A 129,971-nucleotide genomic window follows, 5' to 3' on the forward strand; every position below is an offset into this window, starting at 1 on the left:
CTGGAACCTAAGCGTTTCAATGTGGACGCATAACTCTGTGAAAACGACTGAAAACGCTAGTGTGGATGCGGAGCGTTTTCAGACGAAAACAGCGTTTTCAAATCTATCCGGGCGAGTGTGGACGTAGCCTGAGCCTCAGAAGCTCAACACGATGTCCAAATGTCTGTTTAGGGCTCCCCAGCCCTAGTTTTCATCTTGGTCTAGTCTAACTGTGGTGGTTATCTCTCTGGTGTCTTTTTGAGAAGATTTCTAATGTCATCGAGATTTTTAATTTTCCTTACCTCTATTAAGGATATTTGGGGGTTGGTTGTTGTTGTTGTTGTTTTATCATTATGAGATGTTTATGTTCAGGGCTATGCAGAGATGTTTGAAGGAGCTGGTGCTCAAAGTTAAAAAGGGGCACATAGAACCAGGTTGAATAAATTATATGGAATCACATCATACTATATCACTGTCATCAGGTGGGGACAATGCAAAGCAAATATAGCCTATGTTTTACCCTAATGGGGTACAATGATGCTGTTGAGGGGTTACTGCTGATAGTGCTGGAGGGCAGGGGTGTGTTGATCTGAGACTGTAGACAAAAAATACATTTGCATTTTAAAACAGAGCCATCCAATCCAGTTTATCGCAGTCATCTGGCCTTTAGAGCCTATCCTATCTACCACAGAAGGCAGAGAACATCTTTGTCAGGTCACCAGTCAGGGCTTGTACAGACAGTCAAACCATTTCCACCTATGTGCTACATTCACCAGCTATGGGCAGCTAACCTAACCCCCACTAACTGTATGTGTTTAGACTGTGGGAGGAAGCTGGAGAACCTGGAGCACCCACACAAACTCCACAGAAAGACCACTGCCAGTGAGTGGTTTTTAACTCGAGACCTTCTTGCTGTGAGGCAGCAGTGTGTGTGTGACCTCTGCAAAAAATGTAAGACTGAATCCAAAAATCTTGATTGAATTGACAGTAAAAAGTAAAACATTAAAAATAAAATCTTCAAACTGTGAAGAAGATAACTCTCTTGGGTGTGACAAATGCTATTTTAAAACTGATATACGATGTTATTCTTGTTAACTTGCTCATTATATTATTGTGAAAGCTATAGGCCTACAGTGAATCTTAACAACAACAGTCATTTAGACATTAGGTAATTTTATGTAATCTATTATGGCACAATGTTTCATTGCAATGCTTTGTTGTAGTGCAGCAGCAGGTCCAGAAGCTCTTTTTTCATTGTTGATACCAGTCAGAGGTAGCTAGAAGGACTTCTTGACATTTCTTGTTAACCTTCATTTTTCCTAGTAGAAAAATGTATCTGTGTTTTTTGTGTGAATGTTCCAAACAAACTGTGGTGAAACTGAAAACAAACAGTAGGAGGAATGTTGCAATTGTTGTTAGACCTGTTTTTTTAACCTGATACTGACCTGATATCTCCAGGAAAAGTAATGTTTCAGAGAAGCTCAATAAAAGTGAAAATTATTTTTTTTACAGAATAAATGTTTTACATTTCAAACTCTGGACACTTTTAAACAGTTCATTTTTCCTCTGGATTTTCTCATCTCTTCATTCAAAACACACTGTTTATACGATAGCATGTTCATCAAGTTCAAATTCAAATTGACATTTTATTCGTCACATACACAGTCATATAAGTACAGCATACAGTGAAATGCTTGTGTCCAGGGAGGGGGGGCTGCAGACTGAGAACAATTTTTTTTCAATGTAATGAGTTTCATAAATACACCCTTTTTGCACACGCGCTTTTCTACTCAATAATGCTGCTGTCAATATACTTGATATTTATTTATTATCACCTCTGTCAATCCTTGATATTTATTATTGAGTGATTTGTACACATTGTGCTATTTCTTAAATCTGTAACATATTGTATTGTTAAATAGTCTAGTTTGTTTATGTTATTTTACTGTAACAGAAACAGACTGTAACCCACATAATTTCCTCAGGGATTAATAAAGTATGCTGATTCTGAATGATTCTGAAAGCCTTTCAAGCACAAAATGTATCAGGACTTTGAATGCTAAAGAGGGGCTGAGAAGGTGACTAGCCACTATATTTCCATCTAAAAACTTAAGTCCAAGGGATCAATCAGGGTGGGAACTACACATAACAGGCAACTTAGCAAGGAATCCATTTAACTGTATACAGCGTGTACTTTGTTACCAGCAGAAAGCACCCTCAGAAAGGTCGCGGAAAATGCTCAACTGCCATCACTTTAGGCTGTAACAGAGCGACACACCCTTGCCCAACCACTCAACCCAGGTAAGTCACAGTTGCCCTGTCAAACGATAAACAGTGCCCTAACTCTCTGCAAATAGCCTGTGTCTCCCCTACATCGATATCATGCCCCGCCCAGTCTGTACGAGAAGGCACATAACCAAACAAACCTGAATACTTGAGATAAGGTCTTCAAGTTCAGCCACCTGAGCATTAGTCAAATGGCCCAGACGACACCCCAAGTTCTTAAGAGTCTCTTTGTTAAGTTGTAGCAACATAATGACCTTAAAGAAATACATTTCGAGTACCTTCTAAACATTTTGAGAAAATCATGAACTCTGTGCCATTTTTGTGCAAATGAGTAGTTATATAATATTTAAAACAAAAGAGTTAGTTTCAAATTATTCTTGTAACATATGTACTAGTCACCAAATCTATTGCATTTTAAACAAATCATTGGATCTAAAAAAAATTTGACATATTTCTTAATTTTTTGTAGAATGCTTGAGTTTAACACTCGCGCATACATATATACATCACATCAGTAAGATGTGTTCTGTGTTTGTTCTACATGAAGTTCATGTCAGAAAAGCATGATTCACAAAGATAAGCTAAACCAAAAAGCCAGGCAACTTTCATTGCTGCTGGGCATACACCTTTGTACAGACTGGAAGTCTGAAGTCCTAACTTAAAGACCATCAGCATGCAACAATCTCTTCCTGTCCAGCATGCAAGTTAAACATTGCACTTAGCTGCTCAGCAATTCATGTTATGTCCACTTGGATGAAAGGATCTCAAATGAATTACACAAGTGGTTTGAGTTGATCAAAGTCACAAAACCTGTTCTAAAACCCCTGCCCGGGTCTGTTTATGACCTGAGACTCATAAACAGACGTTATTTATAATCTTCATGCAGGAGTCATCACATGAGTAGAACTAGTCACCTTTTGCATTTATTGCCTGCTGGTGAATTATGCAATGGTAATGTAGAAATTTAGGGAAGTCTGTGTCACTTTTGTCCTTCATAATGAAGCCTGTAGTTCAGCCTATATATGTAAAATTTAAAATTAAGATTCATTGTTATCGATTTCAAATCTACATTAATGCAAATATTATGGGTTAAAAAAAGAAAGAACAGCCATTTTTGAACTTCACAGCGCAGTTTGACTAACAATGTAAGAGGAAGGTTACTCGAAAATGCATAGTCTAATGGTTTAAGTAAGTCAGTAGTGATGCTGTTAAAGTGGGCAAATGGCAACATGGAACAAGTTTCCCAACACTGTTCATATTCAGAACCATCCGTTCTAAGTAGTGTCCGAATTGTACTTAGTAGCAGACATGAAAGTGAAAGTAATGACACAAATGTTACTAGACCTGTTTGGTGTTTTTCTTTTTTGATTCTTGTCAATGTTTCCCCCAAAACAAAATTGTTTCAGGCAAGTACAACAGAAAGTAAAGAATATTGTTTTAAAATGCAAACCCTTGCAAACACAGAGAAGTTGAGATGTGTGAATTTAAAGTGATTAACAGAATGTGGTTGTGATAAGAATCAGGTGAGGTTGATTGCAGCACAATATTGTATGTATTACTCATATCTTTAGCAGTGATTCTGATTGATTGTTGCAATCATGAGAAGGATGTGCTTTTATTCCCTGGAAATACAAAAAAGCACCCAAATATTTGCAGAGGATAAGGGTAATTTAAAAAATAATTTATTCACCCCTTGCTCAAGCAAAACTTCATCACCAGTTGCCTGACTTTTTTTTTTGGAAAGCTAATGCGACAGTGAAAGGGTGGAGCACTGGGTGGAGCTGAGAATAATCTTCAGGTACTTAAATGTAATTATACCATGACAGAGGTGCAGTTAACAATGGCTCTCCATCAGTTTTTGTGCTGTATTGCTGTGATGACTATTCTCTTATGGAGTGGTGAGAAACAAAGTTTTATTTTTCTTTAAACACTTTTGTTATTTTTCCAAGGTTGAAGAAGTATTTGATGAAGTGGAGGTATAATAAAATACTGGGAAAACTACTGGAAATTAATGGATTAATGGCTGGTATCGTGCATTGTTATATATATTATAATGTTGTTATATATTTTTGATATTTTATACATTCATGATAGTAATAATACTGTTTTTTGGAATGTTCACTGTCATTATGCAAATACTGTTTATAAGATTGGGGAAACCTGCAGTCAGCTGAGACCGAAGAAGTCACTTGGATGAGTGACGAAACATTTCTCCCACTGAAAACGCTACGTCCAGATGAACAGAATCAACTTTTGGAGATTACTTACCCCACAGGTGTGAAACTCCAGGCCTGGAGTTAGATGTGTCCTTGATCCAACACAGCTGATTTAAATGTCTTGTTAGTTTATGGTTACACAAATAAAAGTTATTTGGTTAGAGTTGGACATTAAACTCTACTTGATTAAATTTACAAAAATATAATGTTTGTCATAGTGACACCTCCCTGATTTTTCTACAACAAAAAATACAACAAAATAAAGACAAATAAAACAAAATGCATGTCCTACTGAAATGCATTACTTTGTGCTTAATAACAAATACAAAAAAAACATGACAATTTCACTAACTTGCATGAGAACATACTGGGAAAACATACAAATGTTTGATCACATGTAATTTCTGTTTTGGCATCACTTCAGTGGCTTCCAGTGCAGTTAAAAATAGAAACTTGAATGCTGACAAATATGTGAAGGGTATCAAATAATTGAGTGCTCACAGTTGTTCTCACAACTAATGAATAAATAACCTAAAGGAGATTGCATTGAAATGTTGATTATACCTTTATGTGAAGAGATACTCAACTATTTAATTAGACATTAAAGCACAAGTAGAGGATAAAACACTTTCATTTCCATTTCGCTATATAAAACCTAGAAAGACATGGTCAGTAATTTTCTGCTAACAAACACATACACACCCCTGTAGGGACTCCGTTTGTAGCTTCACTTTGGCTCCACCTAAAGGCACATTAAAACATAGTTTAAAAGGGAAACCCCACCAGTGAATTAATGAAATTGTTGTTTCTTCTGTTCATGTAAAAGAGAAAGTAAACTTAAAATTCTCACAACAAATTATTACTGCAGGTTCAGACTTGAAGTCAACCATCATGCCAACATTACAAAACGCAGCAACTGCAGCAGTAAAATGCAGATAAAGTATCCTAAAGGAAAGTTTCTTCATCTTCCACTGAACAGCCTCTGCGCCAAGATGTGCTCACATTTAACAGGTACTAGTTGTTGTGTTATAGCCTATTGTGATTGGTCAGAATTGTGATAGTGATAATTTAATAAATGAGTAAATAATTTTTACTTATTTAGAAAGAAAAAACACTAGTCATGTGTTTATTTAAATATTATTTTGAATACATTGAAAATAAAACCTATGAAAATACTTCTTGTGGGAAGTAAAGGTGGGCTCTGGCCATAGTAGGAGTGGTGTTGCTTCATGTAATGAGTAGCTCTGAAACAGGTTTACATGCGCCTGGATTAATGCATAGCTTACCACAAATATATTGATGAGTCAGAGTCAGACATTTGATCAAGAGACAAATTCAAGGGCTGAAAATGAAACAAACACTGAAGTGCAAAAGTCTGCAGCTGTTCAGTTGGAGACTTGAGGCAGTGTGGAAATGAACAACTTAAGACCAGATGTAAACATGTTTACAGCCTGGTATCAAATGTGCCATTAGGTGGCGCCAAAGTGAAGCTACAAATGCAGTTCCTACAGGGGTGTGTGTGTTTGTGAACAGAAAATTACTGAGCATGTTACGTTTTTGTAGGTTTTATATTACAAAATGAAAATGAAAGTGTTTTATCTTCCAGTTGTGCTTCAGTGTCAAATTAAAAGTTGAATATGTTTCAAACATTTTAATGTGATCCCCTTTAGGTATATACAGTGGGGCAAAAAAGTATTTAGTCAGCCACCGATTGTGCAAGTTCCCCCACTTAAAATGATGACAGAGTTCAGTAATTTGCACCAGAGGTACACTTCAACTGTGAGAGACAGAATGTGAAAAAAAAATCCATGAATTCACATGGTAGGATTTGTAAAGAATTTATTCGTAAATCAGGGTGGAAAATAAGTATTTGGTCAATAACAAAAATACAACTCAATACTTTGTAACATAACCTTTGTTGGCAATAACAGAGGTCAAACGTTTACTATAGGTCTTTACCAGGTTTGCACACACAGTAGCTGGTATTTTGGCCCATTCCTCCATGCAGATCTTCTCGAGAGCAGTGATGTTTTGGGGCTGTCGCCGAGCAACACGGACTTTCAACTCCCGCCACAGATTTTCTATGTGGTTGAGGTCTGGAGACTGGCTAGGCCACTCCAGGACTTTCAAATGCTTCTTACGGAGCCACTCCTTTGTTGCCCGGGCGGTGTGTTTTGGATCATTGTCATGTTGGAAGACCCAGCCTCGTTTCATCTTCAAAGTTCTCACTGATGGAAGGAGGTTTTGGCTCAAAATCTCACGATACATGGCCCCATTCATTCTGTCCTTAACACGGATCAGTCGTCCTGTCCCCTTGGCAGAAAAACAGCCCCATAGCATGATGTTTCCACCCCCATGCTTCACAGTAGGTATGGTGTTCTTGGGATGCAACTCAGTATTCTTCTTCCTCCAAACACGACGAGTTGAGTTTATACCAAAAAGTTCTACTTTGGTTTCATCTGACCACATGACATTCTCCCAATCCTCTGCTGTATCATCCATGTGCTCTCTGGCAAACTTCAGACGGGCCTGGACATGCACTGGCTTCAGCAGCGGAACACGTCTGGCACTGCGGGATTTGATTCCCTGCCGTTGTAGTGTGTTACTGATGGTGACCTTTGTTACTTTGGTCCCAGCTCTCTGCAGGTCATTCACCAGGTCCCCCCGTGTGGTTCTGGGATCTTTGCTCACTGTTCTCATGATCATTTTGACCCCACGGGATGAGATCTTGCGTGGAGCCCCAGATCGAGGCAGATTATCAGTGGTCTTGTATGTCTTCCATTTTCTGATGATTGCTCCCACAGTTGATTTTTTCACACCAAGCTGCTTGCCTATTGTAGATTCACTCTTCCCAGTCTGGTGCAGGTCTACAATACTTTTCCTGGTGTCCTTCGAAAGCTCTTTGGTCTTGGCCATGGCGGAGTTTGGAGTCTGACTGTTTGAGGCTGTGGACAGGTGTCTTTTATACAGATGATGAGTTCAAACAGGTGCCATTCATACAGGTAACGAGTGGGGGACAGAAAAGCTTCTTACAGAAGACGTTACAGGTCTGTGAGAGCCAGAGATTTTCCATGTTTGAGGTGACCAAATACTTATTTTCCACCCTGATTTACGAATAAATTCTTTACAAATCCTACCATGTGGATTCATGGATTTTTTTTTCACATTCTGTCTCTCACAGTTGAAGTGTACCTCTGGTGCAAATTACTGACCTGTGTCATCATTTTAAGTGGGGGAACTTGCACAATCGGTGGCTGACTGACTGTTTAACATTTACATACTCCCACTGGCACAGATTATAAACAACAACAAAATAAACTATCACAGCTATGCAGATGACACACAAATATATATCACAATGTCACCAGGAGACCGAGGCCCTGTACAGGCTCTTGGTAAATGCATTGAGGAAATCAATGACTGGTTGTGCCACAATTTTCTCCAGCTAAACAAAAACAAAACTGAGGTAATAGTCTTTGGCGCCAAAGAAAAACGATTACAGGTCACCAGAGAACTTCAATCTATACATCTAAAAACCACAAACCAGGCGAGAAATTTGGGTGTAGTGATGGATGCAGACCTAAACTTAGAAAAACACATTAAGACAATAACAATGTCAGCTTACTATCACCTCAAGAATATTTCAAGGATAAAAGATCTGATGTCTCAACAGGACCTGGAAAAACTAGTCCATGCATTCATCTTTAGTAGGCTTGATTACTGTAACAGCATCTTTACAGGTCTACCTAAAAAATCAGTCAGACAACTACAGCTCATTCAGAACTCTGCTGCTCGAGTCCTCACTAAGACCAAAAAAGTGGACCACATCAGTCCAGCTCTGAGGTCTTTACACTGGCTACCTGTCCGTCAGAGGATAGACTTTAAAGTTCTGATGCTGGCCTATAAAGCTCTGAATGAACCTTCCAGATCCCTCAGGTCATCTGGATCCGGTCTTTTATCAGTTCCCAGAGTCAGAACCAGACACGGAGAAGCTGCATTCAGCTTTTATGCTCCTTATAGCTGGAACAAACTCCCAGAAAGCCTCAGATCAGCTGAAACACTCAGTTTATTTAAATCCAGGTTGAAGACTCACCTGTTCTCAGCTGCATTTGAATAAAGCACCAAATCCACACTTTTAAGCTTAAATTTCAAAACTTACATTTAACTACTGATTTTATCTACTGTTCTGATTTTATCTGTTTTGATTTTATATACTGTTTTGTTTGTTTGTTTGTTTGTTTGTTAATTAGTTAGTTAGTTTATTTGCTTGTTTTAATCAATTTTAAATCATGCTTTTTATTTGTTTTTGTTTCTAATGTCTCTGTAAAGCACTTTGAATCACCTTGTTGTTGAATTGTGCTATACAAATAAACTTGCCTTGCCTTGCCTTGCCTTGACTAAATTATTTTTTGCCCCACTGTAATTAGATGCATGTATCAAATTGTTTTGTGTCTGTTGTTTTAATTATTATTGAATCCAATTACACTTAACAAAAATATAAACGCAACACTTTCGTTTTTGCTCCCATTTTCCATTAACTCAAAGATCTGAAACATTTTCTACATACACAAAAGGCCCATTACTCTCAAATATTGTTCACAAATTTCTCTAAATCAGTGAGACAGCATGAATATTGGACAGGTGTGCCTTAGACTGCCCACAATAAAAGGCCACTCTGAAACATGCAGTTTGGTCACAATGCCACAGATGTTGCAACTTTTGAAGGAGCGTACAATTGGCATGCTGACTGCAGCTCTGACTGCAGAGCTGTTGCCCATTGCTGTTACCATAAGCCATCTCCAAAGGTATTTCATAGAATTTGTCAGTACATCCAACTGGCCTCACAACCACACACCAACGCAGGACCTCCACAACCAGCATGCTCACCTCCAGGATCATCTGAGACCAGACACCCGGACAGCTGCAGTAACAATCGATTTGCATAACCAAAGAATGTGTGCACAAACTGTCAGGAAACCGTCTCAGAGAAGCTCATCTGCATGCTTGTTGTCCTCATTGAGGTCTGGACCTGACTGCGGTTTGTCGTACCTGACTTGAGTGGGCAAATGCTCACATTCAATGGCATCTGGCACGTTGGAGAGGTGTTCTGTTCACGGATGAGTCCTGGTTTTCACTGTTCAGAGCAGATGGCTGACAGCGTGTGTGGTGTCATGTGGGTAAGTGGGTTGCTGATGTCAGCGTTGAGTATTGAGTGGCCCATTGGGGGGTTCTGGTATGGGCAGGCGTATGTTATGGAAAACAAACACAGGTGCATTTTAGTGCTGGCAATTTGAATGCACAGAGATACCGTGACGAGATCCTGAGGCCTGTTGTTGTGCCATTCACCCACAATCAGCTTTGAATGTAAGAATTTTCTAAATGAAATAATAAGGCTCGTTATTGTTAGACAAAAGCAGTCTGTGCACAAGTTTAAACATAACATTCTTTCTGGGTTCAGCTCGCGGAGGCAGCAGTCTGACCAGAGAAACCCAGACTTCCCTCACCCCACCACCTCCTCAAGCTCATTTGCAGGGAAACGGAGACATTCCCAAGCCACCCGAGAGATGTTAATTTATCAGCAAGCCCTGGGGCTTCCTCCTGGCAGGGGATGCTAGGAATACCTCACATTGGAGCTTCCAGGAGTTCTAGTAGTCAGATGCCTGAACTACCTCAACTGGCTCCTTCAGTTGTGGAGGATCAGCAGCTGTACTCTGGGCCCCTCTCCTCACTGTATCTCAAAGGGAGAGACTCATAGCCTCGGCCAAAGACTCCTACCCTGGGCTAGCCTAGCCTACCTACCTTGAAGAGGTACACCAGAGAGATAGAAGGCAGGAGAATAAACCAGTTGTTCTCCACAGCACCAGCCAAGGTGTACTCTCAGTTGCAGGGGAACAATATGAGAACAGCACCACCAAGGCTGGAGACGGAGCAATACTGGAAGCGTTTATTGTTTATTTATAAGGAACCCCATTACCTTCCACAACAGTGGTTGCTAGTCTTCCTGGGGCCCAAACCATCAAATAAAATATCGCACAATAAAGTGGATGCAAAATATCCACATAATTTGGCTCTTACATCCACAGTGAGGTTTTACAATTGTGAAAATATGAGCATATAAATATCAATAACACGGAGACAAAATACACAAATTTCCATTGCAAATGACATTACCCTCTTACAATATTTACAATAATTAAAAGCTGTGTAAGTAGGCTTTTAAGGGTTTTTTGAAATTATGAATAGAAGCCAATTCTCTAATTGCACAAGGCAACTTATTCCACTTAAAAGATGCTCTAAATATAACAGAGTTTTTCAAAAGTTGCTTTTAACTCAAGGAATTACTAAATTGCGATTTGCTGAAGATCGTGTAGTATGATTATATATTTCATCGGGATACTGCAACTGAGCAGAAAAAGAAATGTGGTGTGTTTAACTGTATTGCTTTCTTTATAAATACAAGTAAGCCATAGTATAATTTAGCTTGTACAGGAAGCCAAGAAAGTTTATCATGCATTTTATCGATATTTGTATGGCATGAACACCTTAACACTAATCTGGCTGCCTTATTCTGGACTAACTGAAGTCTGTTCAGATCTGTCTTCTTAGCTGCTGACCAAATGATTGAACAGTACTCTAGATGAGATAATACTAGTGCATTAATGACATCTTTCATAATTGAAAAAGTAATATAAAAGGAGCATTTCCTAGCTATAGCTATGCCCTGTCCCATTTTCTTAATAACAGAGTCTATGTGCTGAGACCACGAAAGATGCTGATTTATGGTAACACCAAATAATTTAATCTGGGTGACCTGTTCTAATACCGATCCAGCTATGGAAAGATTTAGTTGTGGGTTGTTGACTAAGCGTCCTCTACTTCCTATTAACATGGATTTGGATTTAGACACGTTTAAAATCATGTTGTTTTTACTTATCCAGTCAGACACGTTCAGCAAATCTTGTTGTAATACGGCTGAATAAAACATGGTGGAATCATCAGCATACATTACAAGATGAGATTTATCCAGGACGTACTGTCATGGTCCTGAGTCTGAGGACTCGGTGTTTTGTGTTTCTTTATATTATTCTTTGTTCTCGGTTATTCTGTTTTGTCTTTTGTTTAGGTTTGCTATGTGTTAGTGGTTTTGTTACTCCCTGTGTATTTAAGCCCTGTGTTTTCCTGTGCTCTCTGTCGTGTCCTCTGTTTAATTCCATGTCAGTCTGCATTATTCTGTGTTACCCGGTACTCATTCTGCGTGTCTTTGCCATCTCTCTTTGTGCATTTTGCTCCTCCTCCCGTGAGTGTCTGGTTTAAGTTTTGTTCGTTAGTTTTCCCAGTTTAGGTTTGTTTACTCCCCGCTCTGCTCTTCCTGTTTTGTCACCTTCTCACCGCTGTAAATAAACACTCACTCGCACCCCAGCCAGTACCTGCATTTTGGATCCTTTTTTCAATACACCACACGACTGCCCCCAGCCGTGACACGTACGGCAAATCATTGAATCCGATTAATCTCAACAGCTACAAATGACAACATTGCTGAAGTCTAAATATTAATTCCGGGGTTCTGGGACCTTGGTTTAACAATTGATTTGTCAGATTTCAGGAGGGCAATATCACCTCTGGCCGCTCTCAGCCGTGGTAACAGTTCTTTTCTCTTTTTCCTGATGGACTGAAAATCCTCGTTGATGTAAAGACTGGTATCTTTCAGCTTTCTGGCAGATGAGAGAATTAATTGTCTATCTTTAAATCGTTGTAATCTGACCATAATCTGCCTGGATCGTTCATTTTCCTTGTATGGACCAACTCTGTGAGCGCGTTCAATTTGAATGCTATCACTGTCCAGGCCCAGTTTGTTCTTCAGCATGTGTCGGACTTTCTCCTCTGATCCTTCCCAAGTTTCTGCTTTTTTATCTATTAATCCATCCACCACAATGTTGTTCCTCCTCGATTGATTTTCTAAATAATCCATCTTGGTTTTTGATTCTTTGCGTTCCTCATGTATGCTACAGACTGCCGATTCAAACTCTTTTAGCTTGCTTTTAATGCACTTCTCTTCAGTTTGCAGCTCAGTGAAAACCCCATCCGTGAATTGCAGGCTGGATTTAATTCATGTACATGAATGCTAAATGCTGTCCAACCTTTTGTTAGTTTCATCCATGATTAATTGGACAAATATCTTAAAGTTATCTTGCTGTTGGCGAATCAGATCTTTATAAAACTCCTGTTGCTGTTCCAGTATAGCGTTCAGCGTGCTAACACTGACATAGCTGTCATCCTCTGCCGGTAGCGCCATAACGGCCTTCGGGAGCATATTTACCAGGTCGTTTCACCTCCCCACCAGTGAATATCGCTGTTTTCAATTCCAAAACTCAAAAAGGTCCAGTGACAGGTAAGAGTGGCTTGCTTGTTGTTCTTCTGAATACAGATTGAACAAGAGCAAAAGGCACGTGTCAGAGTATGAAAGATGCTGAGGGAGTGTGCAACAAGTGTCACTTAGTGTATATGGGAGAAAGACACAATCCATAACAGCAATGCTCAGTGGTTAGTGGATCTGAGAGCAGACCACTGCAACTTCCCTGAACAGGGTCCAGTAACCAATGAACCAATGTATGAAGAGTTGGACAGCACCAGGCCCCGATATGGTTCAAGCCTACAGGCTGAAGAAGCTGACTGCACTCCATGAGCATCTGGCAGCACAAATGAACCAGCTGCTAGTTGATGAGAGACACCCAAATTCATGGGCTGCATCCTCCTGAGGACCCGGCCTTCGCGGTCTACGTGGGCCGGGTCCTCAGAAGGTCGGGTAGGCCAGAAGTAAACGGCTGGGGAAATTGGACGGTCTAGCCTTCTGATTAGCGTCACCGCTGTCTCGGTGGAGTTTAATAAACTCAGCCGTCTGCTCCTTGCTATCTAAAATATAACAGGACACTGGCGTAAATTCTCGACTGTCTCATACTTCTGTTTAATAAGTTTTCTGTTTGACGTTTAGTCAGCTGTGTGAAAACCAAGGAGGAACCCACCCGGGGGATTAATAAAGTTTTATTTTATCTAATCTAATAACTTTAATCTCAGCCAAACAGATTTACTCACGAACAAACAAAACACTGTAAAAAGCCCAACAATAACATTTTTAGGTTGTCTAAGTGACTTATATATTACGTTTAACCCGAGCAGCAAAAGTCTGCGGTGATCTGAAAATGATGTGCCGGGAGTTGTGCCGTTCTCGGCGGCTTCAGTGACCCTCGAGCTCCCGGCTAGCTATCGAGCTGGTGGGTAGCAGACGTCTCCGAAAACGTCGAAGCACTTTTGCAAATATGCGATATCTTGATAAACCGAGCAGATATTTCATGTTTACACAACTACTTTCTCGCCTGAAAATATGTTAAAAGTTTATTTTGTGACCCAGAAAGATTAGTATGAGTAATTTTAAAACTTAGTAGCGGCCGCCATTGTTGGAAACTGGAGTTTGGCTGGGCCGCGCTATGAATTCTGGGATATGGTGGGCCACGAAGGACACACCCGACCCATTCTTCACATTCGGGGAAAAGGACGCATTTGTCGGCTGCATTCAGAGGAGTCTACGAATTAGGACAGCCTTCGGCGCGTCGCTGTGACATAATCGGTCTACAGATGCGGCCTCAGGAGGATGCAGCCCATGAATTTGGACATGACCCCAGAATGGTTAACTGAAGGCCGGACAGTCCTGATTGTCAAGGACCCCCAGAAGGGACCGGTCCCATCCAACTAACGGCCAATAACCTGCCTCAGCACCACGTGGAAGCTCAGATAGATGGATATATGGAGAGAGAGAGAGAGAGAGAGAGAGAGAGAGAGAGAGAGAGATTACACACTTCTGAGCGAGGAAAATCTGAATAATAACATCCTGTTTCTGTTTGAGCCTCAAACGCTAAACCCACTAGAATCAAAATAAATGAAAGAAACACGCACTATAAACCATCTCCACTTGCGCCTTCTGTTTTTTAAAAACTTGACCTCACATGAAAGCAGCACTTACCACCAAACCAAATATTCCAGCTCAGAGTTTCTTAGAATAAAACAAGGCCGAGAGGAATCTGACCAAAACAAACTCCTCGTGGTCTGGATGAAAGGTGGGATGTCTGAGCATGTCCACATCTGTTGCCTCTGTTTTCTTTGATTCTCTATCACTTCTCCTTCGTTTGTTCTTTCTATTGAAACACAAAGATAGAGACTCATACACACACATGTAGTTAAATGCGTTGCAATTTGGTGGCATTCCACAGCTGTGATTATCTATAGTCCAATTATTTCTGTCTGCAGGGAGAGAGTGGGAAAACTTCAGGCTACGGGGAGCAGACTGGAGACAGGAGCATGGCTGCGAGATCAGACAAGAGCGCATTTGTCCAAAATAATTGTTTCTTTTTAAGTTAAAATACAGAAACTCTGCAGAATAATATAACTGTATAATACATTTTATGTGTTGGAGCTACCAGTTTTGATAGCATGTACACTGAAAACCCTGAAAAAATACTGTACAGTGTACTATTTCTAAAGTAAATACATTTTTTTCTTTTTTTAAAATATTTTTGACCACAGATTCAATTTTTGCAATTTACCATACACAGAAAATCTCATAAACATCTGCAGGAAAAAAGATAATGTACCCTTTTTTGCTGTGTAGTTATTTTCACCATGTGTGATACCTTATGTAAGAAACTTTGGGGATTATTTGAGAGCACAATTATTGTTTGGGTATGGTGCCAATGAGGAATAAAAGTATCTAAATGCAGTTCATTAGTATAGTTTTACCCTTCACTTAACTTAACATTTCAGACATTTTTCATGCCTTTTACTGGCTTCTTTGGCTGTTTTCATCGCTTTGTATGATATCTGTTAGACATTTTCAATACATCTGACTCAAACTAACACCCAAAGACGCATGGGAACATGTTTAATATATTTACAACAACTGTTTATGTATAATATGCTCATTTTAACCTTTAGATGTGTAGTTAGGTGTATTTTCCCCTAGGCTATATACCAATGTCCATGTGTGACATTTTTTCATGACACACTTTAACAAGATGTTAAACAACATGCTGTGTGTTGTTCTTACACCACAGCTTTGACTGGTGGTGTTTTCTTGACTGATTGTGTCTTAATACAGCTGTTATATAAGAAGACTGGTAAGAATTTAGAAAAATGTGGGATGTGATTAAATGTTATTGTTGGCCTGCAAACCAGCATAATTAGGTGGTCGTGTAGGTCTGCAGAGCTTCAGGGTGGAGGGTGGAAAGTCTTTGTTGTGATAGGAATAGAAGTCCGTGAACAGAGTTAAGATCTTTTCATAACAAGCCTAACTTGGAAGTTACCTCTTCAACTATTGAGATTGAGCAGGAGTGTCTGTGTGTCTGTCAGCATAATGCAGAAACACAACGGATAACCTGTAAGTGTTTTTAAACTGCACTCAGAGATTCCTTTCATAACTTCAAAGGACTGATGACTGAAAATAGTTTCCTCCAGCTGCAGATAAGAGGGCTTTTCAATATCTGGACTGAGTGCTAATTCACACTTTTCCCATTCCTTTAGTAAGCTCAGCCTCAACGGGAACAAGATTTTAAATTATAATGTGCAACTTTTTCTACACTAAAACAGAGAAAGGGTTATTTTTTAAAAGTTATTAATTAAAACACATTATTAAAAAAACATATTTAACTATAAAAAACTCATTAAATACAATGTATATTAATAAAATAAACAATACATATGATTAAATATTTACTTTATTAAATTAAATATATATTTATTAAAATAAATAGAACTTTATTAAAATATCTCAGATGTTTCCAGCAATGTCCAGACCACATAAATTTATATATATATATATATATATATATATATATATATATATATATTCACTTCATTATGGTATAAAATATGCTTTATTATGTCACCCACCTGTCCATGACTTTCCTCTCACATTGAGGAACTTTGCATGTCACTTGAATGAGTGACTAAACGTTTCTCCTGCTAAAAACGCTGCATTCAGACGAACAAAATCAACTTTATGGGATTCCTTGGCTAGTAAATCAAGACAAATTGAACTTAAAGACGTCTGTACTTTTTCTGTCTTTCTCAATATTTGCTAAACAAAAGTGTTTTACACAGTTTATCTTAGGAGTGATTTCCTTTGATATGGCTACAATCTGCTCTTCAGAGGCCTGCAGTATTACGTTATACAGCAAAATTATAGTGAAGCAGCTCTCTTGCATTAAATCATGCAATTATATGTGGAGATGGCGGCTTAAAATGAGCTGATAGTTTTCGCAGTGGATCTCCTGTTTCAAATAAAAGCCCAGGACTGTCCTCTCGTTCTGCTGCTTACCGCCTGATGCTGTTAACAATACAGCGGGAGGCGCCCTCACAACTTCTGCCTCTTTGGCCCATCGTATTGGAAGATACGTCCGAAAGCCGCTCTCTCATTGGCCGAGCTTTCCATCGGTCAAATCGAGGCGTTTGGCTAGTGGGAGAAGTCCCCGCCTACCTCGCGTTGTAAAAGTTTTCCCAAAGTTTGTTGCCGTGGGAATTTTGTGAATATTAGACCGGAAATAGGTTGTGTGGATATAAAAATAAAAGCTAATGTAATGTGAAATTTTCGCGTTAAAAGCTAAGTATATGAGGTGGTATTACCAAAAGATGATTATGATACGTTATAACACAAATCTACCTTTATAAAATTCGACTAGAAGTCACTTTGTGGTCAAGTTAAACATTTTAACCGGAAATAGAAAGCGACATTTCACTGTAATTGTTGCTAACTTTGAGCCCCGCGTGAAAACTTTCTGCCCTCCCCCTTTTGCACTCCCTCCCTCCGTCCTTCTTCCTCAGCCAATCCATCCGTTCCTCGTTGATGTTACAGCGGTGATGGAGAAGCAGAGTTACCGCCACCGGCGCCGCTAACCTCAGTAACAACACAGACAGCAGGACGAAGAAAACGAGAGGGATAACGGATACACGGAGCGGAAGGAGAAGGATGGAAACCGTGGAGCAGCTCGTCTCCTTCCACCACATTCAGGTCCAGTTGAGCGGGGGCGCGCCTTGGGGGTTCACGTTGAAAGGAGGGCTAGAGCACGGGGAGCCGCTCATCATCACCAAAGTGAGTGACCATAACAACTGACAGCGTATATACGTGTGTTTGTGTGTGAAAACTCCCTGTTTGGACGGGCTGAAAGTATGTGTAAAGTCGCTTATGCTGCACGTTGCGTTCTGTAAAGTTTTCTGCACAGATTTAGACCCTTGGCTTGTTACTCGTATGCCACTGCACTCTCATTGGATGTAGGAATTGGATTTCATAAGGATGTGGCTGTTGCAACAGGCCTGACCCAACAGAGCAGCGGTTGTGGTGGTTATTGTCGCAGGTCTGTGTAGCTGCTCCCCGGGTTGCTGGTTTGAACCTTCCACTGAAGTGATTGTGCACAGCTTAGTTTAAAGTCCTGCTCTTTTTGTGAAGGAAAAAAACATGTGATTCTCCAAGGCTAAAGCAGATATCCGGTGCAGGTTGATGTTTCTCAGCTGTCACTGTCTTTGATTCCCCCCCCCACCCCAACACACACACACACACACACACACACACACACACACACACACACACACAATGTAATGCCACTGTGCTTTCAAACCTGGAGGTTAAAGGTTCCTGCCTGGGGGGATCCTGGATGAAAGGAGACTGTTCATCTTCTTGTTACGTCATTTAATGTGAGGTAAAGACGCCCAAGTGTTGACAGACATCATACTTTAGATGACTTGGTCTGGGCCATAAATAATCCAGCGTGAGGCTGTTTGTGGGATGTGGGAATCCTTGTAAATGAAATCCTGTGATTCTCTGTGCTCATTGCATGTTCCTCACATGGTTTCTAAGATGCTTTTACTTGAGTTTGCACTGGTGCGGTGTGATGTTGTGTCTGCACAGATTCAAGAAGGCATCTAAAAGTATTTGGTTGCGTTCCTGCATCCACAACTTGTGATATAGCCTCAGCCTAAATCACAATACTTTAAGCAAGTTTGTTACAATGATATTTATGAGGATATTTGTATGTTAGTAGGCTATATACCAGTAGCAGCAGGGTATTCCAGACATCCTTCTACCCAACTAAACTTTCCAGTTGCTCCTGGCAGATCCTAAAATGTTCCCAGGCCTGACAAGCGATATATAATATCTCCAGTGGGTCTACCTCAGGATCTCCTCCCAGTTGGGTGTCGCCAGAAAAAAGAAAACCTCTAAAAAGGAGGCATCCTAACCAGCTGGCTCCTTTTTGACACGCCCTCTGGACATCTCTAAGGCTTAGCCCAGCCACCCTATGTGGAGGAAACTTTTCTGCGTTACTCTCTTGGTCAATACTCAGACTTCATGATCCTTGGTTGGGGTTGGAACGAAGACGGCCTTTTGGCTCAGCTCTCTTACTGCTGCGGCAGTCCGCTATGATGTCTGGTTTACTGCTGACACTGCGACAATCCGCCGGTCCACCTTCCCATCCCAAGATGTAGAAAGCTACTCTGTAAGGTTTGTGCACTGAAAGCTAATCAGCTAAGGTTTAATCCATTTGCTTATTCTTAGGCACAGAACAACAGTTGCCTTTCCCCCCCCCCCAAAGCACGTGTCCCCTCTGAAGACTCTTAATGCACTACAGAATCTATTACTTTGTGCTGTCAAGTAAGATGAACGAAAATGTGTAATAAATGGTGGCGGGCTGCATCATCGCCGAGAAACGCCACCTATCTGAAAGAGATGTTCAGCAAGCTAAAGACAGCAGTTTTACCTTCAGGCTTTCAGAAGCTGATGTGACCTCATGCTGCGAGATCAAGTCGCTCGGTGGGGGCAAGGTTTCCTCCCAGCCTCTCGTCTCACAGTTTGATGCCACGGGTGGTGAGCCGGTAGAACCGAGGAGGGAGTCTTTGAATTACTACAAGCAATTATTGCTGTGTGTTCTGCTGGGGGTGGTCCGTGCATAAGTAGGACATGCAACCTCTGCTCCCAGTGCCTCTCGTGCTCTCTCTCTCGGTCTCTTTCCCACTCTGTTGAGAAGTCACAGCAGCAGCAGTGGTAGTGGTGTAAATGTTGGCTGGTGTGCGTCTAGATTGACCACAGTGGGGGAATGGAAAACCTGGCTCAGTCATCTGGAAACACAGTAACATAGCCCCTGGGAAAATGTGACTGAGACCGCTAAAGGAGATAAAAATCAAAGCTGGGCTCTGTGGCTGTTTTGTGTCCGGTGGCGAGCTGACACTCGCACACAGATGGATACACAATAAAATCAGCTCGGAAGGTGAGTGACGGACAGGGAAGTGTGGTGCTGAAATGTGTTTGGGGTGTTTAATGATTAAGTGTTAAGTCCTTGAAGGAAAGGGGAGAAGGACAGGCAGAGCGAAGGTGAAGCTGAGGTGTGTGAAAGGCGTGAGTGTGGAATGTGTTTTAGGGTCAGGGAGGGCCTGCACACAGAGCGTTACGGTGTCTGTGTGGACCACAGATTTAGAGGGATGAGCACTGTGTGAGCCTGTGACTTTCTTTATCTTATCTATTCGCTGTCTACAGATTTCTGTTTTACAAAATAATCTTAAGTCAAGGTCCCATTCCAGCTTTCTAAGATTGATAACAGCCTGTGTTGTGATTGTGCCTCAGTACGAAGCAGCAGGTTACAGGCTGATAAATGAAGCCAATGCCTAAAGACAAAAACTGCAATTCTTCCAGTGGCCACTTGAGGCTGTTTTGAAAAGTGTATAAATCGCCATAGACTCCCATGTTAAAATGGAGCAGAGATAAGTAGATTTACAGCGTCACGTGGAAACTGGTTTGATCTTTATTGCTAGTTTCTTCCTTTGGAAGAACTCTGAAGGGGTGATTGTTAACGCCACTTAGATTTTGTTGAGGCTTAAACGTTATTGATCACCTTCGCTGAACTCAACGTCGCTGTGGCATTTTAATGAAATTACATTGTTGATACATTGATGACATGGTGCAACTCTGGCAATCTGTTGCACACTTTAGAGTCACACCAACCAGATCCTGAAGCAGGTGGAGAGCTGGGACTCGTGCTGCACAGAGCTAAATGCTGGCTCAGTGACGTGTGAAGCGGGCGTCTTATCTGTACAATCAGAGGCTCACTGGAGGAGAACAAGAGTTCAGTTGTAGTAGTCAGCTACAGTCCAGCATGGTGGAGTTGGAGTTCGTCTTTGGGTTGAGGAACTTGGTGGAGAGGCGGCTGATCACTGTTTTGATATATGTTGTCAAAAAGCGAAGCATGGGTGCACCTTCTTTCAGTTTGCTTCCCACTATCCTCAGCTCCTGCTTGGGGAGGGTTCCCAAGGCGCTCCCAGATCGGATGAGATAGGTAATCCCTCGGGTGTGTGTCGGTTACAACAGTATACCTCTATTTAACAAGCAGTTAATGAAAAACGAGTGAGGCAACAATAGGTCATTAAAGCGTTGTTTGTTTCAGTCAGATCTTCTTACAGGCTTCTCACATTTAAAAAGTTTCCTTTTCTCAGGATTTATGCCTGAAAAGTTTTAATGTGGATACAAGTGTCATTCAGCAGCGTGTCTTTATGGAACAGCCTGGTGCCCTTTTCACAGTGTCTGTGTTTTGAAGAATGTGTGTGTGCTGCAGGAGGGGGAGGGTTGGCTTCTCCAGTCTGAGACAGCAGAGGGATGTAAGCCATTTGGTCAACATTTCACCAGGAGCATAACTAATTACTACTCTCTGTGGGTGTGTGTCTGTGAGTGTGTGTGTGTGTGTGTGTGTCGATTTCCCAGACTGGAATACTATGGTGTCCTTTCAGCCAGTGATCAGCTGTGTGATGACACGGTGAGTTTGAGGTTTTGTTTAAAGTTGGTCGGTCACTCGTTGGCTTTGCTGCTCGCTCAGCCGTTCAGCGACTTGGTCTTTGAGCCTCTTACCAGTGCTTTTCAGCCAGTCGGTCAATCGAGACGTAAACATGCTTTGGTGAAAATAGAGGTGAGGAAAAATGAGTCACGGTGCATCTGGGAAAGCCTAAAGGCGAGTCAAAAGCACTTTATTAGTTTGTTTCTACATCTTCATGTGTTTAATTGGGGCCAGGGCACTGATGGTGATGGTTTCTGGTTATGTTGGTAAGTAAATCAGATTTTTGAGAGCCTATAGCTCAATAAAGGCTTGCATGGATGACATCCAAAGAAGACCTGTTTGTCTCTCTATCTGGAATCAAACTTGCAACCTTTTGCTTGTCAAGTGAATGTGTAAACACCTAGGCTATTGCTATAGCTCAATGAAGTAGAGGGAAATGGTGAAATTAAATAAAATCTCAATAAGTGATAAAATGCCATGTAAAAAGCTCAACATACTCCAGTAAGGAGTGAAAATAGGAACAAAGTAAATAGAGGTATTTTAGTTTGAAGCTGGAAAACGTCCTCCATGTGGTAGGTGAGCTGAATCGGTGTGCCAGAGAGGAAGGGAAAACAAAAACTTGAACGGTTAAAAGCCTTTTCACCACCTCATTATTTTAATCTTTCCACTCGACTTTTAAAATAAATACAAAGCCCATGAAGAAGTCTTAAATTAGCACCTGTTGGCTGCGGACATGATTTAACTTGGCGCGCTTCAATGGTGCACAGAAGAGAGAGTTCAAGAAGGCCCGCCAAGTCTTCGACAAACACACTGGTTATCCATTAAAACGACGTATTTCTGACAATAAAAATCCAACATCAGACACTTTTTCAAACTTTCTAACATGTTGACAGAGCGTCGGTTTAATGCCAAGCTTCGTTTTTCAGGTATTTTTAAATATTGTTTTTCAAACAAACCACACGTCATAGTTTCCTGAGAAATGTAATAATAAAATTCAGTTAGCGGAGATTAAACTGAATAAAAATGCACAGAACGCAGTCAAAGAAGCATGAATTTTATTGTACGAGTGATAGAAACTCCTACTTACAGTCACACAGATGTGTTTTAGGGTGACGTCTCATTAAAAGCCCTACTGGTTGTCAGACCCGTATGTTGTGTGACATTTGTTATGTCCTTTGTAGTTTTGGAAGACTAAGTGATGAGTTCCTTTCATTTTTGTGTTTGACAGAGCAGCTGCCGCGGCGCTGTCAGCTCGCTTTCATGTGTGGTTTTATGATCTACTGCGAGCTCTCTGCTGTTTCTGTCTCTGTGCCTCCTCAACAGGTTTTTTTAGGCTGCTCTGCGGTGGCTGACCGTGAGACGACGCTCCAACGGGATCGTTGCACATCTAAAAGAAATCCATCTTTGGCTTTAAAGATCTTGCTTTGGTCACAGTTTGAGGGGCGGTTTTAAGTTATAGTGGCTAATTGAGTCTTTTTGCATACAGCACGGTAATTGGTCATGCTCAGAATTAAATTTAATGGCTCATGTTTTCAACTCTGCTGAGGTTTTTAGATGGATACCAGTTGCCCACTTTACTGCTGTGCTTTAGATTGTTTTTCCCACCGAAGCTCTTGCACACCCGACATGTTTGCTATCTAAAAGATCTCAGACTGCATTGTGCAATTTAGCATTTTTACAGAATGCCTCCAAATGTTGACCTTATATCAGGTGCTCCATTGCAGACTGTGTAAGTCAGGAGGGGCCAAATACAGCCAGACCAGTGAAACTCTCCTTTCTGTCAGTGCAAAGAAGATTAACTACACATTTAATGCCTGAGAAATCTGAATGTTACAAAAGGAAGGGCAACAGTTCATCTGTTTTTCTGTGTGATAAAGAAATCTTGCTGGAGAAATAAATCTCTCAGCACGACTCTTTGAGCTTAAATTTTAAGAAACTTGTTTTCTTTGTACAGAAAAATGTTTGTACTGTCTTTCTGAAATTTGACTCTTTTCTTTGAAAAAAACTTCTATAAAAACAGAAATTTCTATAGTAGATAGTGAAGAAACATGAACTTTACCATTATTTAATACTACTATTACTACTAACTACTAGCTGCTATTTAATTACTTTGGTGTTTACTTCATGAGGAGGATGTTTCAGTTAATTTATAAAGCAAAAAAAGAGCAAAAATTTCAAAAATTCATTGTTTACTGCCTATCATATACAAATATTTGCTATTTTTTTGAATTCATAGCGTAATCTGCTTAATGTTTTGACCGTTTTTCAGACAAATTTGTCTTAATGAGTCAAACCAGACTGGTTGCAGTTTAAAAAACAAACTCTGCTCATTCAGGTTGAATTTCTTGATAATAAATGGAAGCTTTCTTTTAGCCAACTCAGGGGGGGAAAGGCCTTCAGTTCCTCCAAAAAAACTGAGGGTGTCTTTTACTCAGATGTACAATAGTTGTACCTTTTAATAATAGAATTTGGTCATTATAAAGAACACCTGAAGACCGGATTCAGATCATAGACTAAAAGCTGCTTTCAGCTGCTCCCTTATTCACAAGGGGTCACCACAGTGGGTAGCTCTGCATATTTGATTTGGCAGTGAGTTTTATCCCGGATGCCCTTCCTCACGCAACCCCAAAGGGATTTGTGTCTCCTCCCGAGATCGAACCAAGCTGTGGTCAAAAGAGCAGACATGATGCTTTTCTGTCTCCTGCTGTCGATACGCTTGGTGTAACGCTAGTTTGGAAACTTTTACTGGAACATAATGTGTTGTCACCAAGGCCATTAACATTATTTCACTTCATCTGTCTCTGGTTAGTTCCACACGTGACGTATGCGTGAGGACAAGTAACAGGAGGTGCACTGAGACTGAGAGAAGGAGAATCTAGCCTGAATATAAACACAGTAACAGCGGGACGCAGCAGCGGAGATGCAGGGACAAATAAATACACCGTGTGCCAAATTATTATGCAAATTGTGTTGAAGTGTCATAAAGATTAAATAAGTTGTTTTTCAATTAAACCCATGGATGGAATTGTGTCTCGGGACTCTTTGTATCACTGAAAACAATCTCGGACACCTGTGATCATTAGTTGCCAGGTCAGCCCAATTAAAGGAAAAACTACTAAAGAAGGATGTTCCACATTATTAAGCAGACCAGCATTTTCAAGCAACATAGGAAGGGAAAAAGGATCTCTCTGCTGCTGAAAAGAGTGAAATAGTTGAATGCCTTGGACACGTAATGAAAACCTTCGATATTTTACGAAAATTTAAGCATGATCACCATAATGTTAAGAGATCTGTGGCTGAGCCAGAGCACACATGGGTTCGTGCGGATAAAGACACAATGAGGAAGGTTTCTGCCAGACAAATACATCAGATTAAGAGAGCAGCTGCTAAAAGGCCATTACAAAGCAGCAAACACATATTTGAAGCTGCTGGTGCCTCTGGAGTAGGGCTGCTCAATTAATCGAATTTTAATCACGATTACGATCTGGGCTTTCAACGATCATTAAAAATGACAGAGCCGATTATTAGCCCCTCCCTCATTTATCCGCGACACCTTAAAGGCCGGTCCGTGAAAATATTGTCGGGCATAAACCGGTCCGTGGCGCAAAAAAGGTTGGAGACCGCTGATTAAGAGGACCCGAGGGAAGCTCGGAAAGCTAAGCAGAAGTTATTTGGAGAGGAGAGTGACTGCTGTTGGTTGAAAAGAGAGGTAAAAAAAAAAAAACTTCAGTGGTGTTGCGCACTATTTTATATTATTTTCTAAAGTCATTGTTAACCCTTTAAATCCGGTCAGAGCAGCATGCTCCGTTTTGTGTAACTATTTTTAAATCCCTGTAGAACCCGAACCGCGTAAGCTAGCGCAATAATTTGTTTTGCATATGAAACCGGAGGAGTTGTACTTACATCTTATGCCATCAGCTTGTCCTCGGTCACGGTTTCGTTCCACATAAAGCTTTGCAAAAATTGCATAAAAAGCGCTTGCAGGAACAAAAACATAATATTCCAGAAACACGCTTTGCCGATCCGATCAGCTGTTCGTAACACTTCCCACAGTGAAACAGACGTCAGCGCGAACTGTCGCATGTCCGCCATTTCCTGGCCGAAACCGGAAGTGACGTCATTTTCGCGGAAATGTAGTTTTTTACTTGTAGGCCTTAAAAGCCTATACTGGTCATGTTTGACTTTTCTGAATAGTTTCTGGGATGCTTAGAACTCAAATTGCACTGCTGGAAATAGTTTATTTTGATGCACCTGCTGTTTTCTTTGCAAATTTGCATCATAGGATTGTTTTTTTTGTTTTTCCTGCAGTATATAAAAATTGGTGTATCTCCAAAATAAAACTATGAAGACACTCAAACTAAATTTCCTGTTGTTGTAAACTATTTTTTGCAACTTTTTTGTATTTAAAGTTTTGAGGGAAAAACCTATTAAATTTCTCCAAGTAGAAATATATGTAAAAAAACAAAACAAAAACGATATAAATTTTTTTGTAGTTTATTGCACTTTTTTGCAATTAATGTAGTTACTATGGACTTAATGCATACATATTATTAAAATATGGGCTATAACAGTTATTTAGCAACTTGAAATGCTCCCACAAATGGCACTACAACATATAAAAAAAATAATATAAGCTCTGGCGGACTTGGTTCTATAGTAGGTCTTAAAGGGTTAAATAAATATCGTCAAATAATCGCGATCTCAATTTCAGTGAAAATAATCGTGATTATCATTTTTGCCATAATCGAGCAGCCCTACTCTGGAGCCCTGCGAACATCAAGGTCGGTTGTTTGTGACACCGCCCTCTGGTAGCACTTAACAGCTACAACATGTAGATAATGGTCTACAAAACTGTGTGTAGACCAGGTGTCCCCAATCCCAGTCCACGAGGGCCGGTGTCCCTGCAGGTTTTAGGTGTCCTTGATCCAACACAGCTGATTTAAATGGATAAATTACCTTCGCAACATGTCTTGAACTTCTCCAGAGGCCTGGTAATGAACTAATCATGTGATTCAGGTGTGTTGACCCAGGGTGAGATCTAAAACCTGCAGGGACACCGGGCCTCGTGGACTGGGATTGGGGACACCTGGTGTAGACTCGGCAAAGCATAAACGCACAGCCAGGTTTGAGCCATTACAAGTGCTGATTGGAGTGACCCTCCAGCTCCCAGTGGACAAAGATAAAAAAGGACTTGAAGTTGTTGCTTACGCTACGAGAGACTTGTGACTGACATCACTGAAATTGAGGACCTTCAAAGCAACAACCTAACCAGGTTAATTTTGGGAAAACACTAAATAGGAAGGACCTGAGTGAACAGATTAGCAGTTACAAGTCAATAGCCTTGTCCAAATATATTTTACAAGATACAGTTGGTCCCAAATACCTTCGTTGACAAGCCCTCAAAGCACTTAAGCACCATCAGGGTCCATCTCACCCTGTCTTCCTCTGTCACACCAACCCTCTGCATGTCCTTCTTCACTACATCCATAAGTTTCTCCGTGGTCTTCCTCTTTTTCACCTGCCTGGCAGCTTCATCTTCAACACCCTTTGTCAAAAATATCCACTGACACTTCCTAATTTTGTCTCCAAACTGCTCGACCTGAGCTCTCTCTCTTACATGCTCATTACTGCAAAAAAAACGAAAAATTGTAGAAATAGTTTGAAGGAAACACTCTCGATTAAAATTTTAAGAACAAATCATGTGAATAAGCAGCTGGCGTAATACATGACCACAGTCTATCACTTGAGGGTGAAGCACGCCAAAACAAAGAGTAATAATTCAAATTGCATGTTCAGATTGGTCTGGTGTTCCTTCAGTTGTCAGCCTAGGAAAAGAGTTAAGAGCCTGTACTGTTCTGGGAGCTGTACTCTTGCTTGTTTACGGTCCATTTTCATTGTGGTCCAGGTGTTGCATAAAGCTGGGTCTCCATTCCCATCACCATCTCCAGTCTCCTCTCACTCAGCCGGCAAACTCTCGGCCAATCTCCCAGGCCGCGCAACCACCGAAACCAGCAGCGCTGCACTGACCGGCAGCAGGAGGTAGCTTTGGTGCTGTGTTTTCCAACGGCTGAACTCTGACCGAGCTATTTTTAAGTTGGGCTCCCTCAGAGTAAAATTATGCAGAGCTTTGTGGAGTCTTCACAAACCCAGCGAAGACCATGATATGACTCCTGCAGTGGAGAAAATTTCATTGGGTGTTTCTTTATTTTTATCTGATTATCACCCTACTGTCTGGTCATGAACTCGTGCCTGTTTTTGCACTAATGCCTCACATTTTTGTGGATCTGGATGACTTTTGAAGTTAATCAGGAGTAATTAACAAAGTTTGGCATTAGCACGGTAGTGTACTTAATCTACTATTTTCACAACAGTTGAGATCATAAGGAAATCTGGGAAGCACTTAACTGATCCAGGATCTAGATTTAATGGCTTTATCACAGGATAAATAAGGATATAAACTGGTAAAACTCCTTTAAATGATCAGTTTTGTCTGCTTAAAATTGTTAATCTAGTGCAGTTGAAGCAGAGCAGGTAATGGCACATTGTTGCAGGGTTTTTGGCACTTTAAGACCGTCTCATCTTAATCCAAACTGTAAATCAGTACATGTTGGCACAAAGGGGTGAGCCTCCAAAAGAGTTTGATGTTTTTGATTTGTGGCTAAGAGGGATTTTTCTCCTTCTTCTACTGCTGGAAATCAAGCTGCATTTCTTGTGGGGAGCATTCCAGCACAATGAGTTTCAAAACAGCAAGAATCTGAGATTCCCAGCTGATATTTTTCTTGTTTTGCTTTTTGTTTTGCTGATGACAGAAACAGAAAACTCAGGGATTTTTACAAAGGAATGTTTTGACATTTGGTCAAAGGTATGCAGCCAGCTGTCTTGAGGTTGTAAACAGCTGGTGTGTGTGTGTGTGTGTGTGTGTGTGTGTGTGTGTGTGTGTGTGTGTGTGTGTGTGTGTGTGTGTGTGTGTGTGTGTGTGTGTGTGTGTGTGTGTGTGTGTGTGTGTGTGTGTGTTTTCCCCCTGCATTCCAGTAAAGGTAGCCTCCAGTAGCAGTCTTCTCAGAGGGGGGTAGATAAAGATGCCATCAGATAGAGATGCTATTGTACCTACTCTGTGTGTGTGTGTGTGTGTTTTTCCTGTCCACTGCCCTGCTTTGCTAACTGTCCTACCTAACCAAAAACATATGTTGTGCAGTAACAGCGCACAGCAGCACAGTAGAGTGCATTGATGAGAGGGCGGCAGAAAAAATGTGGGAGTATTCATGTTTCCAGCAACTTGTACTGAACTTTACTTTATGAGGGTTTTTTTTCTTTTTTTGTTCATTTATGAAGCAAAAGCAGAGCCAAAAAAATCCATGTTTTACTGCCTATCAGATATGAATATTTTTTGTTGGTTTTCAGCTTTTCTTCTTAGTTTTTGGACCATTTTTCAGACAAAACAAAACTGAATTGAGTCAAAACCAGACCATTTTAAAATCAAACTCTTAACATTATGAAAAAATACGCTATAATTAGTGAAAATGAACAACATGTTTTAATTTGACACTGTAACAGTTTTTTCTTGTGATTAGTTGAGTTTCCTACATATAAATGCATGCTTTCAGTAACTTTCCCTGCAATTCTTCCAACATAACATGGCCACTGATGGTGCCATTCCACCAAAGGTACACATGACATGATAACTTAAAAATCAGATTGAGAGAAGGTGAGATAACTTTGGCTCTGTGTAAGCACCTGCACACACAACATGCTAAAGTAAAGCTAGCCAAGAACTCTGAGTGATTTTAAAGCTGAGTGCATTCAGACTCCAGCCCAGCAGCCAGAGCCTGGGCTTCAGCAGTTAACGAAGGCAGAGATCAGCACACAGGCTCTTGAAGAACTGTAGTTTAAGGTTATGTCTGTGTAGGTTCTCTATCATCCAGGTCCCAGTGGTCCTAGGAGCTTGGAAAGGAATCGACTTGACTTAAAGTTTCATAAAGACATTTTCACCTCTCATCCTCTCACGACAGACTGCCACATTTCAAGTGTGTATCTAATGATTAAGGTGCAATAGTAAGGACACAGCATGAGGTCACCTTTCTGTTTCCTCTCTTATTTTCTCATGCAGTTACTTCAGCACTGCATTGCTCGCTCTGATATTACGGGACGAATTCTTGATATTCACTCGAAAGCTCATGCAAGAAACTGGTATAAACACCCCGGTTTTCATGCCTTTTTTCTTTGTAGGTTATCGTGTTTCACAGATGACTTGTAGCCACACTGCGAGGCCTGACCACAGAAAATAATCCAGATGGAGTTAACACATGAAATGTTTGAGATAAACGGTTGGTTGAGGGAAACATGTAGCTTGTGAGTAGGTGAAGTTGTAGACAGCTGTGTGCATGTGTTTGGGTGGGGCTGGAATGCTTCTGTCTCTGATCTGTGGAGCCTTTGGTGGTTTCTTTTAGGCTACGTCTGGAGGCGCACACACACACGCGCGCACACACACACACTTTGTAGCTATGTGAGGATCCGTGCTGACATAATGAAGCCCTTACCTTAAGCATCACAAATAAGTGCCCAACAATAACCTACACCTGAATCATAAAACAGATCCCAACGTAAGGGCCTGCTAATGAGACCAGTGCTCACAAAGATACACGAAGAAAACCCCTGTTTGTGTAGTGAAACTTGCCCTCGAGCAAAATTATATCATTGCAGTTTCGAGGCTGCTGCAATTCTTGTTATTTTTGTCAGGCATTCCCCCTTTTAGCCCCTCACTTGAGGGGCAGGACACACACCCACACACACCTCAGCCATCTTTTCTTAGCTCAGATTACACATGAAATGTTGATATGATGGAAAACAGTTTTTGACAACAATCAGTTGAATTTTAGTTGAATGCCTACAATCATGAGGAAGTCACAGTAACACTCACTCCTCTCCTGTCAGGGCCCTGAGAGCTCAGCGCTCCTCTGTTTGGGGAAAACACATGCAAATAGACGAAGCACAAGCAAATTAGGCTGTTCTCCAGTTGCAGCGCACCCTCAGGGTGATCGCAGCCTTTATCGCTTACCTACAGCAGTCTCATTTTAGTGACTTTGTTCTTGTTTAGGATGCTCAGAGAAATAAAAACAAAATTTTTAAAGTGTGCTCTGTTATCAGAGTTCAGTCATAAAATCATAATGCAGAGCCCGGAGTTAAGCTGACTGTGCTGAGATTCAGCATCAGAGCTGAGACTGAGACTGAGGTTGAAGCAAACAGAAACAAGTCACGTGCTCACAGTGCACGCAAATGTGTTTCCTTGGCATCTGGATCCCACAGAAGAAGACACAGCAGTGCTGTTGGTGAAAGAGAGAGACATAGGTCATGTCCAGATTCATGGGCTGCATCCTCCTGAGGACGTATATGTAGACCGATTACGTCACAGCGACGCGCCGAAGGCTGTCCAAATTCGTAGACTCCTCCGAATGCAGCCGACAAATGCGTCCTCCTTTTCCCTGAATTTGAAGGATGGGTCGGGTGTGTCCTTCGTGGTCCACCATATCCCAGAATTCATAGCGCGGCCCAGCCAAACTTTTCACACAGCTGAATAAATGTCAAACAGAAAACTGATTGAACAGAAGTGTGAGACGGTCGAGAATTTACGCCAGTGTCCTGTTATATTTTAGATAGCAAGGAGCAGACGGCCGAGTTTATTAAACTCCAGCGAGACAGTGGTGACGCTAATCAGAAGGCTAGACCGTCCAATTTCACAGCCGTTTACTTCCGGCCTACCCGACCTTCTGAGGACCCGGCCCACGTAGGTGGAGAGCTGTCCACCTGCTGCTCGTTCGAGTCACTCTATAATGACTCTAAAGTGAGACAATCAAGGATCACCATAACAACGACCTGGCCAATGAGACAGCTGATAGGAAAAACATAAGATGGGAAGGGCTGGGACTAGCTTGTTAGAAGCTCCTGAACTTTGAAACTAAGTGTAAGGATGGTGACATTCTAATTGATTGATTTAAAAAAAAGAAAAAGTAGGTTTGGCATTTGTTTAAAGCAAACTGTGTGTAGAAACACTAATAATAATGTATAATTTAAATTACTGTCAGCACTGAACGAGTGGACAAATATCAGCTGACCACATAGGGGGTAAAGACTGTTTACCTGTTTTGTTTTTTTTTTGGTTTTTTTGTCTTTGGTGTTCTGCTAAAAGATCCACTGTGTCACCCTCAAAGTGGTGATGTCACCATTTACTCCAATGCTGCAGTCTGCTTCCGGGCGATAGTGGTCACCACGCAGACAAAACCTCTGCGTCAGCATCAAGTCAAGAAGTCAAAGAAAGTCTCATCTGTTGTGATTTAAAGAGCACAGAGATTCTCTGAGCTTCTGCACTGACATATCCTTAAAAACCAATCATACACACTGAGGTCCAGGACCGGCTGAAACAGCACCAGCAAGCGGATGTGATTTCTGGTATGTACTGCTGTTTAGGAAGGCAACAGCAGTTGGTGTATTGGCTTCACTGTGTACTGGTTAGTACATTCGTTGAACAAGCAAAAGTTTGATTCAGTTTGGAGACATAAATCAGTCAGGAAGGGCGTCTAGCATCAAACGAAACTGACAAATCAAACATGTGGTGCTATCCTCTGTGACGATCCCCTGCGAATAAGCGACCAGACGAAAGGGGTTTGTCACACAGACAACATTAGTTATTTTAACAGTTGGAGCTTCCCATGTCCCAAAATATAACATGTAATATTCTGCATGCAGTCATCAGGTTTTTGTTTTTGTTTTTTTAAAGCAAGTTTTGGCAAGCCAGTTTTTAGCTCCTCCAGTGTTGGCAACTCAAGGCCCACTTATTATTATTATTATTATTATTATTATTATTATTATTATTATTATTACTGGTTTTTTTTCAGTAACATGGGTTAACCCTGGAGAACCCATGGGGTCAAATTTGACCCCATGGGTTCCCTAGTAAACCAATGGGGCCGGATCTGACCCCTTGGGTTCTCCAGGGTTAAAATATGTTTATTTTGGGAAACATGACCTGAAATTAAAAGCTGGAGATATTAGTGACACCATTAGCTTATTCTAGCCATTCATTACTGCAAACTGAACCCTTGTAAATGTTGCTACTTTAAATGGACAAAACAGGATATTTATAGTGACGAGTTGCATTTGATTATCTTTTAACAAAATCTGATTAACTAACCTATTTACTAAACTAATCTGATTTTTAGTTTATTTTAGGCTTCAGTAAAAAAACTCCACTGTAAAAACATGTTTTATGATAGTTACGGTGATTTCGCTTCCTAACCCTGGTGGCATGTTAACAGATCCAGCAGTTAACTGGCTTTTAACAGTAAAAAAATGATTTAAAAAAAATTAAACTTAAACGACTCGTACTTCTGGCGCTGACACACAAAACTCTGATGGATTTGTTCATTAGTCGATTAGTTGCTTTCTGTTATAGTCATTGTGGACAAACCAAGACACTGAAAGTGATGAGAGATATTTTCTGATCTTCAATAGACCAAACACTTGATTGACAAATGAGTGAAACAATGGTCACATTAATGGACAGCTGCTTTCTGATCGCAGTCCCAGTTGTTTCTGGTTGTGGTCCCAGTTTACCTCATTTCACAGTTTATTGAAGTGGATTGCCTTGATTACCGCGTTCCTTTAATCCCACCTTGTTCTTGGCTTTCGGCTCCTTTCTATAACATTTTCCACCGACCGCAGCGCAGCTATTTTCCTCAACTCTTAGAAGCAGTTTCCGAGCTATTATGTCGGATTAAGAAGGGCTGTTACAGGAATAATTTGTGTGCGTTTCTCTGCGTCTGTGTTTATATGTTTACAGTTTATTGCAGCGTAGCCATGCCCCAAACCGAAGAATGTACCCCACACACAAATTCCACCACGCAATGCGGTCCATACTTGTAGCTAGCCCGGCGAGGCGACTCCAGTTTGAGGTCTAAAATGACACAAAACTCTCTTTGTGCGATTGCTCCTCCATCGCCGTCCCTCCTGTCTCTCATCGGTGGCGTCTGAAGGAAAAGTCCTTTCATCCCTTCGTCTTGCTCCTCCGTCCTTGTCAGGCAACGTGGGTTACTTAGAGGGATGTTAAGTGGGATTTCTCCCCTCATGTTCTATCTTCATTGGAAATGGGACGAGTGGAACTTCTGAGCAGGGAACCAAAGTCTGTGGGTGCAGGGAGGAGGGCGACAGTGGGTGTGTTGCATTCCTCTAGGTTAGGATTTATGAGGAGTTTTGCCCAGATTGTTTATTCATCTGCTGGGTTTCAGTTGGAGTCTGGTTTCTGAAAGCTGATTAAAGCTGCTGATAATCAATATTCGCTGTCACTGTCCCCAAACAGACAAATGAGAGGGATTGTGGTGTCTCAAGTCTATCTTTCACATTAAAAACAAAAATGCCTCAGACAACATTTGGACCATTGTGGGAGACAAACTAAATACTGAAACAACTCCTACTGACACTAAAGCTACAGCTGTGATAAATTTAATGACTAAAATAACCAAAACTAGAAAATAGTGCAGGTTCTGTTGTTGTTGTAGTGGGAAAAAGTGGTTTTTGAATGTTAATTAAATCAACCAGTCATATAAATACATTTTTTAGAGGAAAAGATGAAAGACTACACTAGACTGCATCTTAAATTATGTAGTGGTGTAAAAACAACCTTACATAACTGTGAAAAATCTCCATCTAATGTCTCCTTTTGTGTGACAGGTGGTGCAAACGCCCCAAAATTAAATTATTCCTCTTGGGAACTTGTCTTGAAAAGGGAGTTATTTGCTGATTAACTCATCATTGCAACTCTAGATAAAATTTAAACTTAGCTAACTGCCTCCATGAGCCTCAAAGAGCAGGTTTTAGATGTAGAATTATGAGTTCAGCCATTTCACTTGACAGTAAAGCTTGCACATGTTGTAAAATTGTAAGGTTGGACGGGGATAAGAATGATAAGAAGTGATGTATATGGGAGTGAAATGTAGGAAAGATGGATAAACTGGGACCAGACAGATTCTTAGAAATGTAAGAAGGGAGGAAGATGGTGGATTAAGGAGGATAAAAGGGTGAATGAAGAGTAAAGACAGAGGCAGGATGTGTCATGCCTACAAATATGTCAAAAAAGACGTCAGCTAAGAAGAGTTGATTTAAGTGGAAAAAGGGGGAGACCGGGGTCGTCTGCAGTCCCTTTAGCTGTAGGGTGATGAATGGAATAACAGACGGATGGAGAGATAATACATCAAAAGATAGAGGTGGAGAAAACTGCAGAGGAAGGAGCTGAAGGTTTCAGGTTTCGGGATACACTTTGCTAACTATCTACTTCTATGAGTCATTGAACACATCTCTGGGAAACTCACGTAAGGTTTGGTTTGTGTCTCTGAGACAAGAGTTTTTTTGGACCTTTAATTACATATAATAACGTAAAATATTTGACTTTAGCACTCAACTCATCTTTCAGCCACAGCAGCTGTACTTGATATTTTGGATAAGCTGAGGATTAACTGTTATTTATAATTGCAACATCCCCAGCTTGCAACATTTGAATGTAAAATGTGTACTCAAAAAGAAAGTTAGAAGCCACATTTGGTTAAGGCCTTGGTCACACGGGCCTAGAGACCTGTAGGCAACCATCTGGCAACCACCAGTTGCCAGGGAAACATGTATTCCCTAACCTGTTGCGAGTGGTTGCTGGAGGTTGTTCACAGTTACTGGCTGTCAGAGTGAAATCTATCGCTTAAATTCACAGAGTCCTAGAGATTGGTTAGTTGCCTCCTGGTAACCACCTGCAAAGTGTTTATTCCCACTGGTGGAGGTTGTTAGCGATTGCTAGCATGAAGTTATCACTAAAGGATATACAGAGCTGAACTGAAAACCTTCTTGTGATTGCTTTGGTCAGTTTACTGTGGTTGGCAGTAGTTTGCATTGAAGATGCTTACCTGTCAGTAAACACAAAGTACCTGTGAAGTGTGGCACCAGAACTGAAGAACTGATCTTCAAAGTGGGCCATGTGCCTGGTGGGCTGTGGAGGTACTGCAGGTGGGCAGCAGAAATATTCTTTAACTGCTGGTAACAGTAGGTGCTTAGTTTGTGATATTGCTCATTATTCTGACCTAATATTACTAACCTTGCATTAAAATTTGTATCCCATGGCAGGTGGGTCACACAACACTTGCATATTCAAGGATGGCATCACTTTTATTTTGTTGAGAGTGAAGATTTCAAATTGGATGGTGCCCAGGGGATTATCTGGTTGCCAGAAGTATTCGCTCGTCTGCCTTTACACTCATATGAAACCACCCTTTGCATCTATAACAACTTCAACTCTTCTGGGAAGACATTCCACAAGGAAATAACCAATTCCGTGAAGTTCTCTAAGCTTTCTGTTGAGCAAATCTGAAGGCTACGTGAAGTTTGGAGGTCTGGATCGATTGACTCTGCAGAAAGATGGTGACCTCTGCACATTGTATGCCTCATCCACTAACCCTGCTCTGTGATTTTAAGTAGCCTACCACTTCATGACTGTCATTTCCAATGCTTCCACTTTGTCATAATACCACTAACAGCTGACTGTGGAATATTTAGCAGTGGAAAAATTTTCCGACTGTTCTTGATGCAGGTAGCATCCTATTACGGTACCACGCTGTAGTTCCCTCAGCTCAGAGAGCGATCCATTCTTTTCCAAATGTTTGTAGAAGCAGTCTGCATGGCTAGATGGATGTGATACACTTGCAGCCATGGTTATGACTGAAACACCTGAATTCCATGATTTGGATGGGTGAGTTAATACTCATGTCAAAAAATTGACATTGACGATGAGGACTCAAAAACTTACCTTTTTAGTTCTTAAATAAAATTGTAAAGGTGTTTTTTCTTACCCTGTAAGAACATCTCATGCTTTATCAGATATCCAACAAACATAAAAGTTATGATGTAAACTCATGCATGTTAGGTGCCACCTTAGACATTGCTGCTACCCCATGATAGAAACAGAGTGTCAGTGCTCCTAAGGAAAAACAGAAAAACTGAGGTGTTGTTGGCCTTCAAAACAAATAAACAGAGCTGTGGCTAGCTATCAAAAAAAGTTTCCAAATAGTTTTCCATTGGTGGTTTTAAAGCAGTAAGTGTTAATTGGAGATGCTTTAAATCTGTCTTCAGCTGTTAAATGAACTGCTCGAGACTGTTTTGTTGATTTTTGAGGTTTGTTTTAATCCCCTGATGACAGGTTTGCTGTGAGCAAGTCGTTGCCAGCTAATGATCGTTTTCATTTCCAGATGAAGGCAAACAAAAAGAACCATTATTCCTCCCTAATAAGCTGGGACTTAATACGTATAAGAACTCAATCTCTTCTACTTGCAAGATGCCAAAAAGCTTCTTCATCTGTGATCAAGCAAAAGCTTTTGTGATTTTGATCTGATCGTCAGCGAAACAACATGTTGTGACTTCTATAAAAAAATACTTGACGGGCAGTCCAGAGAGAGAAGCAGCTTTGATGTGACAGGAGTAAAAGCGTATACAATACACCCTCTATCTGTGGTGCTCGTAAACACACAAAGCACATCCAGTGCAGAGATTGAGGAATCGCGGGTGGGTGTAGGTAGGTGGGGGGTAGAGGCAGGTTTCAGTGGAGAAGGGCAGGGTCGTTTAGTGCACATTAAGAAGTTAATCTTTCACTCATATTTAAGTGTGTGTATGTCAGAGAGACACAAAGAGTCTCTTTATGACACTGATGGATCAAACCAGCCGGCCTCTGGTCCCACCAGGCTGCCGAGCCCTTTAACCTTTGCTGCTGTGAGCGCTGGTCACCGGAACTAATGGCTGCCATACTCCACCAGAAACACACAGCCAGGGGTGTGTGTGTGTGTGTGTGTGTGTGTGTGTGTGTGTGTGTGTGTGGACAGTTTAAATATCAAAACTCCATAAACACAGAGGAATAACCTTTCTGTGAGTGTGTAGAATAATATGACAATCAGAGGTTAAATGTATCCATACAGATACAGTGTGTGTATTTAGGAAACATTTGAAACGGCCAATCACACTTTTCAGTAATTGAGTCGTATTTTATAAATGTCTCTGGGATGTGCAGCACCCTGCACTGTGTGTATCATTGCACACACACAACGTCACATTAGATTGCTGAACGAAGCAAATTTAATCTGGTTATATGGCGGTTTATTCTGACATAGCCTGCATAGATTAGTTCATTTTCTACATCAGGGGACTGGTTGTCAATGGTCTTACCTTAGAGGCAGAGGCGCTGAAAACAGGAAAAACCGTTTTTCCTGTGGAAGATGGCTGTGGATGTATGCATGGTTGTTTTAAGCCTTGCATTTAAAGCAGTCTGCAGTGTCACAGTGATTACTGAAAACCACGCTGACCTTCTTATTATCTTCTTTTTTTTGTTTGCTGGTGTTTAGCTTGAGTCTCAGTTTGCTGTTCAAAATTGTGTGCATGTCTTCCAAAAGAGTTGAATGACCAGAGGAGCCACACTCTGTGCTTTGTGTATGTGCTATCACCAGTGTGAGGGTGTCCTCATAAAACCTCTGAGCTGAACTGTTTTCATTTGTTTATCTGTGTCATCCCCATATCAACCTGAGCTCAAATCCATCCCCAAAATGGACTTTCCCCCGTTTTGGTGTGTACATATACACACACGTGCCTCCATCTGTTTATACATCTTTGTGAGGACCAAAAATTGGAATGCTACCATACTTGTGGGGACAAATTGCCCATCCCAGGAGTTTGAAGGCATTTTTAAGACTGTGGTTTTTGGTGTCAGGGTTACAGTTAGGTTATGGTTTGGGTCAAGAGTTAGGGTAAACGGAAAGTATTGGAAGTATGGAAACGTGTGTGTTTGTGTGTGTGAGAGAAACCTGAAGGTCGCACAGTCACAAAGTTTTTGCTGTTTCTTTGTGCGTGACGCTGTCACTTCAGCGTGTGAGTGCCTTTAAATGTGATAGTTTGATTGTCAGGATTGTGGTGGATTATGGGATTTGGAGGCTTGTTGTGCTATGATGATGTATAGATGTTGATGACGACTGAGGGTTAAAGTTCGACAGGTTGGGTCGGGGGTTAGCGTGACGCTGCTGGGCTTCCTGAGGATTGTTGGGCCGTGGAGCTTTGATGTGGTTCACAGCTCGGAGACTGTAATGAGGGGCTTGCTTTCCCAGATTAGGCGAGATTATGACGGCTTTACTGGAGTTTAAAGTGGTAAGAGCATCTTTGGTGTAAATGCTTGTGGGGGAATTTCCAGAAGTCACCTGCCAGTCAAACATTATGGGCGGCACATTTCTTCTTGTTGTCATCCTGTTTACCTAACAGCACTGGCACTTTCTTTTGTTTAGTGATCCTCTTGGTTTAGGTGATTTTTTTTTTTTTTTTTTTTTTTTTTTTAAAGGAAAAGAGTTCAAATATTTATGCAACAAACTACATCAAACTTTAAATCCTAAAGCAGCTCTTTAGTGCAGCCTTTTATGGGTGAAAACTGTTTATAGCCTCATAAAACTCATAAGAATACAGTTTCCCCCCATTATTTATGCGCTTTTCCTCTATTTGCCCTTATAAAAAGTGAAATAACGCGAATGTTAAAGCTTCTGCAGAGACGTGGGACTTGATGATGACATTTAAACATCCTGCACGCTTTCCACTTTTTGTATTTTATTTCTCATCATTTTTAAGCCATCGCGGCGCTTGAGCTGGTGACTGTGTTTTCGTCCAGTCACATCTTGTTGGCATTTCTTCAAACGTGAAGAGTTGCTCTTTTTTTTTTTTTGTTTTTTTAATTTGAATTTAAAATATTTAGTCTCCTCGCGGGAGTACAGCTAATAAAAATATACGAGTGGGGAGACCCACCAGAAAGTGTCTGCGGCACATTATAAATAATTACTGAAAACGTTCTGGATTAAAAACAAACAGAAGAAGCCACCAAGTCGGATCACATGTACATATGTTTGGATGAAAGTGGAGGAATGTGCCAACTGGTTTCAATAAATGTCACAGACACACATCTCATGGCACGGCAGAAAGTCCACAGTGTTTTGTTTTCCACAACCTGTTACTAACGTGCTCCACAGTGAAAGCAATTTAGCTGCAACTGCGGTTATTTGGTGGGTTGTGTGGCGTATACGGAGCAGCGTACTGGACCACAGAGGTCTTTACAAATGAGTGAAAGAATGAGCTGTTCAAAAGAGCTCATTGAATTCGAGCGCACTGCCGTTGTTGCAGCAAGGCAGTTTGTGAAACTAGGTACTCCAAAATCAACTGTAAGAGGTATTATTCCAAAGTGGAAGCGTTTAGGAACCACAGCAACTCTGCGAAGTTACACAGAAAAGTTACTACGAAGTGACAGGTCACGGTAAGTCTGCAGAGCGCCAAATTCCTCTGGAATTAACATCTGCACAACAACTGTGCGCTGGGAGCTTCATGGCTGAGCAGCTCCTGTCTGCAGTGTGTTGGTGTCCCAGTGCTATTGTCAACATTATGTATTGCAGGGGTGTCAAACATAAAGCCCAGGAGCTAGAATAGGCCCGTCAAAGCCTCCAATCTGGTCCACTGGACAGCTTTGGAAAATGTGAAGGAGTGCATAGCTTTTGAATTTTTTACAGCTTTTCCTACTGATAAAGAATCACAGGAAGTTCCCGTTTTTCCTCTATAGAAATGACTGTATTTTATATTGTCGGCCACTTCTGCTTCCTAAAAAAGGTCAGGATTCAAGCCTGCCTTTGTGGTTCAACACCGACTCTAGCTTTCATCAGGCCTGCAGATGCCTGGAGTAGGTCAGCATGAGCCTCTCTGTGATTTTTGGAGGACTTCATGCTCTGCTCCAGAGACTGAAGTGCGAAAAGGAAAACTACTGAAGCCATAATTGAAATTAGAGCCTCGTAGGATGACACAGAACTTTGGCACATGGAGGAAGCTTGAGGTTTAACGTTAATTTTCGTTTTTGGTGTTTTGAAGGTGATTCAGTTGTTGCGGGGGTTTCCATGGTAACTTGTGGTAAATGATAAATCAACAGGTTTGAAATCACAGTTTCTAAAACTCTCTTACACACTCACATGCACAAGCAATAATTTAATGGGATAACAAATATAATCCAATAGATTCTCCCGTTTCTTAATGATAGACTTGTGACACTGATAAGTCTGCTAACTTACTCAGTAAGCATTTTTGTTGGCTTCCTTTCCGGCTTCAGCTAAAGTTAAACCTTGGTTAATGCAGCTCAGTCTTCCTGAGCAAAGAGCTTAAAGTGTACACACTTCCACAGAGCTTTAATCCTCTAGTTTCACTCACTCACACGGCTGCACTTACCGTTTTCACTCTGCATTGTATGTTTAATCTCTTCATATTATTGTAATATTATATTTTTATTTTCCTTTTTAAACTTTGCTTCTAGAAGATGTATTCTTGTTGGGTAAACACTGGCCCGTAAACGCGGCTTGTAATCAGACTGCTTAACCCTAGGTGATTTTCACTTCCTTTGTTGCACGGGGTCTACATAAATAAATTCAGGTGCATCAGTCGATTGGCCAGTTTCCAGCTGATCATCCGTGATTGGTGATTGGCCAGTGCCTTCCAGACAAGATTGCAAATACAGGGATGAGGATTGAGCAAAAAACACCCAACAGGGAGAAGATGAGCCACATCTTTGTTAATCCACTGATTAACAAAGATGTGCGTGATTCGCTTCCTGTCTGGGCTTCGTCAGGTCCAGGCCAGTTAACCAGAGTTTGTCCAGGACTCGAAGAAGCATTTCCCCTCTAAGAGAAGCACAGAGAGAGAGACGACTTATGTTCACAAGTGAGAGGGCGTTTGCTCACATGCTGCAGTTCATCCATGTGACGGAGCTCGCAGGATGTTTCTGTGGTTTCGAGTCTTAATTCAGGATGGCAGTGATTAGTCAGTGTTCAGATTTTGACTGACTTAAAAATAACCCAAAAAGGCATTGGTTTTCCTTTCTTTTACCTCTTTCTTGTTGCCTTCCTCTCACTCTTCTCTTGTTTTTCCTTTCCTCTGCTACCTTCTCACTCTTGTTTTGAATTTGATCCAAATGTGTCAGTGACCCAGGGCTCCCTGCTCTCCTAAACAGGCCAAATCAGTAGAACCTCACCCATAAAAGGACGTGCCTGACTGGGGGGGCATTGTCTTGTTTGCGCCCTTGGGTTCTTCCATGGAAAAAAGGCCATTTAAGGACAACACCACGGATCAGTGGAGCTAGACTCCCGTATACATCATGCAAACGCACACATACGTGTGGCCGTTGGCGCTTTCGGTGTGAGCGTGGGAGCTATTTTTTTTTTCCATCCCTGCAGCTCCCCTCCTCCCCACCCTGATAAAGGAGGCCTTGTGTGAGTGTGGGTGTGAGGAAGGGAGGAGAAGCTCACAAGGCTCAGAGTGGAGGGCAGAGGTTGATGAAGGGTGTGTGCAGCTGTATGAGAATGAGTGAGGGGAAAAAATGAACATAACATGAAATGCTGGGGACGCAAGAAGAGAACTCTTAAATATGCTTTTAGTAGTGCTTTAAACCTGCGGGACTCACTCTGGGGTCACAACTTGAAAAGGAGGGGTCCTAGAATAAGAGTTTTCATGTTTTCGAATGCATTTTCTTCTATTCCACTAATCCACGAGTTAAAATATTCAAATATAGATTTTCCTCACACTGCGTCGTTAAAAAACCCATCAGCTGGTGTTCTCCTGACTCTAATGGCAGTTGTAAATGGAGAACAAGCTTATTGATGCTGTTTGAGGGTAACTGAAGCTTCAGTGTTCCACTTCACGTTTATAGAGACAAAGAAACAAAGAGAGGGCCTAAAGGGAACAAAACCGTAGAAGTTCATGATCTTACTTGGCTGATAAGGAGAAAATGTTTGTGGGTTTCTTAAGCTGCTTTATTCACCACTGCCTAAAGGTTAGCTCATGGTTGTTTTCATCATCATTCAGTTTTTCAGCTGTTTATTGATTAATTAGTTCCTCATTTGTCTATAACTGGAAAAATCATCCCCCGTTGGATTTTTGTACCTAAGTGAGTACATTTAATTGCAGTAACACATTTAAAACCAAAGTCCTTTATACAAAAACAGAGGTACACCTTTAAAGATACTTTTTCTAACTTCCTTTTTTTTAAATAGTTCAAAAACCTTCCAAAATGAACTAGAACCTGAACGATATATCAGCTACATTGATATCGTAGCTGTTTACCGATATATCAGTATTGGCCTTCATAAAGACCTTTAGATTACGTTTTAGAAGAACCAGCATGGCAAACAGTGATCAGACTTACATGTTGGGTTAACTGGTGATTCTAAGTTGGCCACAGGTGCAGATGTGTGATAAAGAAAGCTTTAAGTGGTTAGTAAGACAAGAAAAGTGCTGTATGAAAATCAGTGAATTTTCCCAAAGTATGAATAAGTAATAGTAAAAGTATATAATATGATTGTACACCTAATTTTGAACTTGTTTAAAAAGGTGCAAATTGTCAGCTTGAATAGCTATTGCCTGTCAAAGGTAGAGGAGCAGTTCTTTGGAGCAGTGATTTCCAGTGTGGGGACTGAAAAGTCACATTTAAATGAAAAAACGTTTAATTTTCAATTCTGGCATTTAGTTGAACATTGCTAATAAATATTTAAGTTTTTAATCTTTAACTTGTTATATATGTTGTCAGTAGTGAAAAAGAACAAAAAGAAGCATTGTCAAGTGGTAGTAAAGCTTTGAATGGAAACATCATAACACCAAAATGAATCAAATGAAAAAAAACCCCGCAATGAAATAAATTCCTGGATTTGTCCTGTGCGGTTGCTCAAATGACAACTTGTGCACCTCAAAGGCAGTGTTGGGAGTGTTGGGAGTTCTGGAGTCTGTAGCGTCTTGCTTATTTTCTTCACAGTTCTTGATCTCGTTGCGGAGGTCAAACACAGAGTGACTCAGACTTGTGGCTGTGAGCAGCCCCAAGTAGTGGAAAAGAAGGTGGATTCAAATGTTATCATAACAGGAAATGTGGGAGAAACTGGCCTCTACCTTCAGAACTGCAGAAAGAACTGGCAGCTACCTCCGAGTCATGTTTCCACGTTTCAAACTGCTGTTTCCAAATTTACTCCTCAGTGCATCCGCAGGTATTCGGCTTGGGAGATGGAGGAGTAAACAATAGCAGAAGCTCAAAGCTGGTGCACAGCAGGAGGTCCTGAGAGGGGGTTTCTCGTCCCAAACACCCCCCACCCACTTCCAGGGTCTTTGTCCTTGGGATCCACTCAAACATGATTGGGGGGGGCATGGTTCATGGAGGGTCTTGTGTTTACCTGTCATGTTGATGGCTCTATTTAGGGCCTTGACACGGAGGAGATGCACCACTGAGCATCATTCAGTGTGTTTCCATGCTCACAAGAAACCAGCTAAATCATCGCCTTTCCTGCCATGAGGAAGCAAAGTTTCTGCTGTGATCAGTCATGAATGGAATAGAATAGAATAAAACAGAATGGAATAGACAACTAGTAACAACTAGGAGAGATTTGCTGAGTTTGGGCAGCATGTCAAAAAACAGGTTGGACAGTTTGACAGATGACTATGTTTGCAGACGACATTGTGCTCTGTAGTGAGCGTAGGGAGCAGGTAGATTATAGTCTGAAGAGCTGGAGGTATGCACTGGAGAGAGGAGGAATGAAAGTGAGCAGAGGCAAGAGAGAACAAATGTGTGTGAGTGAAAGGGAGACAGGTGTAACAGTGCAAAGAGTAGAGGTAGTGAAAGTGGATGCGTTAAAATACCTGGCAACCATCCGAAGCGTCAGACAGTGCACACGGTAATTTGTGACAGAAGGACAGCAGGAAGAGTGAAAGGGAAGTTTTACAAGATGGTAGTGAGTATGATGTGTGGTTTAGCGACAGGAGGCTGTGCTGGAAGTGGAAGAGTTTAAGTTGCTCAGAGTTTCATTGGGAGTCAGAGAGGAAAGGCTGAGATGGGTTGGACATGTGCAGAAGAGGAATAGTGGATATATTGGATAAAGGGTGTTGAAGATTGAGCTCCAGGCAAGAGGAAAAGAGGAAAACTACATGGAACGAGAGCATGCAGAGGGTTGGTGTGACAGATGCTGAGGATAGGGTGAGATCCAGGCAGATGGTCTGCTGTCATCATCATAGTTTTTACAGCTATTCTTTCATTTTTATAACTCCTTTATGAAATTGGCCTATTAAGCCTATTGGCTATATTAAGGCTAGATGCCAGATAAACAAGACAATTATCAATATATTGCATTACATAATTGGAAAAGCGACTTCATTGTTATCATTATTTGTCCTCCTTGCAAAAAAAGTTTTCAGTCACAAAATATTTTCCATCTTTAAGTTAAAATTCTAAAAGTGGCATATTATAATCACACAATGACCAACAGCACCACACTAAGACAAACGTTTACTGCAAAAGGATTTCATCAGGCTCGTTCAGCTTCATGTTTGCGCCCTCATCCTCTCCTTGTGTGTGTTCTTGCATGTGAATGTTACATGCACCTCAAAACCCAGCTTCTATGTCATTCAAACATATGACACATCCACACCGCTCTCAGTCCTCCCTAAAAGCAAAAAACCTAAAAAAAAAAAAACCTGTTTTATTCTCTCTGGACGTCTTCGTGTAAACAATCGAAGAGTGGTTTCCTTCTTTCGCTTCTGTAGCCAGCAATGAAAGAAATGACACAGCTTTTCCCAGACTCTGCTGCTGCGTGCCAGCGCTTGTTTTTTTTTCCTTTTCAGAGCATCTTCGCTTTTACACACAAACTTTCTTAGAGCTGCTCATTTTCTCTGTCTCGTCCTTTCTGCAATTTGAGGTTTAAATGCACGAGTTCCTGCACCGCCTCGCCCATGGTAGGCGCACAGGCCTGCTTTCAGAGGACCCTGCGTTGACATCTATTTAACGGTAACCACCTGCAACATTAAACCAAGTCTTCCCCATAAAAAAACGTAATGATTAACATGATGAGGCCAAAATAAGCCCAGTTATGCCTCCACGACTTGGCTAATACATGTGTTTACACATGCACATGTGTCTCCTGCTGGTTGATATTGAAGTGCACATGTTTGCTGTGTTAATCATCTCTCTCACACACACACACACACACACACACACACACACACACACACACACACACACACACACACACACACACACGAACAATTTTGCAGTTAATGATCTTCAGTCTGAAGCTAATCGTTCCAGTTTTTGATAAAGGGACTGTTGTTCAGCGCAGTCAGGTGATAGCTGAGTGATGACAACCTGTGACTAGCATGTGGGGGGATTTCCGTCTTTTTCCAGGGCACAGCAGTGGGCACTGTGCCACTGTATAAACACACACATACACACACCTCGAGGCTGTGAAGTCACCACTTGAATCTAAATATAAAAGGGTGTGTCTGACCTGTGTGTGTGCGTGCGTGTGTGTGTTTCAGCTCACAGAGAGGCTATTCTTCTCTGACTCCTCAGTGCTTGGAGTGACCTCACCCTGTCTGGACATCCCACAGCAGTACACACACACACACACACACTGCAGACATGTGGGTCAGACTGGAGTGAAGCTGAGCTGTGAAACAGCTGAGAGGAGGCGTATAGATACATACAAAGTGAGGGGAAAACCCTTTATCGAGCAGGGTGTGACAGATGAGAGATGTTTTGGCCTTTGTGTGCAGAGTGTGTCTCTGGAGCTGTTTCACTTTGTTTTGGTTGTTTTTCTACTGTTTGGCACATGCATGATGGCACGCTGGATCATTTCAAACAATTATACATGAGTAAAAGTTATTCAGCTGCGGGTCTTCTTCTAGACCTTGTCAAAGTGGTGACAAACCGTCACCCTCGAATGAGAGGAAATTGGTTCTGATGTTCAGGAACAAAACAGAAACCACCAAGGTTTCTGTTTTTAAACAAACAAACAAACAAACAAACAAACAAACAAACAAACAAACAATAACACCTTCTGTCCAGTTTCTATGAGGGAGAAACTGTCCAAAGAAATCAAAACGGGGACCACACTATAAATGTGTATTTCTGCAAGAAATTAGGACATTTTAACATTGAAGTCTATGGTGCCTCAAGTGGCCACTTGAGGAACTGCATTTTACAGTTTCGTTTTCCTCCCTCCTCATAGCTCATCGTTTGCTACAGCTTCTGTGAAGGACTGAGAGTCAGTCTCAGACAAAATGAGAGCGCCGCTTCAAAGAAAGAAGTGCAGCATCAATGTCAAAGCCAAATTTGTCATTTAAGTTGACATTTGATTAGAGATTATCAAGCCAGCGCCTTGTATCTCCAGGAATGTTGCCTGAGTTTGCCTTCGTGAACTCTCGATTAACGCGGATCCTGAAGCCGACGTCTTCGTGCTGTAAATTTTTGCTACCGATCGTCGGTCAACCTTTGTGGAAAGTTGGCTCTCTGGCAGGATGACGTGAAGCACCTAGAACGAAAAGGATGTCAAGAAACGAGTTCTGGGTAATGACTTCAGCCTCCCACACATCTGCCTGCTCTGTGCGTCATAAACTCTCTTAATACCGCTCTCTAATTATGCCCCACAAACCCACGTGCTGGGGTTTAGTATGTAAAACCCACAGGTGTGCGTGGCAGATTACAGCACGCCGCCCTCAGGTCGTCTCCTCCCTCCCCTGTTCCTTTTCCTCCTGCTTCCTTTTGCTCATCCAGCCTCTTCTTCCTACCTTCCTCATACCTCCTGTCCTCCCTTACTCCTTCTCTATCTACATAGCCTATTCTCTTTTTAAGTTTCTTCCTTATTAATTATCCTGCTGTTATCTGTGTATTTTTCCTTCTTTTTCTTTCATCTTTTTGTCTGAGTTCCCATCATCCCATTTCTGTATACTCCTACATCCTACATCCGGCTCTCATTTCCCTTCTTCCACATTTCTTTTTTCTCCAGTCCTTCTCCCTTATTCCTTCATTTATTCCTCATTTTTTCCTTAATCTTTCTCCTTTCCACCCAAACCTTTCTTCTTCCTTCTACCGTTACCTTTGATTACATCCTCCTTAATTCCTTATTCCACTTCCAACACACATCCTTCTTTTAGTCCTTTCTCTATTCTCTTGTAAGTCCCCTTCCTCTGTTTTTTTTCCTTGTTTTTGTTTCCTCTCTTCTTCATCTTGTTTGGTTCTGATCTTAATCATCTTTTCTTCCTGCCCTGTTTTTCACTCCTGCTCTTTAGCCTTCATAAGTTTCCCTCCTTTTGTTGTTCTGTCCTGCATCTTCTTTACTTTGTGTTTTTCTACCATTCCCCCTAAGCTATTCCTTCAGGTTTTTCCCATTCATTCCCATCTTTCTATTGCGCTTCCTCTCTTCTTCTTCTCTGTTTTCCATCTCCCTTTCCTTTGATACTTCTTTATAACCCTCTTTAAACATTAACCTCATTAGATCTCCTTCTTCTTTTGTTTTTCATGTAGTTGATTTTTTCCCTCTTCATCTCCTTTCTGTTTGCTCTTCATCCACCCCTTCCCTCCATCCACCTCCTTTCAGTTATTCTCTTTCTATCTATACATCTCACTTTATTCCTCCTTAGTTCCCCTTCTGTTTTATTTCATCTGTCTACACTATTTCACCCTCTTGTATATCTCCCCCCTCATCTTCATCTCTCTTCCTGTTTATATTTCTTCAGGCACTTACCTTTTGGCTTATTAAAAAAAATCCTTTTCCCTTCCCTTTTTCAGCGCATGCTGCCTTGCTTTCTCTAAAAATCTTGTCTTCTTCTTCATCATATTCCCATCCTACGTTTCCCCCTTCCCCATTACATTCCTCCGCTCCTCTTTCATCCATGGGAAAATGACAGATTACTCCTGAAGCTTAACGGCACACTGATAGTTTTAGCAGAGCCAAGCGTCGACCAGAGTGTGTTTTAATCTTCCACCAGCACTGTTTATTTCATTAGAGTCCAGCATTTATTACATTGCTGGATAATTAGGGGTCATATTATTGCTGTGTATTTGAGTTCCTAAACCATGCGTGTTGTGCTTTGGACTCTGTGTGTGTGTGTGTGTGTGTGTGTGTGTGTGTGTGTGTGTGTATAACAGTGATCCTCATTGTAAGCAACATTAAACATCCCAGCACTGCAGCCATTTCTGCCCCTGGTTTGTTTTCATAATGAAAAACTCATTAGAAACAAGTGAACATAAGTACTGTGTCACATGGGTTCAACACAGCCTGGCGGCCTTTTTGCATACGTGTGTCTGTGTGCGTGCATGTGTGTGTTCTGTATTTTACAGTAATGTGTGTGTGGAAGTGGCTTCAGTAGACACAGTTCAGTGTGATGTACATTACATTTCACCGCTCCCTGTGAAAATGTTTGGTGTTCTCACCTCTGTGTAGGGGTCAAAGGTAAACTTCAGCTTCAAAATGATGTCCTGAAGCTGTTATTGTGGTTTTAGCCGCTTATTAATTAATTGTGCTCTTTATTTTTTTGTTTACAGTGGTGCTTTGCTGTGGCATAAACTCTATAAACTATTTATGTTTCATAATCAGCTTTTTATTAGCACGGTTCAAGCGTAACACACTTGAGTTTTTAACAGCCCAGGGCTCAGATGTTTTTAAAATGTTAGACTAGGTAAGAGTCAGTCTGTACCTGAAGTCTGGATTAGTTTTTCACTGTAAATAATCCAGATCAAAATCCTGTCTTCCTTTCATTTAATGATATTTATCCCTGTCTGTCAGGGATGCTCAACATGCTTTTAATGAGAACAGTTTAACATTCATCCTACAGCTTCCCTGTGCCTTACTTTCCTGTAACCCTAGTTTTATAGGGTTAGGCTAGTATAAATGATCTAACCCAGTTTCACTAACCATCCGTCTTTAGCTGTCAGTGGTGCCACAGGGTTTGTTTGCTTTTTGGGGACTGAAGAAAAGTTTCAGTGGTTATAGGTCGGGAGGTAGAGTACGTCATCTGTTGATCACAAGGTTGGTGGCTCCATCTTTGGCTTCTCTAGTCTGCGTGCCAAAGTATCCTAGTGCAAGATACTGAAGTCCAAGTTCTTGCATCCATCAGAGTGTAAATGTGCGTGAATAGAAAAAAATGCTTCCGTGAATGTGTTTGAATGGCTAATTGAGACATGTTGTGTAAAGTGCTTTGAGTGCTCACGCTGAGTAGAAACGTGATGTATAAGAACCAGTCAGTTTATCATTTGCCCTTCCTTTGGTCTTTCTGTGAGGAGTTTGCATGTTCTCCCCGTGTTTGCGTGGGTTTCCCCGGGTACTCCGGCTTCCTCCCACAGTCCAAAGACATGCACTTTGTGGGGAAAGGTTAATTGAAAAATCTAAATTGCCCATAGGTGTGAATGCGGGAGCGCAAATGGTTGTCTGTCCCTGTGTGTTGGCCCTGTGACAGACTGGCGACCTGTCCAGGGTGTACCCCGCCACTCGCCCTATGACAGCTGGGATAGGCTCCTGCACCCCCCGCCACCCTGAGAAGGATAAGTGGAATGGATGGATTTATTGAAACGTACATGGAAATACAGGTAACAAGGCACAAGCAGAGTTTGTAGATTTCTATCCAGTTTGAAAGTCATTATTAATAAGTCAATAATACCTTTGTTCTTCAACACAGCCCAGACTCTCTTAGGCAGCGTTCTTGTAACTTTAAGTAGTCTTCAACAGTAGTTCTCCAGGTTTCTTAAAGGACAGTCAAACCTTTTCTTTGGATGTTAGCAACGTTTAGATCAGTGGTTCTCAAACTTTTCACAATGAGTACCACCTCATAAAATATGGCTCTTGAAGTACCACACTTATGACCCACCCAACTCCCCGTTGCTGGCCGCAAAGGATTACCGCTCACTCGCAGAAGAAGCAGATCGGATTCTCCTGGCTACCAGGAGTTTCGGCATCCAGGCGATAGTTCCCGACTTACTGATGGCATCTCCCGCACCCCCACTGATTCTCCTGGGGGCCTCTGACTCATCGATGGTGGCTAGGATCTCAGCACGGTGACAACTTAACAGCGCCGTGCTGCCTTTGCAGTTTCAAGGCCCAGGGAAACGAGCCCGCAAGCACTCCGTAGTGGCCACGACAGCTGGCGATAAGCAAAGGCTGCTCTTCATAGAGGACTCAAAGCTCTTGTGTAGTCTTTGCATACCTCCACAATGGTATATTATTTAATCTTTAAAAAATGGAGACTTCCTGCACACCACCAGAGAGAGTTCAAGTACCACTAGTGGTACACCTACCACAGTTTGAAAATTACTGCTTTAGATGATCCCAAACAGCTTCAGTAATGTTGAGGTCCTGGCTCTGGGGAGGATAATGTTTCAGTGTTTTTCTTTCCAGTTATGTTTCTTTAATGCACTGGCAGTGTGTTTGGCAACTAATCAGATAGTTTCAGCATGGTATTACAGGATGGGTCACAATCTGTTGATGTTTTTGTGACAGGCTGCTAATAATAAAATGCCTAAAGATACAGTTTAAAATTGGTTTCCTGTGAAGTTAACTGTTATGTGCAGAATTAAACAGGTTCATCTCTTGAGTTAGGTGCCCTTTGTTATCCTTGAATGATTAATAGTTAAATAATAAGTCATAAAATTATTCCTGGTCAGGTACAAGGAAAGGACTGAAAGTGAGTGAAAAAAAGGCAGCCAATGCCAAAAGGCTTGAGCACTGTTGCTTGAGACCAAGTCCTTGGAAGCAAATACAAAACAGTAAGGAGTGTCTTAAGACATTTTCACAGTATAATTTGACAGCCAACCTGGAAAACCCTATATAACACTTACCTGAAAAAATGATGACTTAAGAGAGTAACACCTCAATCTGCCGACCTGACCCCACCCTCATCACCATTGATATTACTGTTTTAGGTCCTTCCACAACAACTGTTAATAGATGCTCCAGCAGGGTTTTCCAGAGAGGTGTTTTTTGTCATCTGTTTGCTATAATTAGGGATGTTGATAGAAAACAGTTTTCTGGCATTGCTCCTCTCAGGTATGATAAATGGACACAGGCCAATGCATATTAGAAAGACCTGATGACTTACCCTAAGTCACTAAGTCATCATTCTTAAATTGGACTCTTAAAATAGTTTTAAAACAGCACAGAAACAGAGTGCTACCAAAACCCAAAGTTGTGATAAAAGTGTCCCTTTCAAATGTGACTAACTGCTTAAAGTTTTTCATGTTTGGATGAAAATATTTAACCTTTGAAGTCGATGACAGCATCAGACCCAGGAGAGCTCGGCAGAAAGAATGAGTTAATATGTGAAAGATCTCACTTTATGTTTGAGTTGGCTCGCAGGGCCGAGTCCCCCGCTGCGTGTCTGTAAAATCCTGAAACCGTGAAATCAGACCTGTGTTTCCATGACACGCATTCCTTTGATTTTTTTTTTTTCTGAAGCAGTAAAAGCAAAAAAGTGAATGAATGAATGATTAATAAAAGAAGGGGCAGGTCTGCTCTCCGTTTCCACCCTGGAATATATTCCTTTACGTTTGCCCTAGAGACATCTTTAAAGAGCATTTATTCTGGGTTAATAGTGGAATTCACCTGGGGTTGATAACTGAAAGTGATGGATAATAAAACCAGCTTCTAGCTGCCTGGTGACCTCTGACAAAGCCAAAGGAGAAAAAGGATTTCAGTCACTATTTGAGGGTTGTGAAATTTGGGGGTGGGGGGCGGCCCGGGATGTATGTATCTAATGATTATTATTAGATACATACCAACAGCATTTTATCACTTATCTCTGAAACAAAGTTTTGTGTTCCCAGATTACCCAGTATCAGTGTCTTTAGTTTAAACACATTTAAATTAAGACAGTGGTTTGTGAACAGAAATCTGTTGCCACCCTCACTTGTGCTTATTGGTTTGTTTGTTGCTGTTTTTTTGCAAAAAGGTACATTTTTGAAACTGTTTTAGCTCGAGAGGCAGTGAGAGAAAAAAATGCATGACAGTGCCAACATACTTATAAAAGATGACAAAGTGTTTGAGTTGACCGATTAACACACAACCCAAAACTTGACGACCTCGCCTGTGCGTCACCTGTAACAATGGTTTTTGACACCTCAGCATACGTCAATAAAGATGTGGTTTAATGACCTTTAGAATAGTTTCCAAGGGTTTTCCAAGTGTAGCTGCATAGGCAGAGACCACCCTCACTAACTTCTGAGGCACACCCAGTCATTTTGTTGTATAAGCAGGACTAAAATATGACAAACCAGATTGGCCAACAAGTTATCCGGTTGAGAAAATGCAAGATGAGATAAGCGTTCGAACTTTCAAAATAAAGCTTGTCCACTGATTCTGTTCTGGCGCGTTGGATTGTACATGATGGTTGGTCACTAAAAGACTTCCTCCCCCTCTAATGCAGCGGTTTCTGTGAGGCATGCAGGTGTGGATGCAGACAGTCAGCTGAAAAATACGACGTAATCATTAGTGCGTTCACACCTGCACCACTTTCTGTTTAAAACGAACTCAGGTTTGTTTTACTCCTTGCTGTGGTTTGTGTGTGGAGATCGGACAACGGCGACTGCACGGACTCTGTCAAGTTTCGAATCTAAACTCTAAGGCGGTTCGTTTATAGAGAGAACATGGTCCAGCCTCGACTAAACTACCAGGTGTACGTCGCAGGTCTGAGCAGAGTAGCAGGTATGCGTTGCATCGGGGATGCCACAGAGTACTGCAGACCTGGAGAGTACACACACGCAGCAGTAAACCATATAATCAACCAATGACTTCCTGCATTTTCTTTGTTCACAGCTAGCCAATAAGCAGACATTCTCATGTGGTTTGTAGTACGGATGTCATGAGACGCGATCAAGTACTTTGTGATGGAAAAGTTCTGACAACTTGATGGTTTGATACTTTTTGATGTTTGAAGAGAATTTACAGTAATGTTTCTGATGATCGAGGAAACAACTGTTTTATTGATGCTCCCAGGCTGCAGCATTTTTAAGTGTAGGTAAACAGCGCGCATTTTCCATCCTGCTTTTCCAATGAGCTACTGTCACTGATGACACACTACCTATGTGGAAGTGTTAGTACTACTGAAACGAGGTGCCAGCAGAAGCGTTATAGTGCATTTGCAGTGACATGCATATTTGTTCTTTGGATGCATGAGCATGTTGTTCCAGTACTTCTCTAAATGTGGGAATAAAACCGCAGCAAAATAAATGACAAAAAAAGATCCGTCCTGATTTTTCTGTCATTGTTGTCCTGACTGTCTTCCTGCCGGTGGTCCGCTCAGTAAGCAGGTCATTTGCCCCGTCCGTCTGTGTGTTCCTGTCTTTTATTTCTTTCATGCTTTTTCCTCTTCGTGTGTGTGTGTGTGTGTGTGTGTGTGTGTGTGTGTGTGAGAGAGAGAGATTTATGGCTGAACTGAAACCTCTCACCACACTGCACCGCACAATCGTCAATGTCTCACTTCTCTGCAGCCTAAAAAACACCCTGAAACATCCCAGCAATGCATTAACGGCACAGCCTTCACCACTGTGTGACCCGCAGTCACCTCTGTGCCAAACACACACACAGAGTCTATTACAGGGGAATGTGATGGGTTTCTGTGGGATGTTTGGTTCGGGCTGTTTTTGGAGATGCTGTTTAGGGTGAAGTTGCCAGGGGGACAAAGACAGTTTAACAAAAAATGTCTTCAAAATGGGCTTTAAAGGAGTCGTTCTGGCAGCGCTGATGTGTCTTTGAGTGACTTTTTTTTATTATTAGAATGATTTCTTTTTTTCTTGAATGTCCTTCTGTTTGCCTTCCAAGTGTCCTCTTTCATCTCAACCAAATCGTGTCTTTGTCTGCAGATCGAGGACGGAGGGAAGGCTGCCCACTGCAAGAAGCTGAAAGTTGGTGATGAACTCATTAACATAAACGGATCCCCCCTCTACGGCAGCAGACAAGAAGCCCTGATTCTCATTAAGGGATCCTACAGGATACTGAAGCTCACAGTCAGGAGGTAAACGCTGTGAGAACTACACAGATCCACGAGAGGTTCATGCTAGGGTTAGCAGACAGAGCTGTGGGTGGAGATGTCATTTGACAAAATCAGAAGCTACGCATACCTCTCACACAGACTCGGATTCGGCGCTGCTGCAGAAGCAGCTATACCAGCATTCGTGAGAGTTCATTTATTTATTTAGTTCATTTATTTAAATAAAAGTTTGCAACGGTGAGAGGAACTGAACAAGAACAAGCTGAGATAATATTATAATGTGTAATTACCTCTAACAAAGAACCTCGGCGAACGGGCTCACGAATGAGGTTATTACTGCAACATCGTCCAACAAAGTCCCCCTGCAGTTTTGGTAAAGATAATGACTTTGCTGTGATTCTTGGCTGTATTTACATGTGAGATTGTGCTGAGAGAGAAAGTCAGAAGAAACAGAAAGGCTCTTACTTTGTTCTGAGAGCGAGGGCTTCATGTGTTTGCAGCTGCTGAGCAGTGGGAAACCAACGAGTGCAGGAGATCGGTTACAGAGCAGCACTGTCAATTTTTTTTACCCGGTGCTCCTTTTCTGGGGAAGAAAGCTCGAAAGGGGAAGGAAAAGGCACCAGTTGGCAACAAGGAGGTGACCTGAAGGGTCATTACTGAGTAAGGTTTGTCAAAATAAATCAAGACTCAGATACTAATTGATTTAACTAGTTTATGTCAACATCATTAAAGTACTGAACAGTTACCACAACTCTTAACCTGGTCAGTGCATATTTTTGAAGTCAGTACACTTCACCTTTAAGGTAAAGACCCTACAATATTAGAGAGAAACCCCCAACAGTCAGACTGTCCCCTATGAGCAGCACTTGGAGACGGTGGGAAGGAAAAACTCCCTTTTAAAAGGAAGAAAGCTGTGGCTGAAGCAGGCTCAGGGAGGAGTTGCCAAATGTTGTGACTGGTTAACTATTATCAGTTACCCGATAGCCACATTATAGTATCGTTAAGATAGTGTGCTTCGGCTGCGGTTAATTTACAAAGGGTCATTACAGCAGGTACCACATGTTTCATTTGGCTCGTTTTATACTGCGTGTCCTTCCTGATACAACCCTGAACCTCTAACCCCCTGGTTTGTGTCTTCTCGGAAAATGGTTTTGAGTATTGAGTATTTTCCTGGTTATCAGTATCATGTTTGAAATTCCTACCTCTCACCTGTCAGTGGAGCCAGAATCCAGGAAAAGGTCACCAACATGTAGCCACACATCTGAAAGCATATTGATTTGTTCTCCTGATATTTAGATTGTAGTATTGATATTTTAACCTTGTACAATGCACATTCACGTGCTTTGCAGACTGCTGTGTGCATGCTGTAACAGTGTACTATCACCAGGGGGCAGTGTCAAAGGAGTAATGCGGTTCACGCTTATGATATTGCCGGGCCTTTAGTTTGGTCTCTGCAGCAGGGGCTAATGTTCTTCGTCTTAGAAATGAGATGATGTGAAACTCGAGCTTAAAAACATTTAATACGTCCTCTTCAGCCACTGTCATTGCCCTTCGAGGCCCTTCTTTGTGTTCGTTTTTGTTTTTCGGCTTCTTTTTCTTCACGGTGAACAAAGTTGTCGCTTCCTTTCTCTTTTATTTTTCAGCCATTCAGCATTCGGCCTATTCACAGCATCATTCCCGTCAGCCTCTCTGCTTTTATTTTGAGGCATGTCAAGCTCCCAAGCTGAGATTGCAGATTTCAAAAAATAATAATAGTTTAAAAAAAACAACCATAATAGTTAAATAAACGGCACTCGTACATAAACTTCATCAACAAGTAATTTCGTGGCTTCACAGTGAACGTTGGCTCATTCGTCTTCTTTGACTTGTTGACCCCTAATATTGTGTTTAGTTTGATTCTCAGCATTGGGAAGGAAGGTGAGGGAGGAAGTCGCCGTCCTTTTCCCCGGTTCATCGGCACCTAAAAGGTGCGTTCTCACACTTAAGATGTTTTTCACGGGAAGTCACCTTTGACTTTCAGGGTGTCTGAAAGGAAACCGATGAGCAGTGAGGGCGGAGTATAGGTGACTCTGCTTGTGTGTGCGTTTGTTGACATCTACACCAGCAGTTGTATATCCTTAGTGCTTTATTTAAAAGTCATAATTGCCGTTATTCAAAAACTCACAGGACTGTGCACACATCCAGAAGATTTTAACTGACACTTGCTCTGACTTGGACTTTTGCATTCACTTCATGGTTGTAACTCTGACGTCAACTCTCTTTAAGCACCGTTTATGGTCCTTTCCAGAAAGAACAATCTTGCTCTATAGCAGATAAATTTCTGTTTATCATTTAGGTACTTTGCAACTAGCGTGCTTGTCAGAGCTTCCTGCTAAAAACAGCTACGCATTGTTTCTCCTCAGAACTTTAATGTTTGATTCATGGGATGTTTGAGGTTGTGTGTAGTCTAAGGCGCAGGCTCCAGCGCAGCTCTGGACCCTACACTGTAGCTTGACATGCACCTTCACAGAAGTGTAACTGCAAGTTGAAGTGGTGCACACTCCTCAGCAGCTTGAAAGGTCTGTTTAGGAGTAATATGCAGTGTAAACACGCTGTATTGATTAACACAAGGATGCACCTTATTGAGACATAGTAAAAGGGTAGAAATTTGTGCACAAAAACACACAGACACACAAAGGGCAAAAAAACATCATTTGTGTTTTGGCTTTGGAGCTGGAGCTAATGACGGGAACAGTTTCAGCCCGTCAACTGAACTCCAGTTGGCATCTTAATGTGGATTAAAAAAGTGCTGGGGGAAAAGAGCAGCAGATCTGAGCTCTGGCATTTAAATTGTCAGGAGCTGGACTCAACCGATTGCTGCTTTGATTGAACTGTGAACTTCAGCTATTTATCAAGTTCTTTTACAGTGAGTTCAGATATGAAATCTAATTGAATTTGCGTGTCAGGTTTTTGTTATCACTGACGTTTTGACAGTTTTGAATATCAGTATAATAAATCGACGCAATGACAGGAATTTTAACTGTAATTACATTTGAATTGTAATTATTTCTAACAAAAATAGTTTTAATCTGTTCATTCTGAAAACACACCAGGGATCAGCGTGCTCGCAACTGTTTTTAGATGCTTGCTTTTGTGCTTGTGCTGCACAGCCATCTGTCTTTCTCAAGAACCAACAGTAGTCCGCAATCACGCCCGGATCAAAATCTCCCTGATATCAGTTCTCCATCACTTTTCTATCTTACATCAAATCTGTCCTGCCTGCTAACATCTTCAAGATTTGGTGGAAAAACACTTGAGGTAAGTGCGTCTTCAGTGTCATTCTGGCACTCCTGAGCTGATATGTTTTCATTGTGTTATCCACAAGCTCAGCATAATTCTCTGCTCTGCGATTGCCAACAAAATTCGGGATAACCTGTGTTAATGCTTCCCATTGCTGCTGATTCAGGACCAACCTTACCTATACTTGGCGTCACTTTCCTTGAGACCAGACTTATTTCTTGAATGCTGAAGGGCGTCGCTGTTTCTGTCCAGCCATCCTAAGTTGTCCAACAGTTGGCATGTCATAACTGGGGGAAAAAATAAAACAAACCAAAAAACAGGTAATGAAAATGAGTTCGCAAGTGATGTCAGCAAGTAAAATTTGTTAAAGTACAGTTGACTCCCAGCAGCAAAATACTGGTTGATCAGTGTAATAAAGTGTTTCAACAATGGGCGCTCTGTTACGGGGTCGTTCGGGGAGGCCGTACCTGTTTCTATAACAAGCAATTAGTTCAGAGCACACAGAATGAGTAACTGGAGTTGAGTTAATGGCTGGCCTGATACTCTAAAATATTTTGACAGATTAGTAATAGTCATACTACCATTTGTATTGGTAAATGTCATTAAGAATACGTTCATTTGAAACCTTTTTAACTTTAATACTTCTGACCCATGTGAGGACACGTCACAGTCTTATCAGCGATTTGATTTGGGGATATTTATTCTGGTACTTTTGTTGGCTTGATTGACTCTGAGCCTACTTTGAATAACCCTTGTTTCTCTCTACCGATGTGAGTAGTCTCTCTCATATTTCAGGCCTGCTTTTACAACAAAATGACCGGGTGTGAATTAGTGGTTAGTGAGAGTGGTCCCTGCCTATGCAGCTATCCTTGGAAAACCCTTGGAAACTGTTCAAATAGTCATCAAAGCACATCTTTATTGATATACTGAGGGTTCAGAACTCGTCTTTAAGAGTACAGGGGAGCTCATCTTTATAGGGGAAAGGGTTAAGGGCTATTTGTATAGACTTAAACCTATATGTTTCATCTTAAATTGCTGCTCAGACCAATTAAGCAGCTAATAATATCAACCAGAGCTCTGAGAATTGCATTAAAACAACAAAAATCGGACATTTTGCCAAATAAATGAAGAAACGAGCTGCATGTTTTTCCATAACATCTTAAAAAGTTTTAAATTTAAGCTGTAAATATCCAGAAAGTCTGAAGCTGCTAACTTGGCAGTACATCTACAGCATATCTATGTAACCGATCAGACTGTTAGTGTTGAGTGTTTAGCATATGTGTGGACACATGTCGGCTCTCACACAGCTTTGGGAAAGCCCCAGCAGTCAGACATGCAACACATACCAGACACCAGCACCCACTGTGGGTTTCACTGGGAGAGTTCTCATCGCCAGTTGCATTCCTAAAGACATTTCTGTCTGTCCACTGGTCAATCTGTCAGCCTGAGCCTGCTGAATATGATGTACAGTGTAGTACGCATGTGGGTGAAAATACTGTTGTGTGCATGCCTAACAGAATTAATCCGCCTGCTGCAGAAACAGGAGCAGAAAACCCCGAGGTGCTGGACGGCTGGTCTGGTTTCAAGGCCAGAACAAGGCGCGTTGCTGCCAAACAGCTGTCTGAAGCTGTCCAAGGAGACAAAGCAGTAGTTGTAACACCACTAATATCTTGGATTTACATCTTAAGTAAGTTAGGTAGTATGGAAAAATCAACGCCAGTGTGAGAGAAAAGTTGATAAAAACAACAAAGCGTATGGAAACAGGGAAAGCTTTTTCTTTTCTCTCCCTGCAAAAAAAGAAACTATTATATATAAACATGTGTTAGATTTCAGCCTTCATCCACTAAGTTGCAACAGTAAATGTACACTTGGAAAATTTGCACATGAAGATGTCATTAAACTGAACAAAACCTATGAAGTAATCCTTCTATCTAAAGCTCAGATCCTACTCTTATTTGTTATGAAATTTGCATGAACAGTATGTCTGCAAGCTCAGTGTGGATTGTGAGTGAGACTGGACAGATCGGTCTAGTCTGGTGACAGAAAGAGATCTGAGCCTGAAAGCAAGCATTTCATCTACGTTCCCACCCTTGATTTATCATTGAAAGACTGAGATTGCAGATAAAAGTTGTGGCAATGAGAACTTAGAGGCAGGATGTGGAGATTGGCCATTTGGTAGGGGCTCAGAGTCAAGCTTGTATTCCTCCACATCGAAAGGAGCCCGTTGGGGGTGATTCACGCATCTGACTAGGGTGCTTCATGGGTGAGGTGTTTCAGGTCATTATCTCTTGGCTGATTTGGGGAAACACCTTGGCCTCCCGTCAGAAGGGCTGGAGATTAATCTTGGCATCTGTTGGACTGTCGCATGTTGGACCTGGATAAACGCAGGAAGATGAAAGGATAATGTTTACAGTGTGGGTGACGGCATAATATGCAGCAATTGGCAGGTGGAGGAAATGATCTTCCTCTAAAGGCGGTCTGTGCTCAGAATGCACATGATTTTTGCTGTTACAATGGTCACCATGCCCGAGGAAGCAATTATAGTCAGAAAAGCTCACCGTTTTATATCTGAGAGATAGACTATACATTAGTGAAGAATGGCAAATTAAACCAAAGTGCATGGAGTCTTTAAGAAGGATTTCTCTGCAAATTATGTACAGCAGCTAAAAGAAAAAAAAGTTCCACCTAAACTTATGTCCACCTCTGTTTTTGTATGAGTTAGAATTATAAATCGTCGTTAACAATGGCCATCCTCCACTGCAGTTGTATCATGCAGTCTGCACCCTCTATTAGAGCTGGTCTCCTAATTGGTGGGAACACTTTTATGTCCCAGAACAGCTGAAACTGTGGCCAAGAAATAGGGAGCCTTTGGTTAGAAAATGGATGAATTAACTAACTGAATGAACTTTAATTAAAGTTAACGTTAAAGATTTCCCCCCTCACCCTCTTCTCTGACTGTTTAGAGCTCAGGTGGTTAAAAATGTGGGCGCATCTCATCTTAAAACTCATAAAACAGCATAGCCTTGTAAAGATGACATTCAGTATTATAACCTCCTTCAATCTGTGCAAGCTCCTCTGTATGAATCAGCATTTCTGTGCCATTAGCCTGCGTGTTTCTCTGTCTGTGCCCATAAAGAGGTATTATTTGTTTTTTTGGCTGGAGTGCTCTTATTTTGGTCGCCCACACATAAATTAAACCCCCTGTGATTGACACGTTACTGACACTAATGACCAATCACAGCCTCTGTATTAGGTGGGACTGTGTTGCACTTTGACCCTGACGCTGTGCCAGTCACGTCACCCGCCTGCCAGTCTGGTTTTAGTCATTACTGTACAGGAACAAGGAACCCTCTGAAAGTACTGCACACACACACATACTGGCTGGCCAGGGATGATGAAATGCTCACATTTGCACACTTGGCTCTGCTTGTATACTTTTAACAGTGGAAAAGGGCCCTTAGTCAAAAGCCAAAACTCATTACCACCTCTTTTAGTAACACATAGGGGCTGTTGGTGCAGAGATGTAAATGGATGGACGTTCGTGTTCCTTACTACATCTTTAGTGGGAATGTGTAAAAAGCGTGACATGCTGTGGTTTGGTGGGACAGATATTTTTGGCTTGGACTCGGTGATGCCAAAAAGTGGCTAGCTGAACAGAAAGTCCCTCTTTTGCCATTAGTTTCAGATCAGACTAATTTAGTAGCATTACAGTGTTTGTATGAATACTTGAAACTGCAAAATGTGGAAGATTAGTTCACAGTTCATAAGTTTACAGTTTCAGTTAACTCAACACCCATTTTTTTGTGTGCTTTCATTAAAAAAAAAAAAAAGAAAAAGAGCAGAACAGCAGTGTTTTCCTGCACATAGATGTTGCTTCGGCTGGTCACCAAGGTATATAAAGGCCTACCATTTATTTATTTATTTTTTTGTGTGGCACATTTGGCATTTTAGCATCTTTTTATCCATTGGTGCCTCTGGTGGTGCAGTGGTTTGCACAATTATTGGTTTATTCTAGCTGGAGACACAAATCCACTTTGGGGTTGCGTCAGGAAAGTCATTCGGTATAAAAGCATGCCAAATGAAACATGCCGAGCTGCTAGCTGTGGTGACCCCTTGTAGCAAGGGAGCAACCGCAAGTAGCTTATAACATGTTTTTATCCACCCGAGTTACAGGTAGTGCAAAAGCATGGACGTAGCCACTGCAACGTTACATAATGACTTTTGGACACATTTTGAATCCTCCATGTTAGTGTTTTGGTCACAACATGTTAGTTTTTAGAAGCTAGAATTTACTATATTTGGATAAGAAGCTATTGTGCTAATCCTGTGGTTAGCTAGCTTGCTTATGTCCCAGTTACACAGACCTCGAGACTTGCTGGCAACTACTTGGTAACTACTGGTCATTTTGGAAAAAATAAGTACTGCTAATGGTTGTAAGTAGCTGCTGTAGCCCCATTCACATGGGCCTAGAGATCAGTCAGTTGCAAAGAGGTATACGAACTGTATGTGTCGTTTGCATTGAAAACGACACGTTGTAAAAATGAGCAGTACTTATAAGAAGCTGTACAGGCTGAGAATGACAGCTGAATAGTTTCTGAAGTTTGTGTCTTTTCCTCCATACAAAAAAAGATGAGGGCCTCATCAAGCACAGGAAATGTTTCAGGTTGATAAAGCCACAGCCCTATCAGCACTTTACAAGCTCATAGTCTGACAAGGCCTGAACAGCGCCCTCTTCTGGAAGCTTGTGCCCGTTTTGTCTTTTTGCTTGGCAACCTAAAGGGAATCTTTCAACCAATCATCTTGTTTTGTAAAAATTTGGCAAGACTACGTTTAATTTACATTTCATTTCTTTTTTTCCCCACCAAACTAAAGCACTGCTATGTTTTTACATCTGTATGCACATGTGTATGTGTTTAATAAAGGTGCGAAATTATCCTGCACACTCGTTCTGTTATTCTAAGCTCCATTAAAGCTCAAATGGTCTAAACGGCCTTACATGGGGAGTAATATTGTGGATTATTATGTGCTCAACACGTTTGCCTGTGGAAACATCAGGAAGTCACTCACCGGGGGTCCCCTGTACAGTAGTGGCCTCTGAATAAATGGTCTTTTCAGCCGATGGGGCCTGTGGGGAAAATGTACACACTGTGGATTTAATTATGAGATGTAAATTCAGTGGAAGGAAATGTGGAGTTGGCGAGGAGAGATGATGATTTTGATAATAGTACTTTTGTGCAACTTTTTTTTGCACTACTTCTTTTTTTCTTTTTTGCTAAACTCTGCTTGGAAAGCTTTGAAATAGAGGCTTGTGTATGATTTACAAAAGGGCGTATTGTGTCTGACAGCTTTCCATTGCATTTACAGTAAGGACTTCACTCTCGTGCCTGTCGGCTGCTACAGAGATGTTGCATTTAGTCTGTTTTCTATCTGTTTCTCGCCATTCTTAGCACCATTGTTTATTCTTTAAATAAAACACATTCAGATCAGACTTACTACATTGTCCTGTTGCTGAAAGAGGAGCAGGCCAAAGGAAGGCCCACAGGCTAAATCTGGCAAACCGCAGGATTTTACTGGCCTGCCCAGCAGTTCAGTGGAGGGTAAGAAAAGGGGAGTGTGTTTGGGTCCATTTTAGCTTTTATTTTCAGGAGTGATGCTTTATGGCTCCTTTAACAAGCCAGCTGAGGGTGAAAGAGACCCACACTATTGTTAACTGCTGCTGTATTTTCTCTTAATTAAGACAACCACTGTCTTAAAAATGCTTCTTTTAACAGAAAAGCAAAAAAACATGAATTTGAACATCATTTTATGAAGGACAGGGCAGTAAAGAGCATTTTTGTCCTTAATTACCCCAAAACAGCCCCAGAATTGGCCACACTTTATAATAAAAATCACACTAGCATACATGAAGACATGCTTATGTAGATATGATCATTTGCTACATATTATATAGGGGAGTTCTTCATGTGAATTCGATATGACTGACATATACTTCTTTTGATATGTCAAAGGAGGGAAATGCCAGTGTAAATAACAACGCTAGCTATCCATATGGAAACAGTTTGCTTTATAATCTATTTTACATAAATGTGAAAATAATTTTCAAAGTGAGCTCCATGTTGTAATGAGCGATTTGGATCATAAACTCACTAGAAACATTTTTACAGAGATTATAAATCAAGAATGAAGCCAGTAATTTTCCCAGACTTCCGTACAACCTGAAGTCTCTGTGCAGCTAGGGGAGTCGCCCCCTGCTGGCCATTCAAAAGAATCCATGTTTAAAGCACATCTGCATTGGCTCCACTATGTCTGTCTTTTATGAACAGTCTGTAAATACCACCTGTTCCACCTTCCACTGTGGAAATTACCTGCGCCTCTGTACACCTGTCTTACTGGACTTTGATGGCTTTCAGTAGACATTTTGAAGCTCTTTTCTAACTCATAAATATGTTTTGCATAAAAGGTTAGCTTCATACATCTATAGGAACATCATTTCCTCTGCTGCGTTGCTGTATCTCTTAAAAAATGAAATGAACATCTCATTCACACATTTTCCTACATAAATGAAACATAAGAGACTTTTTTAAGCGTCTGTGTTCTCTGATAAGAATAGTTTTCAGTTTCTACGCTTGCCAGCCCTCTGCCCTCCTTTTCAAAGTGTTGTCGCCTCGGAGTATTTTTGTCTCTTTACATATTTTGGGGTGTTTTTAAGCGAGTGATGATTTTTCCAATATATTTCTGGAAGTGAAGTTTGGGGATGTTTTGTTGGCCCGACCTGGAAATGTCTCTTCTATAGTACTTCCTGTTTTCAGAGACCTTTTGTTAATTTCAGCTGCAGTGTGTGTGTGTGTGAGTGTGTTTTGGCTTCCCTCAGTGGTGGGCAGCCACGGAGCATGCAGGAGGACATTCTTCAACTTTTGGATCATTATTTCCTGTTCTTCCCAGAGTTTCCCGTCCCTGCTTCCTGTCCAGCTAATGTGTTAGCAAGATTTGTGTGTTTACTTGTGTGAAAAGCAGCGTCTTTAATGGGAAGCGGACAAAGATCAAACAGTTTATTTACAGCGACTGATGGAATAGGAAGCTCCTCTGTACATGCAGGTGTACATGCGCCTATGTTTTTATTACATTTGCCAGCCATGATAACAATTACATGAACCCGGAAGAAGCATTTAAAATGTTAGTTTTATTCGACCATTTTGATGTGTGCAACTGTAAATGGAAGCACCAAATCTTTAGAACTTCAGTACCAAAAAACCCGTTTAGGGGGCGCCAGTGAACTACACATAGCATGAATCTTAACTGGTGCGAAACAGAAGCGATCAGTATTTATAGAGTCAAACTGCTTGACTTTCTTTGTTGCATCTCACTTAAGCTATTTTGAGTGATTCCTGTACGAAGAATATGTATCTGTGTGAATTTAAGAGGAAAAATCATTTAATAAATGTGCAGCAGTAACAAAGTATTTTGGTAAAAAAATGTGAGTTTACAGATAAAATGTACTGTGTCTTCAAAGTCTGGATAAACCAGTGTCACAACGTAAAAATGTCTGCCTGGTCTAAAAAGTGAGCCTGCATTCTTTTTCATGCCCAGCAGGGGGTGACTTCTCTGGTTGCAAAAAGATGGGGAACGTTCATTAATAGAGTCTAAAAGCACAATTATCCAAAGTATACTCGGTGACTAATGAATGGTACATGACTAGTTGTTACCCAGTGAACACGCTGTGTCTTCAGTTACACGTAAACCTCTCATTCCACGTCAGGGTTAACAACCAAGCTGGTGAAGGCAAAATTTGGTGTTTTTTGCTTTTAAAACACTTTAATTTAGATTCTGCTGCTCAGCGGGTGGCTCAGCTCATCCCATATAGCCTCCCCCACTTACTCTGCAGACAGCTTTGCAACCACCTCCCCCTCAGACCCGCCTTTCATACAGTTGATGGCTTATCTGTGCTGTGCTCCGGTCTTACTGCTGCTTTCCACGTACAGGTTTCCCTTTATCAAGCGAAATATGGGAGGTCTCAGTATCGAGACATAGAGCTCTTTTTCTCTATGATTTTGTAATAATGAAGAAGACTAATATGCACTGTAGAGCAGAAAGAGCCAAAGAAGTAAAGCCTCGGTTTGGGTTCAGGTCTGTAATTTGGCAGCTTCGGTTGGGTCTGGGTGCTCTGGTTTCCTCCCACAGTCCAAACATTAATGTTAGTTTAATTTAATTAGAAAGCCATTGGTGTGGATGCAGGCATGAGTCTGTCTGTCTCTGTGTTAACCTACCTTTTGCTCAGTCTCTCCGCACAGATCAAGGTTATCTCGCTCTGTCATACCCAATTTCATTTTTATATACGTCTCTATAAATACTCTGTCATACTCTGTCAGCAATCTGGTAAATGTCTAAAACTCATAGAGATGAGACGACAGAACAACAGGAAATACCCACCGACTCAGCGAGGCAAAGGCTGGAGTTACGTGGCAGAAGGAGAATACGTAAGGAAATTAAAATGATAATTACAAGAGAGCCTGACATCATGTTTGATGATTTTGACAGCGTAAACACGACTTTATGACAAAGCCCTTTCATCTCGACTCACCCTTTCATCTGCGCTTCACATTAGTCAAACATTTGTTTTTAACCGAAGGCCGCAGTGGGGGAGAGGGAGAGGAGATGAAAGAATGGAAACAGGGAAAGTGGCTGGGGGAGAAAAGAATCCGGGGTTTGTGGGACTTCTCCGGTATTTAGGTGAAAGAAAATGCTGACATGTTTTGACATGATTCCTGACTCAGATAGGAACGTGAGAAAAGATGACATGTAGCAAAGCTGCAAGATTTAGGCCATTAATTTAACACGAAATTAACTAGTAGTTACATCAGGTCATATGAGCTTAGTTTGTGTGCATTGTCCCTGACAAATAAATGGATGGATGGATTAACGGGGTGGCTGTCAGGAGGGAGAGCAGCGCATCTACTGATCGGAAGGTTGGTGGTTTGATCCCTGGCTCCAGTCTGCATGCCAAATTGAGCAAGACCACAGATGCATTGGGCATTAAACCAGATGCTTCCATCTAGGTGTGAATGTTAGCTAGAAGGTAAGTAAATAACTTACTCTTCTAGAAGAAAGTGCTTGTTTGAATGGGTGTGAATAGCAGGTTGTAGAGAGTAGAAAAGCACTAAGTCCATATGTATATCAGTCTGTTTACCATTTACAAATAGACAGGTAGATCTGTCAATAGACACATAGTTGATGCATGGATCAATGGAAAGATGAAGGGATCAATTGATTGATATGGATATAAATAGGTAGATGAATGGATGAATAGATGTTAGCTGGATCGGTTAGACTGATGGTGGATGGACTGATAAGTAGGTAGGTGATGATATATGATAAGTGGGTTGATATAAATTAATAGATAGAAATATGGATCAATAGATCTAGATGGATTGATTGATTGATGGGCTGTAGGGCTGCCACGATTAGTCGACTAGCCACGATTACGTCCACTATCAAAATCGTCGACGACTGATTTAATAGTCGACGCGTCATTTGAAGCTTTGTAAGATCACAAAAGACGCAGGAATAAGTAGTAGGATTTAAGAGTGTAATAACGGACTGAAGCAGAAGATGGCAGCACTGCATGTACAAGGATGCCAGCTGCCGTTAAACCCCGAAGAAGACGTAGCTCTGTCCCAGAATTCATAGCGCAGCCCAGCTCAGTTTACATAAATGGTGGCATCTAGTTAGTTTTAATATTACTCTTATTATTCTTTCTGGGTCACAAAATAAACGTTTAACATATTTTCAGAGAATGTAGCTGTGTAAACCTCAAATATCTGCTCAGTTTATCAAGACACCACATATTTTGAAAAGCGCTCCGACGTTTTCAGAGACATCTGTTACCCACCAGCCGGGGGCAAGGCTCACTAGAGCTCCCGGCCAATCGTTTTCAAACCCACCGCCGTCTTTCGCTACTCAGGTTAAACATATATATAAGTCACTTAGATAACTTAAAAATGATATTGTTTGGCATTTTTTAGTATTTTATTTGTTCCTGAGTAAATCGGTTTTGCTGAGTTTAAAGTTATAGTTTTTACACAGCTGAATAAACGTCAAGCAGACAGCTTATATAATATTATATAATATACAGAATATACTCCGCTGTCCCGTTATATTTTAGATAGCAAGGAGTTTATTAAACTTCATCTAAACAATCTGCAGATTTCATTAAAATTTAATAAACTATCATCTTGTCTTTATTTTTAGTTAGCACAGACCTTAAACACTTAAAGCTGTAAGCTAATGATAGTTATATAAGAGCAGATGCTGCTGGTGCAAAAAGCTGTAGTTTTACCTCCAATGGATGATGATCTGATTAGTCGACTAATCGCAAAAATAACCGGTGACTAGTCGACTATCAAAATAATCGTTTGTGGCAGCCCTAATGGGCTGGTAGATAGGTTGAGGTCCGTAGATTATGAATGGTTGTAAATGTATGTGAATAGGTTGATGACAGCTAGATAGGTCGATGGATAGATTACTAAATATCTCTAACTGTGCATAGAAGTGGTAGAGTGTGCCGAGCCTTTAATTATATTGTTTTATTTTATTATTTGACTAAGCCTCTCCACAGCCGCACTGCACATCAGTTCATTCACATCTATGAGAAGATAATGGCTTCAATAAGTGCTTGTTAATTTGAACCAACTGAAACCAGGTTGCCATCTGCTGGCTCCACTGTGGTTGTATTATACGTAGTGTCTCTTATTTTCTTTAATAATCATTTTTTACGTCAACGGTTCACAAACAGAGGTCAAGTTTGTTTCTTACTGAATCCTTTGTCATATCAGTGGTGTACTTTCATGTACATCAGAAATGCTCACATGGGAAATGAGTGAATTATCAAATTTAGGTTTAGAAACTAACTCGTGCAGAAAATGAGACACAAAATTGTTGCAGATTAAACTATATCCCGATTTGGAATAAAAACTCCAGGAAATGCATCATTTTTAAACATTAAAAGTTTGCAAGATGATGAGGAGCAGAGGATATGTGAGGCACAAAGTGCTTGGTGATACTCCAACCTCAGAAAATTAATGGAAAATGTAATAGAGAAAAATTAATAAAGTAGATGTGGTGAAACTTTCTACCTAACTGGTAAAAATAAATAAAAACTAGAAACTTTACAAAAATAGAGAAATGAAACAACGTTTTTGTGTTTAACTAGCAACAATAAAATAAAAGTACAGAAGAATTTTAGTCTTTGCTGGTTTCAGTTTTGTTATCACAGCGTGCCTCCACTGTGAATCAACCTTTCCCAATATGCCTGTACTCTCAACTTCTTATGTTTCAGCCTTCAGCTAATACCTTTATAGTATAAGGTTTAAAAAGATTAAATCTAACATTGAAACTAGTACAAACTAAGCTAAAACTAAACATTTTTAAACAATAAAAACTAAACTGAAACTAGCAAACCTACTCTGGAAAGTACCTGAAATAACTGAAACTAATGTGAATTGAAAACTTAACAAAAATAAAACAAATATTTTTAAAAATGCAAAACTGTATTCACTGAGGCCTCAGTCAGGTACGTCCAGAGACCCTTGACAATCTCTAGTCAAAAAAATGCTGTTTCCAACGACACTGGCAGGTATGGTTGAAACATTACGGTTCTTTGTTGTGCAATACAATGCAATTGGCCCATATCCTGCTCTGTCTCTGCTGTGGGTTTATTTTTCCAGATGAAACCTTCAGGATCATTTAACTCCTTAAAACGTCAATATTAATACCAGAATCGATGTGCTTCATCAGAGTACGGTTAAATAATTAAATTTCAGCTCACAAAAGTGCCTCTAATTGTGAGTATTAAGCTCTATTAGTCTTGAATGTTTTGGGGGATTGTAATTGAAGTGTGTTGACGGGTAAAAGAGGACATGATTACCTGGACATTCCCAGTTAAATTAGCTGTAATGTCAGTGATATCCTGCCTCACCTGTATATTTAGTCTAGCTCAATCAGTTGTAGTGTTGTCTGAATGTTTTACAGATTAAAACAAAATCTTAAGTTAAACATTTCGCTTCCTGCCTCGCACTGCTGTAATCTCTCTGATTTTGTCCACAGGCCGGCTGTTTTAGCAGTGCTACTCTATTTCGCAGTTTTGTTTGTTCGTGTTCATTTGAAACATTCTTCCTGGAAGAGAGTTTCTCCTCTGACAGCCCGGCTCATCTCGCTCTACATGGCGAGCGGTTTTGTTTCTTTTGTTGTTTTTCTTGTTAGTGAACGCTTGTTTGACTCTGTCACAAAGGGATTTGTGGGCCCAGACACACACACACACACACACACACACACACACACACACTCAAACATACTCGATTCTGAGGGGGAATTTTCCACAGACAGATAGCTGGTTAAAAAGTACACTCACACACACACATCCCGTTGTTTTGCTTTTTTTTTTTTTTTTTTGTACCACATGGCCCCTGGAGACCGGTGTAAGACTGAGATCTGCGGTGCCAAGAACCATGAAACACAATAGCCTGCCCCCCATCACTCCTTCCCAAACTGAACAATAGACATTCCTGGCATTCCTCAAAAACCTCTTCCTCACACGCAGATAAACACACACATACATACACTCTGGGTCTGATTAGAGCCCCAACTGCAAATGATTTTGGATCTGACACTGTTTAGCATGAAATATCGACACTGTGAACAGAAGAGAGCGTGTGTTTATGTGCTTTAGTCTGAGGGTTACTGCTCTCCTGCAAAATGTTAAATTAACAGGATGGACACCAACTTTTAGGTTGGAGTCCACTTTACACAAGCAGAGTGGCATGCAGAGCTGGGACTGAAACTGAAAGGTCTTTGTGACAGTGATGGTCAGATTAAAACAATTATAAAAGTAGCACTCTGCAGAAAACTGCAGGTAATTGTGACAATCTGCCAGCAGGCCTAGCAGCTGGTGGTTATATCACTATCAGAGTAGCTTTGTGTAATCCACTGTTAAAAATAATCCCTATTTAACCAAAATGTGGTTGTTGTGAAGCCCGTCACTTAATCATTTGTTTGAAGCACGTCGTTATACCTTCTCCCGCTTTGCTTCGACAGCATTCAGAGTTCAGTATGGACTTAGACTGCTCTGAATATTCTGTTTAAAGCCTGATTCAGAGAAGCATGTTAATATTTTCTCTTTAACCTGTTTAGACGCCAGTGTGCTATGAGGCTCATTTGGTGGCATGGGTTCAGTACGCCCCAAGCTACTGCTCTCTCTCCTACTTTTCCTGCCCAGGTAAGAACTATATCTTGACTGATTTGAGAACCAGTTTAAAATAATTTCCAACCAGTCCGAGACCCATGTTTTGGATTATATTCTAATGAGGTATTTCTCTAATATCTCTAATGAGATATTGGAAATGGTGATTAGCTGCCCTAACACTGTGTTGTATCAGCATTAACATGTGGTTGAGTCTCTCCTAAATGCGTGTGGTCTGCAACAGTTTATCTGTCTCCTCCGGCCTGCTTTTTATTAACTGGCCCATTAAACTGTGATACATGACACTGGTTTGACTCCCCCCAACAGACAGACAGACACACACACACACACACGCAGATGTACACACACATACACAGATGGACAATGTCGTCTCAAATTAAAACAAATTCCTAGGGGCCAATGTGGACACACATGAACCAAGACCTTAAGTGTGATCAGCTCAGCTCCAAACTTTAATTTTGGTGATTTCCCATAGCTCCTAAAGTTTATGTTTAGTCCATCAACAGCCAGGGAGGTAGTGGTAAAAGATGGAGAGACACTGTGATTGGAAACAGGTTAGAAATGGAAGTAAGAAAGCTCAGGTTGTACAGGAGCCATACTAGTGAACATGATGCTTTCAGGCTTTAGCTGAGGCAGCTGAGACTCGAGTAGGTTGAGTGGTGCTCATTGACATGCAGTGACAGATGAGCCATAATGTAGTATGTAGTGAATTTACTGTTTTCATTTTTATTTTGTAAAATCCCTGTTTTACTTCAGTAAAAATAAAATGTAAATAAAGTAATAATAATAATAATAATAAAGTAGTAAATAAAATGAATCCAGTTAAAAACGCCACTTGATTCAATTTAAAGATGACTTATTTCTACTCATTTTCTGCTCCATATTTTTTTATTCTTGCACGCTATCAGAGAAGCTTTGCATCAGTCCAAAATAATCTGTATTCATCTTATACTGGGTCATGATGTAACTCCACCAGTTCATCCTCTGAAACAAGTTGTTCCTCTCCTTTAAAGACACTTTCAACCTGACTAAGAGTGTCAGAAGACTCACAAAATAATTCTACAACTATTCCTAATCTCTCTGCCTAAACACTGACGTCAGAAATAAGCCCCTTATTTCAGATTTTAGATCTGCACATACCGGGGCTGGTGTCTGTGGCATCCTGCATTTAAGTAATTATGTGCAAACTTGTTGGCTTTGAAAGTGACGGTGGAGCTGCTGTAATGTGTGGCGGTAGAGAAGAGCAGCCACACTCCTCACTGAAAAGATAAGCCTGACTGTCATTCACAAGTTAGTCTGCTGCAGAACACATTACAGAGCCAAAGCTTTTTCACATACTCATTAACTCTCAAATTTAACAATCTGATGCTGATTTCGGTTAATTTACATTTCCTCCTTTCCACTATGGATATTTGCACAAATGGGGCATTGTGTTACAGTTTGCAGGATAGCACCAAAGGTCTGTCATCAAAGCAAACTGTTTTCTTAAGAATCTGCTGTAGAGGAATATTTTTTTAAATGCACACCCTCCTTTACCCTGCTTGACTCTAATGGGGAGCATAATTTACAAAGTTAACTTCCTGTTGTTCACGAAGACTTAAAACTAGAGACTGAAACCAAAAGCTTTTAAGGTCTTAAATGATGGGAGTTAAAGGCTGTTTTCCCATTCATCTCTATACAGCTGGACTTTTGGAACCAGAGCCATCACCTGGTCGCCATTAAAAGCAGTGCAGGTTTAATTCACTTCCATAATAGCTTTACTTTTAGATCTGGAAGCTACGTGCTCTTAAACGCACATTATGCTTTGACAAATTGAAAAGTACTTCTCCATTGGTTAATTACATGGCAATACAAGTTAATGTTTAAAAAGCAAATCTATATATTCAAATAGTTATTAATTGAATCCCCTGAGCATTCATTCACATGAGGAAATGGTTTAAAAACTGCCCATAAGTTAAAGATAAGCTAATGTACAGAGCAATGATTTTGATAGGGTGCAAGTGTTTAGGTGATAAATTGTCATGAAAAGATCAGAGGTGATAAAACTAGTCTTATCCTTTCATTCACAGTAAAAAACCTGAATTCAAACAGGAAATGTTCTCATTTTCTGTGGCATCAGTTAGTGTGTCTGAGGGGAAAAACAAGTGGAAATGCATTTTGTAACTTGGAACAGGATGTGTTTGACGCAGAAGAACTTTATACACGTAATCGGTTGTATGAAGACACCTCACATGGTTGTTTTCTGATGATTTCTTTCCTTCGCTGTTCTTTGCTTGAAATATAAATACAACAAGTCAGCTAAGAGTGATTTCTGTCTCTTAAGGTTTAGGCTAGCACTATATAAGCTACTTTCAGCACTTTCATTTGAATTAACTGCTGCGTCTTTCAGTATTTACTGATAGTTTCAGATCTTATTACCTGAACTTTCAGCATTTCAACCACGTTTCAGATTATACTTCATCTGACATTTCGACTCTCTTTGGCACTTAAACAGTGTGAGTGCCAGACAGTTATTCAGTGTTTAAACTTCAGCTCCCTTATATGTCTTATCTTAAGCTGTTACTGCCATTCGAACACATTTCATAACATAAGAATCTGTCATTTAAAGTTTTACTGTGCATCAGCAGGAAGGACCTTTTACTTCTTAGTTACAAACCACCAGTGTTGGTCAAGTTACTTGAAAAAAGTAATCAGTAACTAATTGCTGATTACTTCCCCCAAAAAGTAATCCCGTTACTTTACTGATTACTTATTTTCAAAAGTAATTAATTACTTAGTTACTTAGTTACTTTTTAAAAACACGATTTACAACCTGAATAAAGCGATAGATCTTTCAGCCCAATTCTACTTTTTCTACATAATCCATCATACAAAATGTAATCAAATGGAAAAGTCTCTTTTTAAAACTTGTTTTATCAGTTTTAATCTTTTAACTTTATGCATCAAGCAAAAATTTAATTATATGCAACATTCTCTGACTGTAAGAAATTTGTTTAACATTTAAGCCTATTTTCTGCACATTCCAGCACATAATTTATTTATTTATTTTTTTGTTACACTCACTCTTTGACATAGATGCAAGTAAAACACAGCAGAAAATAAATAAAGTCAAAGACTCAGCAGTCCTTTTGCTCTATTTTCACCTGTAAAGCAGGAGTTGGGTAGGCGGAGGTATACCCTGGTGCAGGTGTGCAGCAGTCAGTGGAAGAATCCGTGAGTTTCTCTGTGAATTTCCCATTACATCGTAGCGCACTCGGTGCTTGCTTGGAAGTTTAGGGGTTTTTTCGCTGTAAAAAGAAGTTTTCTTCCCACGCACAACGGACACTAATGTTTTTGTCACTTTTTATGGAATCAAACTTAAAGTAAGGTCAGTACTTCCACGCTTTAAACGCTGCACGCTCATACTCTCTCCCGCACTCGATATATGATCCATTGTTGATCTGCACACAGCTGTTGTCATGAATGTCACACTTGCTTACGTCACTGTCATGAGACATTCTCACAAAAAATCACGGTTTTAGTAACGCAGTAACGCAGCGTTCCTATGGGAAAGTAGCGGTAATCTAATTACCGTTTTTGCAATAGTAATCCCTTACTTTACTCGTTACTTGAAAAAAATCAGATTACAGTAATTTGTTACAAGTAACGCGTTACTGCCCATCTCTGCAAACCACAGTGATGTTCTTTAAGAAAAATGTTGCTTAAACTTTTCCAGATTGTTGAATGTAGTAAATGGTAGCATAACGCTGATTTCAGAGACATTTCAGCAATATACACAGGAACTGAAATTAACGGTGTTTAACTTAAGGATTGCACCACTTAAATGTACATCAATCACATAAAACCCAAAGCCATTTGTTATTGGGATGGACTTAAAATGACAGTAAAACTGATAAGTCTGCATGTAGCTAAGGCATTGAGCCTGCGTCATTATTTACCAGAAGCAGATTTATTTTCATATATTTCTGAACATTAAAAAAAAAATCAAAATTTGAGTTGGCACAGTGGACTAAAGAAGTCAGAAATTAGTCAAGGACAACATTCAACTCTTAAAGCTCATTTTCTGTTCAGTAATTCATGTAAATAACTGTAATTTGGCATCTTAATCAGAAAATAATGGTCTTTACTATGTTTATGCTTTTTTTGGGAAACTGGTAATTTGAACATTCATGGATAACATAATGGTACAGTCCCAAACAAAAGTTTAAGACCACTTGAAAAATGGCAATGGGTGGATCTTAACAAGGTTCCAAGTAGATCTTCAACATGCAACAAGAAGAAATGGGAGTGAGATAAAAAAAAAAATTGAGCATGCAATTTATTGAAAACAACACTTAAACCGAATAAGGCTGATTTACTGCTGATGTCACACTGTCATGACATTCTGATGGCAAAGGCAAAAAAATGTCCCTTTTTGAACATGGTTGGGTTGTTGAACTGCATAAGCAGAGTCTCGCAGCACACCATCGCTTCTGAGGTGGGACACAGTAAGACAGTCACTTGGAATTTCTTAAATGATCCTGAGGGTTATGGAACGAAAAAGTCAAATGGAAGACCCAAAAATTTCACCATCACTGAGCCGGAGGATCCAATTGGCTGTCCGTCAAGACACTGGATGATCCTCGACCCAAATTAAGGCCGTTACTGGTGCCAACTGCAACCCCATAACCATCAGACAGCATCTGAGACTGAAGGGCTTCAAAGGCCTTATCTCCTTGAATGCCAAAGAACTGACTGTTTGGACCAAGGAAGAAAGTTTTATTCTCTGATGAGAATTTTTTTTTACCTTGAAGGTCCTGATGGTTTCTTGCATGAAAAGCAGATCCCACCTGAGAAGTTTTCTACGTGTCACAGTAGAGGGGACACTATAATGGTCTGGGGTGCTTTTTCCTTCAGTGGAACAGTGGAGCTTCAGGAGGGCTATGTCCAGATGTTGCAGAGAGCATCTCTAATGACTTAGGCCCTCATCTGTGTGGTAACGACTGGGTTTTTCAACAGGACAGCGCTACAGTACACAATGCCTGCAGGACAAGGGACTTCTTCCAGGAGAATAACCATCCTGCATGTTCCCTTGATCTAAATCCAATTGAGAACCTTTGGGGATGGATGGCAAGGTAAGTTCACAAAAGTGCACAACAGTTCCAGACAGTGCATGCCCTTCGTACGGCAGTCTTCACCACTTGGAGAAATGTTCTCTCTCACACCTCATGGAATCACTTGCATCAAGCATGTGATCAACAATAATGGTGGAGCTACTCAATACTGAGTTCATATTTGGAACTTTGATTAATTTTTGGGCCGGTTTACAGGATTTTTTGGAGGTGTGCTCTTAAACTTTTGATCATAGCCTGCTTAAGCCTGTTTAAGCGTTGTCAGTTTAAGTGTTGTTTTCAATAAGTAGCATGCTTAAAAAATGTTCTGTCTCGCTCCCATTTCTTCTTGTTGCATGTTGAAGATCTACTTGTTAAGATCCAACCATGCAAAATATGATTTTTTGCTATTTTTCTAGTGGTCTTAAACTTTTGACTGTATTTTAGCTACTGGTGAATTAGCCATTAAAGAAACATAAAATGGTTTTGATAATTAGCAGTACTGTTAATTGAGGCCCACTATAGCATAAACCTTCACATTGGATGGTGACCTAATAAATGCTTCCATTCCAGTCACTGTTATGACCTTTATACCTTCATGTTTTCTAGGTTTCAGACCATCATGTACATGGCGATGGGTTGAAATTTGGTGCTTTTTAACTCCTTCAAAGTTTCACAAGTATATGAGAGCGCTACAATCTGAATCTTTTACGGCAGAAAAAAAATACATTTAAGCTCAGTTTGAAATTCTGCTTAAAACTGTAGTCAAATCAATTTTATACCCCTCTCAGTGTCACAATCTAAAGGGGGTCACAGTTTTGTTTTTCTATGACCAGTTTTGAGTACATATATCATGGGATACATCGGGATTTCAATAAGAAACTGCAGTGGTTTCATTTCTTTAACAGAGAGTAACAGAAACCAACATCGGTACCTTGGATGTTTTTTCTGTTTTCTGATAGTTTCACTGGAGAAAACTTTGTGAAGTGCATGTTGGATAAACTTTACAAGTTCATACCACAACGTGAGATGGGTTACCAGTAGGGCTGCTCAATTAATCGAATTTTAATCACGATTACGATCTGGGCTTTCAACGATCATTAAAAATGACTGAGCCGATTATTAGCACCTCCCTTGTGCTTTACTCTCGCGCTGCTCCGTGTGGCAAATCGAGCGCACCTCTCTGCATTTCGAACACGCATCACAACAATTAAGAGGACCCGAGGGAAGCTCGGAAAGCTAAGCACAAGTTATTTGGAGAAGAGAGTGACTGCCGTTGGTTGAAAAGACAGGTAAAAAAAAAAACTTCAGTGGTGTGGAAACATTATGGGTTCGTGGATCAAGTAGACACAGTGTGTAAACTTCGCTACGGTGTCATAGCTGCACCACAGAGCAACACTGCAAAGTTCACTAAACTTAGATGTTTACATTTTTCATTTATTTTTATATTGCAAACATTTGCACTGTTATCAGTATTTGCACACTATTTTATATTATTTTTTAAAGTCATTATTCAATACATTGTTATTGTTAACCCTTTAAATCCCTGTAGAACCGGAACCGCGTAAGCTAGCGCAATAATTTGTTTTGCATATGAAACCGGAGGAGTTGTACTTACATCTTATGCCATCAGCTTGTCCTCGGTCACGGTTTCCTTCCACATAAAGCTTTGCAAATATTGCATAAAAAGCGCTTGCAGGAACAAAAACATAATATTCCAGAAACACGCTTTGCCGATCCGATCAGCTGTTCGTAACACTTCCCACATTGAAAAAGACGTCAACGCGAACTGTCGCATGTCCGCCATTTCCTGTCCGAAACAGGAAGTGATGTCATTTTCGCAGAAAATGTAGTTTTTTACTTGTAGGCCTTAAAAGCCTATACTGGTGTTCTTATAAGTCATGTTTGACTCTATACTTTTCTGAATAGTTTCTGTGATGCTTAGAACTCGAATTGCACTGCTGGAAATAGTTTATTTTGATGCACATGCTGTTTTCTTTGCAAATTTGCATCATAGGATTGTTTTTTGTTTTTCCTGCAGTATATAAAAATTGCTGTATCTCCAAAATAAAACTATGAAGACACTCAAAATAAATTTCCTGTTGTTGTAAACTATTTTTTGCAACTTTATTGTATTTAAAGTTTTGAGGGATAAGCCTCTTAAATTTCCCCAAGTAGAAATATATGTAAAAAAAACAAAAACGATTTTCAATTTTTTTGTAGTTTATTGCACTTTCTTGCAATTAATGTAGTTACTATGCACTTAATGCATACATATTATTAAAATATGGGCTATAACAGTTGTGTTGATGTATAGCAACTTGAAATGCTCCCAAAAATGGCACTACAGCATGTAAAAAAAATAATATAAGCTCTGGCGGACTTGGTTCTATAGTAGGTCTTAAAGGGTTAAATAAATATTGTCAAATAATCGAGATCTCAATTTCAGTGAAAATAATCGTGATTATCATTTTTGCCATAATCGAGCAGCCCTAGTTACCAGTCAAAACGAAGTTGCATCATATGAAAGGTCTCCTTCTTACCTACATTCTGACACTAGACTCATCTTGATTCCTTCTGTGTTAAAATAATTTTCTAATGTAGTTCTAACAACAGGAGGCACTGATTACTTAAAAAAATTTAATTAACCAGTAAAATTAGATATTGGTATTCTGTTGTATTGAACATATTATCTTATTTGCTGTAAAAAAAAATCCTTGCTGGGGGTTTTATTTTTAATCTAACTGTGCTTTTATCTTGTGAGTCAAAAAGTTAATTTCAGACTCAGCACGCACACAATCGAAGGGATCAGCCAGTAACAAACAGCACATTGTGCTGCAGAGGCTAAAGTGGACTTCACCCTTCCTGCCATCAGCCTCTGGTATGGGCCTAGTCTCACTGTACTGATTACCTGGTATGTGAAAGCTGTGTGTGTATGTGTGTGTTTAACCCTTTGGAATTAGCCTGCATGTTTGCATGCGTGTGTCTACACAGTAAATGCATGCCTACGAGCGGGTACCAGTCAGAAATCCATAATCAATGGTGATGAGGGGCTGCAAGGCAAACAAACAAGGGTCTGATTGCATGCAGACACACACAAGAGAGACCCATTAAGCAAACAAATAGATTCTTATCATGCGAACACAAAGGGGATAGAGGGGAGGAGGTGAGCTTGTTTAAGGCTTTCTAGCATAGTTGACCCTTGACCCTGACGGAGCAGACAGGGAATGTAAGGAATCTCCCCACATGCATGTACACAGTGTGCTTTCCGTGGGGTCTGCAGGAGATATACGTCTCCGGGAAGTCCTTTGAAGCCCACAGAGGGCCTCATGTTATTAAGTATCAGCGGTTGTGTGCTTGGTTAAACTTTAACACCGTTCATGCTGGACACTCACCTCTTGCTGTTTGCTCTGCAAGCTTCATGTCTGGTCAGTATTGAGGGGATAGTGACATTGATACACTTTTAGCCAGACACCGCTAAGGTGAATTTACCCTCTGAAGAAAAAAAACAAAAGACTCTTTTATAAAAGGTGCAAATAGTCACAGTGACCACTGGTTCCTGTTTTTGAAGCCTGGATCTGAGTGCCATCTTAGACTTTGGATATCAAACATAAAAAGTGAGCGATACTGCATGCTCAAAAGGTATAGATTTGTCAATCACAAAATAGACCCAGTGTTTCTCAGTGTTTGGCACTCACCAAATAGGTTTTGTGCTCACACCAAAAGGAAATTTTAACCATTTGCTTCTGTGAGGTTTAATGTACGCAGGCATAAAGCACATTATTGTTGTTTATCAAATGGCTGGAAATAACAGGAAAACGGTGACTAAGTAAGGTAACGAAGACTCGTTATGCTAAGCAAATGTAGACCAATCAACTTAAGTACTTACCTTAAGTGAAAGTATTCACCTTCCAAAGACTTACTCTGAACCAGTAAAAAGCCTGATTTTACTCTAAATTGGACCATAATTTTCAAAATCAACATCATACCACGTTAAACAAGTCTTGAAGCTGTGACTGGGGACCGCAAAGTCACAAGGAAACTGTTTACTGAGGTCATAAATCATGTGAGAAGCACAATCATTTCCCCATAGACATCTATATAGTCAGACTTGATTGTGCAGCCACACTGGTTGCCCCCTATGGGTCATCAAGAAGAATGCAGATTTGAGGCTGAGTTTACCCTCTGAAAGATCATCTTTATATAAACTTCGTGGGTGTTTGGCTTGGTTCACCTGTTACTGGAATCAATGGATGATCATAATTTCTTTAAGCGTGCCTTGGTGGTCTGTTGCTGCGCAGAGCAAACAATCCAACAGTTTTACGTTTTGACTGCAGGTTAGTTAAGTTTTCCTCACGGTATCTGTAAGAAAAAGTTATGAAACCCTCATAAATATAGCTTTCTACATCTCTCTTATCCAACACTGTTTTCATTCAAACAACTGGGCGAAATCTTCTCCCCAAATCTAAATTGGTTTAAAATGAAAAAATGTCCACTCTGACCCACAAGCTGCATTAAACCTGAAACTTGAGTAATCAGTTGATAGATTAATCTGAAAAAACTTGGAGGATAAATCAGTTTAGTTTTTTTTTTTTTTTTTTTTAAAGAAAGGAAAATCCAGACATTTTCTGGCCTCAGCTTCTTAAAGGCAACCACTGTAATTTTAACATCTGCTTAACATCTGGTTTTTGGACTGTTTATGCAATTCAAAGAACCTATCAGAAGTTTTTCTGGCTTCTTTTGTGAATTCGGGATTTTCCAACATTTTATAATCTAATTGAAAAAGCAATTTTGGTATCATCATCATTAGCTTTAGTTTAAAAGTATTTCAGCTGTCATGTTATGTGGATTTTCAGTTGTGTATTTTAAGTATAAATGGTCTTTCATGCTTTCCTCTAGAAGTGCATGGTTGAGAGTTGACATGAAATGAACGATAAGGCAGTACATTAACGACATGCATGGTAAGTTCCCAGCTAGAGTCTAAACTGGGAATGCCGTGATGGGATTTTTATGTGGTTGTTGCTTTTTTTCCTTCTAACAACACTTGATTATAATTTAAGCTACTAGAAGCCTACTGGGAACAGTTAGGTTTGTTTCTTGTTCTGTTTTTTTAGTATATCCAAAACCCACTCTCCAAAAAGAATCATCATAAGTAAATTTTATTTATATAACATTAAAAATTAAAAACCAATGTGCTTTAAATGAAAAAAAACAAACAGTGTATGAAGATATGATTGCAATGCATTTGTTGTTGTTGTAACCCATTTATACATACTGTAGCAAATTGTAAATACTCGTATTAAAATGTAACTTAAAAATTACATTTTAAATTTATTAGGTACAACTTATTACAGCTTATCTAAGTGTGTGTCTGAGACAGCTGTACTCGGCTCTCTGCTTGTAGTTCTCCCAGAAGTTCTTTTAGCAATCACAGTTTAAGGTGAAACTAACATTGAATGAGTTTGTTCTTTTACAAAGGGGCAAAATTGCACCACTGCAATGGAAAAGGGTACAAACCACAAGACAAAACTAAACCTTCGAGATCATAACCATTAATCCTGTTTCGTGAATCACTGGGAGCCAACATTGAGACAGAGGCTAGAATTTGACCAGTTTTTTTTCCTCCTGCCCGCTGCTCTGTCCTTTGAGCAACACTAGCGCACAAAGTTTGAATTGCAAAGGATAATATTTCTTATCAGTAGCACAGTGTTTTCTCTACTGTCCATCCATCACCACCACTCATTGTGTTTGTCTATAATTATTCTGCAGACCTCTCCATCCTCTACTACGTTCCCTTTCCTTCACCACATTTTGTTTTTCTCATCTCTCTGCCAAAGTGTAACCCCCCCCCCCCCCCCCCCCATGTCTCTCCAGCACTCTGCTGTCTTTACTCTTTCGATGTCTTTTTCATGCTCTGCAAACACACGTGTGCACGAACACACACACACACACACACACACACACAAGGAGGAAGTACCTCTGAACACCCCCGTCAGACAATAACAGTGTGGAACTCTGGGTATTATTCTAGCAGCCGTGCGCTACTTTATCTGCCCTCCACAATACTTCCTCCCTCACTGACTCACACATCCTGAGAGGGAGCGAGAGAGGCAGGGAAAGAATGAGATGGGAGAGAGAGAGGCAAGGAGAGGGAGAGGGAGGGAAGTAAGGAGAGAAATGCAGAATACAGGAGGGAGTAATAGTCATGTTTTGTCTTCCAGCAAGAGGAGCAAGGGAGGAAGTAAAGAGGAAAAGGAGGGAGAGGGGAGATGAGGCTTGTCGGTTGGTTTTTCCCTCCTGGTCAGAACCTGCCACCTACTTTACCTCCTCAGATGGACAACAAGCTCTCTGGCTTGAACTCCACTTTCAAGTCACACATCGACTCTTATCAGACCTCAGCTGGCTTGAGGACGAATTTCTTTCCAAATTGTGACCATAAAAGCAAGAGAGTGTTGTGTATGGGACTGAAAGCAGCAGAGTGTCTTTGAACTTGAACTGTGGCTGTCAGGGAAGCTGTGAAGAGACCCGATCAGTTTGACAGTGGACGCTTCAGCTTGGGGAGTCTGGTAAGTTTGACAGCCTTTGTGCAACATTATTTTCAAACTTACGAGGAATAATCTGGACATTTGCATCCTCTGGCTCATTTTAAAATCACAGCTTCTTGTCGCTGTGAATCTTTAAAGAAACGGAATCCGTCCTGTCTCCAAAGCAAAGTGTCTTCAGTCAGTTTCAGTCCTTACTTGTTTGTCCAGCCGCCTTTCTGGCATTCGGTCTGTACTGTATTGAGACAGTGTGTGTGACTGAGATTATGCGCTGTGACCTTTGCGGTATCAGTCAGCTGTTGCCGTTGCTGACCATTAAGTGGGACATTCCAGCAGATCCTCTAATAGAGGCTCATTCAGAGTTGAGAATTTATAATTTCTCGGCCTTTGACTGCTGTCGCCAGCTTGTGTCTTCTTCTCGTCTCCTTGCCACTTCTCTCATTCCATCCAGCTCTTCTATTTAAGATCCTAAAAACCTGCATAACTCCCAGAGAATACATGTTGAAGTAGAAGCTCGCTACGTAGAGCCAACGTGATTGAATTTCCCAATTGGTTGCGGTCAAAACGGAACAATTATCATCTCTTATCTCATTAACTTTGACTCCACGTCAAGGACAAGCTGCTGTTCAGGGTGTGCCAGGGAATTATTTGAAAAATGTGCTTCATGTGATTCCTCTTTGCTTGTTGTTGCCAGTTGGGGGACAGGTAGCCAATTGGGTTACAGTGTCAGGAACAGGAAAGTGGGAGTTCTGTGGATTTATTATTAAGCCTGTTTCGTTGATCCAGATCTTTCAGTCACCGTGGTTAAAAGGACAGTAAGAGCCGGGTCCTTTGTGTGTTTCCTGTTTTTCATAAATAAAAGAGTCCCTGTGGATGTTACTATAATAATGTTACTATAATGTAGTACAGATCTTCAACAGTTTTGAGTAAAATAGGTTAAAGTTTTTGCCTCTTTTTTTTTTTTTTTTTTTGCCAAAAAGTCCAAATAACAAAAAATTAAACAGTTTTAAGCAGGGAAACAGGTTCTTTCACTGGGACTTTTTGTTCACTTCCTGGGTAGCTGTTTTTCTTATGGTGAGTTTCTTGCTGTAGCATGTATATACAGTATATATATACCCTTAGATTTTCCCTGCTGTTTTTTTTTGTGCATTCCCTTACATCCATTCCAATAGTTCAGAAACTAACCCTCCAGGAAATAGAGCAAGATTACCCATAATTCTGTGAAGCTGCAAGAAAGCATCTGAGAATGAACAGGGGAACTCAATGGATATGCAACTGGCCAATCATGGTCATTGTTGGCTGCATTGATGCGACATGTAGATTTCTATGGAGGTCCATGTCAGATTAGGATGTAGGGCTTCCTAAGAGTTTTCAGTTATAAGAGACCTACGGTGTACATTTAACACTAATGTTTTAGTCCTTTGTGAGTTGTTTCATTTTTTCGTAACTGACACACAGCTTTTAATTTAAACCCTATGTTTTAATAATTGGTTTAGGAAACTTGAACTAAACACAGTCTTCTTCATTTTAAATAATCTTTGACCAAAAATTTTCGTAACAGCTTTGACCCTTTTCTACCACTGTAACATTATCAGAAGAAGTACTTGTTATTGCCCTGTGATCGGGATTAGAGGGTAAAGGAGGCTGTGCTTTAACCTCCTAAGACCCGAACTCTTCCACGGCATGCATTTTTAATTTCTCTGTGATATTTGAACATATTGGAACCTGATGAATGTAAAAACAAAGAATTTGCAGATTTTTTTTTTTAACCTGATTTTTGTTTCTAAGAAAAATAAGAGCCACATATGAGGATATTCATTTAAAATTTCGATAGAACAGTAGCGGTATAATGTGCTCCTAAGTGGATATCAGGCCGTTGTAGTCAAAATTGAGTATTTTGGTCTAAATAACCCAAAATGTGATGTTCACATGTGTGGACGCCAGGAGGTTAATGGCGGCTTTTCCAAAGCTGTAGAATAGCCTCACGGTCAGTTTCTATGCTGCATGGAGACTTACAGAAATTATTCAAACATATGTTTTCTGTGGTTTTTTTGTTTGTTTATTATTTTATTAGCTGAGATTTATTTTTTTAATAATACTTTATTAGTCATTCATCCAAGTTTTCGTACTGTGAAACTTTCTGTTTTGGTTTTGTTTTAAGCTGTACAGCACTTTAGTCAAGTTTGTAAGAACACTTATGTATTCCTATGTTGGAGGTGCAGCTCTTCATGCTGTAAATCCCCTAATTTGATCACTGCTGCCCTCTTGGCTGCTGCTCTCAGCCTTTTGGAAACGCACTGATTGGCTTTGTGGTTTTGGAGAGCTTTTCCCTTGTCCCCTGCATTGCTGCACAACAGCAGATCAGCGCTCTGTTTTCTTTTAAGCTACGAGTCGGCACATTTTTCCTTTCTTTTTTACCCTTTGTCGTGCACACCATCTCCATCTGACTTTGGCATTACTACATTTGATTTTTCACAGTAATCAATCTCTGGAAAGCTAAACTTGGAGAAACTGAGGAGGTGGCAGTGAGAAATGGGGGGGGGGGGGGGGGGGGTCTGTCAATGTTTGTATTTTGTTCAATAATGGTATTTTGTCTGGTCAAGTTTAGATAGTTCCCACACATAGTGCAGCATACACGTAGGAGCGTAGACGCACATACGCAGGCTCTGCATAAACTTTCTCAGGGGATAATTTAAGGACATTGTCAGCAGAGTTGAACAATCAGCGGGTTCAGATAGAAATCCCTCTTAAGGAGCCAGAATCAGGAAACTGGAGTGTTTATTTTGGAAATGGGTCTCCTGCCCCTGCTTTATCATAAACAATAATATGCAAAAATGGTCCTTTCCTTTCCCTCTTGGTGCCAGGATCTGCATTCTTCTCCCAAAACTGTACTTCCCTATGTTTTTCCAAAATAGTCTAATTTTACATTTTTTGTACTTTGTGCTTGATGACCTTAATAGTCCTCTCATTGGAGTGTTGTTGGGAATTAAACTTTGGCCCTTTTTTGTCATAATTATCCACCATGTCATCCAGTTGGTATTTCGGGTGTTTTCAAACTCACTTTTAAACCTTTTGGGACAAGTCAAGCTCTCGGGTCAAAGGATTAAATGCCAGTCAAGGTTGAAGTGTATTTGAAATTGGAGCGAGCCAGTTTTGTGAAATTTTAGGTTAATTGAGTTGTTATTTGACTGATGATGGCATTTTTCAATGAGTAGGTAAAAGAAAATGTCAAGTCAAACAAGCCGAGTCAAAGTCAGTGGCAAAAAGTCAAAATGAAGTAAAATACAATAAAGAAAATCATTTCAAATTGAATTTTATGAGATTTTCTTTGATTTAAATATCCAAAAGCGTCCTTTTGGTTCCAAAAACTCTTCCTTTTTACTAAAGCTTATTAATTGTTATACTCTACATCTAAGATTTTTGCACCAGATACTTGAACCTTTTGTCTTTTTTAAAGTAAGTTTCTCACTGGGTGAAGTCTCTCAGCAAATTCCCAGCTTTTCTGACTTCAGTTTGATTCAAGCTCACACCTCTTAGTTCCTGTTCTCTATAGAGGAACTAGGAGTATGTTATTTCCATCCAGCAACAGTATTTCCAAGTCAGTGTTATTCTTAAAGATATGATTACCACCATAAAGGTCCATTCAAACTTGAGGAATGTAACATTTATAACTGCCTAGTCTTCTCACTCTTTTCTTCTGCTCAATCAGCCCATCTTGCAGTCTGTCTGCAGGGGGGCTGAGCTGAATCTGGTGAGCATATGTGATCGGAAGTCTGAACAAGGGACTTAGTGAATATCTTGGGATACACTGGAATGCCTGGCTTTAGATCAGACCGGAGGGCTTACTGTACACGTTAGATGAGTTTTTAATGGACATAGCGCTGAAGTCCAAACAGCTTGCGAGGAAGCCGTTTCCACAGGATTTAGGTTGGCACGGCGCTGCCACTGTAGGCATACATTTTATGTGAGCTCTTACGATCCAAGACACTTAGGCTTGTGGTTGCAAACAAGCATGTCATCTTATACATTTTGCCTATATTAATCATATTCAGACATCCTGCTTAGAAGTGGTGGGTAAAAAGATCCCATAGACATGAAGTAGGTAGGAAAAAGGAAAACCGGCCCTATTAAAAACAAGGAAATCACATTAGTTGCCAGGGGAAAAGCATGTTTCACATTTATACAGACACACTGGAAGCATCCGGGCGGGAAATACAACCCCACAGCCGCTTCTTTATGTTTGACCAAAATCTCAGGAGTCCCCTAAATTCAACTGGCCTGCAAGTGGTGCTAAAGGATGTTTCTGGATGTGTTTTAGTAGAAGAACGCAGTGTTCCTGTAACACAGGGACACTGCAGTAGGTACCATTGAACTGCTGGTAAATTGGCTATCGGGGCCGTTACTTTCCTCTCTGATCAGCTGATTGATTGATTAAACACTTGATTCTCACCTGTGTGTTTTTGTTTTTGTCTCCACAGACGTAGTGTCCCTTTCATCAGGCCTCACTCCTGGCACCTGGCAAAGCTGTCGGAGCTGCCCTTCCCTCCCCCTCCCCCTCCCCCCCCGTCCCCTCCTCCAGCACCACCCTGCCTCCCCACTGCCGACTCCCCACCTCTCCCCCCTCCTCCACCCCCTCCACCTGCCATGCAGCTCCACCCCGGCCCTTACACACTACCCTGGCACACGACTGACAGCAGGTGAGCTAACGTGTGAACAAAGTTTTTATGTGTCTCGTAAGTAGGTGATGCTGTTTATTTGCATTTTCCTGAGAGGTGGGTCCCTAATTTTTTCTGACAATTTTTCTAACCTTTAGGTTTCATTCAATAAAAGCCACCATAGAAAGGTGGGTTTTACTCAATGAAATCTTCCGAGCTCATGTAAAGTTCTGTTTGTGCTCTACAGGGGATTTTCTATGTTTGAATGCAGTTACATGATTATATCACTACAGGGAATTGCTTTCATAATTAAATTAATTATCGTAATGAATATATTAAATGTTGAAGCTTGCAGTTATGTAAAGCAGTAAAAGCCTTACTATTTTCAGTGATGTCTCACATATGTAGAATGTGAAAGTAGCAGGAGCTTTGTTTGTTTGCTTGAAAGATGATTTGAGCAATAAATCACTTGGTTTAATCAATATTTACATACTTTCGAAGTGTACTATATCGCTTAAGGTCGAGGTAGACATTCATCATACTGACTGATATTGTTGATAGTGACATTTGGCACTGGACTACATAAGTCTTTATAGCATGAAGCCTGTGAGCGTGATGTTTATGGGCCTCAGGGTTTCCAGTGGTGCACAAACCCAGTGGTCTGCTGGGTCCGAGCTGAGCCCCGTGAGGGAGTCAAGATGTTTTTTTCAGATATAAGATACAACACAAGAGCGATTGTGTTCTAGCTCCATATTTTTAACATTGGATTCGGGTTTGGAATAGATCCTATAGTGAGCCTTAGTGCAGAGCCTCAGTTCATCATCTAGCTGAAATAAGCTGTTTTAGCACCTTTGTCTTGAAACTAACTTTCTTCTGATTGGCTCAAAGAAAGGGTTGAAAGCAAGTGGGAGGGGCTTTTGTATTTTAGATTAGATTAGATAGATTAGATAAAACTGTATTAATCCCTTGGGTGGATTCCTCCGGGAAATTCAGTTTCCTGAGCAGACAGACGTTGCATGTTACAGAGTTGGAATACCAAATAAAGGGTATTGCTCCATATTTTTTGACATCATATGGAGCCAAGAATAGAAAAACAAACTGTGCAGTGGCACAACATGCAACGCACACAAAAAATGGCAGGTGTAAAATGGGCCTAAGCGACTGAAGAGGTCGGAGATATTCACCTTGTTTCCCTAATGACTATTAATGATAATAGACCTTTTACCGATAAGGTTTATGCAAGATGTTTTGACGTAGTCTTGACGCAGTGTGTTTCAGATGATCTCCATGTAAAGCTGTTGTTTATATGGTGCGCTCAGTGATATCTCTGATTTTAAGGTTCTTTTGGGATTCGTTTTTCTCCTGGCTTTAATTTGTCGCTTCCTCACTGAGGGGAAGAGTAATTACAAGCTGGGGAATATAAGATGAGCATCTTCATCTGAATTACAGCAAATCAGGTTTTGCTGCTCCACCAAAAACATCATACTTTATATTAGTCATACAGTATGATCCCATTATTTGCAAGTCCCCACCTGGGATTTAAAAAAAAAAAAAATTGGTCCCTGTGACTCTGACTGTGCCCCTAAAGCCAACAATTGCCAGGAAGCAGGTGACATCACTGTTTTAATGTCAACATGGCCCACACAGGAAGCAGGTCTATTTTTGGCTTCTATTTAAACATTCCAAAGCAATAACCAATCAGATCTCTCTGGTGACCAGCTCTTTGTTCGTCTGCTCGTGGGGGACAAGATGTTTTCTGCTGCAGTGGCAAATCCATTCAGAGCCCTCGGGGTTTTTAAAAGTGAAAGGGATGCAACAACAAATTCAGATGGATTTTGTTTTGTTATTTGGCCTTCTGCAGTTAATAGTTGCAGTTTAAATCAAGAAGTTTTAAGAAAGATGTAGAATAACACTAAAATGGGGTGGAGTGGAAATTGGTTTAAGTAATTCACCTTTCCAGTTGAGATGTTGATGAAAAGCAGAGTTTTTAAAAAGTGGTGGTGTACACTTGAGTTTTGGACACCAAACATTTGAATGCTTCATGAAAGAGTCACACTTTTTCCAGTGTGGTCTTTTTCACAGCGACTAATCCAAATCACACAGCAACGCATTAATGGCTAACCTTGTTTTGCTGATGGGTTTATCTCAGACGCCCTCTCGGCGGAAGTTTGGTGTGTTTTCAGTATCATATCTTCCTGCCATGTGGTGTAATTAATCTGTACCAATTACAGATCTTCAGACTCTAGCAATTGCTCATTGAGCCATGAGATAGTAGATAATTATGTCATTAAGCCCAGCTTTGCTAAACCTCTAAATTGTGGAAGTATTCAGGTTTCTTTTTTTTACTACTAAGTCATAAAAGTCCTGTATGACTCCATTCAAAATTACTTCTAAATTAAATCCCACTTTTCATGGATTTGATGTTGAACTTATCTGGCTAAATTAAAACATGAGAAACATGGTGCTGAATGACCTTAAACTCACTGAATTCAATATCTACAGCATCATTTTAAAACAGCCAGCCCCAAAAACATCCACAGATTCCCTTTTTCTTTTAAAAGAATCACAGTTTGCTGTCATTTTAGGTTAGCATAAAACATGTCTTAATATGGACTCCAGGATGACAATTTTGCAATCATTAAAACTGAATATTTGAAGTCAGAATAAATGCCATCGTCTATAAAAGAATATAGATAATAATGATTTTTTAAAATAGTGATTCTTTTAAGGAATGTCAGTACATTAAAAGACTTTTGAATGTTTCAAACTGGTTTAACTCTAAAATAAAACAAAAGACTAGGAAATTATTTACTATACCTGGCCACCCATTGACCACCCATTGGCCACCCGATGTTAAAACATGCAGCACAGACAGCTTTTTATCCATCATTTGGGATCTTGCAATGTTCAAACTCATGACAGAAAAGATTTGTTTGTGCACATAATGGGAATAATAAGTTAAACAGCAGTCCAGACTCATTAGTCATTCCCCTCCAAATTCATTAACATGAAGCTGCCTTTTGTTGAGTTTCTGGCCCTCTGACAGTGTTTTGCCCATGTGCCCATATAAAATATCAGGTGGGAGACCATTCTACATAAACTATATTCTTTGTAGTTTTGCAGACACGTGACAAGTCAATGTGATGTTTTCTGACATATAGATATCATGGTGCTCATAGGGCTGCTCGATTATGGCAAAAATGGTAATCACGATTATTTTCACTGAAATTGAGATCTCGATTATTTGACGATATTTATTTAACCCTTACGACCTACTATAGAACCAAGTCCGCCAGAGCTTATATTATTTTTTTACATGTTGTAGTGCCATTTGTGGGAGCATTTCAAGTTGCTAAATAACTGTTATAGCCCATATTTTAATAATATGTATGCATTAAGTCCATAGTAACTACATTAATTGCAAAAAAGTGCAATAAATTACAAAAAAAATTGAAAATCGTTTTTGTTTTGTTTTTTACATATATTTCTACTTGGAGAAATTTAAGAGGTTTATCCCTCAAAACTTTAAATACAAAAAAGTTGCAAAAAATAGTTTACAACAACAGGAAATTTATTTTGAGTGTCTTCATAGTTTTATTTTGGAGATACACCAATTTTTATATACTGCAGGAAAAACAAAAAAAACAATCCTATGATGCAAATTTGCAAAGAAAACAGCAGGTGCATCAAAATAAACTATTTCCAGCAGTGCAATTCGAGCTCTAAGCATCCCAGCAACTATTCAGAAAAGTCAAACATGACCAGTATAGGCTTTTAAGGCCTACAAGTAAAAAACTACATTTCCGCGAAAATGACGTCACTTCCGGTTTCGGCCAGGAAATGGCGGACATGCGACAGTTCGCGCTGACGTTTGTTTCACTGTGGGAAGTGTTACGAACAGCTGATCGGATCGGCAAAGCGTGTTTCTGGAATATTACGTTTTTGTTCCTGCAAGCGCTTTTTATGCAATTTTTGCAAAGCTTTATGTGGAAGGAAACCGTGACCGAGGACAAGCTGATGGCATCAGATGTAAGTACAACTCCTCCGGTTTCATATGCAAAACAAATTATTGCGCTAGCTTACACGGTTCAGGTTCTACAGGGATTTAAAAATAGTTACACAAAACGGAGCGTGCTGCTCTGACCGGATTTAAAGGGTTAACAATGACTTTAAAAAATAATATAAAATAGTGTGCAACACCACTGAAGTTTTTTTTTACCTCTCTTTTCAACCAACAGCAGTCACTCTCCTCTCCAAATAACTTCTGCTTAGCTTTCCGAGCTTCCCTCGGGTCCTCTTAATCAGCGGTCTCCAACCTTTTTTGCGCCACGGACCGTTTATGCCCGACAATATTTTCACGGACCGGCCTTTAAGGTGTCGCGGATAAATGAGGGAGGGGCTAATAATCGGCTCAGTCATTTTTAATGATCGTTGAAAGCCCAGATCGTAATCGTGATTAAAATTCGATTAATTGAGCAGCCCTAGGTGCTCATGCTGACAATGTGGGATTAAGTGACTAAGGTCCCACTTACACAGGCCTAGAGACTAATCCATGACCATCAGGCAACCAAGAGAGAAAAACTAGTGTTCCCTGATCGGCTGTGAGTGGTTTCCAGAGGTTGATTGCAGTCGATGGGATTGCTCAAGTCCCAGCCACACAGATTTTCAGACCAGTCAGTGACCCCCTGGCAACCACCTGTCACTAGGGAAAAACATGTGTCACCCAACTGGTTGGCAGACCTTCTTGTGACTATTTGATTGCTAACATATTGCTGTGATCATAGTTTGAATTTTCACCCAGCGAGAGCCAGAAACCCCCAGGAACCACTGCCATCCAGTTGGGGACTACACATTTTTTCCCCATCAACTGCTGGGTGCAGCACATCCAATATGGTGGCCAACTGTCAAGCAGCATGTGTAAATGACTAATTACTTAGTGAAAGTGCTACTTTTTATTGAAAATTTCCCAAATCAATGAGTATTACTTCCGCTCTGAGTCTAGCTATGAGATTTTTTTTTCTGCTACTGTAATACATCAGTGACAAATAATTGAATCGGATAGTCAGGTTGAATAAAACTCTTTGTATTAGAGTATGATCTCACCAAGCTACTCACAGTAAAAATAGCCTTTATGTCTTTGTCAGTTGTTCTCCTTTTGATAGCAATCAGTGATCTAACGTACCACTGTTTTAATAGTCCCACATGATGTGTGCGTGTGTGTGTTAGTGTGCGTGGGGGGTTCTTATTCCCACAGTTCTCCCGCCTGATCTCATCAGTCGGATGAGGAGGCAGCTCCCGGCATAACTCTGGACAATGTCGTGTGACTCCCAGAAAATGTGGACAAAGAGAGGAAGACGTTCAATAAACTGTGTTTGTGTGAAAGAGAGTACATTTTGTACAGTCCGTGTGTGTGTGTGTGTGTGTGTGTGTGTGTGTGTGTGTGTGTGTGTGTGTGTGTGTGTGTGTGTGTGTGTGTGTGTGTTTTATTTTTGCTCTAACCATGTGTAAGCAATAAGTAAAGTAGGGATAAAATATCTCCAGCTTTCACAGGAGTGTGTATGCCTTTTGTAACTCTCACATCGTGCGTTTGTGTATTTGTGCTGGTGCGTCTTCATCAAACCTCACACTCACATGTTCCACATTGCGTCTGATTGGGCAGGAGTGACTGTCATTTCCTCTCCAGCTCCCGTCTCATTTCCTCTCTTCCTCTCTCTGTCACCCAGGTCAAACTTATACAGAAGCCTCTCCTCTCCCATCCATTGCTCACTTCCCTCAAAGACAGTTTTCTCATGCAGATAATGAAGCGTACTTTCCACCCTGCCAGTCAGAGTATTGTATCTCACTGTTTTACACCCGTGATCTTATTGAGCGATTTATGTACTTATATTGCACCACTCCCAGGGCTCCCATTTATGTCATTCTAGTACTGAACGCTTGAGACTGACGAACATGCCTGAACATGTCTGGATGGACACTAGAGAAACTGCAATGTTGGCATTTCCATGTTTGCTTTATTTTGCAGAGCTGTTGTTTGCTGCTTCAGCTTAATGGTGGTTTCATAGCATTTTCACATAACACATGAAAGATCTTTGGTTTGAACCTGGGAGCTGGCACAGATCCCTGCATCAGAAATGGCTTCTGGTGTAAAAGTCTATCAAACCAAATATTCAGTCCAATTGAATTTTATTTATATGGCACAGTAGCACAGTTCCCTCAAGGCATTGTTTGGATCCGCATATCCAGATATGCAGCTCTAAACAACTTCTGTTATACAGCATATTAATGAGTTAAAGGTCACTAATTTTATTATTGACTTTAAAGTCTTGACTTTATTACCCCATGATCATTATATAAAGGACATAAATTCCTCTTCATGTTCCAAAAGCCAGTGAAGTTTTAAGAGTTGGCTCATATAATTCTTACATTATCCAGCCATACTGGAAAACGGTAGCTGTCAAACACAGAAACATTGCTTGTCTAATGTGAGAGACACCATGTACATAGAGCCTACTGGTAAGAGCATGGAAAGGAAAATGACCTATACGCGTACTACAAATCATCAAAACATTAGAATACATGAGCATAAAACTTGTATTTAGCGTAAAAGAGTAAGTTGAGGTTGAATAGTTTACAACTGACGTTTCTGAAGCAAAGAATTGTAAACCATAAATACCACAAGCAGCAGCCTGGAGATAGTCTGCTGGTTGTCTTGCCCATGTTGGTTTGAGATCAAAGTCCTTCAGAAATTTCTGTCTCCTGTAACCCCTCCTCTGTCTCCTTGACAACTTTCCCCATTGTTTGAATAAGACACCAAAGAAATAACAAAAGGGTGAGTGACCACTCTCTCCTCTTTACAGGAAAAAGAAATACCACAATAAAAATGCCTGCAGGTTTTTATTGGAGCCTTTATGGCACTGGATTTGAACCAAGCGCATGAACACTGGGTGCCCTCAAAGCCCGCTTGATAAGACAATATGTACGAAGTGTATTTTTCTATCTTTGCTGCCTAAGCTCTCCTTTTGCTCCCTGTTATTCTGTCTCGTGTGGTTTTCTCCACGAAGTTGAGATGGTTGGGAATTCTTTTGTTCTTTTTTCCTCTGTGTCATTTGGGGGAAACGGGGTCATTTTTTGGCCTAATAAACAGTCGAAACTACAAGGGGGGCCAAAGAGCTCGAGAGGATGATGTGTAACATGGGTCACAGGTCAAATTCAAACCCAACATTGCGGTTGAGTGGCGGGTAGTTGAGTCCATTGAGCAACATTTGATATACAGTACATATGACATTTATTGCATGTCTGTCTGCCCTAGAAGGGATACCTCATCTGTTTCTCATCTGCCTTTTTTTCTCTCTTGATTCAGCTGGGGGAGTATTTTTTTTCTTATCTAAATCAAATGTGCTAGGATAGATTATATTGTACAGACGCTTCTCTTTTTTGGCTATATATATAGTTATTAGAAAGTAAAATGTTTTTTAAAAGCTATATATATATATATATATATATATATATATATATATGGGGGGGGGGGTAAATATTGTGCATTTGATGTAAAGAAGTTGGGACAGGGTAGGACAAAAATTGGAAGAAAGGAATGAAGGAGGAAGATGAAAAAGGATAAGAGGAATCAAGGAATGACTTAGACATTTTGACTGTAGGCAGCGTGAGTTGATGAGGAGGAAATCCCTCTCTGCCTAAAGAGGCTTCCTCCGAGGGGCTTTAAAACGCATGGGGCTGCCGTGGATCTTCAGCTCACCACTGATAGAAAACAGATCCACCAGCTGTTCAGTGGAAATGTTGTATGGATGGGATGTGAAGGGCGGGGTAATCGAAACTTGCAGTATGAAAATTAAAGATGACTTAGTATATGTAGCTTTTAAAGGCATTAACTGTCTTGTCAGTCAAGAAGTAACATCATAGTGTTCTGGAAACCACATGAAGTTGCTTAGAGAACATTAAAATTTACTTTGATTTTGATACTGTATTGACCTTCCTCCGCCTTTCCCTGCAGTTGTTACAGTCCAGCTCCCCAGCAAAAACCTTTAAACTACTTTAAATGAAGCTGGTAGGGTCAACCCATCCAGGGTTAGAGTAAATGAGGTCATTTTTGTGTGTTGGAAAACCCAAAGGGTAAAGTTTTTAATCTAGTAAAAATTCCTAAAACAGGAGTGAATGTTAATCCCAACCTAATCTTTAGATGAGTCGCCAATTACGTGTTGGATGTGAATTGTTCGATAATTAATAATGGCAAGTAGCTTAACCCTAAATCCATAATGCTGTTTAACTATGCTAATCAAAGAATAGTTGAACAGTTCCCCAAAACTCAATAATACCAATAAAACTACCTCTGAAGTCTTTAGTGGTAATGACCCCAAGCCCTAGATTTAACCCCACCCCTAACCCTATGACCCCACCCACACATACACCAATATTTTGGCGCACGTGTTTTGTGTACATTTCTGCAGGCACTGCGGAAGAGGTGGCATGTATCTAATCAGCAGCAATGGCAACATCTGGGCCCATTGCATACACCACTGATCATATTGACTACACACGCAGGGTTAATTTTGCTTTTAAAACTAAAACAAAGCTGCATTTTAATTGGCCATTGAGTGCGTTTCTCTTTTTGTCTTTATCAGACTGTGTGCAGTGTTACTGCTTTATGGTTAGGGTTATATTTTTACTTGTTATTTTGCCATAATCTTGACAGCACCTTAAACTGGTGAATAGAGATATTTTTCAAAATGAATACAGAAAAGTCCTTGTTTTAAAAAAAAAAAAAAACCTTCTGGAAAAAATCTGGATAGTTTTTGATGTGTTGTCCAAAGATCAAGTTGGCGTTTGTTTGCTTATTTAGTCTGCAAAATAACCCAAAGCACCACCCAGTGTCTGTTTTTGAAACATTTCGTTTGACCTTCTGCATCTCCATCTCTCTGCAGTGATTTGTCCATACAGTGGAGTCAGCTGTCCAGACCTTACTCCTCCACTGACCGAAGCAGCTCCCTGGGCTCCATGGAGAGCTTGGACACACCTACACCCACCACGCAGCCATACTCCGACTCTCATAATTCACCAGTCGATCCCACCCTCTTCAACAATAAGAGAGACTCTGCCTACAGCTCCTTCTCCGCCAGCTCAAACACATCTGACTACGCGACAGTCCCTCTCAGACCCGGTGAAGCCAACTCAATGGATAACCTCTTGTCTTGTCAAGGCTACCCTGTTAGAGACACCTCAACCCTTTGCGAGTCACCTAGTGAGGGCAAAGATGAGGCACCGCTGATCACACAAAAGTCCAGATCACTGACTAGGCCGAGACCAAGGCCCATCGAGGTAAAAGAGAGACCCTCGTCCTGCTGCTATGAGCAGGAACGGAGGGGTGGAGGCTTTGAGATTCTAAGAAATGGAGAAACAGGAATGGAAAGAAAAAGGAACCCTCCTCAGCCTCCAACCAGAAAAGATAGTTTTAGGGCAACCCGGAGTCATCCCAATTCCACCAACCCACGTTGTGCTTCTGCTCCTATTGAAAGTTCTGGTGTTTCTTCTTATTATGAAGAAAATAAGCTCTCACTTAATCTTGAATCAGGAATGCATAATGGCTTCCCTGCACCAGGAGGAGGTCAAAGTGGGAATTTCGAGAAGGATACTTTGGATACGCACTGTATCCAGACGGAAAATATTAGATTTATAAAATGTGACACTAGTGCTCATAAAGACTACAACTCAGAGAGCACCTCAGAAAAGCTCTCTGAACCACTGACAACTTCCTTAAATCCCAACCTCCACTCTGATTCTGACACCTTGCCTGCAGAAGCCTCCACCGAGGTTCAAGAGCAGTCCTGCATCTCCCACACTCAGACCAAGCACTGCTCTACTGTGCTACACAGGCACAGCGCTCCCGAGAAGCTCCTTGCTACACAACTTCAATTGCTGCAGTTTAACAGTGACAGCCCTTCTGTGGAACCATGCAGTCTATCAAACCCTTCTGAGCCCTCTTTGTCTCCCTGCAGCAGCCAGTGGTCCCCTTCATCACTTCAGCCAATGAGTGAACACCAAGAAGCTTCTCAAAACCACCTTCATGCCACGTCAAACAAATGGGGAGGTAGCCGATGCTCAACCCCAGGATCTGTGTTCTTCGAAGGAGATGGTGATGACAAAGATTCAAGAGAGAGGCTGAATGTGAATGGCGGTTCTCTCACACCGGATCAGCATCACGTGCCATGGGGTCGCTCTGTGAGCGTGCCAGGGGAGAGCACAGGATCATCAGCACAGGAAAGACTGAGCTCTGAGCAGATGCTTGAGCGGGACTTTGAGCCTCTTAGTGCTGCTGCAAGTATGGATACCTTACTGGATGAGCAAAGAGCAGTGGACAGAGGAAAAGGTGAAGAAAAAAAACAAGAAGTTGTAGAAGGTGAGGCAAGTGCAAAAAAGTCCAACTCTTCCAGGAACCATCGAAGGAACCGCCGGCGAAGCGAGAGATTTGCCACCAACCTGCGCAATGAGATTCAGAGGAAAAAGGCCCAGCTTCAGCGCAGTCGAGGTCCAGGAGGGTTACTGTGTAGTAGAGAAACTGTCCAGGAGGAGGATCCAGATGTCAATGAGGAGGGAGATGCAGAACAGCCAGCCCAGGAAGACGGTGCCAAGGCTACATTTGCCACTCCTTCTCTTCCCCAAGATTCCCAGACCTCAGAACCAGTCATACCATCAAACACCTCAAGTGAATCAGACCGTGATGTCTTAAAGACTCAGTCTCCATCCCTAACCTACCCTCAGAACAATAGTTTATCCAGATCTGTCCAAATTCTGGACCCAGGCGCCCCGAGTTTTGGTGTTGGCATCCGAGTTGTGGAGGAACCAGCTCCCGCTGGCAAGGCCCGCCGTTGGCGTTGGACCCCTGAGCACAAACTCCAACCAGAACCTGATCAAGACAGACAGTGCAGAGTTTCCAATGAGAGCGTTTTAGGAGTAACAGGGTCTCGTCATGGAGTTTGTGCTTTCACCTCATCATCTACATCAACATACGGCCGCTCGTCTTCAGGTTCTCGAACCGAGGATTCTGATATCCTTCCGTTTGCAGATAGAATGAAGTTTTTTGAGCAAACGAGCAAGGGCGTGTCTGTTTCAAATGCCCTGGGGTCTATCCGGAGCACCAGAGGGGGAGAGCCTCCAAACCAAAGGAGATATTCCTATCAGGGGGGACCACAGGAAAGCTCCCTGCTTTCAAACACTGTGGAGGCCAGGAGGCAGTCTGTGAGTAACAGCAGGGAGAGGCGGAAAGAAAAGGAGAGGGAACAAGCGAGGGAAAGGGAGGAGAGGTTGAGGGAGCGAGAGGAGAGGCTAAGAGAAAGGGAGAAGCAGCAGGAAAAGGAAAGACAAGAGAGGGAACTGGAAATGGAGAGGGCAAGGATGAGGGAGATGGAGCGGGAGAGAGAGCGAGAGGAGCGGGTCCGACAGTGGGAAAGGGAAAGGGAGCTCGAGCTGGAAAGGGAAAAAGAAATGGAGAGAGCGAGAGAACGAGAGCGACTCCAAAATCAAAGAGAGAAAGAGCTTGAGAGAGAAAGAGAGAAGGAAAGGGAAGAAGACTGTCAGCTCACCTCTCATCAGGAGTTTTATCGTAGCTGTGGCTTCACAGTAAAAACTCAAGACTTCCAACAACACAAGGAGAACTTCCACAACTTCCAGCCCAAACCTCAGATATTCTCCCACAGCCAAACCCAGAGTCACGTCCCACGATCAGCTTTTTATCCAGTCAGCACCCCTTCCCAGCGACCAGAGAACCGACAAGCTCTGCCCCCGGGATTCTCAGCACAGAGTTACACATCTGCAGAGGTAAGAGGGATGCTCCAAGGGTCTACTCCATTTTTTTTACCTTGCCCCAACTAAGTGAGCAGGAAACATGGTAATACCCCAGATACGACTATACAATAGCATCAGCAAAGTAGAATTCGTTTACTGTCCCCTTTTAAAAACGAAACAACCCTCATTGACTTGTTCACTTCATATTTTGCCTCTGCCTCACCTGCAGTAACCCTACTACTAATGGTTGCTTTATGTTGTAAGGTGAAGACTCCAAAATATTAGAAAGAAACCCCAATTAAATTACCTCCATGAGCAAGCACTTGGCTACAGCGGCAAGGAAAAACTCCCTTTTAACAGGAAGAAACCCCAGCAAAGTTTCTACCTCCATATTTTAATTCTTGGCCTCTGTTAAAGGATCTCTGTGGGATTACAGTTTAAAATATAATAATGTAATATAATAATAGTAATAATAAGGTATAAAACATCTAATTTTCCTATAGGAAAATCACAGGTGAAACATTTAAGAGCAGTTGGAAATAAAATAAAAAAATAAAAAATAACAACAATAATAATAACAATAATATTCATGAATAGCCAGGAAGTTGTTTTTTTTTATTTCTTTGCACAATAATAATATGTAATACTTTTTTGATTGCTCTACTAACTCTTTTGTGTTGGTTTTATATGTGTAAAAGTACTGGCAGCAGCCAGTGAAACTCCTTCAAAGATTTTTTTTAAAAAACTTGACCTCTGACCTCAAGGTCAAGGTCACTGAAATTTAAACTCGTCTGAGATTTTTTATAATTACACCTATGTTATTATTTTCCGGATTCTAGGGTAATTTCCTTATGGGATTACCACATTCACATGATTTTCAGAAAACTTGACCTCTGACCTTGACCTTGAGATTCCTGCCCGTCACATGACATGTGCACCTAACCGTGGCAAAAGGTTAGTCTACAGCGCTGATTTTGTTTGTAGGGCTTTTTAAGGCCTTAAAAAAGCACCTTAGTTAACGTTTGAACTAAGCAAAACTGTTATTTTATGCTTGAGTAAGTTAAACCTCGCTTTAAAATAATGGTTAAAAATACTTATCTCAGTCAGTCAGACTTTATGATTTTTTTGTTGGGTTGAATGCCAATTTATTTTTCTTTTTTGTGTAAAACACCTTTTTATGCATTCACAAGTGGCGCTCAAGCTAAACCATTGTTCGCCATAATTACCAATGAACTCATTTCTGTGTTAACGTTGCGTTATCATATTGAGGCGATGATCCTGAGAGGCAGCCTGCCTAAGTTGAATCACAGCCAGTGTTCCAGCAGCATTGAAACTTAGTACCTCTTTAGAGAGTGAAAAGTAAACTTTTCTGCTGGACCAAGCTGAGATGACCACCGGAGACCGAAAACTATCTCGCTCCTTTCAACCAGCACCACAAAGGGATCGAGTGGCCTCGCTTGGATGTTGGAGCTAAGCGGCCGCTCGGTCCAAGTGCTCCGCGGTTGAACAGTGGGTTTGAAGCCGAGCCTCTTATCCTGCATGCGGTCACAGTCTGAAATTCTCATTCAGCGGATTGTTGCAGCAGAACTTAGAGAGCGAGAGAACGAGCAGCGGCGGGACACTTGTGTCAGCGATAATAGCGGCATAGGGTTACATCTTTACCACAAATTGATCCGACTTAGGGGGGCACAGACCCTCGTCTGAACTTTTGCTTCTTCTGTGAACTCCTGCACATTCGTGCCCTCATCATTCGACACCAAGCAATCCACACTGACATTTGTTTTGGACTAAATGTATTTTGAGTTCAGCATATGTTTGGTTCAGGACACTTCTGTGAGGGTACGCCACACCAAGGCCTCCGGGGAGCCGTGAACCTCGGCCTCCTCCGTGTCGGCATTCTTCTCAAGTCAAAGGTTGCCGGTTAGATGCCACAGCGATAACCCCGTGTGTTTAACTCTGCCGCTGACAAGGTCCATTGTTTTTTAGTGGTAACAGATGTGCTGGATGGGTGATAAGGGGAAACCCTAATATCCAGGTGTCGGTGTGACGGTCAGCCTTAAAATTCACTCATTTCACACAGTTCCCTTTTGTATTGAGAAGTGAGGTTTATGCTGTCATTAAGGTGTGTGTGTGTGTGTGTCTGTGTGGTCATGTTTGTGTGTTTTGGATACAGGACGGAAACCAAAATCTTTGCAGCCGCTTTTATTATTTGTGGTCTGTCACTGAGTGAAAGGAGGCCGGCTGCGCCTTTAAATTCAATTGATGTTTTACAAAATCAGATTCCTTTTTTTTCCTTCTAATTTTACCTCCCACATCATTACAAAAACACACAATGTACTCTTTGAAGCAATATATCCTTCCCCAAAGGCCATCAGTTGTTATTTATACTCAAAATGAAACAAATTCATGTTAATCACTGAGCTGGCAGCGGATTACGATCAGTTGGAAGACTTGACTTGGTTACGAAATAATTTTTAGATGAAGCTGTCAATCCAGCCGTGTTTCCAGTAGAGATGGACCGATCCGATATTACGTATCGGTATCGGTCCGATACTGACCTAAATTACTGGATCGGATATCGGAGAAAAATAAAAAATGTAATCCGATCCATTAAATATCACGAAAGCACCTCACAAAACTTGCAACACGCCGTAACTCACCTCAGAACGTTAGCACGTCGGAGCAGTATGCATCACGTGATAGAGCGGCTGTGGCATGCGGGACCTGTCGGTGGTCTGGATAGCATTTGGAGCTTCGCTAGCAACCCGGCATTTCATCTCCGACAAAGTTATCCCGAGAGAAGTAAAGCAAGTGTGTAAGTCCATCTCTGAATGTTTGTAAAGCATTCCCACGTTAAGCTTAACAAGCGACTGCCTCTCGCTCTCCTGCTGCTACTTCAATCATGAAACTGCTTAATGATCAGCTGATCGGCTTTTCTGTCGCGAGTCCGTCCCTCTTGTTTGTTTTTGGCCCACTTTGCACCAGAAAGAGGAAACCAGCGGCTGAACAACAGCAGAACGTTTAAGCTTGATCAGCTGTTGTTAGAATGTATTTAATATTACTTTCTACACCAGGATCTTTTTCTACGTAGCTGACGCTGGTAACTGTGCAGGGGCGGATCCAGCAAAGTTTAGCCAGGGGGGCCGATAGGGCATTAACAGGGAAAAGGGGGCACAAAGACATACTTTTCTTTCTTATTCTCATTTAAAATGTCGAGCTTTTAATAAGTAATTATCTGACACCCAAAGTTTTAATTTGATGTAAAAGGAATAGAAGTCAATTACTGTATATAGTGACTATTAAGTCTAATATATATACCCTAGTAAGCTATAGTACTTTTTCCTTTGGGAAGGTACCATCTGTGCAGTCTGCAATTTTGTTGAAGAAAGATGTTGAATCTATTTAATATTTCTTGAAAAATAATTGATTTCTGTGCATTTTTTTTCACACTGCATCAAATTAAGGTTGATTACGTTGATTAAGCATCATGAGGTGGAGTGTGAGGGGTGGTTCCCTATTTTTTATTTATTTAATTTTGTTGTTGCTGGGAGTTGGAGCCCTATTAGTTAGGTTGCTTAATATTTACGCTAAGTACTCTTTAAAATACCAGAATAGTGAGGATGGTGTAGGTTTAAGTTTATTAGATTGATCAGTATTGCTGATTTTTTGCATACAGGTATAACAGAATAGCTTTAGTGTAGTTGTTGTTTTAAACTTGAGTATGAACTTATACAAAATGCACCAAGATATTTAAAAAAACAGTTTTGTTGATTAAAAAACACTATATCGGATTCATATCGGTATCGGCATATATCCAAATTTATGATATCGGTATCGGACATAAAAAAGTGGTATCGTGCCATCTCTAGTTTCCAGCTTAATATTCTTCTATCAGTCTGTTTTTAGCTTTGGCATGATTTTATACACGAGGTGATGAGGAAATTGGACTAAGACCAGCCATAGCATCCACTGAGGGATGTCTGCGAGGTGGGAACAGGGCGAGGCTGAGGCAGCAGTAGAGTCGTGAGCTTCGAGAGATCTGCACGGTAGCCACGTAAAGAATGATAACGAACCGAACAGCATCACCAGGAAGCAGACTGGGTGGGAGTCGATGACAGATGGACAAAAACGTTTTTACATCCACCACAGTGGCAGAGCTACAGAATAACGAATGTAAACAACCTGGTTAAATGACAGCAGCCATCAGTTGTTCTGTGTCCAGAGGGAGGGCATGGGGTCTACTCCACAACATTTATTTCACAGCTTAAGCATTATTCTGCAGTTTCAGACTTCCTGTATAAAAATGTTTCTCTTGTATAACAGTTATGGCCAAAACGTGTCATAAATAGTGCTAAGTCCCTTTTAATAATAAGTCAAAGAGCCATCCAAGTGCTTGTGAAATAGAGCTTGTTATTAGTTGTTATCTTTTGGTTTTATGCTCTGCTGACATCAAGTGACGGCCAAATATGTAAAATTCACTTCCAGCTGTGCCAACAGAAAAACCATCTGAATGTTCTGATTTGCATCACAGACAGTCAGAAAATATTCCTCCACAGCTGTGTGTGTGTGTGTGTGTGTGTGTGTGTGTGTGTGTGTGTGTGTGTGTGTGTGTGTGTGTGTGTGTGATGAGAGTGCAATGAGTTCGCTCACTGTTTCCCTTGTGTAGTCACAACAATTTTGGAAGCTTCTGGAAAATTGTGTAAAAGTCTTAAGCCACCCCTTCATATGTCTTCATATTATTCCATCTGACACTTGAGTTCACAGCCTGAACTGTCTTAGGCAGCTAACTTCTTTACGTAGTCTTCAGGAATAGTTCTTCAGGCTTCTTGAAGGACACTCAAAGCTCTTCTTTGGATGTTGGCTGCCTTGAGATGATCCTACACTGCTTCAAGTATATTGAGCTTTGGTCTCTGGGGAGGCCAATCCCTGACTGATAGTGTGTCACTTCTGGGTTTTTCTGTCCAGGTATGCTTTTACTACACTGACAGTGTGTTTGGGGTCATTATCATGGTAAAAAATAATGAAGTTGTTGCCAGTCCGACACTTTACAGATGATATTGCATAGTGAATCAAAATCTGATGGGACTTTCTGTCTTCATTATTCCATCAATTTTGACAAGATCTCCAACACCACCAGCTGAAATGCAGCTCCCAACCATGACAGAGCCTCTACCATGTTTTACAGATGGCCGTAGACCCATCTCCTGACTTCCTCCATACATATTGTCAGTGATTTGAACCAAAAATGTAAAAAAATGGATTCATCACTCCATCAGACCTGTTTCCACTGATTTTCAGTTTTCAGTTTCTCCCTGTTTTGTTTAAGAAGGTCCACTGAGACATTTCCAATGAGGCTTCAGTGAACAGTAGATGGATCAACTGAAGAAGGCCTGGAGAGTGATTGCTCAAGACCAATTTAAAAATAAGTCCAGCTCCTTGGAAGCAAAATATGTTTATTTTACTGACATGCAATAGTGGCTCTGACTGTAAAATAGACAACAGTGCAGGAGATGAAAGGAGCGATCCATCCTATCTAAATAAAATCTTAAGTGAACAAACAAATCTACAAAAGCTGCATGTACTACAAACAGAAACATCCTGCAATAAAGCGAAGATGAGGTTAGCAATCTCTTTAACTGCATCCCAGGAAACTGTTACGTGCAGGGAGAAAAGGACCCAAATGCAAAGCAAAAGCAAAAAAGAGCAGAACTCAAACACAGAACGACAACGAGGCACGCAATCCAAGCAGAGAGCAGGAACAGTCCATCAAAAATGCTGTCCACAAAGAAGACAGCCAGGGGGAGTGATCAAAGGATGATTCACAGCAAACTGACTTCAGGGTAAACCCTGTGTTTTCAGTGTTATGAAGGTCCCGCTGCCTTCCCTTCCATTACAAAACGCAGCCTTACTAAACAGTCCTCACTCGAGCACATGTGATATGATGAAGAAAGAAAAGTTATAAATAGGAAGACAACAAACAACTCGGAGTGGAAAATGTACAGATGAAGAGATTTACAATTAAATCACACAAAAATACACAACAAATGTTAATATAATTATTAAAAGTCAGACAAATGCGTTTTTAGAAGACAACTTAAATAAGGTAGAGATGGAGAATATATTAAAAACAAAAGTGCATTTGAAGCTATATAACAATAAAAAGTTGACTCATTGTAGTTCATCAAGTTTGGTTTTAGACTTAGAAATACTTCACACTCAGCACAAGTTACCTCCACCTCTCTAAACCCCGTCACCACTGCAGGGTGGAGTAACACACCAATTTCCCTTCAGCTGGGACGTGTGCTGAACATCACTCAGCTCCAAATTGAAGCCTTCCTTCATTCCTTTGGTGTTATTAACCGCCATTAAATCTCTCCACAGACTTATCCTGCCAGGCAGCAGGAAACAAGCAAGCTCAACAGGAAGTACAGCCTGACCGAGAGGTGAGCCGCTTCCTTCTTCTCCCGCACCTTTTTTTTTTCCCCTTCTTCTTTCTGACCTGGTTATCTTCACGTATTTGCTCACGGCCTTTCTTTTCACTCGCTCCATCCCCTGTGTGGTTCTCCGGAGGCGTTTAGGTGCGGTCGGGCCATTGTGCACTGGCGGGCGGAAATCCCACTCAGTCATGCCCGGCTGTGATTTGCCTGTAATGAGCTCTAAGTGTGTGGAGTAATCACGCGTGCTCCAAATGTGACCATAATGATATGTGGTTGGATGTATGTTAGCGGGAGGGGCATTTAGGACGCATAGTGCTCGTTAAAGGGCCTCTGCTCGGATTTGACCTGAGACCGAAACAGCTCAGTGAGCATGGTATGCACAAAGGAAACATTTACTGTAATTGAACCGCTTTCACTGTCTCTGTGTTTTTGTTCCTGATGTGCTTTTTTTCAGGAATACTCCCTCTGGAAATGTCCATCTTGTCTTTTGTTACTCGAACTTTGATTGTTTTTATTTAGCAGTTTATTTTAACAGGAAGACTCAATTTTGGGGGGCAAACAAACTGTTTCCAAAAGCATTTTCAAAACTTTAACAGTATACACACTTTACAAATAGAGCACAATGTCATCAGAAGAATTAGTGAAAAACGTGGCATTTGGAACCAATTCAAAACAAAATTTTCAACCCAACCTGCTCTAAACCACCTTTTCTGTTCAGTTTGAAGGTTTGAAGCACGTTTTCTCTCAGCAGCAACTCCTGTATTTCAGTTTTAAATAGAGGATCAAAGATGCATGTGTTTTGTGACGTGCAACTGTAAGAACCTCCTGCCAGCATGCATAAAAGCAAGCACAAGGCTCACGATTTCAGTCTGTATAAGTGCAGTCGATAACTGGCAAGCACTTCATTTTATTTTTGCTTCTTTGATAAAGGAAAACATCATTACTTAGGGTGTAGTCAACAAGATTGACCATTTTCATGATCTTGGTGTCAAATCATACATATACGTTCACTAGACACTTTATTAAGTACACCTTGCTATTACAGTGTTGGACAGCTTTCGCCTTTGCAGCTACTTTAATTGATCATAGTGTAGATTGAACTAGGTGCTGGAAACATTCCTCAGATATTTGGATCCATGTTGGTATGACAGCATCACACAGTTGCTGCAGATTTGTCAGCTCCACATCCATGAGAAGAATCTCCCGTTCCACCAGATCCCAAAGGTGCTGTGTTAGACTGAGATCTGGTGACTGTGGAGGCCACTTGAGTGTGGTGAACTCATTGTCATGGTCAAGAAACCAGCTGAGATGATGTGAGCTTTGAGACATGATTTGGTGTCCTGCTAGAAGCAGCCATCAGAAGATGGTACACTGTGGTCATTAAGGGATGGACACGGTCCGCAACAATACTCTGTGGGGTTTAAATGATGCTCAGTTGGTACTAAGGGGACCAGCGTGTATCCACACACTGTTACACCGACACCTGAACCAATGATACAAAGAAAAACCTCAGCATGCCATCTAAATGTCGTGTGAATTGTAGCCCCAGTCTCCTGGTCTTAGCTGACAGCAGAGGCACTCTGTGTGGTCTACTGCTGCTGTAGCCCATGTTCTGCGTACCTTGGATGCAACGAGTGGTTACTTGAGTTGCTGTTACCTTCCTATCGGCTTGAAGCAATCTGGCCATTCTTCTTCACCCACCCACTGGACATCTTCTCTTTTTAGACCATTCTCTGTACACCACAGAGATGGTTGTGTGGGAAAATCCCACACAAATCAGCTGTTCCCGAAATACTCAGACCAGCCCGTCTAGCAGCAACAATCATCCCAAACTCAAAGTCACTTAAATCTCCTTTCTTCATCATTCTGATGCTCAGTTCATGCAGTCTTTGGACATTGTCATAATAAATGTTTTTTGCAGTCATTTGGCGTTTGAACTGAACTGTTTTTGTTCAAATTTAGACAAAAAGAAACCGAAGAAGTTTTTAAATTGTAAATTTCAGGCTTTGTCAAAGTTAGAAATATAGAAATCACAGGCAAAGGCCAAAAATTCACGTGGCGTGAATGTGAGAAACAGCTAGGCTAGTGTTGACTAAGCCTTTCATCCTCAGCTGAGCTCTGTTACAAGGAATTTGTGTCACGATGTTTCTGAGCTCTTCCTTTATCTATAAGCTTGGCTCACTCTCTATTTATTTATAAAATAACCTTTCTCGTGTCACTCTACTTTCTCCACAACAAAAGGGACTACCCAAGCTGGAGGCGGGAGTCCAGACCTCCAGAGAACATCGGTCAGTACCAGCAGCACCTCCAGCAGCCTCGATGGGGCCTCAGACACACAGACAGCAGCACCGATGACCACAACGGCTACGCTTTTGCACCTCCACCAGCTCCTCTTTATCTCAGAGGTCGAGCCATGTCCGAAAACGACCTCCGCTTCGACAGCAGCCAGCGCTGGTCCCCTTCAATTTCCATGGCAACCAGCCAGACCCTGAGTGAGGTGGAGGAAGGCAACATGAGACGTGGAGATGCATCAAGTGTTTCCAGGCAAAACAGGAAGAAGACACCCCCTCCTCCAAGACCACCACCCCCAAAGTGGGAGCAGTTCCACCGCCGGCGAGCGTCTCACCACACCCTGTTCTCCTCCTCATCTGCTTCTGCTGCTCCTCACTCCATCCCTGCCTCCTTCAACTCTCCAGGGGCTCACTATTCAGCCCACTCGTCCACCTACGTCCCTCCACCTGACACTTCCAGGCAGAGGTCCTTCAGTCTTCCTCCAGAGAGGCAGGAAGTGGTGGAGGGCGGGTGTCCGAGATGCAGCTGCAGTCAAACCCAGGAACGCACAATCGCCCCGTCCAATCAGAATCAGCCTCAGTTTCAGGAACGCCTCATTACCGTTGCTCCACCTAGCCCCATGTTCTCCAGGAGGGGATTCAGGCCGGTGGCTCCGCCCCATAGAGAAAGGGAGGCTGAATCACCTCTGCCGCCTCCACCGCCTCATCCTCCTTCAGTAGCAAAGGAGAACAGTGTGAGCAGGTGAGACTGGAGAAAATGCTGATGTTTATAAATAACTTTGTTTTTTTATTAAATGTTGAATTATTTGTTTTAGAAAAGTCAGAAAAACGAGAAGAAAAAACTTTTGCATAACAAAACAAGAAGATGATCGATTCCTGTTCTCAGGCATAGAAAACCAGTAAAGATCAATATTTGATGGGCTAATATCAGTCACTGTTAATATTTTAATCAGTGTTGGGCAAGTTACTTTGAAAAAGGAATTAATTATAGTTACTAGTTACTTCTTCAAAAAATTAACTGAGTTACAAGATTCGAAAAGTAACTATTGCGTTACTTTAAAGACATCTTTAACCCTCTGGGGTCCGGGGTATAATTGGTCATTTTTGACTACTTTTGATTTTCTCTCTACATTTTACCTTTAAAAACTATTTACTTTGCCTTGTTTGGTTTCATTCTTTTCAGCACAACCTCACGTGTGTGAAAGTACAGTTATGTTTTCATGTTGACATACTGCATTGACACCATTGATCTAAAATCAGACAAAAAAACATAAAATCCAAGTAGAAATTTACATTTTTTACTGTAACAAACACTTTTTTAAATAACCATTTCAAACTATTTACAGAACAATCAGCTGTTCTGCATTCAATAAGATGCCACAAACTTTTTGTGCCACTCCAAATATTTCTGTCCACTATAAAGGAGAACATCACAGCCTGATACCTGCAGGTCTGACAGCAGCAGGTGTATCACTCCTGTTTCTACCTGGAGACAGCAGTCGCCTCATTGTTCTGACACACAATGCAAAACTATCCACAACACTACACACTAACTACATAAGACAACACATTAACTACACACTCCAAACACGCTAAACATCACAAATCTCTCACACTCTTTTTCTGCTCTCTCTCTCTCTCTCTCCATCACTCCTAAAACTTCCCCCTCTTCCTAAACAACCAAATGTCACTTTGCCATATCATTTTTTAATTGGTCGACATGGTGCATTTGTCCAACAAGACGAACGGGCTGTTTTTGTTGTTGTTTTTTTTGCTCATAAGCAGAGAGTGCTTGCTGCGCTGTCCTTGGACAGTAAACGTGACGAAACTATTGAGGAAAAAACGCTGTGTATTTATTGTTTATCATGACTCTGGTTTTACGTGGCCTCTCAACACAATTTAAAAACTGGTATATGTCACCTTGTTGCTTTTGTCATCTTAAAGTGGTCATGTGATTGGCTTACCACGACTACTTTATTCTTCCTCAGTGAAACAGCAGCACTCATGCGCTTGTTTGTCCCCTGAGCTACAGGTGTTGTTCCAAAAAGTGATTGTCGAGCAGAAAGTGATAGCTGAACGCGGGAGCGCGCAGCTGCTTAAAGCTGTAGCACCCAGTTTACTTACGTAGACAGCTACTTCCGTGCAACTGTAACGCCGTTATTCCCATCACTGATTTTAATAGACTCCTAATTCCTGTGCTTGGTTTACTGATGTGTCAGATTATTTTAATTCTCTTGTTTCTCTGTAGTTCATCTGCGACGGACGTCAGCTGCAGCCCAGACCACAACAAAATTACAGTCAAACCTTACAAACAGCAGCCCAGCGTGAGACCTGGAGCAGAGTGGGAGAGAGCTTCAGCCCCCAGGGTTCACAGCGACACGGCGACCCCTCCTATTTTAGAAAACGGAGGTGTCATCGAGGCTTCCGGTAGATATGCCAGTCGAACCGACTGCGAGCAACTTCGTGTGGACAGAGGCTTCCAGATGGAAGATCAGCAGAAGATCCTTGAAACGGGAACCGAATCAGAGACGACCCTCAGCCCGAGCCCAGAGCACAGCCTGGAGGCTGACCTGGACGTCCCCCTAGAGACCGACATCGATGACTTCCAGGAGGAGGAGCTTCCGGGAGAGGACATTCCCATCACAAGCGAGCTCCCGTGCTTCGCCCTCCCTGTCACGGTCCTGGAGACGGACATCGACACGCTCCCGGATTCTGAGGCATCTCCGTCAGGCAGGACAAGGGTGGAGAGCAGCTCCCTGGAGGAGGAGCTGGAGGGTGGGGAGAGCAGCAGCAGAGAGGGGCTGAGCCTGGAGGAGCTCTTCCCCCAGAGCAGTGAGGGCGAGTCGGGCACAGAGAGCTGGAGAGAAGCACAACCCGTAGAGCACAGCACAGACAGCCTGGATAGGTATGAGAGAAGAGAGTGTGTGTGTGTGCGTGCGTGCGCGTGCGTGCGCGTGCGTGCGTGTGTGTGTGTGTGTGTGTGTGTGTGTGTGTGTGTGTGTTACACAGACCATTTGATTTGTACAAGACTTAACTGTTCTCATCACTAAGCTCATTCTGTTTCCCACAACCTTTCCAAAAGACTTGGTTCTTCTCTGTTAGGTTTACAGATGGTTCGTAGTCGCAGGCACAGGTGCATGGTGGGTAATTAGCACCACATAGAGTGCAGACGGGTTCATTTTTTTAAATCTTAAAACTGAAAAATCAACAAAGAAACATTTGTTTTTCATTTTTGTCTTCACTTTTTTTAATGAAGTGTCTTTATTGTCACTGTACAGCAATTTTGAATGCAATCTCACCAACAGTCCTAAAAAACATATAAAACTATATAAGATTTAAAAACAGATTTAAAAAGGGGGAAAGCATAAAAACATTTTTTTTAGTCTGTTTGCCCTTTTAATTGCTCTGCCCCACCTGATGGTCACAGATTAAACAGGAGGTGACCGGGCTGGGAGAGATCTGTGATGATCTGATTATGATATTAGGCTGTCTGAACTGTGTAGGTCCTCACAGTTTCCAATCATTTTAACCCTTGATAACACTGATAACCCTCTGGACCTTTTTCTGTGCCACCACACAACAAGGAAACCCCACGTGGAAGCAGTATGTTAAAATGCTATCTATAGAGTTGAAGTAGGAAACCAACAGTCTCAGAGGGATGTTCTTCCTCCTGAGGACACTCGGGAAGTAAAGTCTCTGCTGTGCTTTCTGGGATCAGATCCTCCTTGATGTAAACTCCCAGAAACCGGACGTTTGTGACTCGCCTCCACATACTTCCCACTGATAATTAAAGACAGCACCTTTTGTTACGAATGTGTTTAGGAGCAGGTTGTTATCTCTGTGAACGGACACAGTACCCTTCTTATCTTTAATTTCAACATCGTACGATCCTTTCCAAAGGCCTGGATTGGACCCTGACAAGTTCTTTGACTTAACACTGAAAACTTTTATTTTAGCTTACCTGTAGTCCAGACAAAGCCGTATAGGTGGAAGCGGGTCAAGTTACCAAAAAACGTAGTTAAAGTAATTGTGAAATTCTAAGTCATTGATTTATTTTTATATTTCAACCCATTATGTTGAAAAAGAACTCCCCTAAGCATTACACAGTGTTGAAAAAACAAAACAAACTTCACTGTCCTCTCATTTGGCTTCATGTTTCACAGTTTTGGAGCCGAGTTGTGCTGAGATGCCGCTCGTTAATGTCTTGCCTCATTAAACCCACGTAATTAATTGCACTTCTTTTACATGCACCTGTAATCTCCGTGTTTTTACAGCTTTGTCTGTTTTGCACCTCTTTTTGTCTTTTATCACTGTGGGAATAACATAAACTCCCCTGCCGGTGCCTTCTCCACAGGCGGTCAGGAGCTAGCTCCAGCTGTTCGTCCTATTACAGCACATCAACGGCCAAGGCTCAGATCCTGTCGCAGATGAAGGACTTCACAGATAACAGAGAGCGCGACAAGGATGACGAGCTGACCTACAAGGTAATTCATGCGACTGCTGTTTGAAGAACGGGTGTGGTGGAGATAAAGGGAGAGGACCGCTCCTGGTTATTGGGCTTTATGTTCTTCCTCTGTTGTGTAGAAACAGCTGATGGAGAGCCTCCGGAAGAAGCTGGGAGTGCTGAGGGAGGCTCAGAGAGGACTGCAGGAGGACATCAGAGCCAATGCACAGCTGGGAGAGGAGGTAAGGACGAACAACACACTTATTAACATGTTGTATTTTTCTTGTTCAATCAGATTAAAAGAAAAGTACCTTTTTCTTTTTAAAGCAAAGCTGTTTATTGCTTTGTTTTAGATGGTTTTGTGTGGTTAAACACACAAGAGTGGTTAAACGCTCTTGTGTGGTTAAACACAAGAGATCTAATGTGCTAAGAAGAAGTGTGATGTGTAGCGCTGCAGTAACTGCACAGAGACGAAGCTGATGAAAGAGCTGTTGAAGCTTGGTTAAGAAGGGAGGTGCTCATCAGTGAGCGGCAGTTTGCCTTCACTGGCTTCAAGAGTACTACAGATGTGATGTTTGCTTTCTTGTGTTGATGGAGAAGTATATGATAGCGAGAGGAGCTGTGGTCCTGCATGAGGAAGTCAGGAGGGGCAGAGAAGTATGTGGGGTGGTGCATGTATGAGGACAGCGAGGAGGTGTGCGATAGGAGTGACAGATGGGTTCAAGGTGGGGGTGGGATGATATGCACGATCTGATATCCTCATGTTGGTGTCGTTCCTGATAAAAAAACAAAACAAAAAAAAAACTAATTCTGGTCCAGGTTCACCATTGCAAGTGACCAATCACATTGTAGTGATAGGGGTTAAGGTTAACCAAACTATATCCTTAACCACAACTGCATCCTAACCCCCGCCCTGAGCCTGACCCGGACAGCCTCTCCTCCTAAGTGTACGTCATCAGCATTTTTGTTTTCTGTGACATCATAACAGTGTGATTGGTCAGATGCAGTGTTGATCCTGGACACATATTATGATGATCCAGGAACAACACCAACACAACGATCACACAGACTGGGATTATAATAGTGATCGGCTCTGAGCCCCTTTTTCTATTGACTGATGAGGACAAGCAGGAGTCTCTGTGGACTGTGATGTTTGCAGACGACGCTGTGATCAGTAGTGAGAGTCGTGAACAGGTGGGAGAGATCCTGGAGTGGAGGAGGTATGCTTTGGAGAGGAGGGGAATAAAAGTCAGTGGAAGCAAGACAGAATCCATGTGTGTGAATGAGACGGAGGCAGGTGGATAGGTAAGCATGCAGGGAGTGGAGGTAGAGTTTAAATACTAAGAAAAGAGGAAGGCCACAGAGAATGTTTATGGATAGTGAAGGAGGACGTGCAGGTGGTTGGTGTGACAGAGGAGGATGGTAAGGATAGGGTTTGATGGAGGCAAATGAGCCACTGTGACAAACCCTAAAGGAGAAGACATTTAAGGAAGTGTTTAAGAAACACGAATGAACAGTGCAAATATGAGTGTAAGAGTGTGGGGACCTTTAAAGCTAATAGTGTTCAGCCTGCTAGGTTTTTTTCTTCACTTAAATTAGCACATTGTGTTGGATTTTCTAACCAATAGGAGGCTACAAAAACCAGACAGGTTTATTTGAAAAGTTCGTGGCAGTTATTTTTTTAATAGCATCTTATGGATGCAGAATGAAGAAGCGTGTTGATGCTGGGTAAGGTTTCACATCCACTGCATCAGCTCTGTGTTTCATCAGCTCTGTCCATCACGTCACTGACTTACAGTAAATCTGCTCTTCCTGTTTGCTCTCAGGTGGAGAGCATGGTGGTCTCCGTGTGCAAGCCCAACGAGGTGGACAAGTTCCGCATGTTCATCGGCGATCTGGACAAGGTGGTGAGCTTGCTGCTGTCGCTGTCCGGGAGGCTGCTAAGGGTGGAGACCACGCTGGACACACTGGACCCTGATACGGAGCACCACGAGAGGGTGAGGGTGATGAGGGTGGAGAGAAACGAGGACAAGAGCAGATGTAGACAGAGTGGACTTGTAGTGCATCGGGCTTTGTTTTTAAAATACCTCTATTCTCCCTCTCCCTCGCTCTCTGCACTGCAGCTCCCCCTGCTGGAGAAAAAGCGTCAGCTCATGAGGCAGCTGTCCGAGGCTCAGGACCTGAAGGACCACGTAGACCGCAGAGAGCAGGCTGTGAGCCGTGTGCTGGCCCGCTGCCTCTCTCCAGAGCAGCACAGAGACTACAGGTGGGATATATGCCCAGTGTGGCAACATAAACAAACCCACCGGTGGAGAGTTCTGGTGAGAGCTCACTTTTCTTTGTAAGAGTGTAGTCAGGAGCTCTGGAATGGGTTCATCTAGAGACTGGAAAGTGTCACAGATCCTGCAGCATCTGGTGAGTTCTCTCTGGACCTTTGAAAATCCAGTGGAGATGGTCTAAAGTATCACGCCAGACCGTATCCAGGTCGCCAAGGGAAGCCAGGAAGCCAGATATCTCTAAAAAGTCTGGGTCATGTGCATAATGTGTGTTATGACCTGGGTTTTCAGTGGGGTTGTCTCTGAGCATGCACCTGAGCTCGTGCAAACCATGGGAATCTGACTGCTTCACTAAATATAAGCTGAGCTCAATACATTTTCTTGTGTTGAAGGGCAGCATGTGACAGACACTAAAGCATGTTAACTCCATAAATCAAAGTATCAAAGCTCAACATTCTACCCCAAACATCTTAATAATATTCACTGTGGGTTTTTTGTGTTTTTCCCTTCGGCAGCCACTTTGTGAAGATGAAGGCCGCCTTGCTGGTGGAGCAGCGGCAGCTGGAGGACAAGATCCGACTGGGAGAAGAGCAGCTGAGGGGGCTGAGGGAGAGCCTGGGACTGGGGCTGGGGCTGGGAATGGGCATGGGCATGTCGATGGGATATGGACAATATTAGGAACAACAAAGCTTGAAAGCGGAGAAGAAGGAAGGGTTTTTTTGTAGACTTTACTTGGATATGAAGAAAAGGAGATTTGGTGATTACGATTTCATCTGTCTGAGAAAAGGATGCCATCCTGATCAATTTTCATCGTGAACCTCCGCTCTTATTTTGAAGGAAAACTGCATCACTTGTTTTGAGACCAAGTATGAAACCATTGCTAGGAGCTGATTAACTTGGAAATAACTGGGCTGGCTCCATCTGCAGATAGCGAAATCGTCTCCTTGTCTAAAACTGACTGCCTCACAGATTTCTGAAGTCTTCATGTAGCTTCACATTTAGCACCTCGAACTACTTTTTTAAGGATTAGCAGACCTGTACGCAGAGAATTCAGGTCCAACACAAACAGCTGAATCAGCACCCTGCAAGGCTCTAAGTAGGTGAGAAGGAATGGAGGTCTCTCAACAACAGAGACCAGGAGAGAGGCACGAGTCCAAGGTGTCAAAATGAAAAAAGACGGGGGGAAAAAAGACTGTTATTATCATTAACTACAGACTGCAGTGGATGGATAAATCTAAAGATATACCAAAACATATCAACAATTAATCTCCAGGATATGCGATCTGAGAGCACAGAGCATGCTCAGTGTTGGAAATGGGGGACGATCTGTGAGTGAAACAGCTGGTGAAGATTCATAGTGAGCGGCTTCTCGTGGACCGAACGAACACGTGAGAAGATATTGTACCCTCTGCTTCACGTTATGAACCACGTACTGTAACATTTATTGTCCTCTAACCAGTATCGCGCCACGCTGCCAAAGACATTTTTGCTTGTTGAATGTGTCACTAAGACGCTGCTCACTTTGTTGTTGTTGTTTTTAATGTATTTAAATCTCCTGGTTCAGAGAATTAAAGGATTTTTTTGGTGCTTAACTTAACCACACTAAAGCCAATATTGTGAAATGCCATTTGCAGGATTATTAACAGCTAAACATGTCATTTCTACAGCCTTCAGCAACACATATACTGTTTTATCTAAGCATCATATTGTCATATCACTTTATATTCTTTTTACTGTAATGTCTGTGGCTGTAAACATGTGTTACTGTGTGGAGTTTGACACTTCACTGACTTGTTCTGCCACGGAGTGACCGTTATGTACAGAAGATGCGTGTTTATAATGTATATAGCGGTTTTGATATTTGAAATGACTGGAATAGGTTGTAAAAGATGAGAAAGAAGACCGGAAGGAGTTGAAGTTTACTGTATATTTTGGCAGTGGATGAATCCAGTGTTTGGTTTGTGTTAAACTAAACTTTGTGTATCCTTTTTCATTTTTTCTGTCCAATAAGCTTGTTCAAGCAACTGTAAAGTTTTAAAAATGTTTTTAAGTCCACCATTTTTGCCCTAAAATTTGTATTCGAGTCCCAAATGTTGTATAAATTTTGGCTATTTTTGATAAGAAGATTCAAACCCTGTCAAACCCTTTCAGTATATATAAGGTTACATCTAGCAGCCAGTTAGCTTAGTTTAGCATTGATGACAAGCCCGACTCTTTCTGCCAGCAAAATTAAATAATTAACACATTGTATTTTGTTTATTGATCCATAAACAAAGGATTGAAAGTGTGAAAACTGCAGTGTTTTAAAGCTCTACCTCTTGATGCTAATGGAGCTAGCATCTTGGTATTTAGGATTTAGCGGCTAATTGTTTTAAGTTGTTTATTTTAGCCTTGTTTTAAAGTTCAGCTCAAATTAAACAAAACCAATCTAATCACTGAGTCATAAAGTAAACGTTAAACACCAATTATTATAAAAACATAAGGTAAGTATCACAATTGATACTGGAACAAAAGTGTAAAGACCTAGCTACTTAACGTAATTGTTTTAGCTTGTTTTGGTTTTGTTATAACTTTTAGGTTAACCACAAAAAACACAAAATAAACCATAAATAACCAACCTAGATACAATGTGTTAAATATTGAGCTTTAAAGTGCAGTTTGTACACATTAAACAAACAAAATGCAGTGTTCCCTTGTTTCAAGTCTTTCTGCTAAGATAAGCTAAGCTAACACGCTCTTGGAAGTAGATTGATATATGTAGTATCAGTTTTCTCATCTACATTTTATATAGAGAGCAGATACAGCCCGTTTTAAAACTGAATTTTGTGGTTTTTGTTGACAAAATGGAGAGAATTCAGCTTTCCTGAAAGAGAGAAGAACTTCTAGTTAATTGTTTATTGTTACAACCCTCCATTAAACTTTAAAACAACTTCTGTCTTGTAATTTGGGATTTGTTGCCAAAATCCAATTCCAAGCTTTTTCCGCTGGCCTAAACCTCAGAAAGGAGTCCAGACCTGCCTGTCTGAATAAATACAAATTCAAAACTAGAAGAGCAAACCCCATTCCAAAGATTTCTAAGGAAAGTGATGCTGAAGGGAAATGAAACGGCTCTGAAACGCTTTGGTCCAATCTGTTTGATCATTTAATTATTGATCAACTGAAACAAAGAACAAACCTACATTTTATTCCATTATCATTTCATTTTCTTAAGATGTCCAGTTAAACTTAAAACTGTGTTACTCCCATGTTTTGTACATATTCAATGTATCCCTGCTCTATAAATTGACTGGAAATGTACTGATTTGAAAGGAGAGGGACAGAAAGTTGCTTATTGGACCTGAGAAAGAGAATAATTCTTCTGTTCATGTTTCCATCTGTCATTTTGATTTAATACAAACCATTTTTTGTCTCTTTTTGTAACATGCATTACTGAAAAGGCCTGTTTTATAACTGCAAAAACACTCATCTGAGGAAAAAGTACCATAAATAATAATAATGATATTTTAAACCAGCTTTGGGTCTCCTGCTGTGATTTATGCCCTCATGGGTAAAAGCTCTCTTTATATCAACTTGTCCGGTGCTGAAATGCGTTTTCCTCTCGGGGTGGGGCCATTCTTCAAATGTGGTTGGATGAAATACGGCTCGGGGTAAATGGAGGTTGACTGATGACGAGGGGGAGTCATTCAGCAGCTCTGCGGGATCTGGGGAGTTCTCCTGAAGGGAAATGATCTCTGTGTCATTAATACTGATGCTCTGTCTAAATTGCTGAATGGAGCAGAGGCCAGGAAATACAATATTAACGTACAGTGTCGTGAGTTGTATGTTTAAGGAGCAAAACCGCCCCAGTTTAATGTTTTGGTAACTCCCAAAATTATTTTTTATATTGGTTTAATGGTTAATCCACCAGATACACAAGCTATTTAACTAAAATGTTCTTAATGTTAAAATATAATTATTGTTATTAATGAATTCCGAAAATGACCATTTATAAAAAAGACCAAACAAACTAAAGTACATTATTATTATTATTATTATTATTATTATTGTTGTTATTATTTTGTCCAATTGCAGTTAATTACTTGCATTCCTGAACAGAAAAAAATTGCATTTGTATTCAGCGTTTTCATAAAAGTCTAATTTTTATGCATTTGCTACTACTAAGGTCATGTGGTTTAAGGTCTTTTGTCCTATTCACTGGAAAGTGAGTGAAAATAAAAATGGGTGTCATTTTACAGATTCTGCACTCAGGTCCGTATCAGTGAAATGCATCTAGATTCTGCTCTTTTTCTGATTCTGCCCATTTCTTCACTTTCCCGATGAACTTGCATTTAAATCCAGCCCTCTGTACTACTGCAGTCTCTCTGTGCCTGAGTCCTTTTCACAAAACATGAAATCACTGTTTTGTACATTTTAACACAATTGAATCCCCACATTTGTGAAAGTCTGTAACAAAACCATCAAATCTGATCAAGGTTATTTAAATGCTGCAAAAGAAGAATGGATTGGAATAAAAAAAAATACATATCCTAACCTTAATTACTGCGGGAGAATAATGGATGATGCTCATAGTGAATAAAAAGTAAACTGACTGCATTTTTTGGACAGAGATTCACTTTTAATGTGTATTTTATAATATAATACAGATGCATAAAAAAATACACTCCAAAATAGAAGAGTCCATGAAATGTACAAATGTGCAAAATATTAATAAAAAATTATAAAAATTGAGGCAACTTTGCCTATAGTACAATGTATAGAATGTATGAAAAGATCTTTACTGCAGATACTAATTTTACTAATTTAATAATACTAATTTTGTGTTGTAAGATTATAAGTTTAAAACATTTTTAGAATATAAACTGCTTCTCTTTACAGCTCCTCACTCCACCAGGGCACTTTCTGATAGTGTGCAAATGTGGTGCACGTACTGCGGCTATCATACAGACAACTAGGAGGTCCAAAGGTTGGCCTACCTATTATTGGCTGAGGTTTTAGTAGAGTTGTGGCTGAAACACATAAAAATATATTATTAATTTTAATCTCCCCAATCAATTTTGAAAAGTAACTAAGTAACTAATTACTTTTGAAAATAAGTAATCAGTAAATTAATTGGATTACTTTTTTGAAGATGCAATCAGTTACTAATTACTTTTTTCAAGCAACTTGACCAACACTGGTGATGATGTGCCCATCAAAATGAAGTCCTACCTCAGCCTGCTAGTCGCTTCAGTTGCTAGCTGTGATGTGACATATAAAGGGTTGACCGAGAATCTGAGTCTTGCTTATAGACTAACGACTTGTCAATCACGAGGTGAAATGTATCTTTTTTATCCTCCTCTCTGACTCTTCAGGGGATCATATCCTAAAAGAAAACTTGATGTTTTATTAAATATTAAATTAAATATAAACTGTAAACTTGCCAGATCACTGAGAAAATCATCAGCAGGGTCATCTTCCCAGATTTTACAATCTGAGTCACCTCATGATGGCCATCAGAAATATGACTTCAAATTTTAATGTGTGCAAGTCTTTTCTGCTGGTTCTCTGTTTGCAAGTGAGAAAAACTAAATAAAACAAAACAATACGTACATAGTTCACACAAGTATTATGAATAAAGGACACCAAAAGAAAATTATTTTGATTTGAAAGGATTTTAATTAATTTGCGTAAGTTTTTGAGCAAATAATGGATACAAGTAACAACAGCTTAACATTTCACTCCTCAGAATTATGTAAGAAGTGTTTGATTTCTTAATGAAAATCATCAGGTCATTAATAGGGATGGGTATCGAAACCCGGTTCTTGTTGAGAACCGGTTCCCACTGTTTCAGTTCCTTGGAATTGTTTGCCATTTTTGCAAACATTCCCTTATCGATTCCAGTCGCCCCGAATGACGTCACCACGTTGCGGAGCGTCATTTACCTGGCAGGAAACATGGCGCCTCAAACGCTCAAAACTTTGGTTATGCTTTACGAGAACGGATGACAACAGGGCAACTTGCAATCCTTGCAAAGTAGATATTTCATTTAAGGGAGGAAACACTACGAATATGCAAAAGCATTTGCTCACTAAACACGCGATGACCTTAAATGAATGTCGTGTTTTTAATTCCGCTCCGGACTCGTGAATCTCAACCCAGCAGCAGCGGTAACGTTTGCACGTCCTCTCCCGTTAATGCGGCAGGTAAATAATCAACTAACAGTGCATATTATGTTAGTGCGATCTGCCTTATTACAAAACCTGCCATTACTGTGCGTTTAGGTGACCATGATGAGAGAGACAGAGTCTGGATCAGATGCTGGCAGTTCTCGCTGCAGTCTACCGTCAGCATCTCCTTTCAGGCCAGGATAGACGAATGTCACCGAGCAGTGACTAAGTTTGTGGTCAAAGGCTTGCACCCATTTGCCACAGCAGATGCCCCGATTTAAAGTGAATGTGTTTAATTGTAGGCAGGACATTACTGGATATTCTTGTATAATTGCTACAGAATAATTTATGTTATACTTTGTTATTGCTACAGAAGAATATTTATTTTATTATTTTACATTTACAATGTTTTTTCCTGGGGACCCTGTGACACCACATTGAAGAGCCGTAGGCTGTGGATCTCTTAAGATCTCACTGTTCTTTCAAATCTTCTCTATCAATACCCATCCCTACCAAGTACAGAGAAATGCAGGGCTTCAAACTAAAAGTTTCCATTTTGTCGGTGACTAGAAAAGTGTGGTTCGCTTTTACATCACAAAATGTTAGAAATATGAGCCATTCATAACAGCCTGAAAGGTTGGGAGTTTAAAATGCAAACCAATGGAAGCAGAAGTAGAAGTCTATAATGTCACAGAGCACACGGTGTCTCTTACTGTGTAGCATTGTACACAAGAACTTTAAAAATCTATAGTGTGTGAGCCTTTGTAAGTTAAGGGTGGCTCGCCCTTGTCGCCTGTGTGTAACAAACCATCTGTTAGGGGTCACGGATTTGACACCTTAGCGTTATGAAAGTGGGGAAACATACTCCTGGCTGAGATTAATGCTTACAACTTAGAATCTCAGTTCTAAATGAAATTCAAAATGTTTTTTGTAAGTATGGCTAATGTATAATATGACTTCTAAGGCACACACACACACACACACACACACACAACACAGAGAAGAAGAAGAGGACGGTGTCGTTTACCACGCATCATAAAAACCCAATCATTAATCTTCCAACTGTCTCTTTCTGTTCTGACTTTAGAGTCTTTGTTTGTTTATTGAGCCGTACTTTGGGAGTCATCTGTTGTGATACTGGTGAAAAAAGGGTAAAAATCTAAAGAGCGCGTGAGACTGTTAGCTTTGTTGTCTGGCAGTAAACTTTTCTACAATGTGTTAGTAAAGAGTGACTTGTACTTCTGGCCCGTTAAGCAATGGTTTAAGAAATTTCACTGCAAACTATAAAAGGAATCTGGGTTTAAATAGAACACAGCAGTGTTGGATTAAGTGTAGGAAACACTAGTGTAAGGTGTCTATGGAACAAATCTCCTTCAACGTTCACATTGACCAAAGTTGATGACTACAGGCATTTGTCTCAGTCACCTGATTGTGTTTAGGGAAAAAAAGCTGCTAAATACACTGAGATTGCTCCACATTGTTAGTTAGTTAGCTCTGGATGTCTGAGGGTTCTGTCAAATTTGGGGTGAACAAAAAACATGTTCTCTCGTTAGCAGATGTCTGCGCTGTCACTTGTCATGAAAATGTCCAGAGTTAGGGTTCAAGCTTCCTCTTCAATCACCATTGATCATTAATTGTGACCACAATAGATTTGTCACATGATCCCCATAAACAACCTGCTTTTATAGAAATCATTGTGACACAAATATTTAGTTTCTTGTTTCACAATGTACATGAACTGAAAATCTTTAGTTTCGTGTTTATAAAGTATTGAAAAGAATACATTTATTCCAATGTATGAACTACACTTCTTGTAAAAAAAAAAAAAAAGAAGCTGATTGGAAATGCATTCAAAAAAAGCTCCTGCCATGATCTTCCTTCTGTGAGCGCGCGCGCACACACACACACACACACACACACACACACACACACACACACACACACACACACACACACACACCATTAATACAAAGGATTGCTGCAGCTTTTGGATTTTCACTCTTTGTTGGAATTAATATGTACAGTTGCATAAAAGTCATTCCAGTTTTTTGCCTTTAAATCTACGATACCTTTCTTGTTCAAATGGTTTACTGACATAGTAAAGAAGTAGCCGGGGAACAAAGTAAGTATGAGCAAGAATAGTTTACGGGCACTTTATCAAATAAAGAGGATTTCACCGTCTGCAGTTTGTGGGAAAAAAAGGTGCCACATTAAAACAAATCAGTAGATCCACAAATTATGGATACAGACTGGTTTCAGCTACAGAGGTAGAGGTACACTTCATGCACTTAAAAACATACAGTTCAAAGGCATGCATTAGAGTGCTTTGGTGCACACTTGGGCATCTTTTATTTAACATGGTTATGCCATTGTGATTTTTTTTGCTATGCTCAAAACTCTATCATATATTTGAGATATATTTGACCTATATGCTTGATATCCAGCTAAAAACTTGAAAATATATATTTTTAAATCAGTAACTTTGCAAATTTAGAGGAAATGTTTTTGGAAAACAAATGAATCACGTTTTAAACACGGTTTGAATATTAACGCTGGCAGACAGACATTTATGAAGCGCAGACATGCTTACCGTGTGAAAGAACCGCGGATGTCTTGGAGCAGAGAAACACGCTGTATTGTTGCTTTTCTCTTTTGCATAAGCAACGCCCGACTGTCAAAAACGCTCTGTGCGGGTAGCAACTTTGCTACCCAAAGTCGCACGTCCAGACATCAACCGGTCTTCCCACCGGCCGGCTGGACCCTCAGCTGGGATCTGCAGCACAACCTCGCACTGGCCACTGGGGCACGGCAAAACTTATAAGTCCTAGTTTTGGTCTTCACTGCTTCCAGAGAATTAACAATTAAAGAGAGGGATCCAACACGAAACTCAAATCAAACGATGCAGTCGGAATTGTCCACAACCACGCTCAGTTTCACAAATAAAAAACTTGCACCAACCGTACTGTTCATAGACACAGGAGGGAAAACTGAAAACATCCCAGAAACTGAAATTGTAATCAATTAATCACGCGAAAGCCGCCTCTACGTCATTTTGCAAAGTTCCAGAGCCTTTATACACAGCATATGTCAAGCAGACTCATAAATCATATGTAGCCTTAGAATTAAACATCTACAGTTTAAAGAAACACACAGGTCAGTGCCTCGCTATTGTCTCTAAACATTAAGATCCATAAAAAATCAGCTTTATCAGCAGAGCATATAAGACCAGCATTCACAACAGACCTCTGCCAGATCTTCTGCTAACTCACGACCCACCTGGCAGTCGCACTTCCTGAGCTAAACTACTCACATCTCCGCCTGGACGCTGGTTCTGTCATCTGGTTGCTTCCTTTCCATCATCGGACTACACCTGCCTGCCTCCCTGCCAAGTCCCTCACTCAAAGTATATTCTGGATCCTCTCTGGACACTCCTCACCCGGAACCCCTTGGACACCCCCTCCTTGCATGACACTGTAACCTGCAACGCGTAAGCCCTAACCTCCATAGTCTAATCCTGCAGCTGTGATTCACTAGACTGCCACTGACTACTTGTCTCCTCTCATTATAGTGACTGCGTACCTCCATCCAAGCCGCTGCCCCTTTTTCCATTCCCAGGATCCATCCATGAAATCTTGTACCTAGTCATAGCACTCAGAGTTTCATGTTCACAGTTTGGCCTCATAGTTCTCAGTTCATAGCTTCCACAGTTCATAGCATTCATAGTTTCCTGCTTTGTACGTTAACTAGGCACTGTAAATAAAGCACTGTGTTCACGCCCGTTTTGCCTCCCCCGGTGTCTGCATGAGTCCACACCCACAGCCTGGCCCTCTCAGCCGTAACAGGAGCACGCTCTCATTTCACAAGTTGGCCTACATTTTCCAGAAAGACAGAAAGTCAGCGCAGTTAAAACCTGTAAAAATACTGAATCAAGAAAAAGGTTTCACACCATGTTTCATCAAGTTAAAAACAAATCCAGCAAAGCTGCTTCTAACACAAACATTTATCTTTCAGATCAGTGTCTAAAAAGCATCATTAAAAAATATGATCCTGCATTTACAAAAGTATCTCCTGTTTGTATAAATTCACACTGAAAACCAAAATACACAGCGGTTGACAAACAAAATTAAATAATGTATTGCACGTCTATGTTTTAAATATGGTATCGAAAGTCAATGCGTATATTGTCTAAACAATTTGAAATTTAGACGGTCAAATACACAAACTAACGAACGTGGTCGCAGGTGTCAGGCTTAACCCCAAGGAAAGAGTTTGTTGGCTCTTATCAGCCTTTATGCCTGTTCCCACCCATCCTCAAAGACTCCATCTCCCCCATTTCTCGAGATACACGGCGTCATAGGCACAAACCTTGGGGTATGTTTTGGGAAGCCGCAAGTTCAGCTTAACTAACCCATGAAAATCTGCTTGTAAAACACGCAATTTGCATTTCAGGGCGCCTGTCTAGAAACAAAGTCTTTCTATAAGGCTTATCCATGTTGTTAGGATAAAACAAAAAGATGAATTCACACTGAATTATCACTTAAAACAATCCGCAGGGCCAGCTCTGTTCTAGGATGCCCTCTGGACCCTGTGGAGGTGGTGAGTGACAGGAGAATGGTGACTAAGCTGTCATCCCTGTTGGACAACATCTCCCACCCCATGGAGGAGACTGACAGCACTGAGCAGCTCCTTCAGTGGGAGACTGCGGCACCCACGGTGTGGGACGGAGAGACTCCGCAGGTCTTTCCTCCCCACTGCTGTCAGACTCCACAACAAAGACTTTTGCAGCTGATCAAACCCACACATGTGCAATAAGACTAAGTGCAATACTGTTTTCTGACAAAGTTGTATTTTTACTCAGTTGTATATAGCATTTTTATTCTATGTTTTATCATGTTGTATATTTTATTCCATTCTGTGCAGTTGTGTACAGTATATTATTCTCATTGTATTCCAGTGTTCTCTAATTTTTGCTGTATAACTTTTGCACTGTCCACTTTCTGCTGTGACAAAACAAATTTCCCACGTGTGGGACTAATAAAGGTTATCTTATCTTATCTTATACTGTATAACCAAATAACCCATCATAACCAAATAAGGACATGCTTACTGTGTATATTTTCCAATTACTGTGCAGCCGAGAGAAGGAAATAAGTCAAAAACACAGAACCTGAATAGTAAAAATGTCTTTGGCTGCTTACCGGGCTGCTCTGAACGACAACCTGAAAAGAAAAACCGAGACAAACACGTGCATTTGTGAGAAAGCGAATAGATGAAATTATTTATTCAAACAATCTCACAAAATGATCTCACTACACTGCAACTTCTAAAATAATTCTGAGCTCACAATTTTTCTCACTGACTAATTAATACTGTTATACTTTAGTTTAATGTTTGTTATCACAGTACATGCACAATTTATCATATCAATACTGATAACAGACAAATAAGAAAACAGAGAAGATGGTTAAAGTAAACTCATTGGTGCCGTTTCTTTGTAATACAGGTTTGAGGGATGATCAGATGTGACATATGCAGTTACTCTTGCTGAACTGCGAAAAAAAATAACTGTCATGACAAAGAAAACTAACAAAGATAGAACATGAAATATCTGCACTTTATAAAATAGAGAAACTGACTGAACAGAGCACAAAATGTTCATATCAAATAAGTGTGAAAAGGAAACAGTCCAGTGGCTGATTTTGTTTGATTACATTTTAATAATAGACATGACTCTGAATGCCTTTAATGCTAAATGGACTCTTTCCTTGTATCCAGGTGAAACATTTCATTTAGAATAGTCACATTTGTACCTCTAATTAATCTCACACTTCGTCCACCCCTGATATAACCTGAGCAATGAGAAAATATCTGAAAAAAATAAAACATTTTTCTTACATTTGCATAAGGAAATGATCACCACAGTGAAAGCGCACGCAAACTGTTGGAGAGCCATCGTTATCTAAATAATATGATCAGCTCCGCCCACTTCTACAAGTTATCAGGGCCTCATCAAACAATCCAGTCAGACTTGTTGCTCTTTGTGGTTTTTGTTGAGAACAGAGATACATGTATTTACTAAAATCTTGTGTAATGTTTAAACCAAATTCTCCACCCAACTCCTTAACAGACTGTAACTGACCTCATCAGTTTTTCTTTTCTCCTCTAAGGACGTTATGTGTTTAGTAGCATTCTGTCTGTGTTCGTTATGCACACTTTAAGAGAAAGAAGACACCTTTTAACACTGCTTTGTTCTATAATTTGGGTTCATTTTGTTTTTCAAAGGACTCAAAGCAGACACACATGAACAGTTTTAATGAAAACTGGCACAACAAACAAAAGTATTAATATCGCAAACTTCACTTAGTCACAAAGTCCAAACTACTCTGCTCTTTATGGTTTGGAGATAAGCTCTTGCAGACTTACCTCACAGTCACAAGTATTTTTATTCCTTTTTTATGCCTAAAGATGAATAAAAATACTTCAAATTGAGGTTGTCATAATGCATGCATGACAGGGTTAATCATTGATCATTTAATCATTTTCAAATTTTGTGTGACGGTAAATACCAATAACATCTCGAGCTGATTTAAATCGGATTAAGGTCAAAGTGAACGTCACACTGAATGTGAAAAGCATTAAAAACTTTATTGCTCTAGTTGAAACTTCCAAATGCTTAGCCAAAACTAGGTACGCAGCCAAACTAGGTAGTCACCGCCTAGCTCTTGACCTTGATCTTCACTGTTACCACCCAAGGTCAAAGTTGACGTTGGAAAAAACATTTCAAGAAACCGTATTGATCGTGCCCGGAGAGAGCTGTACAACACAAGCCATGACTACAGCCCTTTGCCATTTGGGGGTAGTTGCACGTCCCAAGTGCTCTCGTTACCAATGCTTTCCAGGTCTCGTGAACTTTCTTTCTTATTGAATGCATACAATGGTTACTAATTGTTACTAATACTTTTGTATGATCACTCACGTGGGGTTTTGTAAAAATGAGTAAAGTGCAAAACTGAAAACTGCTGCCAACACATTTCTGGCATAGACTGCTCTGGGAGCTTTCAAACTGCTTCCATTTGAATGTTTTAAGATTATAACACTTTATAGTCATCACACAATATTAAGAATTAGGAAGGTATTATTAAATCCACAAGCCATATTCTATAAAGCCTTACTCCTCCCTAGTGTGCGATTTATAAACCCCACTATAGATGTTTATTCTTGGCTTAATTTATGAAGTCAAACAAAGTGATTAACAAAGTATTTTCATGCACACACACACTTTAATGGGAAAACAGTTTTTAGCTGAGCTTTTATACATCAGGTTCAAGAGGTTTGCAGGGCAGGTGATGAAAGAGGGACTCAAGGAAGCAGAGATGGGGAGAGAGAGAGCAGGCGACAGAGGAGGTGCAGAAATTTAAAAAGGAGAGACAGAAGAAGGCGACAGAGGAGGTGTAGTACTTGGTCAAGAGAAAGGAGGAGGTGACAGTGGGTCAGATGACCAAAGAAAGGGAGAGCACGGAGAAAGGCTGCACAGGAGGCATGGATGACCAGGTAACAGACATAAAAAACGGCAAAATAATTGTGCACGCAAGCACACACTGTCAGAACACTGGACTGATCTGTATTTGGTTCGTGTGGTTTCCTCACAGAGGGTCATACGGTGAGGGCAACACTCAGGCAAATGGACATGTGAGAATGCAAGGATATATTAATAGATTTCTTTTTAATTTAACAATGTCAATAATGTTGTTAATGTGTGCAATACAATCATTTAAGATATAGTTATTTGAGAGAGTGACAAGTTTTCTTGTCATGTTTACCACGGGGACTTGAGCCCCATGTCAGGAACCAGTCAAATACAGATGACAGAGACAGAGAAGGATTTGATGTTTCAGACATCATCGTCTGCACAAAGCCTGCACATCCTGATCCTAAGTTTATAGTAGTGCAGAAGCGAGCTAAAAGTGTGTTGTCTTTTAAACAAAAGTGGTTCACAACTTTTCCTTGGTTGCATTACAGTGCCACTTTAGGGGTGCTGTGTTTTCACTGTGCTCTCTTCAGGTTCTCAGGACATGCAGAAAGTCAGGTACATTTCCATGCCATGAACATCTTTGCTCAAAAAGGGAACACTGTAGCTTCAAAACTTTCTTCAGCTGCTGCCAGACAACAGGAGGAACCAAGGTATGGATTATCAAAGATTGCAGCCTCCATCAAATACTTAGCTCAGCAAGGTTTAGCTCTACCAGGTCATGTAGGTATAGTTTATTGGTGTCAATACAGTAATGCAAATGATTGAATATATAAATAAATAAGCAGAGTCACCATGTGGTATTTTTGCCATCTGGCAATAATTTCCTTAGGGATAAATAAAGTTGAGCACAAAGTTATGCCTATGCTCAATTTTGAGATTTTGTCATAAGAAGTGGTGGCCATAACAACTCATCTCAAAAAAATTGGAGACATGGTCTTTGTACTACTGTGTCAGTTATAACAAGCATTTCTGAGTTTGGGATTTTTCTTTTTTTTCTTTATTTGAATATTTTGTTCTGGTTTCTGTTTAATTTTTTATATTTGTTTGCTTTAGAGTGTAATTCCTCCCTCAGTCTTCCTTCCTATTGTATCAAGTCTTGTTGTATTACGTTTATTCATGTGTCTATGGGTTTTTCCCATTTACCTTTTGCACTTCCTAGTTCCCTTTGTGAGGTATTCATTTATTTTTGTAGAGGCTAAGGCTAGGCTTGAAGCCACTGAGGTGTTCGTTGGTGGGAGTGATGCAATGTCACTGGTATGAATTAACTTATTAGACTTGATACAGTCCAATAACTCCAGCCTTACTCATCTTGTCCTTTAGATTCTTTATTTCCATGATTTAACATAGCAGCGCAGCAAACTGTTTGCCTCCTTACGATCAATAACACACCTGCAGCTAATTGTGTGTGTCCACCTTAAATAACTTACCATAAACATAACATACAGAGAAACTCAAAAGGTGACCTCTAGTGGCATACATAAGGCATCCCTGAGATCACCTCACATAAGTTCAGTTGGCCTAGACTCTAGTGCAACGTGTGCTGTAAAGTGGTGAAAAATGCTACATTACAAAGGCTCCAGTAGTTTCTTCAGCAGACCACAAGGTGGGGCTCTCTGTCCATTTTAAAAACATTACATAGAAATGGTGAGTTTTATGTTCTGGGTTCAAATATAGTCAAACAAACTGGGGGAAAAATAATTAATGCACTTTATCAGCACACATCTAAGGTCCTGACTGATAGTGAGGATGATGGCATTTATGAGGAGGTCAAACTGATCACTTTCCTGTGTGGAGAGAAAAGAAATAAACCTTTTTGGGGAAACAAGAGCAAAAGTTGTCTGTCTCATGGCTTCAGCTGGACCAGGATTCCAGAGGTTTTGAACCTGAGTTTTATTTATTTAACTACTTAACTATTAACTGCTATTAACTTGGTACCAGGTGAGTTAAAGAGACACTTGGAACCCAAACAGCTCGTCTGAATAGAAACTTTCTGTACAAATCCCAAAAGTTGATTCTGTTCACGTGGACGTAGCGTTTTC

General features: G+C 40.9%; 1 protein-coding gene across 1 annotated transcript; it reads left to right on the top strand.

The window, feature by feature from the left end:
- The first annotated feature begins 17,343 nt into the window (after positions 1-17,343).
- On the top strand, positions 17,344-117,767 carry shroom4 (shroom family member 4). Its single transcript, XM_085264322.1, has 12 exons — positions 17,344-17,616; positions 54,069-54,220; positions 86,838-87,056; positions 95,951-98,840; positions 105,189-105,250; positions 107,486-108,277; positions 109,784-110,440; positions 111,890-112,019; positions 112,120-112,221; positions 113,806-113,976; positions 114,103-114,245; positions 114,771-117,767. The coding sequence occupies exons 1-12, from the start codon at positions 17,494-17,496 to the stop codon at positions 114,931-114,933; spliced, it is 5,604 nt and encodes a 1,867-aa protein (XP_085120448.1). The 5' UTR covers positions 17,344-17,493; the 3' UTR covers positions 114,934-117,767.
- The last annotated feature ends 12,204 nt before the right edge of the window (positions 117,768-129,971 follow it).

This window comes from Mchenga conophoros, linkage group LG3 (assembly GCF_057382185.1).
Source record: "Mchenga conophoros isolate Kocher_MC1m ecotype Shallow Benthic linkage group LG3, M_conophoros_male_GT1.1, whole genome shotgun sequence".
Lineage (NCBI taxonomy): Eukaryota > Metazoa > Chordata > Actinopteri > Cichliformes > Cichlidae > Mchenga > Mchenga conophoros.

Coding starts and splice junctions, on each gene's coding strand:
- shroom4 (XM_085264322.1), top strand. CDS start 17,494: ATGGAAACCGTGGAGCAGCTCGTCTCCTTCCACCACATTCAGGTCCAG. Junction 17,617..54,068: donor AGCCGCTCATCATCACCAAA/GTGAGTGACCAT, acceptor CTTTGTCTGCAG/ATCGAGGACGGAGGGAAGGC. Junction 114,246..114,770: donor GAGCAGCACAGAGACTACAG/GTGGGATATATG, acceptor TCCCTTCGGCAG/CCACTTTGTGAAGATGAAGG.